Here is a 144,179-nt window from a genome sequence, read left to right on the forward strand (position 1 = left end):
TAAAGTATGCTAAAATAAGGTAATAATCAGTGTACAGTATGTACTGTACTTTAACAGTAAAATAAACAGTATTTTAGTACAAATGGTGTACAAAAAACAAACAAAAAAACTCTTTAGTCTATTAATTTGGCTAGCACTGTAGACGGGACCGAGCGAGCAGCGTGTAATTTGAGTTTACGTGAGTCGAACACAGTATTTTCAATTCATTTATCGTCCTTATAATGAACAAATGAAGCAGTGAGAAGCAAAGGGATTTAAGTGGCAAAATTGAAATTTCGTAGATAACCGGTACAAATGGCAGATAAATCCCTCCTCTGTCTTGGGGGAAGAGATATTACTAGTAGTCCTGGTAGGTGCTGCTGTACAGCATGATTTAGAAAACAATTTCAATGAAAGTCTACCTAGGAGCTAATCTTTAAACGCGTTTTACTCAAAAATTGGAAATGTCCACTTACATCCCTTTTCTTCTCACTGCCTCAAATGTTAGTAACGTAAATTTAGGAATTGCGAGTGAGGCCAATATTTGGCATCATTGCGCGTTAATACACGTCACGAGATTAGATACAATGTTGCATTATTTGTTCATTTATGTTAATCATAGCTTTTTAGCAAGGAGCATAAAAATGTAAGAGGCGCTTACGAAAAACTGGTAGCTACCGATGCTTAGGTTTAATCGAATGGTATATAAAAGTTTGATAACTGATTCGACAACATATTTAAATAAGTATTATTTGTATTAAAGCACAATGAAGACGCTAAAGCATTCGTGGAATGCATTCTGTCCTTGCCATGTGATAAAAATTAAGAGAACTCCTAACTTCGAGTTGATCTGATTTGGGATAGTATACGTCGGTGTATTTTTATGCACTCAGTTTAAAAAATATTAAAGAAGAAAAAAAAATGGCATCATTTTAATTTTCCTTTGTAGCGATGATACTTGCAGTTGATCTTATTTCAAAAAGTGAAAAATTAAATTAATAATAACTTATTTAAATTTATTTATAATATTATATATTGTGTAGCTCGCGTTTACCACAAATGCATAATAAATTTCAAAAAGCTAGAACAGAGTAAAATAATTTTGAAAGCGTCAAAATATGTTACACAGTAGTTTTTTTTCTTTCTGATTTCTAAATTTATTATGTGTTACAAACATTATAACGCATAAATGACTGCATTAACAATTTTGTTTTTGCGTAAATTAGCAATTATTACGTTGCTGGTATCATGACTCTTATTGATTTGCATTCATTTAGTTAACTGTTAATACTTTTTGCTTGTTATACGAAGTTTGGTAATGTTACCTCAAGTGGGGCATTTAACCTAATGTAGTGGGGCGAATTGTCTGACAGTCAAGGTAATATGCCACAAAGTAGCAATTTTTTTTTTTTTTTTTTTTTGCAATAAAAAATTTAATTCGCAGTTTTTGTTTATAATAATATTTCTACATTATCTCGACCAATATTAAAAGAGACCGGACGTATTATTTTTTATTTTCCGTCATTGCACTTTTTTTTAATTAAGTTTCTGTTTAGGTGGGGAGAGATCGCCGGACTTACTCTATATTACATACTATATGTTTACGAAAATCAAAAGTAATTACCGGCGAAAAGGAACCAATAATTTACAAAACAAACAAAAACATTTTTTACGTTGTTTTCTGTTTACATTTATCTATCTCTTACAAGTATTAAACAATAATAATAATTATTAAATAAATAAAATAATAATAATAATAAATATAATAAGTTAATATAATTTAATATAATTCAGAGCAGATAACAAGTGTTGATTTTATCTGTTCCAAAAACCAGTTAAATATTATGTTTGGTTGTGCTTAACAACAGTAGTCATTTTTTTCTTCTTTTTTTTCGTATTTGGTACATTACATGTTGCACAAAAAGTACCATTTACTCTGATAAAAAATAATAACAATAATACTAGTTTCAAAATATAATAATATTAATAAAACTAAATAAATATAGAATAAATTAATAATAATAATAATAATAATAATAAAAATAATATAGTATTAATATCAATAACAATAATACAAATAAATAAATCAATAAATACATGTAAGCTTTTGGAAGCGTCCTCTTTTAGCAGACTAATCGATTAAAAAAATAGTTTTAGTAGTTCTAAGAGATATTCATTAGTATAACTATCCAGAAGCAAATAATAATAAAAAAAATGTAGTGACTTGTGGTGGACAAAGAGCCAAATGTAGGAGTTGTGTGCGTTACATGCAATACAGTCACACTAATATCTTCTGTAACGATCTTTCAATCAAACACTGCAGTTACGAACAAGTTACAAGCCACGGATATTTGATCCTGGGGGATTACTTTTATTCCCTGTTACAACCCGACCCTCCCCGTTTAGTGAGGGCACATTCTTTATTCCCCCCTTTCCCGGAACTTTTTATTACTTTCTTTTCGTCGAATCGAATATTACGGATCCGAGATTCGCTTTGTCGAAGTTGCTTTTTGCAGTGATAAAAATATTGACTTTTTTTTTTACAGATCGTTGTGGCATAGGGCCAAATAGTTCCGGAATTAATAATGTTTGGTTAAAAATCCCGAAAACCCTTGGGGGAAAATAAAAGTTCTTTTTAGTTTTTTCTCCTGAAGTAAAATCGGTTTCTATATGATTTTTTTATGTCTTGTGGAAATGATAAATATTGTACTTTCCCGGCGATGATAATTGTTATACCCTTTGGATGTGTGAAACGTAATTTCTTACACAGTGAATGTTTAGGCATGAAGCAATGATAAGCGTTGATATTTTGATGCAAAGAGTATTTATAAACACAGTAGCAAAAATTCCTGGCTCTTGTATATTATTTAGACTCTAGTGTATATGTTGTTACAAAGTAATTTTGCGACGAAGTAAATTCTAAAAAATCGTATCCATTTAATAAAATATAACAATGTTATTTTTTTGCACTCTAAATTCGGTGTGTGCATCTAGGTTTTTGTTTACCTTTTACAGTTTTTGAGTTTTTTAATTATTGTTTCATGGTTTTTCAAGATGGGATGCTCAATAGGTGGGCAGAAAAAAGGAAATTTTTGATAAGCAACTTCTAATAAAAAAAAACAGTTGTGTTTTGATATCCTAAACATGAAAAAAAGAATCCAAAAATAATATTTATGACTTAAGATCGCGCATCGGCGGCAAAGTTTGAAAAAAAGGTAAAAAATGGTCAATTTTCAAATATTTTTAATAAAAATCCAAATGTTAAAAATTTTTGTTCTAATCAGGTTTTAATGCTTCTTTTAATAGTCTCTTAATATGTCGTTGAAAATATTTAGTCCAACTTTACGACTTGATTGAAACGAAGAAACTAGTTTAAAACCATATTGTTGTTATGAAGGTTACTTTACAAATGTATAAAGCTTTCGAATAAGTCCAGTCTTCTTGGGCATTTCAGGGTGGAACATAAAGTGTAACCACAAACCTTTGGTAAGTTTTGGGTTGTTAATGCAACACAATAGGGTAGACCGGGGTACGTTTACGCAGTGCCGTTTTTTCGAAACGAATTATAGTTGGAGAGCCAACAGTCATAACATATTGAAGCTACTCCCTAGCAAATAGTTTTTGAGCAGTAGTCGAACTTCGGGTCAGCATGCAGAAAGAATAATCTGTTTTCTACCAAATTGAGTAAATTTTGTGTTGAACGTTTTGAAGCTTATTTTGAATAAATAATACTTAGTTTAAAAAAAAAACAAATATATAAAAATTAGCAGAATTTTATCCTTTGTTGATTATTGTAATTGTACGAACTGAAATGTTATTAATTTTTTTTACAAGTCAGAAATAAATCCAAAACTGGTGACGGGGCAAGTTTACTCGTTGAACGTCGGAGCATCTTTACGATTGTTCTTACAGTGTCTTACTTAAACGTGCCCCTGACACATTTTTCGCTCCAAACTGTCTCAAATACTTTTAGCATTTTCCGGCTATTTAATTTTTAAAAATTACCATTTAGTTTTTAATTAAATTACACATTCGTATTTTATAGCTTACAATCAAATAGTGCTTGCTGTCTTCATGTCCCTTCAGCTTCAACTTTATACACAATTAAGTCTGTAATAATTTTGCTTTATGTAAGACATTATGTTTAAAACACTAACAGAACTACGTTAGGAGTCAATAAAAAAAAAAGAAAATATTTTGAATTTTGTCATCTTGAATTCAAATTATGTTTTTCGCAATCACGAGTGTGTGTGCGTGTGTATGTAGGCGTGTGTGTTTGTGTGTGTGGGGGTATGTGTGTTACTGTGTAGGGGTATGTGTATGTGTGTGTGTGTAGGCATGTGTGTTTGTGTCTGTGTGCAAGCATGAGTGTTGGTAGTTGTGTGTATGAGTGTTTGTGTGCGTGGGGGCTGGGTATGTGTATGTATGTGTATGTAGGCATATGTGCCTGTGTGCAGGCATGAATGTGCGGGTAGTTGTGTGTATGTGTAGGTGTCAGTATGTATGCGTGTGTGTATGTGTGTGTGGTATGTGTTTGAGTGTGTAGGTGTCTGTATGTATGTATATGTATTTGTGTATGTGTGTAGGTGTATGTGTTTGTGTGTGTGTGCGTGTGTGTGTAGTCGCGTATGTATGCGCGTGTGTGTAGGACATGGATGCAACCTGGAGACGGCTTTTGCTATAGGAGCAGCATCGTGAGGAGCCGGTCGACGGTGATGGTGCGGAGGGTGGCGGGGGGAAAATAAAATAATAGGACATCAAAACAGTCTTGGCAACCGACTTGGACTCAAAAATAATTATTTTAACGGTTAAAAACACAAGTTGAGTGACAACAGAATATATCTATTTTGACTCCATTAACTGCTTCATAAAACCGCAATGTCTAAAATTTCCTTAGTTAAAAAACAAAAATTAGAAAATTCATTGAAAAAAATCCTCGTAAACGTGCCCCGGTCTACCTTATAATTGCAGTTCCAGCAAAGAGCTGTACAGTGCATATTTACTGTAAAGAAATACATAACTGGGACCTAAAAGAAGAAATACTGCAATATACAAAATAAGCTGAAAACGTCGATTGTTGGTTTATTTCACGTAATTTTGCGGATTATGCGCGAACTAAAAACTGTAAAGAACTTAAATACTTTTAAAGACATATTTAAAAACTATTAAAAGAAAGCATTTAAATGGGATTAAAACAAAAATTTTGTTAATTTAGTTTTTTATAAAAATATTTTAAAATTGATCATCTTCTACCTTTTTTTTTTCAAATTTGCTGCCGATGCGCGATCTGAAGACATAAATATTATTTTTTTGCGGGTAGTACCTTCTACATTACATGTATCAAATTTTCTGACTGGCTTAACTTTTGTTTAAACTTATATTATGTATTAACGTAGCAGTAGTTCAAAAACAAGGAAATATTTTTCAATATAATTTATGCCCAGCTTCGATAAATGAAGAACGCATTTTACATCTTTTTGTAGACACTTCCCTCCCATAATGTAGAAAACTATTTATTCAAAAAAAAAAAAAATATTCCTTGCAACTGAAACATTAAAAAATGATTTCTTCGTATAATATCATATACTCTTATGAAACTGAGAAATACACATTTTTAAACCTTGCAAAGGTGCCCCAAACATATTTTCCCATCTTTCTAATCCATTCTTACTTCAATTATGTTTACCATATTTTAATTTCATGTGGCATATTGGAATACAGTTCCATGCTATTGTGTACATGCAAAACAGTGATTGCGTTACTTGGGTACTGAGGTTTAAAATAATTAATAATACAGCATATTGTTGTTTAATTCAGTAAGTAAACAAACTAATCTCCGATATAACTACATGCAAGAGACTACATGAAAATATAAAAAAAAAAAACTTTACCTTTTTACAAATCGTTGTTGTTACTTTTATATGAGTACGAGATTTATCCCTAAAGTAAGATATCCTTAGAATTTTCATCTCATGTTTACTCACCTGCAAAGAAAAAAATATCAGATGTATTACAAGTACAAAAAAAAACGCATGTCAAAACATATTTACATAATTTCAAACACAATGTAATAAAATAAAGAAAATTTGAAAAATATTGGTGCAAATATCAATTAGAAAACCAAAACGACATGGGTAAGGCATTAGTATTTTTTTTGCTTAAAGCAAACGATTACTCCAAGATTAAGCACTTCCAAAAGCCTCTCTTAAAATAAAAAGATCTCTTTGAAAAAATAAAAATATGTACCTATCTAAAAAACTTTTAGACGTTTCTTTAACTAAAAGGGACGACCAATTTTATTATCTATGTTTGAATATGAACAGTTTCTTTTGCTTTTTTTGCTTAGAATCAGGCATTTCAATGTCTCCAATTTTAACATGATAAAAGCACTCACAAACCAAAATTTAAGTCTCGAACATATTTTAAAGCTAAATTGTCCAAACTCCTTTGCCGAAGAATTAAATTTTAGGCATGTGAAAATATTTATCAATATCATAGAATCTGTGAAAACATTATTAAAATACCTTAGAGTCTTAAAAATGTAAAAGTTTAAATTCGTTTATTCGACCCGTGCTTATTTAGAACTCCAGATCATGCGGATCAAGTTTGTAGCTATAAAATAAATTATGTTAATATAAATAATTTTAAATTAGTATAGCAAGACCGTAACTATAAGTTTGCCGAACATTTGCATTCTATTTGGATTAAATGTACGACTTTCATATAGATTGTACAATATATTATGGTAATCTAACAAACACCACTGCAATTATGAAAATAAAGGGTTATATTGACCTTGCTTTATTCAAATGACACGCCAGTTTAAAACTTGTCAAGAAATTATTCATTAATATTTTTTTTACGATTTTACTGAAATATCTTTTTAAGAAATTTAAAAAATGGTAAATAACTGGAAATACCAATAATTAATTATTTATTATTAATTTTATAATAATAAGAAAAGTCATTTTATAAAAAATAACACTACACTTTGAACGTTTTAGTTAAGCTTTAGTTTACTTTAGAAATGTTTTTTGAATGACGCGAAAAATTCTATTCCTAATGTTAAGAATCGTTCATCCCCCCTCGTAGTTTTTAAATGATCAAATGTTTCCTTTTCAGAAAAAACAACAACAACAACAACAACAACACAGATATAGCGAGGTCAGAAACTATTCGGTGCCGCAAATATGACGGTTTAACTTATTTCTTTAACCCGGGAGAACTCGCATCGGGCTTCTCAGGCCCGGTCATTACAAAACTACGCTGCCAAAAATCACCCCTTCAACGGAAATGAATGAGGTCCACAGTAGCTGCGTTCGAGGTGACCTACATACTGACCACATGCTTTTCAGGAATGTACATTCCCACTTTTCCCCAGAAAATTCCGGTTTGGGCCTCAGAGGCCCGGAGCGAGCGCTCACGCTTTTCATTTCAGATTGTGAATGTAAAGGAAGAGGTCGTGAAATGCATCGCTATTTAAGCTACAAAGATGAAATGAAGAGGTTGCAGACCTTGTTGATTGAGGTTTCAACTGATGAGAACTCCCTTAATGAAGATGAAGAAGAAGTTGACACAGAACAGTAAAGCGATCATCAGTAATGCTCAGAAGAAGATTTAGATTTATGTATCATAAAACTTTCTTAAACCTCACTTTTTAAAACATATTATAGAGGCTGTTTATCAATTTATAATTCAGGGTTGAAAACACATTTTTTTTTCTATTTTGCAAACTTAATTTACTGAAATACCCACTCCGGGCCTACGGAGCCCCCCGCGAGCGTTCGTGTGACGAAAAGTACCGCGAGTTCTCCCGGGTTAAATGGAAGTAAACATGGAATTTTGATAATGTTTTTGAGTTTATCAAACTCAGTTTTGAGTTGAGTTTATGTCCGATGAATTTACAAAATTTGGAGCTAAATGAATCATAAATAAGCGATATAATTCGCTATGAGCCTTAACGTCGCCTTATTTGGCACACTTATCTTATTAGAGCAATTTGCATTGAGATCATTCACGTTCTATCAAGCCCTTACTTTTTGGTCTTTTGAATTTCGAAAAAATAATCATTCGTGGATTGTCCGAATAACATACTTAATTTCCTTTTGTACAGCAACATGAAAGGATTAAAAAAAATAAAATGTTTAAATTTATGAATAAAATCAAACTTAATAGTTTTAAAGAGATTAAGTTGAATAATTTTAAAATTGTTGTCCATATAGGCTGTCTTTGATCATTGCGGTAACAGTTCGCCATTTTTTAAGTTCCGAAACAGAGTTTATACTAATACATGATGTTATGCAAAAATGCGCACTACGCGCTATTCAGGTTGAATGAATTTAAAAAAAACAACTTGATTCCCCGTTAAGAAAATTTTGTAAAACGCCGATGTCTATTTAGCAACAAAAGTATGCCGAATTCACTACTTCCTGAATAAATTAAGGATATTTTTGACTTAACATTTTATTTCTGACTAGTAAATTTCGCTAATAAGTATGACTTTACGTCTTTTAATACGCACAATACTGTGCTAAGTCTCGCACAATCCAAAACCAGGTTGTAGCAGTCATTACAATAATAATGCAGACAAATATATTCTACGGCAGTAACATTTTAGCAACTTCTAAGAGAAGAATTTCGATTCTGTGCCCTGTTGTAAAAATAGTACGTTGCTATTTATAAAGCGATATTGGTAGTCTAGTGCAGTAGCAGTAATCAAAGTTGCTGTTATTTTTATTCTACAAATGTAAGCATAAAGAAATAATGTGTATTAAAAAAAGGAGAAAAAATAAAGAAAAGAAATATTACCATACTCAAAAATAGTGGTAAGTAGTATACATTAAGGTCAAAGTCGCCAAAATATAACAAGTGGGTTAACATTTCATATTCTTGGACACTTATCAAGGTATGGCGTGCTGAACGACCAGGGCGTGGTGCTTTTATAACACGTAATTGTTCTGTACATGACGTCATTCATCACGCAACTGATATATGCAACTAGTATGGCAACAGTTTTTAGCGCACGTGTTAAATTTACATTTGAAGTTTTTACCATGCAATGTTTGGCAGTCATTACAAATTTGTTTGAAAAACGGCACAGTTATGCGCAACTTTGTAAAAAATACGTTTTATTGGTAAGAAAATGCTACACTTCAGTAATTCTATGAAGGAAAAATAAAAATGTTTCTTTCTCTTTTTCCTCATATAAGTAGATACTGAGAAATCTTGATTTGAAGAAGTGAATTTGAATGCAGAAGTTTGTGTGCTATTACATTTACTCTGTTACCGTTTTCACTATAACCGGCAACACTAGTTTTTCATTGTTTAAGTAAGAGAATGTTTTATCGCCATTCAGTAGGAAGGGAAGGGTAGGATGCGACGAATTTTCTTTTAAATATTTCTTTCAAACTACTGTCTATTGCTACAACATTGAAAATTTAATGACAACGAATTAAGACTTTTAACTTAATTGAAAATAAAACAATTACTAGTAATTTTTACACAATTAATATTAGTTTCATAATGCAATAGCAAATAGTTTTAAAAAACAACAACACAAATATTCTGTCCTTCCCTAACGTAAAAGAGAATTCGACATGTATTTGAAATTTAAAATGCACGAACACTTTTTGAAATAAAATATCAAAAAGAACGGTTGTTAAGTATCAAAAAAAACGTTGTCTCACTCATGTAATAAGGTTTACTGAAAATAGATAAAGTCTATTTCATCCGACATTATACTTTAATAACCGCACACCATGAAATGAAAAGATATTCATTTGCTTGAGCAGCTCTACCATCATTTTTGGCTGGGGTAACTTTGCAATAATGTCTGTATTATCAAAAACAATTGATAATCAAGCCTAATTATACAGTTTCACGCATCCCTCCCAAAGCCATGACATCAAAACCTTCAACTAATACAACATTAAAAAAAATTTGCTTATTACTATAATTGGGGCAAACCTAACCTGGCAGCATTGTGAAGGCTACGCAGATCCTATTCATAGCATTACGACGGTACCAAGTTAGATTTGCCCCAGCTATAGAAGCAAGCTATAACTTAGGCCTAACTTGACTGTTACTTTATAAGAGTTACATTATTATACGAATAAAACATTAAAAGCAATTATGCTAAAGTCACTGAATGAGATTGAGAACTTACACTGAAAAAAATATAGGGCTTTATTTTCAGTCACATAAAATAGTCATTTTCGGACATAAATTCGCAGAACCTTGCAGCTAAAATTATTTACAGCGACGCGTATGATGCTGTGATTGTTGAATTTTATGGAAGAGATTTGATGGATTATTGAAAATAATGTTTATTTTAAGCATATTTCTCTGTGGCCCATCTCTCCTCACTCTTCCTTCATCAATGACAACAAAAATTTTGAAACATTCGTTTTCTGAGATAAATTCACATAACTTTGCAGCTAGTTTTTTTTACAGCAGGACATATAGTGCTATGATTGATCAACATGAACGAAAAGTCAGAAATCAAAAATAAGGTTTATTTTAAGCAATTTTCTAGGTGTCCCATCCCTGCCTGCTCCTCTTTTATCAGTGACGTCATCAATTTTGAAACAGTCGTTTTCTTAGATAAATTCACAGAACTTTGCAGCTGAAATGATTTTCAGCAACAAGTATGGTGCTATAATTGTACAACTTGATAGAAGCGTCAGAAATCGAAATCAAGGTTTATTTTAAGCATATTTCTACGTGTTCCTTCCCTCCCTTCTCTCTCTTTATTAGTGACGTCATACATTTTTAAGTACTTGTAGTTTGCGATAAATTCACAACACATTGTATATAAAATAATTTACCGCAACAGGTAAGGTGTAGTAATTGTTTAATTTGATAGAAGTGTCAGAAATAGAAAACGATGTTTATTTTAAGCCAGGTATCATATGCCTATCCACTTTCCTTACATCAACAAACTCATAAATTTTGCTGGTAATCGTTCTAAAATGCAACTCATGTTCCTTTCCTCTAGTAGCAGGCTAATGTTTTTGCATATATACATTTTTGAGCGATATTTGCTTCTTTTTTCACCATTTCTACTTTTTTCCTTCTCGAATGAAGCTTTTTTCTTAATAAATGATCGGACTCCCATAGAGGAATGTCAGATTTTGATGAAACTTTAATGCATTTCGGTGATTGATCCCTTAACAGCAGACTTGGTATCCATAACAGAAATGTCGCAGAGGGCCGGAGGATATTCAGGACGGGAAGACTCCTGGGGCTGCGGCTGTCGGGAGCCCTCGAATTAACCTGTCAAAATATGAGCGAGCAGCACAAAAGCGTGAGTCGGGAGTAAAAAACTGTGGCCAAGATTGCTTGTCGTAGTTGAGTGATTGAAAAAATACAGGATGGGCACAAATAGTATACAAAACAATCATATTTTCGAACCTTATGCATGTATAAAAATAGCTAATCCAGTATGCCATGTAATTTGTTTTTAAGGGGCTAAGTCATTTATCAAGCCCCAATACAGAAAACACAACAAAAAATTCAAGAAAGCATGTTTTCAGTGATACAAACTATTGTCAGTGTGATACTGTCTGACCATCGATTGCATGGAAAGGCTAATATCCGGTTTACAGGCGAAAATGGACGCGTCTATTCCCTTTCAGGGATGGTAGTTTTTCTGATACGATATGCGCGTTTGCCTCTAAATTACTTCGACTGAGTTTTTTTTTTAATGACAATTTATTCACCGCACTAAATCTTAAATCAAAACCATATTCGATGCATATTATCCCTCAAACATTAATTGATTTATTTTGTTTACAACATAGTTTTGAGCTCACGATTTTGCTTTTAAATGACCGAATGGAATGAAAACATTTCATTTTCTTTTTGTTGTTTCTATAGAAACTCATTTTGCTTCCACTCACTTTCATCTCTATGAAGACAAATAATGCTCTAGTGAAATTATGAAACGCGTGCATCAAAATCCCATCGCTATTTTTCTTTCTCCCGTGCTAGATTCATTCAGATGGAATCGTCTTTACTTGGCCAATTGCCAAATTACATACAATCCATGGTCAAACAGTAGGCCAAAACGTGTGGAAGGAACTATCTTACAGATTAGATGAAGTAGTGTAACAGAATGGCTTTAATATTAGGCAGGGCTGGATCTCTTTAAACATAAATATCCAGAGAAAAATGCCTTTTTTTAAAGTTCAGTTACACAAATGTGCAATGTGTGAGCATATGTGCAACATGATTAATTACAAAGGCTCAATTTCAGCGGCGGATTATTATGCATTTTAAAAGAAGAAATAATGTCACGACCCCTTAAGAAATGCCTTATCTGGGGTAGCGAACCACAGGGTGGGAACCCCTGTGATAGAAAGAACACTTTTTCATGAATAAAAAAGAAAGAAATTGACGCGGAAGAAGATATTTTAATTTCTAAAACCGTCTCATTTCCTTAATCCGTAGATCCAAAAGCTCAACCCTTTAGCAATGAAAATTGTTTTATTCTAACATCGAAACATTTGTCAGCAATTCCCTTTAAGTTCGAAATTTAGGGCTGCTGTACTTAATTTTGCAGTCTTCATATATTCGTTCAAAAACAATAAAGAATAAAAATTTTGAAATGTATACGGACAATTTCATGGGTAATTAACTAATAATTTTGAAGCAAAACAATACGAATTTTGTAATATTCAACGCAAAATATACATCATAAAAACAATCTTTTCCCGTGAAATATTGAATTTTTTTAGGCTGAGTGCAATTGTGTAATATAATTCTCAAAATACATTTTGGAGGAATTTTTAAAAAATGTTAAAACATGTTAACTGACTGACATACTTCTTACCATGTTTTAAATAAATCGTCCCCTCAGAGCAACCTTAAGAGCCATTGTCTGTAAGAATCAGGCAGTTTAAAGCATTTGTGATTGTTGACATTTTTAATTTTTTTTATTTTCACATATGTTGTTCCTTATCATAAATGTAATGTAAATCCGAAATTTGGGCTTTGTCTGACTCACCATTTTTGAGAAAACATTTTTTTTTTGTTTAGGGGGCGTGGCACATTTTTGCCGGTTTTTCAAATTTGCAGATTTTAATGTGCTTGTTGCTTGAAGCGCCCTTATAATGACATGGATTTTTCAATTCCATATTACTATATGGTCTTGTTAGATACTGTTACAGCTGTCAACTCGGTGACACTACGAGGGCGACGCCCACAAACTCCGTCTAAAAATGACCGAAAATGAATTTTTTTCTATATTCAAGGACAATTTTCTCAAAGCGCCTTCATGATGACACCAACATTTTTAGATCATTTTCTAGCCACACTTACATCAAAAATATGTATCAAAATCGGCGTCACTATAAGGGCGCCTGCAGATATTGGAACTTTTATTCAATAAATTTCACAAAAACACAAATATTTAGAATCTAATTACAACTGTCGCCCTCATAGCAGATATCTGATACTACATTAGGTTGATAACCAACATGTTTGTCTAACATTTGCACAAAAAAAATCGGTGTCACTCCTATTATTTTTGGAAATATAATCGTTCCAAGTTAGTACGTTATGGCGTTTTTTTTATATTTATTTATTTAATATTTTTCACACCCAGATTTTTTTTGTACATATTTATTTTTAATTTAATGCAAAGAAGTGTACCTTATAACATAAACAGTTTTGGGTAGCAAGAGAGTCTTTTTTTTTAATAGAAAATGCCCGTTTTGATATAGGTACCAGGTGGATCTATTGTGCATAACATATATAGACTATTATACCAATACTCGTCTTGTTTTTACCGGCCAAACAAGTTTATTTATTCCAATTGTTCTTGACATGCATTTGACATAAACTTGCAAATGGTCAACTTCTACTCTTTTTCTGGGATACCATGTTTTCCCATGCTTTAGTGCTACAAAATTAGCAGTTTTCAATAAGAGATGACCGTCTTTCTGAAGTTGGTTTGACTTGATTCTTAATGTTTTCTTCGTTTTGGTCTACGTTATCCTCAAATTCAGTTTCAGATTCTGAATGTTCGCTTTCTTCAATATTCTCATTTGATGTATTGAGAATGCATTCGTTTTTTTTTTTTGTTTCTTCCATCGAAAAAAAAAAAGGATAGGATTTGTTTCATAGTACAATACTCTGAAGCAACGAACAGTTTTTCCCCCGTTACGAACTGCATTTCTCATCTAGTGTGCAACTTGACAGGGATGTTGTTTATTCCCAGTATTTTCACCAATCGTAAATTGTTCTTATAAATACTCCTTCTGCTTTGAAGTGAACTGGAACTGAGCTCGTAAAGATAGGGACCATCCAATTTCATTAAATTGAACTTTTGGCAATGCAGGGGTATTTATTAGTTGAAAATTTGAAGCATTTATATAAGATGTTTGTAAGAGCTTCTCTCCATACATCTTTCGTATAAAATCCATTTGCAAGTTGAGGTCAAATGTATGTCAAGAACAATTGGAATAAATAGATTTGTTTGGCCGAAAAAACAAGATGAGTATTGGTATGATAATCTAGACATATTATGCACAATACATCTTCCTGTACCTATATCAAAACGGGCATTTTCTATTCAAGAAAAAGACACTCTTACTGCCCAAAGCTATTTATGTTAAAAGATACACATTTTTGTATTAAATTAAAAATAAATATGTTCAAAAAAAAACTATCTGGGGGTGAAAAGATTAAATAAATAAATATAAAAAAACGCCATAACGTACTAACTTCGAAAGATTATATTTCCAAAAATAATAGGAGTGACACCGATTTTTTTTGTGCAAATGTTAGGCAAACATGTTGGTTATCAACCTAATTTTGTATCAGATCTCTGCTATGAGGGCGACAGTTGTAGTTAGATTTTAAATATTTGTGTTTTTGTGAAATTTATCGAATAAAAGTTCCAATATCTTCTGGCGCCTTTATAGTGACACCGATTTTGATACATATTTTTGATGTATGTAAGTGTGGCTAGAAAATGATCTAAAAATGTTGGTGTCATCATGAAGGCGCTTTGAGAAAATTGGCCTTGAATATAGAAAAAAAATCATTTTCGGTCATTTTTAAACGGAGTTCGTGGCCGTCTCCCTCGTAGTGACACCGATTTGACAGCTGTAATAGTATCTAAGAAGACCATATAATAGTATAGAATTTAAAAATCCATGTCATTATAGGGGCGCTTAAAGCAACAAGAACTTTAAAATCTGCAAATTTGAAAAACACGCAAAAATGTGCCACGCCCCCCTAAATTAAAAAAAATTAATTTCCCAAAAACGGTAAGGCAGGCAAAGCTCATATTTTGCACAAACATTACATTCATGATAAGGAACAACATTTGAAAAAATAAAGAAAATTAAAAATGTCAACAATCGCAACCTGCCTGATCCTTACAGACAATGGCTCTTAAAGCATCGAATACCAGAAACAATAGTGATATATCCTACTGTTATTCTGAGGCGACGAAATATTTAAAAATCATCCGTAATGTATTGCGGGAATTCAATTACACTATTAAATTCAGCTTAAAAAATACAAAATACCAGGGGAAACGATCGTTTGCACGACACATATTTTGCGTTGAATTTTACAAAATACGTATTGTTTTGCTTCAAAAATGTCAGTCAGTTACCCGTGAAATTGCCCATGCCTAAAAAAGCAGGAGAATAGGTTACTCCAAATTCTTCCATATTTTTCAGTGTAAAAAGTCCTAATTTATGGCTGAATTTTCTTTCAAACGAGAATTAATATCTTTTCATAAATCTCAAAAATATAACGCAATTTCTCAACGTTGGGAATTACCACTTCACATAAAATCACTCCATTGAATGGAAACTCTTACATGAATAGAAAAGGAAGAAACTGATGCGGAAGAGAGAAGATAATTTCATTTCTGTAATTGTCTCGTCTTCTTCCATCCGTATATGCATTCACTTTCAATTTTCTATCGTCAAACTTCAAGTGCAAAATGAAGTGTGCTTACGCCGGAAACTTCTCCTTGTCAAACGAATATCGGAAATCAAAAAGAAAATTCCTTGTCTATTTAATTTTCTATTTCCATTCTTTCCCTTCCATGCGCACATTACTTTAAGGGTAACTTAATTATTTAAAGAAAGTAGAAAAGTTTCTAGTTTGAAACACGGGCTCCAAATATCAAACTTGGAATGAATAATTTACATTTAGAGCACAAGAAGGCTATTCATATAATAGATTCTTTTCCAATTTAAGATTTGTCACATTACAAAATTTCAATTTTCCAATATGATTCTTTTTTCGTTTAAGTAATTCGAAGTTAATTGAATACCTCCCTCCGTAATTAAATCAAAGTTAAGAAAGCAAAGAAGTTTAACTTCTGTTGCACTCAGATCATATTGAATTATCAGTTTTCAGAAAATATAACTTTTAGTACAAGTTTAATAAATGTATCTCATTGTAACGTATAAACGATATTTTTATATTACACACGTTTGTTTCTTCCCTTCTGTTACTTTTAAACTAGTTTAGGCGCACACGGACTGTACATTCATTATTAATAAATTTTTATTATCATTACTAGTGGCACCCGCACGGCTTTGCCCGTAATAGAAAAATTAAAAGATCTTTTGGTTCGCCTGTATCTTTACAAATAATGTATGGTGGATTTTCTCGCCAATTGGCTTGTACCCATGTTACGGTTCCACGTTATGATGATTTCGTATCTCGCCGTGCCCATTTTACGGTTCTACGTTATGATAATTTCGTAATTTACTCTTTCATCTTATGATATTTTTGTTCTTAAAATTTGAATAGAAAAAGAACCACATCAAATTTTCAAAAAAATCGCTTCGAGGTGCACACCCCCATGATACAAAGTACCTGAAAATCGGCCGAACGGTCTAAGCGCTATGCGCGTCACAAAGATCCTGACAGACAGAGATCCGGACAGAGATCCTGACAGACAGAGATACTTTTAGTTTTATTATTAGTAAATAAAGATTATTCAGTTCCGAAACTCATTAACACATAAATACATTTTCCGGAATCTCCCCGAAAGTGTTTCAACTTTAAAAATTAGAACATTATTTTATGTTTTTGATTGAGTTTTTCAGTTAGTTCCAGCAAGGTTGAAAGCGATTAATCCATTCAAATCATGTTTTTACTTTTTTTTCGTTCTTTGTTAAAATGTATTTTAAAATAACTTTTTAGACTCAACCTTCTAGCCGTATATTACGCATAGACGAACTGAGTTCGATCTTTACGGACTTCTCACGCTTTGAGAAGGAGGGAGGGGGGGGGGGGTCAGGAATATATAACAGTTTGTGAGGTGGGGGAGGGCGGGGTTAACAAGAAGCGTTACATGTGACAAGCGAGGGAGGAGTAAGGGAAAGTGTGACACTTTGTGACAATTAGGTTGAACATAAACTATAAATTTCTGCAGACTTCTTTTACTTCCTAAATTTGTCTAGAAAGAAAATTATACCAAGATTTTTATCAGACAAGCCTACGCTTTTTTTTACTCGTATCACCTACAGTTGCGTTATATCCCTTAAAAAAACCTCATCTGTTTTCGTTTACCGAGAGCTTTAAAGAAGTCGATTTCATACCACGATTTAGAAACTCCATTTATTTCCCTTCAGGCGCTACTGCTTCAAAGGTTTTACTGTGTATAAATATAGATTTGCGTCTAGATATATAATTCAGATAGAGACATTTATCACTTTCGTTTTCCCACTCTCAATACGGCCAAAACTGTAATTTAGACTTTCCAAAACCAAAATAATGATTTTTTAACAGAACGGAAATTTCACGTAATAAGCGTAATAAATCACTGCGATGTCTCTTAAGATTGAGAAAGTGTGTTTTATTTTTCTTTTAGAGGCGAAATCTATTCTGTAACCGGAGCGGTATTTATTTTCCAAAATGGTTGATTGGGCAATTCGCGTGAGATATCGGTTTCAGTTCCCTTTGAATGATCTTAGTAAATTACTTTTGGATATTGATATTGATTCACATGCATCTATGCACTCCAGTTTTGCTTTGAGGTAATATATGAGACTAAAGCATAATTCAATTGTTTGGATTCATGCATTTCGTGCAGAAACTCTGTTTTCTGTACGTAAAAGAAAAACAAAATCGATTTTATTATTAGATATAAATATACCTGTCTCATTACATATACCAGTATTTCTCAGAGTGCGGGACGCGTATAGAGTGCTGTTAGATACGCGGTGCATAGGGCTGAAAACATCGGGTAAACAAAAAGGGAAACTAGGACTATGTACAGAAATATTTTTTAGAGTTGGAGTGTATCCAGTTTTAAAAGTGAAATACCTATACTATATTTTTCCTTTTCCATTTTGTCTGTACATAGTTACTGCTTCAGAAGTTTTGTACACATAAGTCAAGAAAAGAAGAAAAGGGAACAAGCTTTTGAATGTGAAAAAAAAGGGAACTTAATTATGATTATCTCTTCAATCAACAAAATAAACTTCATCTTTCTTATTGATTTTAATGCACATTGTCTATAACATAAATTATTTATTTTAATTTTATTATGAATGTTTTATTAAAAATTAAATTTTATTTCGTATAAAGTCTAGAAGTAAAAGGGGTAGAAAGGCATTAAAACATAATGTAATACTCAATAAATTACCGCCCAATAGCCTGGGCTAAAGCAGAATTACATGAAATACACCGCCAGCTCAGTCATTTCTAGCCGAGGACTGTAGTTTCGTGCTTATTAGCACTCATCAGCCCAGCGTAGGAAAGTGACTGAGCTGGAGATGGAAAACCTCTTAAGGAAGCCAAGAGTGCACAACAAACTGGTAGCTAATATAGAATTAGCGCAGACCAGACGAGTGACGGAAGCAATGGTGCGGTTCAACTCGAGGATTGAAGGCAAAGGCATGGTATATTCAATAAATTACCGCCCAATAGCCAGGGCTAAAGCAGAATTACATGAAATACACCGCCAGCTCAGTCATTTCCAGCCGAGGACTGCAGTTTCGTGCTTATTAGCACTCATCAGCCCGGCATAGAAAAGTGACTGAGCTGGAGATGGAAAACCTCTTAAGGAAGACAAGAGTGCACAACAAACTGGTAGCTAATATAGAATTAGCGCAGACCAGACGAGTGACCGAAGCAATGGTTCGGTTCAACTCGAGGATTGCTTCGGTCACTCGTTTGGTCTGCGCTAATTCTATATTAGCTACCAGTTTGTTGTGCACTCTTGGCTTCCTTAAGAGGTTTTCCATCTCCAGCTCAGTCACTTTCCTATGCCGGGCTGATGAGTGCTAATAAGCACGAAACTGCAGTCCTCGGCTGGAAATGACTGAGCTGGCGGTGTATTTCATATAATGTAATACTTTCCAACCACGGATTGCATAGAAATTTCAAACGTCCAGAGAAGACGAATCTATGTGAATAAAAAGGAAAAGTAAAAATTTGATGCCGGTATTCCGCTCATTTGAATGAGACTCTGCTTCTGCAAAATCTGACATCTGTAAAAAATAATAGATTTGTCCATTTTCGGCTGTAAAACGGATGTTTGTCTTTCCATACAATCCGTGGTCAGACAGTAATTGCAATTTAGTTATTTTTTTTCTTCTTGGATGTGGCGTTCCTAGTATTGCAAAAGTTTTTGAAGGGATACTGAGATGTTGAAGTTTTGGGAAACACTGAGAAGGCAAACAAAACAGAATGCAATTGATGAGCTTTAGCAAACTTAGCTTTAGAACGCGTCGAAAATTAAAGGGGTGCGTTAATATTTTAAAAGTAAAAACAAAATCATATAATACACTTACAACCTAATAGTAGAACTGCAAAACTTTCTATATACCTAGAATAAATTTGCTAGATGGAGTGGAGCTTTTTTTGCTTATTGCAGCAATAATCCCACGTAAAAATAACTCCCATTTATGTTACAAGGACCTTTTCTTAGTTTCAACAGGCTGTTTTAGCTAAAAAATTTCAAAGAGCTTTTTCAAGGAAAATGTATTTTTAATGTTACAAAATGGTGACGGTAAGTGCAACATTTATTTTATTGCTGAGAGTAAAATGTGTTTCCCGAAATTTAATTGAACACTTAATGCATTTAGTATTAAAATCTGCTCAATGAAATTTATTGAAAAATTTTACACAAGAAAAAAAAATGCTATTTGAACTGTTTTTCAAAGAAAACCGTATTTGACCTAATTAAGAAAGAAAAGTTTAAACTTTTTTCTGCGTAGCATAATAGCATCCGCCATGAAGTATCAAAACAACATTACTAGCAAAAGTACTATCATTTTTACTTCCTTTTACAAAAAAGGCAGTATTGTATTCGCAAAAACATTTTCACTCAAAAATCGACCTTAATTTCCATTTTGCTCACCCCCGAGTGAATGTTGAGTTTCTTTTCCACCCGACCACACGTGCATATATACCTAAGAACGCATAGATGCCCGAAATATCCATTTTCACGATTCCTGAGTTAATTACAACGTGTTTTCTCGTGACGTCTGTATGTATGTATGTATGTGTGTGCGTATGTGCGTATTATGTCGCATAACTCAAGAACGATATGTCCTAGAAAGTTGAAATTTGGTATGTAGGCTCCTAGTAAGGTCTAGTTGTGCACCTCACCTGTTGGTTGCATTCGGATTTTCTAAAGGGGTCTTTTACACCTTTTTTGTGGAAAATCACTGTTAATTTTGATGCAAACTCAAGTCGTATTATAATTTGGTGGACACTTGGCAATATATCGCCAGTCTTCTGGTCGCCAAGTTTTGTCGCCAACTTTGTGACAAATTTGGTGTCTTTTTTTCAAAATCTGGTTTCAATTTGGCTACCGTTGGTGATATTTAGAGAGTTAACTATTGAATCACATGAAAATTGCCAGTAATGGGGAAACAATATTTAATTGGTGTAAAAGGAAGTCATGTGATGCACACATCAGCTCGTTTCAAGATAAGCCACCGATATTAATACTTTCAAAATAAAACTGATTTCGTTTAAATTCAAATGTAGAAAACAAATTTAAAAAAAATAATAATAAATAAGCGAAGTTTAACACCATGTAATAACGAAAGAAATGTTAAAAAGAACTCGTGAACTCCATGACTAAAGCAGCGACAGTTTTAATCTAAAGAAAGGCGGTTCAAACATGGTTTCTTTGGTGCAGTTACACTTATTTATAATTTTTTCTGCTCAGAGAAACTTTAATTTGTATCTTTTTTTTTTTTTTACTTCATTTGAAGAGTCAAACCGAAACCCTATTCCTGATACCCTAAACATTTTTTAAAAATATTTTATATATATTTTTTAATTAAATAGTTTTTTGTGCTCCTTAACTTAATCATATCTTGTCTTTAAACTTATTGATCAGTTTGACCTAAAAAAATTTAGTTTGAGTTGAATTAGATTTTTTTTAATCGTCCCATACTTGAAGAACTGTTGGACTTCACAAACGCATACTTTTCCCCAGTACTCTGTAAACTGTATGAACTTTTGAAAATTTATAGATTTTCTTAATAAACGCTTAATTTGAAGAACTGTTGGACTTCACAAACGCATACTTTTCCCCAGTACTCTGTAAACTGTATGAACTTTTTTTCGAAAATTTATAGATTTTCTTAATAAACGCTTAATTTGAAATCGGCACAAAGTAAATAGTATGATGATTCACCTAATGTTAAGTTTGGCTTTAAAATCGTAAATGAGTGAATAAGGTACATAAATGCACATCTTTTTCTATAATTAGTACAATGGAAATATTTATGTTAGCGTTTTATAACTGCAGGTAGTGATGGATCACTTAGCTTCACAGCTTCGATCGAAAACACCCCTTCGGAAAACGTGACACTAGGAAAAGAGCTGGAAATATCTCAAAAAGAACAAAATAAAAGAAAAAAAACGCAGAAGAAAGAGAACAAAAGAACGGAATAAAACACAGATAATAATAAAAGAAAAGAAGCCGAAGCCTTAAATTCGGTCCTTTCGCGTCGCTTGCTGTCGGCTTATTGTGACGTCAGAGAAAACAATTTGCTGCCCGTGGAACGTGCTTCATGATTCGCAGCGCCCTCATGTGGAGCCAAAGATAAGCCAATAATCGGGAGGTGGGGTGAGATATAAGGAGCGTTCGGAACAAAGGACTCCCAGTGAGGAAGAGAATGAAGACAAAAGGTGGAATATACTAACCGGGAATGGAAAAAAAAGTTGAACACTCGGAAATAAAAAAACAAAAAAATTCTATTAGGAAACGGCAGAATTCCCAATTCTGGAGAGGACGAATACGAAGGAAGAATAAATCCTGTTTGAAACAAGAATAAAACACAGCAAAAAAAAAAGAAAAGAAAAAAAAAATTGAATTTTGACATCTTGAATTCAAATTATGTTTTTCGCAATCACGAGTGTGTGTATGTAGGCGTGTGTGTTTGTGTGGGGGGTATGTGTGTTTGTGTGTAGGGGTATATGTATGTGTGTAGGGGGTATGTGTATGTGTGTAGGGGGTATGTGTATGTGTGTAGGCATGTGTGTTTGTGTCTGTGTGCTGGCATAAGTGTGTGTGGATAGTTGTGTGTATGTGTGTGTGTATGTTTTTGTGTGTGTATGTGTGGGTGCCTGTATGTATGCGTGTGTGTATGTGTGTTTCTGTATGTTGTGTAGGTGTATGTGTGTATGTGTATGTGTTTGTGTAGGTGTATGTGTGTATGTGTATGTGTTTGTGTAGGTGTATGTGTGTATGTGTTTCTTTGTAGTTGTGTGTGTAGGACATGGATGCAACCTGGAGACGGCTTTCGCTATAAGAGCAGCATCGTGAGGAGCCGGTCGACGGTGATGGTGCGGAGGGTGGCGGTGGAAAAAATAAAAGACGCCAAAAACAGTCAAGTGAGAACAATAAGCAATCGTGATTGCTCAAAAAAAACTTATGCTCTCGGAAGATAGTATTCCATATTTATAACGACATGTTGTGATTATTTACTTCAGTGAGTTAATACATACCGAATAAATGTCAAACTTTTCTTTTCGTGTCTGAAAAAGTTCTTTAATTATTAAACACGAAATGAAAATTTTGAAATTTGACATTTGGAATTCAAATTATGTTTTTCGCAATCACGTGTGTGTTTGTGTCTGTGTACAGGCATGATTGTGTGAGCATGTGTGTGTGTGAGCATGTGTGTGTGTGTGTGTGTATGTGCGCGCGTGTGTATGTGTGTATGTGTGCGTATTTGTTCGTGTGTAGGTGTATGCACGTGTGTGTAGGATATGGACGCAACCTGGAGAGGGTTTTCGCTAGAGGAGCAGCATCGTGAGGCCGGTCGACCGCGGTGCTGCAGAGGGAGACGAGGGGAAAATAAAATCAAAGGACGCCAAAACAGTCAAATGAAAACAATAAGCAATGTGATTGCTCATTAAACGTCAAGCACTCAAAAAGTTAAAAAAAAAAAAAAAAAAACGAAAATTTCTCTATCGAAACAGCAGAGTTCCCGATTCAGGACCGGACAAGGGAAGACTACATCCTGTTTGGAACCAGAAAAAAACAATAATAATAACAATAAATAATAATAATAATAATTTTACTCTTTGGAAATATTCCTTGTTTGTAACGACAGGTAGTGATGATTTACTTAATAAATTACTAGGATTTGCCATCGAATGGAATATCAAACTTATTAGACAACTATTCCTTTCGACTTTGAACAAGCTCTAAGTTAATTCAATAAGGACAGTTAGTAGTTAGTAAGAGAAGAATAAAGAAAAATGGTGAAATCAACTAACCGAGAATGAAAATAAAATGGAGTGAATGTGGACAGAGCATTTGACACTAAATTAAAAAAAAAAGAATTCTCACTTAGGAAATGGCACTCCCAGTTCTTGATAGGATGAAGGAAAAATAACTATTGCAAACAGGCTTTTTAAGGAATTATGCCCGGAAAATAGAAGTTCTTTTTCATAACAACGAATGGGGTCGTCTCCAAAATTTTAAAAGTATTTTTTTCTGAAAGAGCATGCTTAAAAACATAGGATATGACCATTTTTTGATAAATTTGTTTACGTTTAATATTTAAAAAAATTACTGAAATCGTTGCGCTTTCATTGTTTACACTTCCGTCGTGTGACATCACAAATGATGTAATGCCATCCAATGTTGCCATTCAAAGAACAAAATATTTAATTCGCATCTTTACTCACGTGCATTGGCAACGATATGGTTGATAGAAAGCGTAGAGCGCAGTTTTAATTCTCTGTTTGATTATCATAATGTGGAACCATGGTAGAAAGATGCGCCAAATGACGTCATAAAGATCACGCCTTGTTTGAAAAATCGGACATTTTAAAAAAAATAATTAAAAAAAAAAAAACTGTTGGGAAAAAGAAAGTATTTTTTGGTCCATGTAATTTTTTTTTTTTTTTTGTTCATTCTATCCATTTCAATGACTAAAAGTAGTACTTTTGACTGAAGGAAACCACCCCATTGTGATTATACACTTCTGTGTTATTAGATATCGAATGAAGTGTCAACTGTTCTTTTTATCTTTAAAAAAGTACTTATCTTACTAAAATATGAAAAGTTAGTAATTGGTTATAAAATAATGAAGACAAATGAAGAAATATGCTAACCGGGAATGAGAAACAGAAAAAAAAAAAACTTGGATCACTCGGAAATTAAAAAAAAAAAAGAAAAAAATATAGTAGTAAACTACAACCAGATAAGATAAAAGAATAAAGAATAAATCCTGTTTGAAGCAGGGGAAAAAAATAATTAACATTCGAATAGCAGAATAAAATTTTATGTTTTTATATATCTGAGTAAGTGTGGGAATGTGGCGCAAAGTTAAAATAGCTAACTTTTATTTATTTATTTTTTTACAGCGCAACGTGAAAAATGAAATATTTTTCTAATGAAATATTTTTTGTTTGAATATTAAATAAGTGTTTGATAATATAAATGAGTAAATAAAAAAAAATAATCAATAAATAAAAAGAAAATTAAACAATAAAGGAATGAATAAATGAATGAATAAAATATTGAATGAATAAGAAAATAAGTGAAGAAATTTGAATGAATAAGGAAGTTGTGAAATGCAGGAATGTTAATGAAGTAATTAATATATGAATACTTAAGTGATCACTGTATTCATTTAGTAATTACTAGTGGTACCCGCACGGCTTCGCCCGTAGTTGAAAATTAAAAGGTCATTCGTTCGCCTATATATTTACTAATAATAGGTGACGAATTTCTCGCCAATTGGCTATGTTCATTCGCTCTCCCATTCCACGTAATGATAATTTCGTAATTTACTCGTCCATCAGATGATAATTTTGCTCCGGAAAATATTCTTAAAATTACAATAGAAAAAGAACAAAATTGAATTTTCGAAAAATCGCTTCGAGGTGCACACCCCCATGCTATAAACTAACTTTGTGCCAAATTTCATGAAAATCTGCCGAACGGTCTAGGCGCTATGCGCGTCACAGACATCCTACAGACATCCTCCGGACAGAGAGACTTTAAGCTTTATTATTAGTAAAGATATATATATATATATATATATAATATCTATAATATTATTTATATATATATTAGGGTGGTCCTTATTTTTGAAGTTGTAGATATTTTACACGACGCCCCCTCAATTTGTTCCATTATACAAATAAATGATCCATGCAAAATTTTAAGTCAATCCATGAATATTAACACGTGCCCCTAGGGCCCCCTTTTTTGAGTTTCGAAGAAAAAATTGCCGATTTTCTCACTTTTATGTAAAAATATTCCTAGGTTTCATAGTTAAAGTAATTTTGAACCTCAATAGATGTTGCTACTTCCAGACCAACCATTCTCTCACTTTCATTCTGTAAAATTTTACAAATTACATAGGGTACATGTACACCAATGGTCCTGGGACAGGCATACCGCTATTCGCCCTCGTTTCAAACCAAGCGGCAGGGGAACATTTTTTTCCACCAAGATGGACAGAAGGGTTTTTAAAGGCCATTAATGAATGGCCTAGGCCATTAATGAATGATTTTTGACAACAACAAATTGCCTCCCCCAGGCTTTAGGGGTGTTGATTTAGAAAATTATCTGTGTATGTAATAGCTATGCCATATAGGGTCACTAGGTTTCCATGCTTTAAATATAAGTAATGACCATTATATTTTAATTCGCTGTTCTTTAGTTATATATTTAAATGTTTATGCATTCTTATAATTTAAATTTTGAAAAATCCTCGATTACCCTACAATAAAAATGAACTCTATTTTCCATATCTAAAATATAAATTTAAAAAAATTCCAGATCGGAATTATGTAAAAATCTATACTTTAAACTGTCTTCTATTTCAGTACATAGTCCTTTATTATCATCAAATTCCTCTTGCAGTTCCCAAGATTAAGAAACCGAAATGGGTATCTATCCTAACCTGTTGAACCTTTTTTTTCTATATCTGGTTTACCAAAACGCAAAAAAGCTTGACAACTATTGATATCTGCTCGCATTTCATCAATGTTAGACAAATGCCATATTAGGGACAAAGATGCTGCTCATTTATTAACAGTCTATGTAGATGCAGTAAATTTAAATCCAAATAACCTTATGATCAATCGCACATCCCTTAAGAGAGCAAGAGAAAATCTTCAAGAGGTAAAATCAGATTTCATGAATTTAAATTTAGATTTTTTAGTTATTCCCTGGGATACAAAGCTATATACATCCAGATGTAACTGGAAAAAAATGCCGATTGCCTTACCTTGATAGCGTCAGGTCCCAAACTTGAACAGCTACTCAGAATTTCTGAGATATTTCTTCACTTGTATATGATATCTTAGATGACTGCTCTTTATTGCTAACTGTTCAGCGGCTTACAATACCGGCCGTATAAATTGTGCATGTAATTTTTTAGAGCAAAAGCTGAACGGTGATGTATTGTTATCATCATGCACTTGAAATCGTACTGCAGAGTGTCTAGAAGTTCTTGCCTTTCTTAGTTCTAGACTCGATATTCCATTATTTAAGCGCTTCAAAATTCAAAAACTATACATACAACTTAATTTCTAAAAGAAGAATTTGATGACATATTATTGTTCGTAGAGGGCGGAATTAAGAAATATTACAGAGAATTCTCATAACGTGTAATAATATTTCTGGGTAAAGTCCTCCCTCCTACAGCGATATGTTTTCGGCAACGTGGAGCTTATCTGTGAGCCAGATGGGTGGCAAAAGGAATTTATTGTTTGAAGATTTATGTATTTAGGAAACAATTTAAATTGACCTTACATGAAGAGAATGCCCGTAAATGCTGGTTTACAGTTAAATGTTGTATGAAGATATAGTTTATCGCAGCAACTCATTCTAGGCCTTTTAAATTAATATAAAGTCTAGTGTCTAAAAAAACCTGCAGCATACAAAATGATGACAAACATGCAGCAGAAGCAGTGATTGAAAAATTCCTAAATCACTTATGGTATTAAGGGGATGAACTAGTAGATTTGTCCGTATTGGATGAAGGAATTAACTTTGAAGATAGGAAAAGATTACTCCAAAAAAATGCTTGCTGAATAGGAAGACGTGTCTGATGACTGTGTAAAAAATTTCAGATAACAGTAGATGATTTGGAATACTTTCTTAGTAAAGCTCTTCTTCTTTATAAAATCAATTACATGTCAATAAAACTGTTTGATAAGTTACAAACACCAAAAGATGCTTTCCTATTTGATCCAGATTCATGGCAAAATGAAGGAAGCTATTTAAAGAGAAGAGATATCGTTAAAATGCTGAAAGTTGTGAATGATACAACTGAAAGAGGAGCACAATTAATCGAGGAATTTCAGAATCAATTTACCAAATATGAGTCACAAAAGCAATTTAGTATTTTGCAGACACTCCAAGACTATCGGGGAAAAAAATGCACACGATTGATATACATTGAGAAAAGCGTACGATTAAGGTAAATGTTCTATACCACTAATTCATTCTTATTCAATGTAAAATCTTTAGACGATATGAAGTTATTAAAAAAATTAATTTTAGCGCTACCTTGCTGTAAAAATATTATGCAAACATAGGAGAAACGATGTACGGGGTCTGAAGTAAAAACTCGAAGATTTGTGGGAAAATTATCAAAAATGTTAAAGTTCAACGGCCTAGGGGCACGTGTTATTATTGACCGATCGAGTTCAAATTTTGCACCGGTTACTTTTTATTATAGTGTCACAAAACTAGGGGCGTCACTTGTTGAATTCCGAATTTTCTTTCCCATATAAATAAGGACCACCCTAATATATATATATATATATATATATATACACACAAAACGGAAGAATTTCCAATTACGGGGAGGTCGAAAGAAGAGTAAATCGAATTTGAAGCTGTTAAAAAAGATTTTGTTCCCGAAAAATAGCATTTCTTGTTTACAACAACGTGCTGTTTATTTACGTTAGTGACTTACGAGAAACTGCACATCGAATGAATAGTCAAACTTATTAGTGAATTCTTGTTGTAGTGTCTAAATAAGTACTTAACTTATTAAAAAGTTATTACTTCTTTATAAAAAATTGAAGATAAATGGTTAATTATACTAATCAAAAAGGGAAAATTCATTAATAAATAAACAAGAGGCACTTGAGGAAAAATCTGTTAGGAAGCGGCAGAATTCCAACTTCGAGAGAGGACGAATGAAGAATAAATTCTGTTTGAAACAGAATAAAACAAAACATACATTTTCGCTCTGAAAATTGCATTTCTTATTTATAACGATGTGTTGTGATTGCTTATTTTAGTGAATGATTTGCTATCAAATGAAATGTCTAACTTATTGTTAAAATCCTTTCATTTTTTTGCATATATATTGTAATAGGCACTTGAAAACATATAAAGAGTTTCATTAAAAGTTGAATGTTTCGGAAATGGTTAAAGGATAAATTATTTGTACTTTCTTATAACACATAGCAGTTTTATTGCAAGATTTATAAAGCTACTTTTAAAAAGTCAATTAAATAAAATTATTCAATAGTAAGTTACCGCCCCTAAGTCAGGGCTAAGACAGAACTACATGCTATATACCAGACTGCCCGGTCATCACATCCAGAGACTGCAGTTTCGTTATTATGAGAACTCTTCAGTCTGGAATAGTGAATACCCGAGTTGGAGGCAGAGATCATTTCATTGAAGTTGAAAGTAGATAAAGTAAATTTATCTCACCATTGAGTGTTCGCACCATGGTGCTGTTCGACTCGTCAACTGAAGGCGATGCTTGGGTATTAAGTTGCTCAGAGTATTTTTAAGTCTCTGAAAGAGGTAACGTCAAGGCCAAAATGTATTAGTATATTATTGGTTTAGCTAAGCACAAACTCATTTCGGGAGAATCAGGAGGAGCGGAGTAGCTCCATTTATGCTGAGACTAGCAAAAATAATAGGCGTTTCCTGGGTACCCCTGGGTTCCCAGTAATAATTGTTAGAAACAATCGCTACTTTCATTCGTTTTCTGTTTCAACTCAAGGAACTCAAAACACAACGCTTTGACGCTTAAAAATCGAGCTTCTTCCTTACCCATAAAAGTAAAATAGCAATAAGTATAAAGAACGAAATATTATTCAGTTAGAAACGAAAGCACGACATTTAAGCATATGAATGTTTGAAGAATTTCCCTAAGTGCGCAAAAGTAGTTTCCAAATATTTGAATGAATTTAAATTCATGTTTGCTCCGGAGAAGATTTGATTCAAAATTTTAATTTTAATTACTATTCATATTGCTGTTGTAAAGCAACGAATTTTTGTAACAATGGGTTTTATATTTAATCATTTAATTTGGAAATAACATGAAATTTACTGTTTTTCATCATAACTTTTTAAAACTAAGTTGCTTAGAAATAAATTATAGTCTGTGGTGCGTCCTAATAATGTGAAAAAAATGTGTGTGATAAATAATCACACACATATTATGTGTAGATTGTCCAGTACATGTAGTAGATTAAAATCAAACGAGTACTAAGCTGCTATATCTACAGGACAAGCTTGAAATAGTTTTATATACTTTTTTCTTCGTATAAAAAGAAAACTATTCGAACTATCCCATACATATTTTTAGGAAATATCTGCTTACCAGTTTGAGTTAAAAAAACACCGATGATTTAGTCATCAATTAACACTCTTCTTTATCATTCATTTTGTTATACGTCACGTTTTTAAACAGTCGTCTTCTGATATTGATATTTTGCAAGCAATAGCTTAAAACCAGTGTATTTCCTTTTGTTTTAATGCTTAGTTTTCATTTAGAGAAAAGTAAAACATTTAGAAATTTGAAATCCGACGGTGAGTTGGAAAATAAGTTTCCCCTGCAACTACAGGCATAGATGTGTATAAAAGTCAAACAATTTGAGGAGACATGAAAGACACGACACAACTTTATTTGTCAACATAAGTACCAAGTACAATGAGCCACTTGTCATATCGTGTGATAAGCATCAAAAATCCTCCCAAGAAATAATCATGACTTTGAATGCAGGTACATGTACTCCTACTTCTACGCGGTACTGTAACGTCAAAAATTGGCCCTACCACAAATTGAGAGAGTGGTTGAAATTGAAATAGACGAGTATATGCCTAACCTTCTCAGACCTGGCTTTCTGATGTTGGATGACAATGCAAGACCATAGTCAGCAACAGCAACGCTAAACCGTATTAAAACTTTTGGTTGGGAGCCCCATCACCATCCGACATACCGTCCTGATCTCGCACCAAATGAGTGCCATTTATTTCCGGCTTTGAAGAAAACTATCTGATAAGGTACTTTGGAAGCAATGCTAAACTCAAACAAGACATTCAACTATTCTTCAGTTTGCAAAGCCCTAAATTTTCTTGGAGGACTTTTTAAGTATATCAAGCGGTCTGACAAATGTCTTAATGTTCTTGGCAGTTCGTGGTAAAACAAAGTTATGTCTCATCTATAATGACACATTCTATTCTTTTTTTTTACTTTTATTCTAAACTCTGCACACAGTCAACAGTGGAAACTTATTTTCTAGCTCCCCCTCGGTCATTTTATGTTCAAAGATCTTTTACGGTTTTTCACACAATAAAATGACGGACAAACATTTTTAAACCTATATGTAGTATGTGCATTTGATTTTTTAACCCAAAAAAGCCAAAAAAAAACAACATTAAGGGCATTAAAAATAAATTTCCAATTAAATAATTGATATCATTTGCTCAAAATAAATACATACATATGTAAACATATCAGCAATCTTCAGATCAAGTTAAAAATATTTGTGTTTCAGTTACATTTGCCATACAATGTCTTTAATAATCATGGTTAGGATTTACTTTAACATTAAATTGTCATTAAATCCTGCGTACGAAACTGTCTTCTTTAATTCGAGATTTTCAGCACTTTTTCCCTAAGAGTAGTTATCGTTTAATGACATAACTCGTTGCCATTAAAATACCATTAATCTTCATCAAAAATTGCAATAGGCAAGTTACCTACACTAAAGATATGCTTTCAAAGAAAAGGATAAGGGTGGAATGAAGACCCCACCCTCTTCTTACCCTCCCCCAATCTCCCCTCGTTCATAAAGGTTGAAAGTTGTTTCTAATTTTAGTTTGAAAGTTGCCCATTACACAGTAGCAGGTAGGAGTAGCCAAAGTTTTACTCGTTTGCGGAGGTTAATGTTCAGAAACTTCTAAGGAGAATGTTAAAAAGAAGTTACGTTGATGCTTCTTTAAGTGTTTCAGTTTAAGCAGTTTATGACAGATTTGAATGTTGCTTTGAAGTAGATACTTAATGACAGAAATATTTCTTCTCTTTAAACGGGGAGGGTATGAACTTCTTTTGCTGGAATAGATTTGAAACATGGTTTTTAAACGTATCGTCGCCTCAGAACAACCGTAAGACATCTAATCCCAGAAGAAACTGTATTATATCCTACTGTTGCTCTGAGAATCAAGATGTATTGAGAGCGCTGAACTCGAAGGTCTTATATTTCCAAATTTTCCCATTTTGAGATATACGCGATTGAAATACAGTGAAATACTGACTGACAACGGATTGTATGGAAAGACAAACATCAGTTTTACAGCTGGAAATGAACGAATCTATTATTTTTTAGCGATGCCAGCCTTTGCAGAAGCAGAGTCTCATTCAAATGGGCGGAATACCGGCATTAAATTTTTACTTTTCCCCCTCATTCAGATAGATTCATCTTATCTGGACGTTTGAAAATTCCATACAACCCGTGGTTGGACAGTACCTTTAGCACGAAAGCGTTAACATTAAAAGTTGGTTAGTATGAAGCCAGTAAGAATCTGGACGGTATATTGTGCAAAAAATTGCAGCTTTAACAAGAAATTCTTTTAATAGGGACAATTATTTCGGGCACTCATATCGCATGGTTTTCAATTTCTATACTGAATTTTGGGTTCATGTATGAAGAAGTCCTATTTTAGCTCTAATATTTAAAATGTACGTGAACATTTTGCGGATCCTGTCCAGTATATCGAAATTTAAGCGATTGAAATGTATCATTTTTTTTCCATCACGTTAATCAAAAACGGGAAACTTGAGAAAAAAATAATATATATATATATATCACTTTCCCAGCTGTTATTGATTAACAATTTAAGTGTTTCCATTTATCCATTAAATACAAAAATATCGGGTAAATGGAAAGAATGAAGTTTTAGATTCTTTCAATTTGTGCATAGAATACAAATGGAAGATTAAAAACTTTGATTCAAATTACTTTTGTATACATTTTGCATGAATTTAGCGCATAACTTAATATTTTATGATCTTTTTTCAAATGATTTCAACTTACATTTTTAGAATACAGCTGGTTGCATGCAATCTGCGGGTCATAGATTGAATATCGCGCGCGTTTGCGGAGAACTTCACAAATTTCTTAACCGACTGCTTTTAGTGCGATTATCTTCCTACAACAACCTCAAGTGTAAGTAAATAGGGTGTTTCCATTTATCCCATAGTCACTGGGGTAAAGATGAAAATGCTGAGGGAAAAGAATGCATAATTCCTTTTTCTAACAAAGAATCATGGAGTCAAATGTTTCATACTCAGTTGTAGCCTCAAACACATTGTACAAGAAAATTCATTTTCTATTCATCCAAACTAAAGTGAAGGATTTAAGGTTGAAACATTGAAATATATTTTACGCTATACTGACACAGACCTTATATACCACATAATAAATTTTCAATTTCTAAAGAAAATCACTCACGGTCTTTAAAAATATTTTTGCAACATGCATGTGATAGATTTACATAATGTCTTGATGTTAAGTCCCTTCATCTGTGGAAGCCCTATCATTTTGTACTTAGCAAATATGCAGACACAACTAATCTTCCCGAAGATTACGGTCCGCTACCTGCATCAACAGGTCAAATTTAGTCTCTTAATTCATTTTGAAATGCACTGTTAAACCCTTAAGCTCAACTACTAATTGTACAAGGAATTAATTTAATCCTGCTGAGCTGGTACGATATAAGCTACTTTTGTTGGCATTTGCTTTTGTGTCGGAAGGAGATCAACGGACCGTACGATTACTTGCTTAAAACTTCGGTCACATTAATTTTCTAAGAATTATCTAAGGAAATAAAACATTATGTTTAGATGCGTAAATAAAAATTGAAGAAAGTAGGCAGAACATTACCGCCCAAAGGATCATGGCCTAGTATCTCGCTAATTTATGACTCAGTGTTCACTAAATTTTATACTCATTGCATGACTCATAGATAATAAGAAAAAAATAATCCCGCGGGAAAATTTAAGCATAAAGAACATTAAACGGAGTGACAAGAAATAACTTGGACAAGAAAAATATAATTTAAGTGCTAATGAAAATATGACGACAAAACTTCAAATTAAATATGAATGCATGATTAATTCGTCTAATATATTTTCAAATTTTCAAAGTGTCTAGCTTTAGCCTTAATACAGAACTTTAAATGCGGCACAAAATTTTAAGCTACGTGTAGCAATTCACTTAATGTTATTTTATCCCGTTCCTTGCATTAGGATTTTTTTTATTGATGCCAACGCTTAATGAGGTTTAGCACACATCCTTGTTACCAAGATGGACCAACCAGAATAATCCAGTTGGATCCAAACCTGGGGTATTGTCATCATTCTTAAGCTCCAATGAAGTCTGAAAACTGTTTTTTGGACTAATCTTGAGGATCTTTAGCTCTGTTTGCAGGTGCGAAGTCATGTAGGAATATCCAGCTTTTGTTTTCAAAGAACTTTTGTGACCAAGTAAGACAACTTCTTCCAAAATGATTTTTCGATAAGTTTTTTGATTAATTTTTATTCCTTGATCAACAGAGACAAGTGGTGTTTTATCACTAGTACATATCCCACCAAAAACCATTACAGGTTGGGGTCGTTGACGCCGTTCAGCAATGTAAAAATGTCATGGACAGAAGGGTGTGCGCTAAACCTCATAAAACTTTAGCATCCCTAAAGATATCCTTATGAACGGTGCCGCTCGTAGCCGAAAATTTCGAAACACGTTTAGGCGATAAGGGGGGTTTCAATTTTTTTTTTTTTTTTGAAGTAATTTTCAATGAATTTCTTTGAAATTTTCAACATAGTTATATGATGCTTATACCAACTCGAATATGAAATTTCATTGAATTATTTAAAAAATTTATTTTTTAAATTTAAATTTTGATTTTTAACGCTTTTTTTATATTAATCCTAGCGTATGAAAGTTCATCAAAATTATAAAAATACTAGCTAAATATGATACACAAAACAACCGAAAATGGAATGCTGAAAGTTGTTTTTTAAAGTTTTGTGGTAAAGATAAGCAATGGAAAAAAAAGCCAAAACTAGACGTTTTCGGAAAATATGTCCATATTTTCAAAAATTAACCAAACAGAAAAATATTTCCCAACAAAATGTTAAGAAACCTTTTAAGTACTTGGCATGAAGTTTTCAGCAAATTTAAATAATAATTCATTACCCTGGAATAGTTTGAATTTTGTAGTTATGTCGAAAATTAGGTTTTGAGAAAATCAACATTTTCTGTTTTACTGTTGCAAATTTCATTAATGAATAAGCAGTTTAAGTTTCAATGCAAATTCACCACAAAAGAGGTCTTATGATTCATTTGAAATGGTATTAGTATTAAAAATTAAAACATTACATGTATTTTTTACACAGGCATTTTATATGCATTTTTTAGTAAAGGAAGGGGCGTGACTCCCCCCAAAAGTGTCATAACTTCGCCAGTTTTCTCAAGATTCATTCTTTTTTCTTTTACCGGTTCAGCTAGAGGTCTAGTTTTTAGAAATATAATAAATGAGAAATCATTTATTAGACAACTTTTTACTCATCAGAAACCCCCTTATTACCTTAAAGCTCTGCATTAAGACTAAGGTAGCCTCATTTAAAATGTGTAAATATATTAGACGATATAATGTATTCACATTTATTTTGAAGTTTGATCGTGATATCTTCATTGGAATTAATGTTATAACGCATTTTGTGTGTCCAAGTCATTTCTTGTCACACTCTAAGATGATTTTCAGCAGTTTTGAAGCAGAATAATAAGGTCTATTCTGAACAAATGCAAAAAAGTAGTATCTAACTACAAAAAAAAAAAAAAAAAACATTCTTTATTGTGAAAATAAACACATATTAATCCACTGTTCATAAATGCAAAAAACTTTATTAACAATTCTATATTTATTTTAATAGAAAGGAGAAGATCGCTCGTTACATTCGGGTATCGATAAATCGATATTTTATATTTTTGGTCACTCCTGCGACAGTTCATGCGCATATAGGCACCATACGCAGAACAGGATCATAACCTCTACATGATCCTTCGGTATCTCTAGAAGGACACGGGAGTTCTAACAACGCCAATCATGGCCTTATAAGGCTACAATCTACCTTTCTATGGTTATAAAATAGGAAAAAGTGACGGTACACAACGACATTTATGTTTTTGACTTTGTCTGCCACATAAATGCTACAATACTCTCTAAAACACATAGCAACTTTGAACCATTAACTAAACTGAACCATTAGGAAAGAAATTTACTGGTAATAAGATCAGAAAATTTTGACAATACACTTTTGTAATAACTAGCTATCCTTTTGACTGTTGATAACAAACTGTTTGTTAACAACTCTTAAAAAAAACCGCCAAAACCACTTAAAAAATAGGAGTTTAACCCTATTTTAACCTTTCATAACCTTATTTGTCTCAGAGTTCTTACCAAAATGTATAAATAAACAAATAAACAACAACAAATACTTATTATTTCGTCTCTTTTAACACATAAGTTTCAATTATATATTTTAATAAACTTATTGAAACAATTTATAAAAATTACACAAGCATTCACTTTTTAAAAAGTAAAATGCTATAACTCGAAAAAAAAAGAAGTACTGGTGGAAAATTCTGAGTTATTTTAAAGTTTTCCATATTTAGTACAGAGGCATTGAGTTATTTTTTTTATTACTGCGAACATCATTATTTTTTTGTAATGTGTGAGCGTTTCAAAGCTAACATAGCTAATTTTATGTTCTAAAGTTCTAGTCGTGGCAATATAACAAATGCAGTTTTTTTATTTTTTATTTTGAGTTCAATTTTAGCTAAAAGGAAAAGTCTAAAAATATGATACAAAAAATGACAAACGCACATGGTGAAGAAAATGTCACTTTCTGTTGAGATTCCTTTTAGCTAAAGTAGCACTCAAATGGAAAACACCAAAAAATATAAATAAATAAACCTAGCATAGATATTTTTTCCTGCTTCGAATACTCTTAACCACAGTATGAACTGCATCACAGAACGATAGTAAAAAATTTAAAAGCGTTTTTAAATTCTTTATTTTATCATCAAATGAATTTAACAATTAACCATACAAATAAAAAGCAACCGTTTTTATAAAAGCATTGGATACTTAAATGCTTAAGGCTACACAATTACACATTTAATTTCTCTGCAAACAATAACCTGAGCAGATGCAACAAAAATAGCATAGAATGTTCAATTCATGCATCCTGCATATACGGAGAAGCTCAGAAACTTGTCTCAAAGTTGAAGATCTACGTTGTTATCAGAACCGGTTGTCTGAACTTTACTTTACTTAAATTTGTTGTTTTTTTCTGTTTGTTTAACAGCCGCAAACATATTTTAGAGTGCTGAATTAATCAGGCTGCACCGTTCTTAGTGGTTGAAAACTTTAACTTGATAAGTAATTATTTCTTGTTAACGTTAAACACTTTATTTTTTAGTGTTTATTCATTTAATTTCAAGCATGATTTATGCATAAGATTAAGAATGCAAATAATAAAGTTGGGAAAGTGAACTATATGGCAGTACCGAAAAAAGTACAGAACATGGAGAGAAGCCAGGTTTTTTGTTCTGAAGAAGAAGAAGAATAAAACAGGGTAGTTATCAAATGATGAAAGTAGCGAGCAGGGACTTGGGTGTCAAAAATGCATCAAATAGGACCTTATAAACTGCACTTGTAATTGAAAAACGAATATCATTCAAATGAAGGGTAAATAAATGGTTTAGAAAATGAAAATAGTTGTTTCTAAGTGTTACTATGAAGTTTAACCGTAATAGGAGTCAAATAGTGTATATGCAATTTCTTTTTTTTTTTTTTTGAAAAATAGATAATTAAATGAGATGTACAGCTAAAGACTATTGATTTAAGCTTTTTAACACAGATTAACCTAATCCAAGAATACTGAATTTCATTTTACGCTCAATATGATTACTTTATTCTTAATCACGTACTAATAAACTTTTTACTACTGTTCATTCCATTTGCAAAATAAGAACTTCTCACACTTATATTTGCACTTTATTCCCAGAATTTTTAATTTTTGCTTTAATTTTTTTAATCATTAGATATCAAACCATGAAATATCAACTTTGTAAAAAGTATTTTTGTTCTTGCAAAATACTGATTTGTACGTGCTGCAGGTGTGACCGTACAATGTAAAAAAAATGTGTAAGGTTACCAGTATTAATTGGGGTAACGTTACACGAATTCTGAAGTGTGTAGCATCATTGTTTTAAAAACTCAAATTGTTGTATCAACCTTGCACTATGGTTTCAGTAGAATTCAAAGCGTATGCGTAAAGATCAGAATTGACGGAGAGCAGGTAAACTCTTATTAGCGAAACGAATCCGAGGCGAGCGGTTAAAACGCTTACTTTGAGAGATTCGCGTTAAGGGTTCGGACACCATTTATGTCATTTCCTCGCTTAGTAAAATAAAAATGTCTTGTTTGTATAATAAAATTAATAAATATTGTATATGAAAATGATTGGTTGTTAAAAAGCATCAACTTGATAAATCCTTCAAGAAAGTCAGACGAAAACTTAATTTTTGCTAATGCGTAACCTTTCAAGCAATTTCTCTGTAAGCATACAGAAAATACTGGTGTAACCTTACGCAGAAATGAGTGAGACGTTACGCTGTAATTACATTATCATGATGTAACCTTACGCAGAAATGAGTGAGATGTTACGCTGTAGTTACATTACCATGGTGTAACCTTACGTAGAAATGAGTGAGACGTTACGCTGTAGTTACATTACCATGGTGTAACCTTATGCTTAAATGAGTGAGACGTTACGCTGTAGTTACATTACTATGGTGTAACCTTACGTAGAAATGAGTGAGACGTTACGCTGTAGTTATATTACCATGGTTGTCCTTCCACAAGTGATGTGTAACTTTACACCAATTACATCAGTTAAGTTACTCCAGAGCAGTGGAGGTTGCTAAGCTGTCACCGATTTTACTGAACAAGGTTACACAAAATTATTTAGTGTACAATCATGCCCGCAGAGAGCAACCATTATTTTATAAATACAAGAACTCTCTTTAGAAAGTTGATGCTTAATGTTTTTATACATAATAGCTTTTTTACATTCGAAAGTCTGAAAATTAAAAATTCCTGGAATAAAGCGCAAAAATATATGCATGAAAATGTCTCATTTCTGCAAATGGATCGAGCAAAGTGACAAAACCAAAAGATAGCCCATATCCAGTGCTTTTCCTCTAATTTATTATAAAAATGTCGTTTCTAAACGTTGAATTACAGGCATTCACGTGTAACTCCTCTTTCTTCCCTTCCTGCCCTCCGTCAAATATGAGTCAGTAATAGAAGCTGCCGCAACTTGGCATCCAGGCGGAAATAACTCTTCCGCTTCACTTCTAAAGAGCTCATTTCCGCGTTTCAACCTGAGCGAGCCGACATTTTGGCTTGGCAGCCTTCGTTTCCGCAGCTGAATTCATACTTTTTAACAATATCATTATGAATGAATTATTTACCGAGCTGTGTTTCATTCCCAAATATTGGACACAAGTCTCTCGAAAGAACGGTAGGAACTTGTTTTTCCAGCTGAACATTTAAATCAATGTTCTTATGTACATCGAGGGCACTAAATTCGATAGTTGGGTCTAATTTTCGCAACTTTCCCGTTTTAGAGATTTACGCGTTTAAAATGTACTTTATAATGTTTTGTTATCAGTACATCTGACAGGATACCGAAAGTATTCATGCAACTTTTTATACGTTAGAACTAAAGTGGAACTATTTAATGCATTGGCACCGAATTTGATATTGGAATTAAAAACTAATACCCTCTTCAAAGGAATGAGAGAATGACTAATTATGATTGAAAAATATCATTTAAGCATTGCATACTGCATGGTCACCACGACTTACACCATTGCAGTATTTATATGCCATATTTAAATGCCGTATGTCTCAAAAATGTGAAGGTACGAAACCTTAAACACCTACTCTTGGTTTCAGTTCGCTCGATTTATTTAAGAGCCCTGTATCAAAATTACCTCACCTCGACCCTGACTTTAGTTCGTGTCTCAGGCGACTATAGGTAATAAAATTCATCTTTCCGTTGGTTAGTTCTGTAATCTGACTATAACTGGCAGAGAAGGAGACAATAATACAATAATCAATTATACTCGAAATATTAGCGGGGAAAAGGAATTATCACTTGCTTCTATTTAAGTTAACTTGGGCACCAAATTTTGTGGCATTCTCACGCTACACCTGGTACACAGAGCAGGCACAGCTAACGAGACGTTGAAACGTTCGATTGCGCCAACTTCCATGAACATGGTGAAAAAAAAATTGAATTTTGACATCTTGAATTCAAATTATGTTTTTCGCAATCACGAGTGTGTGTATGTAGGCGTGTGTGTTTGTGTGTGGGGTTTGTGTGTTTGTGTGTAGGGGGTATGCGTATGTGTGTGCAAGCATGTGTGTTTATGTGTGTGTGTTTTTGTGTGTGTGTATGTGTAGGTGCCTGTATGTATGCGTATGTGTATGTGTGTAGGTGTATGTGTGCGTGTGTGTGTGTAGTTGTGTATGTATGCGCGTGTGTGTAGGACATGGTTGCATAACCTGGAGATGGCTTTCGCTAGAGGAGCAGCATCGTGAGGAGCCGGTCGACGGTGAGGGTGCGGAGGGTGGCGGTGGGGAAAAAAAATGATAGGACGCCAAAAACAGTCAAATGAAAGCAATAAGTAATCGTGATTACTCAAAAAATCAACATCTCTTTTTTTTATGGCATATGTGCATACCAAGTTTCAACTGAATACTCGTGCAATTTTTTAATTATTACAATCATAAGTAACGAGAGAAAATGTCCAGTTGCTTCCTCCCCCCCCCCAAATATTTTTTCACCAGAAGAGAATCAGGCACTGTACTCTGTAAAGGGACCCTCTATGACCTAATTTCTAGTTGTGGAATACTTCTTGAGATACAGCAGTCGTTATTAGCGAGGATAAAACTCGATTGTTCCGCCTTCTTAGAGAAATTGAGGTCAACACATACATACAGACATTTCGCAAAAATTCTCGCACATGTAAATCTATCAAAATCGGAAATTTAAGAAAAAATCAAGAATATGATCTATTTTTTGATATGTTTAATTCAGAAGAAAGTAGGAAGGAAGAGATTTTCCGGTCTGGAGATGAACTCTTACATTGACTTTTAGACTGTATACTCTCCTTCTCTCCATTTTAAACTCTTACATTTGAATTTAACTTACGGTCTTAAGGGAATATGTCTACGAAACATACGAACTCGTTAATTCGTTAAAAAGCTAGAAATTTGATTACAAAATATGCAATATAAAGTTTGAAATAAAATTCAAGTATTTTCTAAGTTTGCGGCAAAACCTATTTCAAGCCATTCTTTCCAAACTATTCACTACACAATAATTAAACTTAGAGTTACCGTAATACATCGATGAAATAAGATCTAGTTTTAGCTTTGTTTAACAAAAAAAGTTATTAACAAAATCCTCTGCCCAAATTATTCCAGAGGCTTTGAAAGAAGACCCCCTAAATGCAATTTCTTTTCTGCCATTTACGAAAAAAAATGGGGAAGTTTAGGAAGTCCATACGAGTGTTTTTGTTTGTTTGTTTTTTTTTTTTTTTTTTTTGACTATTGGAAGATATCTGAAAACGGAAAAAAAAAACGTCAATTATAATTTTCAAATAAGGCATCGTGAGTTATTGAGAGATGATTGAATTTTGCATTAAACTTCATTTCAGTTCATTAAGTGGTGTAGCTTTGTACTGTCATCACACATACGCAAAATCTAATTTATATGTACAGATAGTGAAAAAAATTCATTTTTAATTTTCAAATTTCAATATTAATAAAGCATTAATTTTATTTGTTTAAATGCTAAAAGAGCAAACTAAATGTGTTCATGGAAAAGTATTGTATCTGGAATGTCGTGTCATTCTCTAAAAATATACATTTGTAAAAGATTAAAAGAAAATATATTAAAAAAAATTCTCACTTTATTTCCTTCTTATCAGCGTTAATATAAATAATTTTTTACTTTAATTTTCAAAAGTTTTAAGATAATATTTTTTACCCATTCAGTTTTACAAGTTTTTCTCCTGCGTTTGCAAGCTAAAAAAGATTAATTAAAAATTGTTCCTCTTGAAAAGAGAAATATAAATAGTATGAATTAACTGAATTATATCGCTTAAAGTTTTGAGCGAATAATATAGTTTTAAAAACTCAAAATCTGTCATCTTTCAACTATAAAAGACTTATTTTTACTGAGAAAAATGTTGTTTGTTTATATATATATATATATATATATATATATATATATATATATATATATATATATATAAGTTGGATTTTAAGCCAATTGATAACGATGTAGCTGATGATAGCAAGTCTTTTATCTTGACTTTCAGAAAAGTATTTATCTTGACTTTCAGAAAAGTAGGCTCGTTTAGTTCTTTACAAATGTATTTCGGTCGCAGTGGAGAAACGTAACTGAATATGCATTGAAATGACAGCAGTCGAGAAGACATCCTTTTCTATAAGCCTCATTTTCACACCCAAATAAATGATGGCTTTTCAGCTTCAAGTGTGTCTGCGCAGTGAAAAGGTTTGTACAGAATTTTAAGACCGCATTGTACAAAGGAAAGGAGAAAAATAAATAACAAAGTAATAAGAATGTTAAAAGATATTTTTTTTTCCGCGTTTGAAAAGGAGATCAGTGCTTTAAAAATTCTAAATGGTAATGAAAAGTCAACGAAAAAGATATTCAAAAAGAGCCTTCCAAGTCTTCCTACTCATTATTATTGAAAATTGGTTCTTTAGCATTTATTTATATAAGAGATTTTGCTACATATTTAACCTGCAGAAGTTCAATTTTTGCAGTGCATCACTGTGCGAGAAGAAAATAAGGTAAACTGTTTTAAATTGCAGAAATTTATTAATTTAGCTATTTAAGTGGTAGTAGGGAAAAATGAGATACATTTTTTGTATTAAAAAAGATTAAACTAAATAAAACATTATTTTACTCAAACCGTCTCACGCAGTTAAGCAGCACTTTCACACCTAAATATGTAACTCTTTTGAATTCGGCTGAAATATATAAAAATATCTAGAATAATTTTGATTAATATTAGTTAACTAGAAAATCGCCAGACAAGGTATGACGGATGAAAATTGCTTCTAAATTTGAACGAAGAACAGCCTGTTTGGTGATATTTTGAAAGTTGAAATTTTAACCCTAACTCCAGTGGATTAACCCAATAGATAGCGTACTCCAGTAAAAAGCATTCATTGTTGACCACTGTTTCGTTTCTTCATTTCCCTGAAATGAGTCTTAACAGTAAAACAGTTAAGTTACTGGAATAAGTTGAGCCTTGTCACAATATAACCTTTCCTTCCAAGTTAAATATTTCTAAAACATATTTTCAAACTATCATGCCGTGGCACGAGTTTCACTGTTGATGACGTCAGTAGCGTTACTCGATCATTGGCTATTACATATATGGGGATAAGATCGATGTTTTTTTTAATGTGAAATTAATCTACCATTAAAACATAACGTTAGTTGTATCATTAATTTTACAATAGTGAAATGCTTTCATTCTCTCTATTAAATTTAGTAAATAAATGTTCACCCATGTATGAGGATTCACATCAGTATCATCTCAGATTTCATAGCTTTTTTTTAAATTCATAAATCTAAACTTTTTTTCCATCCATGTCTCAAAAATATGCCCACCCTACGAAAACTCTAAAATTGTTTCACAATAGTAGTGTGATCCATGTTTCTTGGAGATAAGTTAAAACATACCTACTGTAAAAAATGAAAAAAAGAAAAAGGAAATTAATTTGAATTTTGACATCCTGAATTCAAATTACGTTTTTTGCAATCACTAGTGTGTGTGTATGTAGACATGTGTGTTTGTGCCCAGGCATGTGTGTGTATGTATGCGTGTGTGTTTGTGTCTCTGTGCAGGCATGAGTAAGTGGGTATGTGTGTGTGTTTGCATCTGTGTGCGTGCATGAGTGTGTGTATGTGTATTTGTGTCTGTGTACAGGCATGAGTAAGTGGGTATGTGTGTGTGTTTGCATCTGTGTGCGTGCATGAGTGTGTGTATGTGTATTTGTGTCTGTGTACAGGCATGAGTAAGTGGGTATGTTTGTGTTTGCGTCTGTGTGGATGCATGAGTATGTGTGTGTGTGTGTGTATGTATGCGCGTGGTTTTGTGTCTGGCATGCCTAGTCTGTTCAGGCACTTGTATGTGTGTGTGTGTAAGTGTAGGCATATAAGTGACGCAACCAGGAGCAGCATCGTGAGGACCGGTCGACGATGGTGCTGCAGAGGGAGGCGGGGGATAATAAAATCATAGGAACGTCATGGACAGCCAAATGAGAACAATAAGCAATATGATTGCTCAAAAAAATAAATAAATAAAACTGCACAAGTATTTGTCAATGTAGAATTGAAAATAAAATAAAGGAGAATTCGACATAACGCTCCATCGAATTATAGTTTTTAAATAATTTTTTTTTTGTAGTTCCCACTATCACCCATTGCCGTTCCAGGAAGCAATTTTCTTGAATTTAAAATAACTTATGCAATCATCTGCTCACTCTTATGCAGTACAATCAAAAATAAGAAATTATTAAGTTAAGACATTTCGTGATCGTCTGTGCGCTCTTAAATAATTAGTGAAACAAAAAATAAGTTAAAAGAAATAGAAGTTTACAAATTTTGCATTGAAACTTTTATCTCCCACTTGGCGTTTTTTTTTACTGCAGGACAATTTATTACCTAGAAAAATAAATTGGAGTCACCATTTATTGAATCAAGTGTATAGCAGAAAAAGTTTTCTATTATCACTTAAAATCATTTTACTGACAAATTCCAGCGCGCTATAAAACGTATAACTTGTGAAATGCTTCGTTGCAAAATTTAGCACACCCATGAACTGTAAAAGCAAATTGAATGATTTATTCTGTCACCTCCCTCAGAATGTTGTTTTGCATCATTGGTGCTAATTCTGTCATTTCCGCTTTCTTAGCATGAAAGTTAGCTTGTTTCCTGGATGATGAATCTCAAATTTATAAATTACACACATTATTCTGATTTGCTGCTCAACCAAGGATTCTATACTGATTTGAATTTAATGTGAGGCTCAGATGATTACTGGTGACAATTTGTATTTTTAGGGTAAGATACATTTCTCTCAACCTGCCGACAATTATATAACTTCTGCTTGCTTTCAAAGTACATGGTGACCCAATACTTAAAAAGCGTCATTGAGCAGCTGATGGTTTTTATCTGTAGAGCCAGTGTCATTTCAGTTGGATGGATAAAATGATAGCATGAAATTAATGAAGTTAAATAAAAACACTCATATTATATTTAAAATCGACGAAAACCAAGGAGAAAATTATATTAGTTTAGATTTAGGAATGCCTCGAAAATTCGAGTTTAAAACACATGACTATCAAGACAAATTTCAGCTTGTGCTGAAGCCGAAAGACGTTTGTAAATATAAGTACTCTAGCTTTTCGTTATATCGCGCTTATCGTAACAAAAAAAAAATCAATGTATTTGCATACGTGTTGTACATGTATGTACAAAAATAATATTTTAATGATTTTTACAGTTAAGTCAAGGTGAAATAAACAGCTCCTCTATACACTTTTCTAATATTAAAAGGAAATTAAAAATATTTGAAATATATCTTGGTGAAACAAAAACAAAAATTACATCTGCAGTAAACTAAAAAAAAAGTTAGAGTCATCTTTATTTTATCATTGATTAAAAAAAAGATATAGAAAAGAAAACTTTTCCTGATACATTATTTTTACTACCACAGGGGCTCTAAATTTAAAATGAAGATTTTTAACTTTAATTTTTTAGAGGCCATTGAAGAAATGAGACAGTTAAATGAGTGATATAAGGTGAGGTATAGCGCCGAGCTAATGAAATATTAATATGGTGAAAATCATATTTTTCCACCAAATTATTCAACCATGTGAAATTTTTGCTTAAGCCTCAAAAATAAAATTAATGCCTATCAGATTTCTTTCAAAGCGATTTTTTTAAACAATCTTATCACTAACAGAGAAACTTGAAGTTTTTATGAAATCGGTTAAGTAGTTTTTTAAATTATAGGGTCTGGTGGGGGAAAGTGGTCAATGGGGTAAAGTGGTCATAATTCAAATAAATGGCTATAGCTTGGAAATTAATGTTCGAATAAATGTGAAAACTTTATTTTTGGGTAGTGCATTTATAAACTATATTTTGAATAAAAAATTTTACAACTGGCAAAGTTTTATTTGGTAAAAAAAAATATTTTGTGTAAATATGAAAATTCTTAAAATCTAAACACCTTTTTTCACTTCCTTGGGAAATTTTGTTTGTTAGAATTATGAACAGATTGACTGCACAGGAAGCTTCCTACATGTCTTAAGAACTCTTACTCATTAGCAGTTAGCTGAATCTATTTTGAATAATTTGTTAGAACAATTTAAGTAAGATGGGGTAAAGTGGTCATAATATTAGGCTTAACGAATATTGTTCTTCTAAAGTCACTAAATCTTTAAGTATAAGACAGATATAAATTAAATATTAATTTCACTTAATCTGTATTGTTTTTACAATAAACAGGGTTAAATATACGAGTATATGCGTATGTATACGCATATACTCGTGTAGGCACGTATATATACGTATTCACATAAATGCACCAATAAACACGTATTTGGGTACCTGCAAGTATTTTTTATCTATACAGATATACATTCGATTATACACGTATATTCCCGCTTATATGCTCGTATATATACGAACAATTATATACTCAGGGAGACACATATATACGCGTACATACTCGAGTAGACACTTGCATACAAGCATTTGATATACATGTATACAGGGTGAGTTTAAACTCTTGGTCAAATTATTCAAAGGTACTAGACGGGAGGATAAGAAACAAGAATCATAAGAAACATCCAGAATCAAACTCAAGGCTGACGCGCTACATGCACGCAAAGCCAGAAACTGATGGATGCAAAACATGTCACTAATTTATTACACAAAGACAATTTTACACAACATTTTAGGTTTTAAGAAAATTTTAAAGTTATTGATGAAATTTGTGGCCGGCAGCTGTAATACATGCATCGCAAAAACTCTGTTGCAATTACGAGACTTTTGAAAAATTTTCATCAGTCGCTGCACCTTCGTTGCGATGCGTGTATTAGAACTACTACAGGCCGTAACTTTTAACAACTGCTCTAAATGTGTCTTAAAAACTAAAATGTCGGGTAAAATCATCTTTGTGTAACAAATTTGTGACCTGTTTTGCTAACGTCAGTTTCTGATCTTTTGTGCATGTAGCGCGTCAGCGACCATAAGTTCCTTATGATTCTTTGTTTCTTATCCTCCCCTTTCACAATACTTAGATTTTGCAAAAAATCTTGGATTCATTCTGTAAGCATACACGTATATTAGCGGATATACTCGTGGATATACGTGGATACATGTACTGGTGTATACACGTAAATGCACGTATATACGTCTAACAGGTATATAATCGTGTTTACACGTAAACATACGAATATACTCGTGCTTTCATATATATTTACGTAAGTAGACACGTACAAACACGCACTGGATATATCCACGAGTTAACTCGTGTATACTCGTATAAGTATGTATGTACACTTATATATGCGTATATACGTCTACTGCACACGTATATACTCAGGTATGCACGCATATACTCGAGATACAAGCGCAAAACACGCATATGGTGTTCTTTTCTACGCTTTACTCGCATATACACGTGATACGTATATACTCGTGTAGACACGTATACACTCCTATAGGTAATCACGTATACATGCGTGAGTATATACGTGTATACACTCGTGTATACACGTATATACTTGAGTAGGCATGTGCATGCATCTGATGTATACATGTATCTATTCATGTATGAACATGTTTACTCATGTCTACATGACACGTATAGTAGACTCGTGTATACCCGTACATACTCGTACATATACTTGTAACTATAAAAATAACCCAAATATACAAAAATTAGGGTTATTTGTAAAGGTTTTTCAGTTTTTTTAAACTATGACCACTTTACCCATGCTATGACCACTTTCCCCCATCCCATGGGGTAAAGTGGTCATAAATACAAAGGGAAATGAAAGTGTTATAAAACTACTTAAATTCAATATATTTTCCTGAAATGCAATGTACCGTGTTCTTTAATAATGCAATGTAAAATAACAACAAAAAAAAGTTAAAGTGTTTAAAGAATTTATTGTTTTTATTATCCACCTAAGTTGAAAACATACGATTTTATGACCACTTTACCCCACCAGACCCTACGAAAACAAATGTACAAAGTATTCATAAAAAAAACACGAAAAAGTCCGCGAAAAATTGAAAGTTTGGCAAGTTTAACTTATAACGTATGTACAAGTGCACATTCAATTGTAATTACCTTTTATTGAATTTATGTATTTTATATATACTTGCATGGGAGTTAAGTGCTTCAGATTTTTCTTTTTTTCATTATGTCAAAAGAGTAAAAAATTTTCATTTTTATGGTAAAAAATACAGATTAGCAAAGAAAAAGAAAACTTGCTGATATAGCTGTATTGATTTTTATTCAAGTTTGAAACTTACTTACGTCGATGCATAAAAACTCTCAGCACATACCTCACTCCCCTAAACGCAAAATCATTCATTGTGTCAATTTAAGTCAAAGACGGGATATTTGCATTTCAGTGCTATTCGTTTTAGGTAAGTCACGACGCTTTTTTAGCCATGGTAATTTTCTCCTATTTTATTTGTTGTATTTGTTGTCGCCACGTTTGGTTAAAGTTATAAAGTGATAGCGTTTGCGATAACACACTTATTTTCGAAATATTTTTCATAGATTTTAAACAAAAGAAACTTTGGAAGAAGACTAGAAAGCTCATTAAAATAAAAAATAATCGGCAAAATATTTTAGTTACGCCTTTAAAGGTAAAATAATCCGTCAACTGAAAAAGAAAGTGCGAAATAATAAGAAAAATACCATTAAAATATTTCTCCAAATCTGTAAGTGCTCCATTAGCACGTAAAGTAACCAGTTAAATAAAAACATCATGTCATAAAAAACATTAAAATTACATTAAAATGTTAAATTAGAAAAAAAAGGAAAAAGCACGGTGACGATGAAAGTTTTTTTTTTTTTTTTTTCAGTTTTCATCAACGTTGACAATAAGCAAGTTGGCAAGCCAAGAGACATACCAATAACGGCTAAGTACAGGTATTGTTTATGGAAAAAGGTTACCATTTTCAGCATTGAGTTAAATTTGTGAAAAAGTTCCGAACATTTTTAAAGATGAGATGCAAATTTTCTGATATATATATATATATATATATATATATATATATATATATATATATATATATATATATATATATATATATATATATATATATATATATATATATATATATATATATATATATATATATATACACATTCATAAAAGTAACTAAGAGAAAGTATCAAACACTTTGCACTACTGGCAGGAAAAAAAGTAAGAACTGGCTTGAATGCAAAATAAATAACAGTAAATAAACACTAGTACCCATTACATCAGTAGCTTAACATTTAAAAGCTTTTCCCCAATTATTTAACATGCTTTGTTGAGAGCACCACTACCTCTCACAATCAATAAATTTATTTAAGATTTGGGCTGCCTGACATTTATTAAAATCTCGCGAATAAAAGAACTCGACTCAACAAGTTTAATGGTACATCAAAACGACAAAAATAAGTCCCATCTTCAAGAAATTATGACGGTAATGGTTCATGGTAAGCATATACAAAGAACCGTCTTAGATTTATAGTCAAAACAAACTATTCTACAAAACATCGCGACACGATTCCAGGCTTTGACAAACCTCTTGATTGTTAAATAAATCAGAAAAGATAACCCAATTCCGCGATTCTGGACGGCACAATTTAAGTACTCGGGGCATTATTTACATACTGAATAATGGTAATATGACATGCAGAGAAATTCAATTTTGCATCCCAGTTTCGCCGCTCCAAGACCATTATGTGCCAGCGCTCCTTTATGGACATGAAGGGGGGGAAATAAAATAAAAAAATGCTGAGTTATAAAGACGTTGTAAAAATTTAAAGATAAGCACCGAATTGGAAATAACTCATCCATGAAAAGGAGGAAAACTGAAACGGCTTTATGATTTTTCTTTCTGTGTTGTGCTCTTCATTGTATTTAGAGTCGATGTATTTATTTTATTTGTGTCTAAACTGACAAGGAGGATAAATTGGTAAGAACAGGTGCGGATTTCATTCTCGAAAGAAGAAGATTTAATTATTTGTTATTTGTCAACGCAAGAAGTATATTATTCAACAGAAATCTCTTTACCATTTGGCATACAATGACGTCTCGTAGATGTCAAAGAGTTTGTTAAGAAATGAATGACATCTGATGAAATAAATGACTTGTGATGAAATAAATGACATCTTGGAAATTTCAGTGTGCAATGACTGTTTTTTTTAAATTTAAATCTGACATGGAAGATAAATTGTTGAGAATAGGTGTTGATTCTTTCTCAAAAAAAAGGACATATTATTACGTAATTCGTTATCTGTTAACACAAGTAATATATTATTCAAAACAATTCTCTTCACTTCTTGGCATACAATGACATCTCGGAGATGTCAAATAGTTTGTAATATCACATGAAGTGAATGACAACTCCAAGACGTCAATCTTCAATGGATATATTTATCAAAACTGACATGTAGTATAAATTGTTAAGAACAGGAGTAGATTTATTTCTAAGCGGAAGACTGTTGATTAATTTTTGATCTGCTAACACAAGTTATTATTTAAGATAATTTTTTAACCCCTTGGCATTAAATGACGCCTCGGGGCAATCAAACAGTTTGCAATGGCACATGGTACTTGAAGTGAATGACTTCTAGGAGATATTATAGTCTACAATGGTACGTGAAATAATTGATATCTCATACGCCATTTTATATCAAAAGGTCAAAGACATTATTAAGTTGTCGTAACTGAAAGTAAATTTTTTACGGCACTAAAGACCTTAATGATTAAAATATTTTGAACGAGCTGATGTGTGCATCACATGACTTCCTTTTACTCCAATTTTAATGTCATTTTCCCATTATTGGCAATTTTAACGTGATTCAATAATTTGCTCTCTAAATATCAGCAAGAGTGGCCAAATCAAAACCAGATTTGTAAAAAAAAATCCCCAAATTTGTCGCCAAGTTGGCTACAAAACTTGGCGACCAAAAGACTATCGATACATCGCCAAGTGTCCGCAAAATTATAACACCACTTGAGTTTACATCAAAATTAACAATGATTTCCCCCAAAAAAGGGGCAAAAGACCCCCTTTGAAGCATCCGAATGCAACCAAAAAGGAAGGTGCACAACTAGACCCTACTTGGAGTCTACGTACCAAAATTCAACTTTCTAGGACATTCCGTTCTTGAGTTATGCGACATACATACACACATACACTCATACGCACATACATATGTACATACAGAAGTCACGAGAAAACTCGTTGTAATTAACTCGGGGATCGTCAAAATGGATATTTCGGGTGTCTGTACGTTTCTAGGCACATATCCGCATGTGGTCGGGTTGAAAAAAGAACTCAACATTCTTTTGGGGGTGAGCTAAATGGAAATTAAGGCCGACTTTTGGGGAAAATTTTTTCGTTAATACAATACTTCCTTTTTTGTAAAAGGAAGTAAAAAAATTGTCTTCCTGCGTTAGAAGTAGTTTTTGCATACAGCTAAATAGGGTAACTTTAAATCTTGCCGGTTAACTTTATGCCACTTTAAATATTTTATGAGAGTAGACCATCCACTGAATGGACATATAAGTGCAATTTCATTTTTAAAAAATCATAGCATTCACAAAAACTATTGCTACATGGCAGAAAGAAAATTTTGCATTACATGTGTAATTAAATTTATGAGAAATGTTTTAGTTCAAAACCAGCTTTTTTGGGAGGACTAAAATGAAAAAAAATGCCCCGACCCAGTGAATAAACACCCTAACCAGTGTACAAGCACATAATGTTCCAGTCGTTTTCCTTGAGTAAATCTGCAGTAGGAAGTGATTAGTGCCAATTCATCTAAGAAAAACGTTTCAAAATCTATTTTTTTAAATCAAAAACTTTACTAGCGGCTCCTTCAGTTGGAAGCGCATGATCATTAATTGGTCTACCTTGTACTTGACTTATAGAAAAAATAGAAACTCCAGTGCTTCAATTTGCTGGCAAGATATGGAAATTCGTATTTTACACTTCATGTCAGCATTACAAAATTGGCAATAATATTGCAGCTTGCTGCATCATTCAATTATTCTAAAATTGCTGTTTGGTGGCTATTTTTGAAGTTGTTAAAACTGTTCTTCTAGCAATGCAATATTCTGAGCAATATCATAAGGTAATGAAATCGAGCACTATTTTGAAGCGCAAAAATACGTTTTTAAACATTTAGAAATTAATTTATCTCCTCTAAAATTGCACTAATTTTATTTAAAAAAAAATATTTTGTATCCCGTTTCCGACGTAGCTCAACGTCTTCCTTAATAAAGGCGAAACTTTCTACTAGGCTAATAATTAGTTCTAAATACATTTAGAAATTATTATTTCTCAACTTTGTATATTTCTCAACTATAATATACTTTATGGGCTTTTAATTAGTTTTATACCAACAAATACAGCGAAACTATTAAAATATGCTTGGAGTAGTTTAAAATAGAGATATTGTGTTTAAAACTTACTCTCAATGACTGTACTTAAACGTGGTTCAATAATTACAAAACAATATAAACGTATGATAAAAAGGATATCGATTTAAGACATGTTTACGTAATACAAGCACATTAAATAATAGATAAATATTATATTTACCGTGTTTGACAACATTAACTAGGCTCTAAATTTAAACTTTATATTGAAGCTGTCAACTCTTTAATACCTTTATTGCCAGAGGGGGGGGGGGGGAGAGAGAGACACGGCACTACTTGAGCCTATAATTTTTGCTCTGATCCAGCTATTTGACTAGTTTACGATCTTTGTTTGAAGATTTCATCATAAACGTTCAGCTGGAAACCTTTGAATAAACTATGAAATAACTCATACTACATTAGTTCAATAAACTAAGTTTATTAGATAGCTTAGCCCTATAAATTTAGAATTAAAAAAATGTAAGTAGTCAGAAATCATTATTGTAATCGCTGCAGAAAATAAGTCTCACTTATCGAAATGTTTGTTTAGTTTTCGTTTAGAAGCAGCAGGTACTTTACTCTTTGCAGCAAATTTATACATCAAAAACATATTATCAACATATTAGAGCATTTTAACTTAAAACCTAAACTTTATATTATCTAATTAAAACACCAATGCATTCAAAATAAATTACTATGCAATACCTGCCACGACAAATATGTAAGCTTTCAGCCAATTATATTTATATTGGCATTGGTTCAATTTCAATAATCTTTTCAAATACTCGAAATCATGTAATTGTATAACACTTATATTTTCACGTATCTTAAAACCTCCTCGCTGAATATCTGTATACAACATTAATTTTCAGTATATAAACTCAAAAACTTTTAGAATCACATTTTATTGTAAACTAAAAATAACTGCCGACGCGCAGTAACACCTCACGTGTCTTCATAAATATTTTAGCATATAATTTAGATACAATTAATTTCAATAATGACTATACGCATAGGCTTATAATTGGCGATTTTAGTGACATGACAGTTATTTTCTTTCGAAATAGGCCAAATTACTTTTTTTTTTTTTTTTGACTTGTTTTAAAAAGTTGAAGTTATTTCCAGAAAAAAAGTTATTTTAAGTCTACTAGAACTAATTGTATGGATCTCTAGGAGAATAGCATATGTAAAAAATACAAAATAAAAATACAGGAAGGACTAAATATTAATGAAAATAAGAGTAACATGTGCCCTTCTTCTACTGTAAAATATGCTTTTTTTCTAGAGACCAATTCAGTTTTGTTTTCTGTTTCCGACGTAGGAACTTTTCTTTCTACGTTTTCAATTATTTTTGCTAGATGGATTTTGAAAAGCGCATAACTTGTCAATTGTCATAAACATTTAAAAATAGACTCCTTGCAACCCAGAAACCTATTTAGAAGCTTCGTATGGACTATTTAGTGGTTTTTTAACCTTGCGTTTACCATTCGTAATTTCAGATTTAATCTAATAGTTTTTAAGTCTCAATTGCGTTGTTATTTTTGCTCAATGGTGGTATTTATTATATTTTTTAATCCGCAATAAAAAACTCACTAATTAAGAAAGTAATTTGTTGGGATACTTTTATATTTGAATACTAATCTTCCATCATCTCAATATAATATACAGGTCTCCTTTGTATTCCATTAGTGTGACTCACTCTTACACAAAAGGTTGGCGACCCATGGTAAGAGTAGTCGTTCAGGGATGTTTAGAGCCCTTTCGGTTAACGTAATTGGACTCTTCAAACTTTTAAGAATATTTTACTCAAAAAAAAAAATACATAAATAAAAAAAAAAACTAGACGGTCCAGTGTAGCACTTACTAGGGAAGGTTTTATGAATCATGTTTTTTTCTGTGTGATGCTAAACATGTCGGCAATATTGTGTACAACCAATTTCATCATTCAATAATTCTGAAAATAATGTTTGGTAGTTCTTTTATGTTGTTAAAAGTGGTCATTCACCTATTTTGTACCACGACAATAATGTAAATAAGAGAAATCTTGTACTGCTGTGCAAGAATAGAGCTTCGCAGAAATAGTTCTAAAACATTTAAAAATTTGCTTTACTGCACCCCTCCCTTTCTGCATCCTATTACTGGCGTATCTTAAAGTGACCCTAAATGACAGCACAATGTTTCAAATAAAAGTGAGACACTTGAAAATATGAAGATGTGGGTCAAAGGTAGCCTAAACGATTAAGTGAAACAGTACCACATGAATGTTTGAGTAAAAAGTTTGAAATTCCTTGTATTTTTACAGCCCTACACAGAAGAAAAATAACATACATACGATATAAAATTTAATGATACGATTAAAATCATTAACTATAATATATTTCCTTGGAAAATGAGCATATTACACAAAATATTCTACTCAGACGATCCTAAGGTGATTAAAACCTAATAAACGAAAATATGTCAAGCGAAAAACGAACGTATTACATAGTCCAAGTATCACACTTCTTTTCATAAATATTTGAAAACGGTTGGCAACGTTGTGACAACCATTTTCGAACTTTTATGAATTATATAAAAATTACATGCTCTATCGGAAAATATAGGAAACTCCAATAAACTATAGGGGGCGCTGCATTCACTGTCTAATGACGGATGAAAAAGGTAAAACAAACAAATGCCGTAACTTATAACTTGCTTTGACGTTTAGTGAATGGCAATAATTTTTCATCGTGTTTGTGGGAAGCTTTTTTTTATTCTTCTGAAGTTACATTACTCCATAAACTGTCTTAAGTCTGTAATTTTACCCAAAGAAAACACGTGGAATGGAATGTATTACCTTCTTTAGTATTGTTTATCACCGCAAGGTAGCGTATTCGAGCTCTGGAGTTGCGAATAATCTACGCAGACGATGTTTTGATAGTTTAATCTTATAAACAAAAATACAGCTCTTGAAAAAAGAACAATTTACCCAGCTCAGATGCATTTCGTTTCATCACATTCCGTTTCATAAAAATTTCAAACTGAGTCTTAACGTTGTTTCAACCACTTTAGAACGTTATTAAACATTTGAATCATACGTGTGCTACCTGGGAAAATATGAGATGATTAAAAATTTATAAAATACCTTATGTTACAGATGAACACATTACACAAAATACTCTACTCAAACGAATATGGGATGATTAAAATCTTATAATCGAAAGTACTTCTTGTAAAAATGAACTTATTACATAAAATAATCTGATCCGATATTAAAATGTATTTTTTCTCGTGTTTTTAACGTCACCTTCAAACACATTTCCTTTTGAATGATGAATTGCGCATGTTCTTAAGTTTCTTGTCACGAATTCATAAAATGTGTTTGGAGTGCTTAAGTACACGGAAGAGGAAAAAAAACTGCTGATGCTAAAGCAAGTAAAATATCACAAAAATGAATCTTCCTTTCCCCATATGGAATTTCAATCTAATTTCCGCCAAAAAGTATAACTTAATTACAGAGACAGCGCTGCTCCTTTTTATTCCGTGAAACATATAAGAAAATGAATCAGAAGTGTGTTTGAAAAACTGCTCACTGCCAACAAACGTGGCTTGAAAGACAATGGTGAAACGATCCGTACACAGATAATTTCCGCGAATCAAACTTTTGTGTGTGAGTGTTTTAAACAACGTGGTAGATTTCCTGGTAGAAAAATTTTAGAGAAATTTTCTAGAACAGGATTTTATTAACTATTTTAGTGGATGAATTAAAGCGGTTAATTTGATAATTTTGACAAGATGAAAACTGACAATTATTTTCCGAAATGATTTATCCTTTTCGTATTGTGATTTACTTTAGCAAAAGTATAGAAAATGTTTTAAAAATGGATGAGTTATTTTATTTATTATTATTATTATTATCAATGACTAATTTGCATGATTATTTGCGTGCTTTAATGTCGGTTGCATTTGAATAATCAACTTCAAAAACTGGACCCTTGACAAAAAAAAATCATTTAAAATTCAGAATTTTGAGAAAAACTAATTTAAAAATGTCATCAATAAATAAATAAATTAATCTGAATTTTGACATCTTTAATTCAAATTATGTTTTTCGCAATCACGAGTGTGTGTACGTAGGCGTGTGTGTTTGTGTGTGGGGTATGTGTTTGTGTGTAGGGGTTATGTGTATGTGTGTGTAGGCATGTGTGTTTGTGTCTGTGTGCTGGCATAAGTGTGTCGGTAGTTGTGGGTATCAATGTGTGTGTGTGGGAGGGGGGGGGTATGTGTATGTATGTGTAGGCATATGTATTTGTGTCTGTGTGCAGGCATGAATGTGTGGGTAGTTGTGTGTATGTGTTTTTGTGTGTGTATGTGTGGGTGTCTGTATGCATGCGTGTGTTTATGTGTTTGTATGTGTAGGTGTATGTATGCGTGTGTGTATGTGTATGTGTGTGTGTGCGTGTGTGTGTGTGTGTAGTTGTGTATGTATGTGCGTGTGTGTGTGTGTGTAGTTGTGTATGTATGCGCATGTGTGTAGGACATGAATGCAACCTGGAGACGGCTTTCGCTATAGGAGCAGCATCATGAGGAGCCCGTCGACGGTGATGGTGCGGAGAGTGGCGGTGAGAAAAATCAAAAGACGCCAAAAACAGTCAAATGAGAACAATAATCAATCGTGATTGCTCAGAAATAACAGACATTTGCATAGAAAATATTGTACACAAATTACCTGTATGAAATTCATTTTCTGTAAAAGATTTCACTTAATTTGTCTGTATGAATTGATATTTTTTTAACAAAAATGTTCTATGAATTATTTGGAACTCATTTTTTTGTAAACGATTTTTTAACTATGTGTTGGAGTTGAAATTTTGAGTTTTTCTTTTCTTTCATGGTATATGTTCTTTACTTGAACGGTTTTTTAGTGCTACTTTTTGGAATATAAATATATATAGCAGTGAAAAGCCAAGGTATGTGAGAGAACTTTTGTAAGTTAAAAGTAAAACGTGTTTAATATTCAGATTTTTGAAGTGTTTCATTGATTTTTTTTCTTAAACCTAGATTTGTAGCAGCACCTACCGCATGTGATTGTACCATTTATCGCCCCATTAACATAGGAGATGTATTATAACATTTGCAATAGTTACTTCGAATATTTCAGTTTTGGCACTTACATTCCTTTGCTTGTCACTGCCTCATATATAAAATGTTGAAGTGGAGTGAACGTACTTTATCGGTATGATATTTAGCCTTAAAAAAAATTTTTGGTTATGCAATAACTTGAAAAAAGTTGTATCAGTTTGACGACGAGTGATTTCCCAATAAACAACTGACTTACAAAATTTTGAAAGGAAATCGATTAAAATAGACTTTCAAATTTTAGTGGTACTATAGTCAATTCGCAATAACATTACTTTTTGTTCATGGTACTCTTTCCAATATTGTAACCACTGTCTTGAGTTTTGTTCCATGTTATAAAAATGGTTAATTAATTAAACCAAGAATAAATTAGATCTTGTCATTTATGGTCAAATTCAGTCGTAATTAAACTTATCATAACATGGGTTCAGAAAAAGGGAATTCTCGATTGAAAAAGGAAAGCGTCAAAATATGTCAAATTGCAAATTTTACGGAATGAACAAGTTAATAACCGTGGACTATGAAGAAGGTAAATTAACTTTTGACTGGCTTGCTCGAAAAATTAACTCTCGTTTTAGATCACAATGATGATGTTAAAACTTCCATTTTAACCCATTTCATCCCTCTGTACTATTTAAAGGACAGCTGAAGGTTATTAATCTTTAAAAATAACATTATTTTCGAATTTAAGAAAAATAAACAAATTGGCATAAAACGGATTAAGGACACTAATCTCCATTTTTATGCTGGGATAAATTAAAATGAAAATTTACAAATAACATGTGTATAATAAGAAACGTTTTGAAAACCTGAACGATGAAAAAAATTACAAAGTAGACGAAAATTATGAAATAAATGATAATGTCAGAAAAATTGGAATAGGTGAGTCCTAAATTCTTTGTAAGTACTTCGGAAAAAAAGGTTAGTATAAGCAACGGACTTTTTGCATCGTTTAATACTTATTTAGAGTCTTACACATCAGTAAAATTTATCAAAGTCGTCGCTTTTAACCAACATCATCCGAAAGGATTTCAATTACCTCTCGAAGCTGTTAAAGTTGTATATCTGGAGATTGTACACTACTAAAACGAAACCTCTTAATGATTCATTTATTATGCATACTGTGGTATCTTGTAAAATATCAAAATATGTCGGTCAAAGTTAAATTACTATAGTAAATTTAGTTAAGGAGCAGGTTCATTAAAAATTAATTGAACAAAAACTTTAAAAATTTTCCTAAAAATTAAATAAATTAGCAGTGATCATTATTCATGCTTCAACGTATCTGACTAAATGTTAAAATGTGTAAACAAATTTCCACCCCTTCATATTTAGAGTAACAATAGTATCATTATTTCATAATTATTTGAAACCGTTTCGACTTGAAATTAATCTATAGTCCTATTATTTGGTTATCTCAATTTATAAACACATCATAAAAGGAACCGTCCTGACTTTATTTTAAAGATTTCTTGAAACAATGTTTGCTTCTATTTCTCTAAATTTTTAGCAGTATTTTGACAACAGGTATTCAACCTTGGTTTGCCGCTACACTTTCATCTCCTTTCTAAACCCTTCCGTAACTAAAACAGCGAGCATGCGTTTAACCCAACAAGAAAATTATAAATAGCAGGAATAACATAAGAATACGTTTTTGAATAGATTACAAAGATAAAACAAAGCATATATATATATAACAAATATGCTTATGACTACTCCGAACGCATCTAAAAATATCTACAAGTTTCTCTTGAACAACTAGCTATCTCCTATTTCTCTTGAACAGCTAAATTTGTAAATTTCAGTTTTCAACAAAAAAAAAGTAACACAAACATTTCTAACTCTTAATGAACATCTAAAAGATCAGAAATTTTCTTTTCAGCAACTTCCTTTCAGCTAAATTCGGTAAACATCATTCCGACAATGTACAAACAATACATTGTCGGAATGTAATACTATGTAACAAAAGTATGTAGCGAAAATATTTATTACTATTCCTAGCATATCTACATGATATGCAGATTTTTGTTGAACAGCTTCGTTTCAGCTAAGTGTGTAAATTTGAATTCTTAGCAAAAGTATGTAACAAATCTTCATAACTATTCCGAGGACATCTAAATGATGCTCAACTTTCTCTTAAGAGGTTTTTTTTTAGCTAAACTTCATTCCTGAACAAAAATAATTATAACGATTCCAAGAACATCTAAAAGATTCGCAGTTTTCTATTAAGGGTTTTTTATATTAAGGGGCCACATATGCAAGTTTCAGTCATGAAAAAAAAGAATTAAAAATATTTATAACTATTCTAAGCAAATTAAAAAGGGCAAATTTTATCTAGAGCAGTATTGCTTCAGCTTAATCTGTAAACTTCAATCCTCAAAACTAAATAAATAAATAAAATAATTATAGTTATTTCTGGCACATCTAAATTAACTAAATCTAACTTTAATCCTTGACAAAAGTGTATGAAAAATATTTTTAGATATTCCTTGCACATCTAAATATATTCTCTTAAAAACAGCATTATTTCAGCTTAATCTGTAAACATCAGTTCTTAACAAAAGTATGAAACAAAAATATTTATAACTATTCTTTCTCTAGAGTAGTGTTGCTTCCGCTTAATATGTAAACTTCAATCCTCAAAAAAAAAAAAAAAAGTTGATCCCTCTTAATGGAATAGCCATTTCGACACAAAAATTACTCTAATAGGGGGATATTCCTTTAACCGGGATCAAAATAACATATCACATTGGTTTGGTGCATTGAAAATGTATTATATTAAGCGGGATATTCTTTCAACCGATATTATAATAAGCGATCTTGATAGTATATATCTAGCACATCTAAAATAACTGAAAATTTCTTTCTAAGCACCTTCGTTTCAACTAAATCTTACTTATATTCTTAACAAAAAATAAAACAAAAAATAAAACATTTATAAATATTCCTAGCACATCTCAAAGGTTTCTCTTAAGCAGCATTCTTTCAGCAAAATCTAAACTTCAATCCTTCACAAAACTATAATTCATCTTTTCTTTTACCGAGAACACAATTCTTTCAGATAAGCATTAACGCAACTCCTCTGCCTTAAAATGCTAATTCTCAGACATCTGCTTTCCAAAAGAAATAACCAACATCGTTTTATTTCTTTCCAGAGCATTTTAAGCATTCTCGGAATGTTACCTGCACGGATTTTTCAAAAAGAGCTATTTAATTCAAAGTCATAAAAAATTATAACTCATCCCCAGAATGAGCTATAAACACCATCCCTAATATTAGTTCACGCGGACAAAACTTTTTATATACTTTCTGCATATAAATGATGAATTTTGAAGGTACCCTCAGTCATTCGGTAGCTTTTATGTGTATTATCTCTCCCCGTCGTAACCTTCCCCTATTCTTTCATTTTAAAACGTTTTCCAGTTTTATTCTCTTTTTGCGTGTTAAGAAAACAATGTCCAAAACGTGACTCGAAAGTCGGAATGAGGCCCGAGGCAGGCTTTTGACATTTTGTGCGGAATACTTCTTGCTGATAGCGTGGGACAGCTTGTCAGTACATTATTTTCTCAAGATGAACGGGGGACTCCCTATGACAACTTTTATCACTTTAATCGCCGATCTTTTCGCCATAGAAGCTATAAAACTTCTTTGTGCATTCCATTTATTTTGAAGCTAGACTGAACGCATTTTCAAGGTTTTCCGTGGAATTGTCCTAGTTTCTTTTAGAATCAAAATAATATATATTTTGATTATTTAAAAGTTACTACGTAATAATTTATTTGGTAGGTCAACCAAACATAAAAGCTTTAAAATTTATTTGTGTGTGCCTTTTATTTTAAAGCAAGTCTGAGCTCACTTTCAAGAACGTGATTTAGAACTCGATTTTGCCATTAATTTTGCTCGGCTCCACTTCATTTTAGAATTGGAGAACTATGTAATGTTTGCTTACCTTAGTGTAACTTTTGTAAAAAGTATTTCGGTAATATAAATTTTTAATTACCCGTTGTTTTTGTTGTATTTTGCAAAATAAGACTAGTTAGAGTTAAAGAAAGCTTCTTCTTTTACTACATTGTTAATTCAAAAAAGTTTTATTTGTTGCATAACTGATAAATTTTTTCTACTTCGTTCACTTTAAGATCTCATCATATTATAGTGTTTCTCGTACTTTGTGGAAAAGACATAGTTTCAGAGTAACAAAACAACCCTGGTGGTATTTTAAATCTGTATTGATAAAAGTGAATACTTTCAATCAATTTCGGGCAGTACCATAACATATGTATTCCTAAGTCTTAAGATATAGTAGATACTTATTACATTATTTTATTAATCAATTATTATTAATATCATTAATATTTTTATTTATTCATTTTTAAAAAATAATTTACATATTATTTCAAAATGAAACGAAAACTCTTCTTTACTAATAATAAAGCTCAAAGTCTCTCTGTCTGGATGTCTGTAGTATGTCTGAATGTCTGTAGGATGTCTGGATCTCTGTGACGCGCATAGCGCCTAGACCGTTCGGCCGATTTTCATGAAATTTGGCACAAAGTTAGTGTGTAGCATGGGAGTGTGCACCTCGAAGCGATTTTTCAAAAATTCGATTTTTTTCTTCTATTTCAATTTTAAGAATATTTTCCGGAGCAAAATTATTATAAGATGGACGACTAAATTACGAAATTATCATAACGTGGAATGGGAAAGTGAATGAACGTAGCCAATTGGCGAGAAATTCGCCATAATATATTTGTAAATATACAGGCGAACCGAATGACCTTTCAATTTTTAACTACGGGCAAAGCCGTGCGGGTACGACTAGTATTAAATAAAACTCAAGGCTACTAAATATTTATTACAGTTTTACATCCTGATAAAATGTTTTTCTTGAAAAATATGACTGCGTAATTTATTATTACTTCCCACAATACGTGTTAAAATGATTTACTAAGTCACCAATTAATTACCCGAAAATTGTTTGATGCCATTAATTTGCACCGAAAGGAGGAATAAAAAAGTCCTCAAAACTTCGCAGGAGTTATCCATTTAACCATAATCTTAGTTAAACAGTTGTACTAATAGCCACATTAATCAACCCATAATTAGCACAATGTTAATCACCCCGGCTTTCCATACATATCGTACGAAAAGTTGCATCTTAAATTTTTATGCAGATAAGGGAAAGGGTTGGAAGCGAGCTAATTACGGCTGGCTGACTTCGTTAAGAGGGGTCCGGTGTTTAAATTTAAAGTGGCAATCGCATCTGGGCCCCATGGGTCCTCTTATGCTAAAAGTGATAAAATCTGACGAATCACAAGGCCCTGAAACTCAGTGGCTGGCGTTTTAAATATCCTGTATGTATTTCACCCAAAAGGATCGTTTATCATTGAATGTGATGTTAAGCAAAGAGCTGTGCTTTTTTTTATGCATGCGTAAAGAGGTCTTTACATGGTTGACTGGGGTTAGGTATGGACATGAAGGATTTAGTGTTTACTAATTACTTAGTTACTGCATGTACTTTTGCTGAACAAATACGGTTCAAAAATTATCCGTGAAGCTGTCTTATTTATTTTATTTTGAACAGTTGTTTTCTTTTGGGGACATGGGACTTTCAAAATGACCAAATTATCGGGAAAAAATTTTATCGTTTAAAAATTAAGAAAATGTGTTTTGAAGATATTCAGATGAAACTTTGGTTCTACAGCAATTTTCAAGGATTTTACAGGAACTTTCTGGAAAGTGAGCGTGGCACCTTTTGATCGGTTTATCAGCTGTTTATTTAGTTTTAGTTTCGTTTTTAATGCTCATTATAAATATAACTAAGCAGTATTTTTAAAAAATAAATCTTGAGAAAAAAAATTGTACTGGTATAAATACATCAAAATGTGAAATTTTTGAAAAAAAAAAAAAAAAAAGCAGTCGAAGTCCTCTAAAGGGAAATATTAGCTGATGCTTAAAAGTTTATATTATAATTACATGTATACAGATAAATTATGGAGTTATATACCTGAAAATTAACTCGCGAGGGACAATTTTTATGTTTAATGATTTTCTTTATATTTCGCTGCATTTTTATTTATTTTTTTAAACTAATTTATTATTTAAAATTAAGCTAAACATATTGAAGTTATCAAAAATAACATTATCAAGTTAAACTCATAGCATAACATTTTTTAAAAAAAATTGACTCCCAAGGTACCGTGTCCCCTTATTAGCATCAAAAAAAAAATCTTCCATGTAATGTTCCTTTTTAGTTATTATTTGGTATTTTGCAAATAAATAAGTAAATAAAGTCAAAAGTTACATTTGTTATTAATTTATACATTTTTAACGTTTAAAAAGTACATTGCTTGCACAATTTTAATGCTTTCCAATTTCAAATTAGTTTTAACTAAAGTGGTTTCAAATGATAACAGCTTTTATAATAATGTTAATTTCTAATTGGTTAATAAATTTTGTAATTCGTACACTTCGGGAGTTCAAAAAGATTGTAACTCTTTTTAAATACATAAAAATTTATAATAAATGAATTTATCAAATTATGCAGTACAGGTTTAATTTGACAAAAATGTAATACAACTTAAATGTATTCTAACTAAAACTGAACAAATGCCTCTATGCTGGAAAAGTAAAAGTATGAAATCTTATAATATTGCAGATAATTGCAAATCTGCATTTTTTGAGCAATTATGGTTTGTTATTTCTTACTTTTTATAATCTAACTAGTTTATTAATGAGCAATATTAGCTATTTCTGATAGCTATAGCTTTTCGAAGGAACTCCTAAGTACAAGTAAATGAACCGCTGGCAGTCTTATCACTTCATTCTTGAAAATAAGTAAGTTTTTTTTAATCTTAACTTTTATTCACTAAATTTAGCTCATAAGTTAATGTCACACGATAATGATTTTTTGCACTTGTTAGCAGAAATTTATAGATTAGTTTTGGTTTCAAAAACTATGAAAACTTAAGAGATCTTCTTCCAGTAATTACTCTTATAAATTATACTGAAAATTTATAAAAATATTTTAAAAATGCTTAGGCTTAAAACTAAGTAATGAAATTGAAGTAATTTTAAATGATATAATTTTTAAAGAGGACAAATATATTTGTTGCATGTCAGATGAAACTGAATTTTTTCAAAGAAAAAAAATTAATTTACAATATAATAATTTTAAAGACTAAAAATGATTAGCAACTATTCTTTATTTCCACTATAATCCAGAAATGAGAGAAAATACTGAAATTTAGTCCCGTTTATTTATAGTTAAAAAAAATAACGAAATGCCTAACAAAGCATGGAATAATTACTACTCTTAATTTCATGAATGTAGATAGTTACATTTTGCATGGAATACCAAGACGTGAAAATACAGATAACTCTTCCAGCTTTTAAAGCAAATTTTAGGAAATGTTTCGAAAACAATTTTATTTGCTCTTTAAAAACACACTTATTTCGTGTATAGCTTTACCTTTATATCACACAAATTTTATTTCTAAGATTAGTTTAAAAATAAATAAATAGTTCTATTCTGAAGACTAGGGGCAAAAATAACAGTTTTCAATAATGATAATATTATTATTCAGAAGCAATAAAACCAACATTATCACCCTCTAATTATCAGCCAAATATGTTTCCGGCATTTATTTTAACTTAAAAACAAAACTGTATTCCAGAGGTCAACTGAAAAGGTTAATGATTCTTCTCAAAAAGAGAAGAATTGACACCATCTGTTGCTCCAAGTGACACAAACATTATTTTAAAAACTTTTTGCCTTTAAAGATAGTTCTCTACTTTATGAGAAAAAGATTAACTTATATCGTGTATAATGATTATTTTGGGGAAGGGTATTGGGAAATATGTTACTTGCTAATGGAAGATATGAACATCTTACTTCTGAAGAAACATTTTAAACATGGTTCTTCTATAAAATGACGGCGGTGACTCCAATGTTGGTTGTCTAATTTTCGCGACAAACGTATATGAAATATATTCAGCACAGTATAATATCGTTTATCCGACCCTCATTTATCCGTATCTTTATATTATCCGGATCAAATTTTGTCGTTTTTAAAAATTTGTTTACAAAATTTCAAATTATGATAGCTGAGAACGTAACTGTAAGTTCGCAGAGAGTTCGAATTTTACTTTGTTTGAATATACAGTTCCTGCATAATTTGTATCATGAATTATGGTACAATACAAACAACACTGTGGCTGAATTATAATGATGAAGTTTTAGATTGATCGTGTTTCATTCAAAAGGCACATATGTTTGAGTTAAAAGACAATAGACCAATGCTTGGTTAAAACTCATTTTAAAAACGCTTTGCTATTACTTCCTTTTACAAAAACGGAAGTATTGTATTCGCGAAAAAAATTTCACTCAAAATTCGGCATTAATTTCCATTTTGCTCCCCCCGAATTAATGTTGAGTTTTTTTCCACCCGACCACATGCGGATAAGTGTCTAAGAACGTATAAACACTCGAAATATCCATTTTGACATTCCCCGAGCTATTTACAACGACTTTTCTCGTGACGTCCGTATGTACGTATGTATGTGCGTATGTATATCGCAACTAAGACAACGGTATGTCCTAAACTAACTAAAGAACGGTATGTCCTAGAAAGTTGAAATTTGGTACGTAGACTTCTAGTGGGGTCTAGTTGTGCACCTCCCCTTTTGGTTGCATTTGGGTGTTTCTAAAGGGGTCTTTTGCCCCTTTTTGGGGGGAAATCATTTTTAATTTTTAATGTATACTCAAGTGGTGTTATAATTTGGCGGACACTTGGGGATATATCGCCAATCTTTTGGTCGCCAAGTTTTGTTGCCAACTTGGCAATAAACTTGGCGATTTTTTTTTAAATCTGGTTTACATTTTTCCACTGGTGAAGATATTCAGAGAGTAAAGTATTGGATCACATTAAAATTGCCAATAATGGGAAAATGACATTAAAATTGGAGTAAAAGGAAGTCATGTGATGCACACATTAGCTCGTTTTTTTAATGTCTTTTGAACAGTTCTATGTAATTTCGCTAGAAAATAACTTTTTGTCGAAGTCTGCTCATTCAAAGATTAGCTTTGCTTATAAGCCATGCTATCCGAAATATCCGGATTCTCGATCATGCTTTTAGTACCAGTTAGTCCAGATAAAGGACATTGCACTGTATTTCAATGGTGTAAAACTTGGTAGTTGGCCATGCAACGCTTATGAGGCTTCCGTTAGTCATTAGTCACTGGTCGTTCTCCACAACAGTGGTTCAATTTTCAATTTCTATATTAAGTTATGGATCCATGTATCAAGTAGTCCCTATTTAGCCCTAATATTTTAAAAGTGCATGAAAACACACTCGGGTCACACTTCTATTATTCACCGTGTAATAAGGTATTAAAACTGTCTTTTCAATCTAGATTACTTAGAGCTCGAGAAATACGTTTTTGGGCTTCCAGTTTTGTTTGAAATTGCAGCAATTAAGCACAAAAGTTTCTATTACCAATATTTCTAATGTGATGAAACGTGGAATATCGTTAAAACCAGCATTAGACTTTATATTTATTCTCCGAAAAATTATAATTCTTTAAATACGTAAAAGAGAACTGAACGTAAGGAAGGAAAAAAATCAACATAATATTAAACAAGTAAAACATTGTGTAGCAGATAAGCGTTAAAAGCATCATAATAATGTTAAGCAAAGAAAATAGTTCCGTCGTTGTCAAAAATCAGTGCATATTACTTCCCTTCAGTAAACCTTTCTTTAAAAATTTTACAAAATTAAGCTACTAATTAGCATTCCTTTCGTAAAAAGTAATTTCAAAATGTTTAAAACTTATTTCACGTTTTCGGAACAGCTTTCATAAATGATTTAAAAGAACTACAATCTTTCCCTCTAAATGACGTATTTACACCATAAAATAAAACTTCAACAGATGGCCCAAATTTTAAGAAAATATCTTCGTTAAGCTACAAATAATAATAAAGCAAAAGACAGCATCTGGGATTACTGATTTTTTTTTTAAATATTCAAAATCTTTCCTCATTTTTAGTCCGTGGCGAAAGTTTAATGATTCCTCCAGAGAAAGAACAGCAGCAATAAAACCAGAAAACGGTTGACACCAGATGTCACCAAAAGTGTCACATGTTCGGAAGCATCCCCCTACGGTGCTATCACTGCCCTCAAATGAGGCTAACGCAGTCTTCGGAAAAGAGTTTTATGTTTGGCATGCAGCGGTTACAAGGGATGGAGGAAGGGTAGGAGAGGGCTTTCTAAACTCTTAGAGAACTTTTACCGCAGAGTTTTGTCTTGTTTTGTTGTTCCTTTATTTTACCCTAGATGTCCATTTCGCGGCTGTTTGGAACAATTTCAAAGACAGCTTAATATGATATGGCTTAATTTTTTGAGCTTTAAAGCTTCTATACTTTTTTTCCTATGTTAAATAAAGTCGCCCAAGGTTTTCGTACTTTTCGTATCTTGAAAAAAAAAAGTTTTTAATGAAACGTATTTGCTCTTATATCATGATTTTTTCTTTTCTTTATGAGAAGAAACTAAACGTGATTTTGGATTATTTACATCACACTAGGTTGAGTTTCATGGGTTTAATTAAAACCAAGGTGCAAAAAGATTTTATTAAAAGCATAATTTTATTTAGCGCGGAGTGGAGATCTTTGAATGAAAAAAAAAGTCTAATCACTTTTCAGCAGAGTAGATTTTAGAATTACTACTCAGAGTCATTGAAAATAATTTCTAAACTGTAAATTATATTTCTCATATCAAAAAAAAAAAAAAAAGAATCTTGGTGTTTTCCTAATATATATTTAATTAAAAAACATTATAGTCATATGTTACATTTAGGTTAATTTGAGATTAATGTTTTCTAATTTTAAATATAACTATCGGAACTCCAAATATGATGAACTATATTTGAAATATTTTTATGAAAATAAAACGTACGTCTCTTTTGTGTAAATTAAACATAGTTATCATTAATGATTCCAAATGTATTCTGTCACATTGTTGGACGCTGTGTTTCAGTAAAATGCTGCTAATGAACTGTAAATGAACTGTTTATTCCAAAACATTTTAAAAAACCGGTTTTCAATTATTCTAGCTTACAAATGCATATTCTTACATTTCAGAAGTAACTTATGACAAACTATAACTGATCAGCAATGCATTTTTTCCTAATAGACAATTGAAAATTTTAAAAGGTAAATAAAAAAAATAATAAATATGTATGTTCGTGTGTGTAATTGATTCAGATCAGAATTATTTTTTTTTTAGGTGAAAAGAAAGAGCTTTGATTTGATTGATTAATAACACGAGAGAGAAGAGTCATTGGCATGACTATGGTAAAGTACTGAATAAATTTTATGATGTTGAAAAGTAAGTGTTTTTTCGATTTCTAGGAATAAAAACCAAACGCTCGTTCAGAATCTCTGTAAATTTCTCAATTTTTCCGTTGTTGTGAGGGAAAACTAAAACTGATTTTTAATGTTAATGATGTTTTAGATAAAATATTTTGACCTTTTCTCGCAGGCGCTAAAGTCAGAATCTTTTAATTCTTTAAACATTGCTCAAAAAAAAAAAAAAAAAACACACAGATGGGTCATTCCATGTCAAGTGATCCAAAATTTGGAAATTTTTTCCCTCACCCTTTTGTATTTCTTTGAAATTTGGCTCATCGATTGTACCCTTTGAGGTAATCAAAAGTCCAAAGTTTTAGATTTTTATCTCTATTATTTTTTCATTTATGACACTTTGATTTTTCGAAAAACCCGCTTTTTTTTCATGGATGCTTGAACATAAAATGGACGATAACTCAGCACCAAATATAGACAGAAGGATTTGGTAAAAAGCATTTTAAAGTACATTAGTGGCTGTTTAATGGGATATGAAACATGAATATTTTCAAAAAAAAAATAAATTTTTTGAAAATGATATTTAAATTTTAAATTTAAATTTCTCAAAAAAGGTATAATGATTTTTTTTTTTAATTCTCAAAAACTTTTGTGTATTTTATCTTCATTTGTGCAAAGTTTCAAGTTGGGATCTCAATGGGATCATATTTTTATGAATTTTTAAATAAAATTTGACTTATGAAATAATGACATTTTTCAGATTCTAACTAGTTAAAAATGGGGTTCTCTCACTGGGGATGTTCTAGTAAGTAGTAATTGATCATAACTATGCTTGAAATGAGCTGACAGGAATTTGTAAATTGGCAAGCACCCCCCCCCCCCCCCGCACCACCACTTTTATTATTATTTTTTTTAAAAACTATTTTCAAAATGTAAAAAATAAATAAATGAATAAAAAACCAAAATGAATAGTAAACTTATTAAAAATTGATAAATGTTCTTCTTTAAAGTAAGTAAAAGATCCCCCCCCCCCGGAGCCACCACTTTTATTATTTTTTTCCAAAACTATTTTCAAAATGTAAAAAATAAATAAATGAATAAAATAAAACAAAATGAATAGAAAACATATTTAAAGCTGGTAAATGTTCTTCTTTAAAGCAAGACAAAGTACATTACCCCCCCCCCCCACACACACACTCACTCACACACACGATTAACACTATACTAGTATCACCCTTCACCTGATGCTTTTTTTTTTCAGACCAAGTGTTTCTTTTTCAATCCGAACTTCAGAAAGTGTACTTGATTATTTCACTATCTGATAAGGAAAGTTATGATTCATTTCGTCCCTTACCCCTGCACCAACTTTCAATTTTGGATGGAGGAAAGAAATAGTTTGCCCCAAGATCACAGTGGAGTGTTTCCCCCCGTGTTGTTTCATTCTTTTTACACCAAACTAAAAATAAGTATCAGGTCATATGTCTGTCCGCATAAAACTGTCTTTCTACAACATTTGGAGTGCAGCTGTTTTTTCTTTTCTTTAATGCTAGTTTTCTTTTAATTTAACTTGTAAACGAGAGCAATGCAGCGAGATTTATTTATACATATATTAAAAGCAGTTATAGATCAAACAAATTTTGCTAATTTGAGCATAACCTTCCATGTTGTTATGTTTCATTCCAGGTTGCCCCCCCCCCTACCGTCCCACTTTCCGAAAGAAAAAAAAGCTGCAAATGAGTGGTTCTCTTCAGTTTTTCTGACTTTTAGTTTTTATGACCCCTCCCCCCATTTATAAGCTTTAGTCACTACTGATGTTTAGCAGCGTGCGTCCCAGTTTATTATGGTTAAACAAGTTTATTAGTTTATTAACAACAAGTTTAACAAGTTAACAAGTTTATTATGGTTTATTATAACTCTTACGTGCCGGCTTTTTTTTTAAATACAAATTTGAAAAAAAAAAAAAAGATAAAAAGTGGTTGTCTGGTGGAGGGGGGGGGGGGTACTAATCTACAAAGTCATGTCAGTTCATTTCAAGCATAGTCATGATCAATTACTACTTACTAGACCATCACCAGTAAAAGAACCCCATATTTAACTAGTTAGAATCTGAAAAATGTCATTATTTCATAAGTCAAATTTTATTTAAAAATTTATAAAAATATGGTCTCATTGAGATCCCAACTTGAAACTTCGCACAAATAAAGATAAAATACACACAAATTTTTGAGAATTTTTAAAAAAAATTCATTATACCTTTTCTGAGAAATATAAATTTAAAATTTAAATTTTATTTTTTTTAAATTAAAATTTTTTGAAATTAGTCATGTTGCATATCCCAATAAACAGCAACTAATGTACTTTAAAATGCTTTTTACAAAATCTTTCTATCTATATTTGGTGCTGAGTTATCGTCCATTTTATGTTCAAGCATCCATGAAAAAAAGCGGGTTTTTCGAAAAATCAAAGTGTCATAAATAAAAAAATAATAGAGATAAAAATCAAAAAATTTTGACTTTTGATTACCTCAAAGGGTACAATCGATGAGCCAAATTTCAAAGAAATACAAAAAGGTGAGGGGAAAACTTTGGATCACTTGACATGGAATGACCCAAATATAAAAATAATAATAATAATACTAATAATTTTTTGGTCATGTATTACATTAATAGCGTCATTAGCTGTTTTTATTAAAGTTTGATGAAAGCAATTCGTAGTATTAGAATAGGTTTTTTTTTTTTCAGAATTCAAAATTTCTTTAAGCACTAAATTAAATTTTCGAAGTATTCAAACATAAAAGAAAAAAGTTCAAACTTTTTTATTGAACCTTGTGAGGTGAGTGTCTTGGGAGAGGCCTATCAACGAAAACTATTTTGTTCTAAACAAACTAGTGCGACGTCGTTGAAAAAACATAGATCGTTAAAAATCATCGATGTTCAAAATTAAAACACGATGATATAAATACAACGACCCAAAAATTTCAACGTTTCAAAACATCGAACTTTTTACACTTATACGCCTATGTAATAAACTCTAAAAAATATGTTTATACTAGAACTAAATTCACAGTAAGGAATTTTTTAATTTAGAAGATTTCTGAACTGTCAAACAAAAGCTTACAATAATAATATTAATTATTATTAACATTATAAATTAAGGAACGCAAAGGGATAAATTTGCACATTTAAACACAACAAACAGAAGCAACAATAAAAACTAATTAGTCAGATTTTAAAAAAAAATCCTGAATAAAACATTAACTGAATGTAAGTTATTTAATAATTATTTCGAATTAGAGAGATCAGTATTTTTCAAAGTTGATAACATGCACACACAATAAAAATAAAGGTAAAGAAGGAGAAGAAGAGAAAAGGAAACGGAATTAAATATGCTTTAAATTCAAATTATATTCAAATGTCATAAATATTTATAGACTACTTGAAGTGCCAAATATGTAAATATTTAGAGTAATATTGCAGTTATTTTTACTTAACGAGTTATTAATATTGGGGTACAACATGTATAGAATCGGGTTCATCAGAGGAAAATTATAATAAAAAAAGTCTATGTTCTTATTTGGGGAAAAATTTATAAACACTCAATATTCTTTTTCAATCCCGGAAAAAAATTGTTTTGTAGAACATAAGTCTACTTCTATAGGCAACTAAAAAAAAAAAAAAAAAACTCTTCTGATGTGATAAATCTCACAACTTATTCACATTTTTTTGAAGATACTGGGGTTCAAATAAAATTTATCCACATTGAAAAAATATCAAACACAAAATATAAGTGTTGGAAAAAAATATCAAGCCTTGAACATCGATAATTAAAAAACATCGATTTTTTTTTAAATCGTCGGTATCGCATTACTAAATCAAACCATTCTCAGAAATGTATTGCAGAGGGGCAAGACGATATACTAACAGACAGAAATGTATATAGATTAACAGCACTCATTGCCTCCTCTCATATCCCTATTTTTAAATACAATAAACATTCTTCAAAATTTTGTAAGATTCTCAAGCTGTTTTCGACTTTATTTTGTTTTAGTGATGATATTTTAACATAAATAAAGCTATTTCATCATTTTATAGCTTTTACGGATAGATGATTAATCAATTGAATGAGTTATTTTACCAGTAAAAATATTTTTCCTTCTCAATTCATGTACACGTAATTCATGACGTAGCATTTAAACTTCGTGTTAATCAATTTGTTTAATTATTAATTTTCAGGCATACAAGGCTAAAGTACATATTGGAGTTGGTTAATATCATTATGAGTGACGTAGCTCGAAATTTTTCATGAAGGGGGATTTCATGCATTTTAACGAACTTAGATATAGATAGATAGATAGAGATGTACCTATATGTAGATAGATACTAATTGGAATGTAAGTAAACATACTTATATACAGTAGCTCCCAAAAGTGTTCGTACACCTACGACTTTCAATGAAATAGGCCCCTATCCATTGGTTAGAATTAATATTTCTGAATAGGTATTTAATTATTATATCTACGATCAATATTTAACAAAACTAAATGAAAATTTTAACAAAATATTAAAACATATTTTTTTAATTAAAAAACAAGAAGTGCCGGAAATTTTATCTAACAAAAGTCTTCGTACACTTTTAAAAATATCTATATATTATTGAATAATCTAACTTTTTACTAAGTTCTTATTTAGCAGAATATCATGCAACATTCACAACATCTTTTGAACGTCTGTGAATAAATTTCAATGTTTTCTTTTTTTTTCATTTTGTGCAAATTCTGAGTAAGTGTTCAACCACACTTCGAGTGCTACTGTTTCTAACTCTCTTTTCTTTTCGATCCTATTCGTTTCTTCAAAGCAGTTTATCAAACACGTTACTATAGAAAGGAATAAATTAACTAATTTAGAGACATTTCAAACCAATTTACCGCTGCTGTGAGGAAAAAATATAAATTTCGAATGGTGCTTGTTGTTTTTTACGAATACCATCCATTTTAAAGTAATAAATAAAATATTATGGAATAAGTAAACAAAAAATTTAAGACAGAGGAGGGGGGGGGGGGGGTCAAGACAGTGACAATGTCAACACTTTTAAGGGTCAAGACAATGCAAAAAATAATTAAAAAAAAAAAGACATACGATACATTTAATCAGGAAATTATTCGGAAATATTTGAGTGTACGATGACTTTTGTGGCGTGCTGTTTCTCTGTCTCTTCGTTTTTTGATCCATTTCAAAAAGAAGATCCTTCAATATTTTGAAGCAAAAGGTATTTATTTATCTTATTATGATCTTAATGTTTATTCAAAATAGGTACATTTTAACTCAATGCATCGTTTTGAATGGTCAACCAATCTATCCTTTTTTTTTTCTTTAATTCGGTTTTTAAACACCTGTGTCACGGCTTCTTGCATGGCCGTAACATAATCGTAAAAAGGTTCCTTTCATTGCAGTTTTCAGCTTCGGGAACAGAAATAAATCACACGGTGGTAAATCTAGCAAATATGGATGATAGTCGAGAACGTAAATCTACTTTCTGCATTCGCACAAGCAGTGTGACACAGGTGCTGCAAAACATTCCCAAAACCAAAAATTTCATAAACCCCCAAAATTCCATGGATGAATTGATTTACCGTTTAAAATGTTGCATTGAGTTAAATGCATCCTAGTTTGAATAAATATTATTTTGAAAACATATTACAACGCTTATTTTATTCTATCACTAAAAAGTTACTGTGTATATCTACTGATTGGTATAAATACGTTTACTAAATATAAATATAGGTGTAAAAATAGATAGATAAACGATAGATAAATCTACTGTTAGAGGGATAGTTACGTTAACATATACTGCTAAACTTTTTTTTACTCACGGAAAAGTTATAACCCCTCTATCGTCCATTTGCTGTGCCACTAAATAAGCTATATCATTATTCTGTCATGAGCTTAAATAAAGAAATTTCTCATGTGGGGGTCTATGAAAAAAAGGCTACTAGAGCTCTTCAAACCCAACATCAGAGCTTAATAGAGTCGAAGATGGAATAGAAATATTCACAGCATGATAGCAAGCTAGCTATACGAAATAGTTACTTTACAGTCATTCAGGCTGTATTTTGGTTGATCCGGATAGTATTGCGTCACCTTATTTTTTTTTTATATATATTATTGAATAATTTAAAAACATAAAGAGCAGATATCTTTTTTATGATCTTCCCAGCATGAATGATTCGCTGAGACTTCTAGTTTTGTTCTAAGTCAAAAAAAAAAGAAAGGGAAATATATATATATATATATATATATATATATATATATATATATATATATATATATATATATATATATATATATATATATATATATATATATATATATATATATATATATATATATATATATATATATATATATATATATATATATATATATATATATATATATATATATATATAAGGTGCCGCAAAATTATTCTGAACTGGCTCAAAGTTCCCCTAAATGATTGTACTGAAAGCAATGTTTTTTTTTTCCCTTTAAATACATACTTAAACTAAAATACTCTATTTTTGAAAAAAAAAAAAAAAAAAACTGACAGAATTTTCACTAAAAATCTCATCTCCATAAAACAATTGAGGAGAAGGCCAATTAGACCCAAATGACAACATCTACAGAAAAAATAACACAAACGGAACAAGCATTTGAACTACTTCGCCCCATCAGTTTATCTCCACTATTATTGAAATAAAATTCCTTCTTATTTGAGGGTCCGTGTAAAAAAAAAGAGAAGACTTATGTGATTCTACACACCTAACATTAAATTTTGATGTAGTTGAATTTGGATTAGAAACGTTCAGAACATTGATAGTAAGGTAACTATACAAAATAGTTACGTACTGAAAACAATGTTTTTTTAGAAACTCAAAAGAAAATACTGAATTTTTGAAAAGAAAACTGCCAGAACTTTCGCTATAAATCACGTCTCAATGAAACCATTGAGGAGACGGTCAATTAGACTCAAAGGGCAATCAGGCGATAAAAGAGGCAACATCTACAGAAACAAAGAAAGCGAATGGAACAAGCATTCTAACCTCCTCCCCATCTGTTAATCTCCACCACTATCCTCACTGGCGTTGGGAGGGGCCCTAAGTTGCCAAACAGGCGGCTCGATCGAAGAGGACTAAATAGCCGATAAACAAAGGCTTTTCTTCTTCTTGCATTGTCTTGTAGCCACTAAAGGATCTTCGAATCTTCTTGTTCGGTTTTTATTTCCTTAGTTAATTTTATTGCCCATGATTTACTTTCATTGCAAAATGGTTACAAATGCTGTTCATTTTGCTCGAGGCATGTCCGAATGTGGAATTCGTCCAGCAGTTTTCGAAAATTAGCAGATACATGAATCGATTAGAAAACAAAACGAAAGAAAATTCAGGGTGGCAAAAGACAGTGATAGATTTTTAGGACATTTAAAAAAACGAAAACACGAAATACGTTTAATTTATTCGGTAATTATGATCGTCAACACTTTTCGGATAGTTATTTCTGCAAAAGCTAAGTGCGAGGTACAGTTTACACTTTAGTGATAACAAAATGTTTGTTTGGGTTTTTCTAGTATCACCACTACTTTTTAAATTCAATTCAGAAACGATGCAGGTTAGGCAATATCTGATGCTAATTTTGACGCTAATACTTTATGCAATTTTTTAAAACTTAATACTACCTCTTTATCTTTCTAATAATCTTTGATTTTAATTATTTGCTCCTCTAATACTGCTATTTTTAACAATATGCAAGGATATTCTTTTCAAATCCGACATAGTTTCAATCCTTTATAATGAAATAAATGTATTTTTAAATACTTTCTGTCCATGTTACGAGTCCCAGTCATAAATGATGAGTTTTCAGATAAGTACTTGTGAATAGCCTCAAAATTGTTAGCAAGAACTTCGCCATAAGCTTTGTTTTAAATTAAATAGTGTGTTTGCCTTCGGTTGTTGCAGTGAAATATCAATAAATTTTGAGTTACAGCTGCAGGACATACGTAAGGTTAAATAAACTTCAAAACCAATCATTTGAACTATAGGAAATTAACATGTGTGCTTGAAATGGCATTTTATATCATCTGGAAGTTTTAAAAGAAAACTCATGTTACGCATCACATAACAGCTCAAAACTGTTAGGTACTTAACCAATTTGATTGAAAAAGAATTAATAACGAACACGAATTCGTACTTTTCCTTTACACCATTGATTTATTAATCTTCTTAACTTGTAAAACATCGCGAAATTTCGTGAATATGGAACGACATCGAATCATTGTATATATACATCATTAAATTTATCGGGTATTCTGAATTTCAACGGTACATAATATGTCATGTTATCTGCTGACAAAACGAAAAAACCTTTTAGAAAAAGCTAGAGCTATTCAGCTGTTCAAATTACTAATTCCATAAAAAGTAATATTTCCTTAAAATTTCGGTGCTTTAATTGAGCAAATATGACCACTTGCAGTGTTCTTAACTAAGCTCCAGAAAACACAAGGTTTCCTTGAAACCCTGGTTGAAGACTTTTGTCTTAAACCTATTATTTTGATGCAAAACGAAAATAATTTAAATGTATTGAATGTTAAACAACGAAAAAATAAAGATTTATTCCTTATTAATTTCCTTTTAAGGCCTCGGTTCACATGAGACGGAAGCTAACTCTCTATAAAACATAAAAAATTACCGCATAATAACACGCACTGTTTTTCCGAGACATTTGCAGAAAATAATCCATCTTTAATGAAATCACTATTTTCTATAAAAGTATTCGTCGGAAGTTTCCGAGAACATCCGAAGGAGAAGGAGAAATAAAAAAAAATCCAAGGTATTTAAAGCTCAGATCATTGGACCGGACACAAAGAAAGTGAGACTTGAGCAAAAGTAAAACTTAAAACTGGAAAAAGAAGAGGAAGAAATGGGCGAAGGGAGGAAATAAAGTCCAAAAGAATAAAGACTGATAGGAAGTGACTTCCAGAAAGCGATTACACGTACGGAGGGGTATGACGTCACGAGTCCATGATTCACTGTCCCAGAGGCGCTCATCGTTTTCCTTCTTCCACTCCCCATGTACTCTCAACTCTCCTCTCGCCTTCAGCCATGCGGGAACGGGTGTTAGGGGCTAAGAACTTATTGCGATGAAACGTGGAGTAATATCTATTCTCACGGTTCAGCCGTTGGGTTTTGAGCAATAAGTAATACAAAATGTATCATTAAAAATTTTATATTTACATGTTAGAATATGAGCTTTTGTGATCAATAACATTTTCACATTTATTTTAACTAAGAAAATTTGATGCAAATATTCTACGCAATAAATAATTCGCTAAGAGGTGTTTAGTCGGTACACTGTAAAAAAATTCCGAAACGCTTCTGATCATTTTAGTGTAACGTTTCGAGATTTAAATGGTTTTTATCAACTTTCTGAGAAAATCAAGTATAATTGTCAAAATGTTTCCTGAATGGCTACAAGTTGCACGAGTGCAGATTTCTCACAGTTGTGAAAAATATTTTTAGCTCCTAGTTTACAAATTAACTGAGCGTATCTATATTACACTGTAAACAAATTCCGAAACGTTACTGAGTATTTCCGTGTAACGTTTCGGGATTTTAATGATTTTTATACACTTCCTGGAAAAATCAAGTATCATTGTCAAAAAGTTTCCTAAATTGCGACAAGTCACACGAGTGCAGACTTCTCACAGTTGTGAAAAATATTTTTAGCTCCTAGTTTACAGATTAACTGAGCTTATATATATTAAGTGTATCGGTTTCAGTTTGGTTATGGCGCATTCAGACAAATTACGCTCCGAAAGGAAGCGAATAAGTCTCTGGGCTTGCGTCCTAGTTGCAATAATCTTCTGGAGCTTTCTTGGCAAATCAGGAAGGCGTCATGTTAAATTTACGTAAGGTTTCTCTCGACTGATATTGACCGGGGAGGGAGATTACCGAATTCTTCAGAAAGATTCCAGAATAATTTCAGAAAGATTGCTGACATTTAGAGGAAAACATTACTGTTTTTTGCAAGATGTATTACGAGTAGAAATGGGGCATATCAGCTGTCCATTATTTTCCAGGAACGTTTCTGAATCGTTTTTACAGTGTAAATGTCAAACTAATAATAAAGTAAGTCCTAGCGATAGACATGATATAAAAACTAGGCAACGTTACGCAATAATAAAAGTGTGCAAAACCAATCCCTATGTGTTTAAAAATACGAGAGAGATTTCTAGATTTCTTTCCATTGGATTTTCAGACAGCTACTCAGACACACAATTAGACACTCTGGTTGCCTAAACAATTTCAAAAATATCAATTTTCATTTTATTTAGTTCAGGATCTTCTTTTATCCATTTAAAATTTTAACTGTTGATATTTTTTAAAAGATTAATTTCGAAAAGAACTTTATTTCTTTTACATAAGTTACTGTCAATAACTACATGCCTGCAACTTCATAACGATTTTAAAAGAAAATGTGCATTACATTACGAAAAACAAATGCACTACAATTCATTGAAGCAAATCAGAAAATACATTATTGTGTCATTTTATAGAGTTTCTACTTTCTTATTAGTGTAAAGTAAGAATGTGTGGAGATACATTAGTTTGTCTTTAACATCAAAACTACGTCCAGACAATTTTCTTAAAGTTGTACCCGATACAGTGAAACCTGTGTATAACGATACTGTCTATAACGATATAACAATATTTTTTTTGGCCGCAGCAAAATGTCAACATGAATAATAAAACTGTCTATAACGATAACCTGTCTATTGCGATATTTTTTTTAGATCCCAACAGTATCTTGTAGACAGGTTTTACTGTATAAAGGAGTGTGCATCTAAAATTCCCTGTTTATCAGAGAGAACTCTCTTAACCAAACTAATGAAACGCTAAAATTTAAAAATTGCTCCGAAATGCAGCACTTTTTCAAGCAAAAATATATCCATTTGTATCTCCATAATGTCCTGAACTACGTAATCAAAGACATTCATTATACTTCAAATAGCTAATATTGTTTAATGAAACAATAGAGCTGTAATTTTTGAACCTCTTATTGCAAACATGAACAAGAGTTTTCATCATATTAGAACACCAAAATAGTTTTTATATGCAAATAAATAAACAAATCGGAAGTCGTAATGAATAAAATTCTGAAACACACAACAATAGGACATTAAACTATCTTTTTTATATAATTAAATCGCAGGAACTATAATTCAACTGCCTCCAAGTTAGTAAATTGCTCTTGAATAAGCAGGCTTCTTGAAGTAAATAATCCCTTCTGCAAAACTTTCAGCTCAGATTTCATTTTCGAAAAGTGAAATCTCAACGCATTATCTGATTAAATGCGAGAAAAAGATCATAAATATAAAACTTTCAGAAAACTTGATAGGAATGTAATAAAATGTTAGATTAATATGAATTTTATGATGATTAGAGCACTTGAAAAAATTACGGGACTAATCTCTTGAAGTTACAAGGCAGTAATATATTTTCAGTTTCTATGGTAAATGATGCTACGGAACTTCGACCGAGCAAGAAATTTTTGCATAAAATGACCTTGGAAAAAACTTCTACTTTACCCGTTCAATATACAGTTGAACTCGTTTAATACTATCACGTTTAATACGAAATCACGGCTGAAACGAACATTTTGTTCGTCAAGTTTGCTTTTGCTATCTAACGCCATTAAAAATTGCACGTATAATACGTACGATAAATTCAAAGTATCGGCGAAAGGGAACAAAAATTTCCGACCTTTTTACTTAAAATGTTCGTGGTTGAATATTGTAATTTTCTTTTTCAGAAGTTATTCATTATTTTGCAAGGTAGTTGAAGTCTCATTGTGTTTCGAGAATAAAATATTAAATATTTTGCCTATTGACTTGTCAATTTACTCGGAGAAAAAAACTGTTCATCTTTCTTTGCGAATTACAACCTTTTTCGCGATTGTCGATTATCATCTTCCCTTTTCAATATTTTCTACAAACATTCGTTTATAAGAACTAGGGATTTTTTTTCTAAATGTACTAATATTTATATTACAATATGTGCATTGGTAGTATTATGTAGTAATATTTTTTAAATATAGGAAAAAATTCTTTCGTTTTTTCCCTGTATCTCTTATTTACGGTTGTTACGAATAACGACTAATACGACCAAATTTGTGGATTTTTGAAGTTTTGTATTAACCGAGTTCATCTGTATTTTTCGTTTCATAAGTGTTTAATTAAGAGTAACGAAAGGAAAAAGAAGTACAGAAAGAATATATTACAACTTCTTGCATGATTAAGAAAAATATTCAAAACTTTTACATTCTATGCCGTCTTACGTTTTGTGTATAAATTTGAATGTGCATCAAAAGTTTGTTATCTGTACAATTATAAACGTGCAACATTTTTGCGACGGATAAGGCGCTGTTTCACGAACCTTTTCAAAGAGCTACAAATCATGTTTGAACACATGTTGCTTCTAAAATGTAAATACAAAAAGTAGAGAACAAAATCGCTTACATTTATTATTATTTTAGAAAATTTTTAAACTAGTGTCCAAATCTTAAGGCGGGAATTTTAAGAGAGATATGTACACATGAAATTAAAAAAAAAATCTTTGCATCAACTTACAAGAACAAGACTGAGGCACAAATCGGCTGTTGAATTCGACAGTTCATGTCAAAAGAAAAAGACAGGCTTTTGTAGAATGTTTTTCTTTTCATGCGCTCATCTTTTTTTTTTTTTTTTTTGCGTTGAAAAAGGAGTTTCTTGCTACCCTGAAACACGTGTCTAAATTTTTAATAAAATGCTGCTTTAATCATTGCTAATTGTATTTTACCTGAATGTCTTAGCTTTTCAACAAGTTTTAGCTTTTGACATTGCGAGAAAATGTTCTCGTGAAAGATCTAGTTAAATATAAATGGTGCAATTTGCAAACATAATTCTAAATAATAAAGACATAACAAAAGAGGAATTCAGAATTATTTTTAACGCAAACAGTATAAATAGTGTTTAAAATTGTGTTATTTAAGAAAAATTTAAGAAAGGAAATTTTTAACTGGTAAAGTGAATATTTGTTCGTAAAACTAGTTTTCCCCATGTGTTAAAGGTAAATTGTGTAGCATTAGAAAGCATGTGATTTTTAATGCAATCTTAATTCTCATTTGAATACGTTAACCAACGAACTGGTAAAATTATTTATAAAAAGATTAAATGTCAGCATGATCTAAACCAAATGACCAACCTTATTTTAAAAAAAATGAAATCTGAAAAAGTCACACACAAAAAACTAGTATGTTGTGGCCATCACGAAACTTTCTTCTATATTTTTCCTTTTTCTGATCCCTCCCCATGCTTGACGAGGAAGCAATATTCCTAACAGAAACAAAATTACACATGCAAAAACTTGGCGGCCATCCCAATGTCTGAATTATTGTAAAAACAAAACAAAGAGCGAAAATTGAAAGTTACTTTAAAAGCCTTACTTGAATTAATTACAAATATTTATTAACAAACATAAGATGGCAACAGTTAAAAATTTTAAATCATTGAGATAATATTTCCGATCATTTCCATACAATTAAAATTACGAGACATACGCAGACGACAATCTATTACGATTTATCTTTCTTATTGTTGCATTAATAAAACTATTTTTATTCGCAAAAAAAAAAAAAAAAAAAAAAAAATCAACATCTCTTGGAGCGATTGGAGTCAAAATTGAACCAAAGCCTGTTTACGTATGGATTCACATACATTCCAAATTTCAACCAGAACGCAGCATTACTTCTTGAGATAGGGCACTCACAATGGAAAAAAAGAACGGGCGATTGCACTACCCCCTTTTTAGCTGTTGACACCAAAATAAAATCAGCTCTTATACCCACTAAGGGCTACTTGTCAAAAAAATTTTGTTTGATTCCGTTCGTTATTTCTTGAGATACAGCAGTCACAATTGACGACAAAAAACGTTCTATAGCTCAACCCCCTTTGAGTTATTGACACCAAAATTGAATCAGCACCTGCTCCTGTTAATGGCAACATATGGACCAAATTTTGTTTGATTCCGCCAGTTACTTCCTGAGGAATAGCAAGCACGCGTAACTCAAAAAACGTCCCATTGCTCCACCCCCCTTGGAGGATTTCGCGCCAAAAACCAATGGGCACAAGTTCACATACGGGCACATATGTGTACCAAATTTCGTTCGATTTCATGCGGTAGTTTTTGCTGTAGAGCGGCCACAAAAAACTGGTCACACACAGACGTGACACACATACATACACACACACACAAACACATACATACATACACACACACACACAGACAGACAGACATTTTCCAAAAATAGTCGAAATGAACTCAGCACACCTCAAAACGTTCGAATCCGTCAAAATTAGAAACTCGAAAATTTGCACGAATCCAATATTTTCTTCTATATATTAGATATAGAAGAAAGTAAAAATATTGAGTGTGAATGTGAAATTGATTTAAATTGGATAGATTTTATACATAAATTTCTGGGTTTTGAGGGTAGCTTTTTACTTTAGCCCTCTCGTTTTCATGCATTTTTCTTGGTGGTTAGGTATGTTATATACAAGTGAGCATTTTCTAAGTAATTATGTGTAATACATTTGAACTTTAACGAGTTCTAACGTTTTCAATACAACATATTTACTTTCTTTTACATAATAAAGAAAGTATTGTAATAGCAAAAAAAAATCCCTCAAATTTCGGCATAAATTTAAATTTTACTCACACTTGAATGAATGTTGATTGATTTTTTGATTGGCAACACGTGCATATGTACCTAACGCATGGAAAGTGGATATATCTTTTGACGATCCCCCAGTTCCCCCCTAAACTCATTTTTGCATGGGTTTGAGACAAGTTATAGGTATAATTAATTTAAGTGTTTTCTTGCTCGATCTAAGGCATTATTATATGCTATTATTGTTCTTTATACACGTTCTATACAATAGTATGCAATTATTTTAGATCGTCATCTTTCTTTGCATTTGAAATTATAACTCTCAACGTCTACCATACTTTTTCGCGTGTAGCAAAATTATAAAAATCTATTCCTTTAAAAAGTATTGCTTTTAATGTTAGTACATGAGTAAACGCATGAGTTAAGTTATCAAAAAAAGAAAAACACGATTTATGTAATAGACGTAAAAGGAATATAGGGTCCTCTCACCACCAGATATTTTCTTCGTCGAGATCTTTGTTCGAAAGATCTCGGCAAAGACATCTTATTCCCATATTTCATTTTTTGATTTGAGCAATTTTTCGTTCAATTTTGAACAGTTCAAATCCCTTAACATTAGCGATTACGGTAAAAATAATGATCAATACAGATCCCGAACTTGAAGTCGGATTTACTTCAAACAAATTTTGTTGGCAGTAGCTCTTGGTCACTAACTCCATTCTCCGACTCCTAAAATTTTAGGACACTCGACTCCGACTCCGATTATTGTACGTGAAAATAAGTCGAACTCCGAATTCCCGACTTCGACTCCGTAGTTTTGACAACAATTTAGGAACGGAGGGAAAATTGCTGATTCCGACTCTTGGAAATTTGAAGTCTTCGACTCCAACTCCGACTCCGTAAATATTAACAGAGTCGCAGACTGTAAGGGAAAATGACAGATTCCGACTCTGCGTCTTTGAATTACAGTTACCTTTAATTCCCGAATCTGATTATTTTACCCCAAAATGAGACTGACTCCAACATGGTTTTCACTTTGAAATAATTATTTTTCATAAGATTTGATTTTATTTTCACGCTTAAATTTATGTATTCAGTGTTTGGCCGAGAAATTTGAATTCTTTTGTGTTTCTACATAAAGGTATGCGCAGACAATTTTTTTTAATTTTTTTTATAATAAAATTTATTTCTTCAGTTGACATTTTACTGCTTTTTGTTTATTTTGAAAGTAGATTTATTCAATCTTTAAAATTATTTTATGGCAACGCTAAAAACAAACGATTTTTTTTTTTTTTTTTGACTTAATGTATTTATTTTAATGATTATATTTCATTCTTTTCTTCTCTTTTTGAAAGCAAATTAAGATATTTTTAATGGATAAAATATATTAGCTGCTTTGTTTAAAAGGTGCTATTACTTATTTTTCCATTATTTTTTTACGCATCTTTTTCTTCAGGTGAGCAAAACATATTTTATTTCTAGAAATCAGGTTAAAATGTTTAAAAATTATGTTAAAAGTAATTTGCGATTTTTGCTAATTTTGAGAACATTGATCAGATACTAGAAGTCAACATTGGTATACGGGAAAGTAGGCTCTTTCAGTTCTGGACGGAACTTCTTGTTATTTACAGACATTGGATGATTTTTTTTTTTTTTTTTTGCTGAGTTGCAGAGAGAAAACTATTTTTATGAAGTTTTTTAGCGTCAGGGTTTCACTGTACTCCACAAGTAAACACTTCATGGCACAGATAGCAAAACATTACAATGGAATTTACATTACAAAGAAAGAGAAACAACATTCTGGTTCCCAGTGGGAATCAAACCAACAACCTCTGGCACACGAAACAATGGCTTCCAGTCTGCCACGGACACCCCTAGCGTCATTATTGGAGACTAAAGAATGGAATTTCTTGCGTGATCTTTCCTCCAAAAGTGACATCTTACGAAAAAGAATAAGCATAAGCACTATTTAACTGTATAATAAAGAAAAAATGCAATTATATTATAAATATTTAAATTTTAATTTCTGCACAGCCCCCTTAATACTCAGGTAGCACTGGCAGTGAGGTGGATTGAGAGTCCCGCGGATATGGAAAGTCGGAGGATTGAAGGCTAAAATCCGAGAAAGGGTTGGAGGGGGAAAGAAAGTGGAGAGAGGAAATCCCCGCATGCCACGTGCGGCTGGCAGTTTAATGGAATTACAATGGATTTGGTGTAATACGCTACTCATACCAACGATTGAGAAAAAGTTGAGTCCCTTCTTTCCTTATTCCCTAAGCATTGTTCTTCAATGTCAGTTCCAAAGCTTTACTTTTTTTTTTCGTCTCATTTTATTTTATATTTGTTTCAGATCATTTTCGATAGAAAAGAGAAAAAAATCGAAAATGGTTTCAAGGATTTGCTGACTGGTCATAATGAACTCGCTTTTAACTTCGTTCGGGAATGACCAATCTTTTAGTTTCATTATTAAGGTACTATTACGCAAATAATAATGGCTAAACGTTGAAACTGTTTCACTGATATTTTACGTGCTAACTGAAATTTACTGCAGAGTATAAGTTTTTTTTTTTTTTTTTCAACAATTTTATTTGTACAACTAATGCAATTCCCACTAAATAGTATATCAAAATATAACACAATTCAAAATTTAAAGCAAAATAATGTTGATTCTACCATGATTTTGAAAGTTTAGCAATACATTTTTTATGGTTTAAATGTTTTGATTTAAGCTAACTCAAAAGTAGTGAATCATCTTTATTACTATTGGAACAGGGTGTTTGTGAGTGTGGATGCATTTATTGGCAATTTGCATAGGAATAAAATACGTTTAACCGATTATCATTAAATTCAACACAAAATTCGTTCTTAGCATGGTGATGTGGACCTTGTAGTTTATTTTCTAAGTTTTATAACTTTTCTTGGCCGATTCCAACTTAAAGATCAATTTTCAAAAAGCCTGAAATTTTCTGCACGAGATTAATTTTGTTTAAAGTAAAAGCTATACGAATTGTTTTTAGCAAAAATTGAGTCCGATGCTTCTCGTATTCTAAAGATTACATTACAGGCGATTCTATTGACCTGATAATGTAAAAAAATAAAAATAATGGATGGATTTAAGGTTTGTTGCAATAAACATCATTTTGCTTTCTTCTCACATGAAAAAAAGAGAAGAGCAAATAAACAAAACCATGTGGATGTATTAGCTTGGTCTTCTTTCTTTTCGCGAACATTTTAAACATTTTATTTTTACCTATCTTTCTACGTAATTACTATAACAATTACTTCAAATATACTTCCAAGTTATTTTTTTCTTTTTATGATAATTTTACAGCATACGCCATGTTGCTTTACACGCTAGGATATATTACTTTTTGCTTTCAAAATTTTTTACTGTTATTATTAGTTTCTAGAAATAGTGAATTTAGCCTTATTTCTCTTTTAGTTTCAACTAACCATCACTAAAATATTGTGAAGTAAAATCTTCTTAATTATGTCCAAGCTATGAACTAATTTGTTTACTTTACTAAGGGTTCTACTTTACAATAGTTTCCTTAGAAATTATGAAATCATTTGAATTAATGAAAGTTCCAGACTATCTTTCTAAACAAACTCTCTCTCTCCCTTTTTTTGTATTTCATAATTTTCTGTTTTCTTTTCATGTTTGTGTCACAAAAAAAATAACTGCTTACCTATGTATCTAAGTTTCTACAGCTAAATTTTGCATTCAAGTAATATTTGATTCGGATAAAATATTGTAAATTTCAAAAAAAAAAAAAACTAAACTAAACAAAATAAAAACTGCCACTTTAATCATGTATGTATCATGTAAAATTAATCATGTAATCACGTATGTAGCAACTATAATCATGATATGTCTTTGCACTATTTCTTGGGAAACAAAAATCACGCTCAACGCTATTATCAGTGATCACCTGTTATATTACCCCATATTTTATCCTTTTTTTAGACGTATTTCATGCTGCCGCATAAAATATCCGAGCAGGAGGTTTGTACCAATAATAAGTGATTTAAAAATTACAGTTTATGTGCACTAAAAGTAGTTTTTGTATTCAGGAAACAAATTTTGACTACAGATAACTACACAAAAACGTTTTGCAGCTGTGTCTGTGCGTTTCTAAAATTGTTGAAAATGAATATAAAATATTTTATATAGCAGGTATAGAAGAAAGTAAAAATTTAATTTAGCACAAAAGAGGTAATTTAATTTTCTATCTCGGGCTTAGAATTTTTTGGGTGTTTTTTTTTTTTTTTTTTTTTTTTTTGTCTTTTTAGGATTAAAAAAATTGTTCAGTACTCTACACTAAAATTTCCTTTTTTCTCCATCAAGGGTATATTTTCCGCCTCAATGAAAGTAATCAAAATTATTAAATTCATGCATCATATATTTTGTTCTTCATTTTCCTTTAAAGTATCTTGGAAAAGATTGCATTTCGCTAATTAGAAATCTAAAAAAAAATAGTAATTCAGGATAAAAAGCATGCCATTATAAAATTATTTAATTAGTTTAATATTAATGTGCAATCATCAAATAAAAAGTTGAATTCGCCGACGGAAAATTTTACGTCACACGCTTAAAATATATTCGAAATATTATAGCAGAAACTTTGCTCTGCGCAAACTTGACGACGAGTAAGAGCATTTTTTAAGTAATTTTGAGCATTAGAATTTATTTAATTTTTTGTTTAAAAGTTAATTTTTTGTTTTATACAGGGCGGAGCAAAAAGTATGAATAGGCTTTAAACGGTCATAGCGCGACCTGTGGCGGTGGTGAGAAGAATGGAGGGATCTGGTTGTGGCTGTGGGATAATCTATTTTAATTTGCAACCATGGTTTGGACGGGAGAGCATCGTGGGTTTGCTGTTAGAACTTTTTTTGAGAATGGTCGTTCCGTTATCGCCACGCAGAGGGCCTTATGAAATGTAAAAAAACTAGGTTATCTACTGTATTGAAAAAATATAAATATAACTTCTACCCTTTATATTAATCCCCCTCTCCTCCGTAATTACATCCCTTTACAACCGATTCATTTATGTTGCCTCACCCTGTATATAGATTATGTAATGTGTCTACCGGAAAGTTCTATCTGTTTATGCTCGGTAAACAAATTCAGAAATAGTCCTGGAAAGTAACGGGCATGTGTAGAACTTATGTCAATAACATATCTGGCAAAAAACCGGAGAGTTTGCCTCTAATCTTCCTGAAATTAAACATAATTTTTTCTAAAGAATTCAGAAATCTTCCCAATAAAAGTCAATCAGATTTTGGAAAAAGAAACAGGAACCTTGAAAGAAAACTTGACATACTAATAGCAATAGCTTAGCACCTTCCAGAGTTGACAGGAAAGCTCTCAAACCATTATACCAATTATAGCCATAGAGTTACGGCATAATTTCTTGCAAGTACTGAACATCTTGTTTGCCAGCAGTTGTTGCAATGCTGCAGTGTAAAGCGATTGCATTTAGTTGAACAAACAGTACTGATATGAACGCAATACTTTTTAATTTTGACGCAGAAAATATTTTCCCAGCAGTGAGATGTTTGTGTTCATGCAATTTAGGGTAATTCCAGAAGCATTGCCAGAAAATACACTTGACTTTCACAGGAAACTTGAGCCCAGAACATTGTTATAAAATAATATGTTTTGTTTTGTTATATCCTCACACTGAGGGGGGGGGGGGTATGATGCAGTTTTAAATATATACAACGGTATTCATTGTAAGACCTTTTATCCACCTTGCTTATGCCTTCTGGCCAGCTTGATGGCAAATTGTAAATCAAATTTTTGTAGAAAGTCTTGTCCTTCTGGCTCTTTTTATGAATTCAATATAGTAATAAAAATTTAGAAGTTTCATTCCTGTAATTATCAGGCTGTTTTCATAAAAAGTAATGTTCAATTAAATAAAATAAATGTCCAATATAAATGTGTAATATCATTTTCGTTTGTTTTTCGGTGCGCTTGCATCCTTAATTTCGAAAAAGCTTTGGCTCACCAAAAAATGTGTTTCTCGGTAAGGAAGGTTTTCTATCCATTCTTCTCTATCTTATCAAGACTTTCTTTTTTTTAAATCACACTCTTAGGTCTGAAAATGCTAATATAAGTGACACAGGCGCAAATAAAACTTTAAAATTGACAGAGCTGTTTCGAGAACAGTCAGATCCATCTTCAGTCATCACAATGCTACCAGTTCAAAAAATCACTAATCCAACGTTATAAAGCACAAAAAATGCAAAAATGCAATATTTTGCATTTTTTGTGCTTTATAACGTTGGATTACTGATTTTTTGAATTGTCTGCACAAAGGTATTTATTCGTTATTCGTTATACAGTGCTACCAGGTTAAGTTTTCTCCAACTATAGCTGAAATTTTTCATCTAAGTACTGAAAAAGGGAGTGGATGCCATTGAAATCGATCTGCTTAAAGTTTTTATTTGCTCCAAGCGACGTGACACTCATTTTAACATAATCTCCTTGGTTGATTGTATTAGCGAACGGATTACCGTTAAAATGATCTCGTGCTTTAAAACACATCTACTTCCTTCAACCTCATGTTAGTTTGACTCCAACGTGGCCTAGCACGCCAAAAGGCGGCCCGATTTCAAAAATTCCTTCAAGACCTTATATTTAAAGGGTAACCATCGCGCCTTACTGAACGTTATGCTTTAGAAACGCATATTTTTTCACTTTGAAAAATGCTAGGAAGAGTTAAAACAAGTAACTTCTTCGAACGAAAAGTCAAGAAGTCGTGCTTAGGACACTTTAATTATTTTTCCTCATTGGCGCGATTTTACGTGCAGTGAATTTTATTCTAAAGATAAACCAAAATATGAAGCATTAATTTTCTTTATCCCATTAAAAGTAAGAACACAACATTCAATCTCGAAGATAAATTAAACAGAAGTTAGTATGCACATAGAACCAAATTCTATTTGCTTTCTAAATCCAATAAAAATAATCCCAGTCATTTCCAAACGCTACCTGGCGAAATCTAAATCTCTCGAAATGGCTACTGAAATGACATTAGTAAGCGCGGACGTCTAAAATTAATTTTCAGACTTAGTCAGGCTTTGTGGAGAATGTACTTGAACGATTTCCTTTGCTTTGGGTATCATAAGGAACTACGTGTACTTTAACTCTTTAAAGCTTTTCTGTCTGAAAGTTGTGAGAAAAGGAAGACAAATAGACTTTAACAATAATTAGCAAAGTAGAATTTAAGTGCTGATGAAATTTCTCGGAAGATGTAATTAATTTTCGGTGCGTAATTATCGCTTTTAAACTATAAATTTGTTGTAATCTTTTGGAAGATGTTATTTTGAGACGAAGAGATTTTGAGGGAGAAGCATCAATGCTTTTTCCGTTTTTACTCACAAAAACTGTTTTGAGAACAAAAAATAAATATTATTGCGAGATAGGTAGTATAAAACTGATGAACCAATATGTGCTCTATTTTTTTTAATTATTACTTTATATTATTTATTACTTGATTTTTTTAACGTTGATAAATTTATACCCTCGTATAAATAATAGCCGATGATCGAGTAACCCGCGTGTTTCAACAATGGAACTCGCGCCACGGCATGATAATTTGATAACATATTTTGGTAATGTTTAACATGCAGGGAAAGGCTTTATGGTGACAAGCCTGAACTCGATCTGGTAACTTAACTGTTTTACTGGTAAGACTCATTTCAGGGGAATGAAGATACGAAAAAATGTTCAACAATGAACGCTACCGACTGGAGTTTAGGGTTCATCCACTGGAGTTAGTTACAATTACAAATATCAAAATGTCACCAAACAGGCAATGGCTTCGTTCAAATGTAGAAGATTATAAGCAATTTTCACCCGTCATACCTTAAGGGGCCACTTTCTAGTTTAAAATATCTTCAAAACAAATGAAACTTAACTTCGTTATTTTATCAAAGCATATTATATCTCAGTACAATAACATTTATTTCATATTTCATTGGACATTTTCAATCAGTAAGTTGCATTAATGCATAGTTCTTACCATTGTGAAAAATGTTTTTAGCTACAGTGTAAAACTATACTTGTTTTTATTTATTTATTTATTAGTTAGGTATTCCGTTCAGTTATGGCTCTTACAGATTGACTGAGCCTCAAACGAGGGCGCAGTCTCTGAATATGATAGATTTGCAGGAATTTCAGACCGATAAACTGTTTGTTATTAGCTTGCAGTTCGACCATATTTGCCTCAGTAGCTTTCATAATAAATCGGAAAGATGGCAAGCTATTACTATAAACATATTTAACTTTTCTTGGAAGTTCCTGATTTATTCCAGAAACATGGCTGGCTTTTGTCGGGAAGATTTCAAAATTCTTAAGAAATATTTCAGATTATATTCATGCTGGTTACTGAATTTTAGCAGGAAATTTTCCTGCTTTTTTCCTGATATGTTACTGACAGAAATAATTAACACTAGCTGCCCATTATTTTTAAAAAAGTTCCTGTTTTTTTTCCTGTTTGTTTTTATTTATTTTTTTTTTCTTATTTATTTATTTATCTTTCAGCCTACTTTTTGCTTCGAAAAAAGTGTCTCTTTTTTTTTTTAAATCGGTACTTACTTTCCGAGCAGCCCTGGTACTTAACTTATTTGCTTATCAACTTCCTATTCCTGTATTTTTGTAAAAAAATATGTTTACCGAGTCAAGTAACACTTGGGTTCATCTTGACTAAAATAAATAAAATCAAACTTTCGCATATTTCAGTCATAGAAAGTAGACAGTTAAATCCCTGTAATAAACCGGATACATGAAAAAAAAGACACGGGACTGTAGAAGTAAATTGTCAATTAAAGAAAGTTGAATGAAGCTCAAAATCAATTATGTCGAGCAAACAAATAAGATTTAACCGAAATTTCTTCCTTAAAGAAAAAAAATGATTTTTGAATTTATAAAAACATTGAGCATTTTTTTCTCCAAATACAGTTCCAACTATTTACAGGGCGGTTCAACGGAATGGTGGGGCTTCAACCTTACGTGTAAATATCGGATATATCTATACTTGGAGATATTAACACTACAAGCTCTTTGGTGGAGCTTGAAAAAATAGCGAGTTGCAAAGTTGCAATTGGCTACTGCTAGATGTCTCTGCGTGTTAACGTATGTGCTCCACTATATTTATTATTATTCAGTTTGTCAATATGGCGATGTAGAGAGAGGGCATTTATAGTTTCAGGATTGGACCTTCTAGGTCACCAGACCTGACACCTAGTGATTTTTAAGATGGGTATAGGTAAGGGTACACCTGCTTATCTTAAAGAACTGAATAAGTGTATCACTGCAACAATTGTTTCTGCAACTGCGTGCCTGTTACAACAAGTGATTTTTAAGGTGGGTATAGGTAAAGGTACGCAACTCTTTACCTGCTAATCTTAAAGAATTAAACAAGTGTATCACTGCAACAATTGTTTCTGCAACTGCGTACCTGTTACAACGTGTGTGGCTGGAGCGTAAGTACAGTCAGGGTGATTGTTCAGACGTCAGAAGGAGGGCGCAAAGAACATCTTACAAATAATTTTGGTGTGTAAAAAAAGTAAAGTTTTTGTACCATTGAATCCCATTTTGTTTTGTACCTCTTAGGAATATTCTCGTTTCAAACCCCTCCATGCTTTTTGAATCATCCTGTATTTCTTGCAATACGATAGAATAAAAATCGTTATTAAAAAATAAAATAAAGAGCGAAAAAACGGAAAGTAATGCGATGAGAAAAATAGCACGCACCCTCATTCATGACTCCATTAAAAGGCCGTTTTCACTTCCGAGACTTTTTCCCTAATGCCTATCTATTATGGTTATAAGAGAGAGAGAGGAGGGTAAGGTGGATAAAAACAAAGCTTCGTAGTCCGTTAAGCGGCCAATGACAATGATGGAATAGCCGGAGTACCAATCAATCATCGATTTCAATCGAAAACGTGGGGATAGTAAGAGCGTCACGCACCACTTCCTGCGGTGGCTATTCCTTTTGGCTCTCTGCGAAACATGTGCGGCAGTATTCATCTTCATTCTGATGAGACGGTATACTTGTCGTCGCGTATCGAGTTATTTATTTAGATAAAGAAAACGACGTTTGCCAGTTGGTTTGCAGAGCCTGATAACCGCAGGGGCATGTGGGGCACTGGCTCCTACTCTAAGATTTCTGGGGGCCCAAAATCCCCTTAAATTATCATGCTAATTAAAAATAAATAATGATTTCACTCAGAATCCAGAGTATAATGATGTCATTGGTATTTTTGCAAATTCCAAGATAAGGAATAAATATCTTATTTGTTGATAAAAATTCCCCTTAAAAGTTTTATTTCTTTGCAAATCTCAAAACCACTCCAAGTTTAGTCAGCATTTACTATTGAAAGTCATATAATTGATAACTTTGATATTTACCATAAACTGGCAAAGTTGAACCACGTCTTATATAATTATAATATACTATATGTCTTCTACTTTTTAAATATTGTGATATGAGGTATCACCAAATTTAGCATAGTTGTGTTAATACGCAAGTTTCGAAATATTTTATAGCTTCAGAATAAGCGGAAATTAGAGGGAGGGGGCGGGGCGCAAAAGGAATTTCATGCCTAGTGTCTTCAAAAATCTTAGTCCCCCTAGGGGTGGGGGGCTGATATAGAAATGTGCCCCATGTCCAATATCAGAATGATCGGGCTCTGTTGGTTTGCTTGACTGTTTGTGATATCCAGGTGGGCTTTTGAAGCGCCAGCAATCGTGCAATTCAGCCGATAAATACTTTGCGTAAACGACAGTATTGCAACGCTAAAATGCACGCACTTGACGTTAACTGCAAACACGTGTTAGGGGGTAAACATAAACCATTTTTAATGCAGTAGACATAAGAGTTTGATAGAAAAGGCATCGACAAAAGTCTTGTAACCACGAAACGCGTGTCTACAGCTTCATAAAAAAAAACTGTGCAATTCTACAATGTATTTTTTTTTTCACTTTTCAATACAAAGGTCTCTTTTTTAAAATGCTCTGTGCATTCAATTGAACAAAAAGAAGTGATTAATTTCTCTTGGGGAAGATTGATGCGGGCTTGAAGGTACTGTTATCCTTATTTTGATGAGGATTTCAGAGGGACTGATGAGGTTATGGTTTAATGTGTTTTTAGAGACATTTGTGTCGCACTTCTTCAAACCGAGAATTTAACACTAGAATTACGGAAGGGGTCATTTTGTCCCCAAGCAACATTTATTGTTTACTCCTCTGTATTTCCATAAAATTCTTAATCCCTCCCTGACTTTTCCTAAATCATCGTGCTGTGTAATAATATAATTTTTTCAAGAAGATTGTACTTTTTTAAACCCCAAACTAAACGGTGCTACCTAAAAGTGTGAGCGGTGCCATTTTGGCTCTTTTGGGAAAAAAAGAAATGAAAACACATTAATACTGATGCTAAAAAACAGAGCACTAACTCAAGAATGCCTCTTAGATCATATCACTGCAAGAACTTCAAACATTCATAATGTTTTTTAAGTAAAACTGAGCATTTTTAGCTAGTCTCTGAAATGCATCTAAAACAGCACTAGTTATTTCAAGTATACTTTACACATTTTAAAAATATTTTAATATCCATCCATAAAATCAATACATCTTTTAAACAAACTGTATTTATCATAAGTATGTTTATTTTAAATTATTTTTTTCAAATGTGTACCATTATGTAGGGAACAATGCAGATTTCTTCTCAAGGGTCAAAACGACACCCGCTCTAATTCTAGGTACACGAAGACCGACGTAATTCACCTGTTAAAGGGGCTTTTAATGGCTCTAGAAGCTGTCCTTTTTATACTGAGGATTTCTAAAGAAAGCTACTGTTATTGGAATAGGTACTTTTAGAGACTGTTAACCTTATTCTAAGTAGATATTAATGCTTCTTGACCATATTCCAATAAGGTTTTCAGAGAGACTACTGATGCTATATGGTGTATAGAGGCTTGTGATGTTTCTCTTAGCTCTCTTTGAAACATGTGCGGCCGTATTCATCATTATTGTGATAAGATGGTAAAGTGCGTGTTAAGTAATGCATAATGAGAAAACGAGTTTGTCTGCCGATTTGTTTCTTCGTCTGAATACTACGATGCTCAGATGAACTTACAGCACCTAAAGTTTTGAAATGTAACTCAGAGAGAAATGCATTGCACATCTTCTTTACTAATAATAAAGTAGAAAATCTGTGTCTCTGGATGTCTGTTACGGGCATAGCGCCTAAACCATTCGGCTGATTTTCATGAAATTTGTCACAGAATTAGTTCGTAGCATAAGGGAGAGCACCTTGAAGCGATTTTTCGAAAATTCGATTTTCTTCTTTTTCTATTCCCATTTTGAGAACATTTTACCGAGCAAATTATCACAACATAGAACAGCAAATTATCATAACGTGGACGAGCAAATTATCATAACATGGGCGAGCAAATAAACATAGCAAATAGGCGAGAAAGTCATCATCCATTATTTGTAAATATACAGGCAAACCAAATGACCTTTTAATCTTTTTCCACGGGCAAAGCCGTGCGGGTACCGATAGTAATTGAATAAAAGGTGTGATCATCTGGGGGAGGGGTTGGGATTGATCGGAACTTTTAGGGATTGCTGCCCGTATTTTAAAGATTGGCTAGGGACCTGATGATGACATTTTAAAGAAAGTTTAAGGGACATTTGTGTCTTCATTTTTCAAATGGGAATTTTCGAGTTTGGTATTACTTATAATTAGAAACTGTTGCCGATATTGCATCGAAATTTGAATACAATCAGCTATTATAGCTGTAATGAGGACTTTCTGAAGCTGGCGACATTGTTCTGATTATATGTTTAATGACCCTAATCTTAAATGGATTTCTTTGTGTTTCTACACTGGACACTATTTAAGTATTTTTGCTTTTGTAGTAATGTCAACTTTTGCTTCTGTTGCCCTTGTTTTAGTAAGTATTTAGAAGAACTGTTAACCTTATTCAATTTTTTTTTCAGACACAAGAAATGTTTTCCTTTTTATAACTGGAAATTTAAGTGTCTGCTATTCTTGTCAAGAACTGGTGATATTTCTCTTATGAAGATTCGGATGGACTGTTGCCTTCATTCTAACAGGATTTTTTGAAAGAAAGTGCTTCTTATATTATCGGGGAATTTTTTAGGGCAATCGACCATCTTAATAATTATTCTTTTACGGAGTTATGAAGCTTCTTAAGAATTCATGGGGGGGGGGGCATGGTACTTATGCCAATAATTTTGTGAGAATATTTTTAAAGCGACATTAAACGTATCTGTTTAAAAACAATGCTTATATATTAGAAAATGCAGTGACAATCTTCAATAACATTTTAAATTATTCTTCACGTTTCACACATTAATACATTATTTGACGTCAAAAAAAAAATGTCAAAAAAAAAATAATAATAATAATAATTAATAAATAAATAAACAAAATACAAAGTGTCCTGATGGGTATTAAATGACTTCCATACAATAACGTTCATCTTTCTATATACTACTGTAAGTGCATTTTTTTCTTGTAAATCTAAACGTATTTTCCGTATCAAAAATTCTTTTGTGACATTTGAAATTTAATCAATTCTCTAATTATCTTCCAAGTTGTTACAGGCGAAGAATTTTTTTGAACTTTTAGACTTTTATAACGTGTGTTAAGAAATATGAATAACTGAAGTAACATAAAAATTATATTTTCATGCGTTTAATTCTAGCCGTTACCTATTAATTACTGCTCCTATAATTACCAACACCTGTTTTCTTTAGAATTTTAAACTCGATCTATTTCATTAAAAAGGCTGTTGTTCAACTAAATTCTGTCCACAAAACCGCAAGAGAAGATAAAAAAAAGTTGCTATTATCTTACTTTTGGTCTTATTTTCACAAATGTATACCCTAAAAAATGCTAAAGCTGTTTTCCTCATTATTATAAATTTTATAATCCAAATGCTGAAAACAGTTTTCCCGTTTCACTAATTATATTTCTTTTCAGCAAAAAAAAAAAAAAAAGATTACGTTTCTGAAATAATGATTTGCAACGAAAAAGATTCACGACGAAAATTTATTTCCAATTTAGCATTAAAAACTTTATGTAAAAAGCATAGTTACTGTATTCAAATTCCGTAAGGACCTTTAAAACCGTTGAAATAATTTTAAAAACTATTTCTCTTTTATCAGTAATTGAAGAACAAACATAGGAAAACATTAGAAAATTATTAAAAATGCATTTTTCTGGGTTGTCCAACGTGCTAAAACACCATACTTGGTAATAAAAAGAAAAGAATGCTTTTCTTTTTTTTTTTTTTTTTTGAGTAGTTTATAGAATGATTGTTTATTGATGCGTATTCTTCAAAAAAAAAAAAAATCAAAACCAGAAACTTCTTTTACTGCTAAAACTACCACATTTCGTGATGTTTTACATTTGTCCTTTGACGTTAGCTCTATAACAATACGTACGACAGACAAACATATTAAATAAGTGCCTAGTAATCAAACATACCTTTTTGTGACGTAACATTTTTTTTCTTAATTATATGACGATTTATTCTAGGTTAACAAAAAGAAGGTAGTGTTGAACCATCATGTGCTCTATTTTAAGATGGTGACAAAAATGTGGTGGGAAAATAACTCACCCAAAACTACTAACATTACTCTTATCAAATCACCAGGAGGCTACTTGCCAAATGTTCTATGGAATGGACTTCCTTTATCAGCTGACTTGGAAGAAAAGAGGAATGAGTCACGTGACTCTTGGTTAAAGGAATTTCCGTCATAGAACCGAGCTAAACATTTTTTCAAATTATATCTGACGATGTGCCATGACAAGTAATAGCTTAAATTCAGCTCGCATTGCAACTATTTAAATGATGAATGCCTATGAATTTCCCAACCCACCCAAGCTAATCACTCTATTTTTAAGGAATACAGCAACCAAATTGTAGCTGACAAATATGCCCATCAATTATATTAGTTGCTGTAACATTAACTTAGCGAATTACTGAAATATAGTTACTTGCGAATTACTGAAATATGGTTACTTGTGCATTACTGAAATTCTTAGACTTAAAGAACCCATACAAAAATTAAACTGATTAAATTGTACCGTATTACTTTATAAGTTGATTTTTCTGACACAGAACACACTAAATCATATTAAGAAGAAACATTGTTCATTTTTGAAGTTTATATTTTCATTCGTGAATTTCTGTGATAAATTTGCATTTTTTACCCCCGAAGCTCATTTAAAGATAACCCAGATAACCCATTAATTTGTTTTTTAATACTGCCAAAAATTGAAATATTCCATTTTTTACTTAAATTTCATGTCATCAAGTCTGAGAGAAATTTAACTAGTAGAACACTTTTTCAATTTTTAAACTATTTTGTAACTTTTCGGGAAACTTCTCATCCGTTTTTAACAAAGTAAAAGATTGAAAATCTGTATGTCATTCGCTTCTTACTTTTCTGTGTTCTTTCCTTTTCCTTTAAAAGAAGGCTAATGTTACTCCAAATATACATAGACTATGAATATTTGATGAATATTATAAATATTCATTGAATATTTATACGTGGGAACGTTTTTCTTTAAATATTGTTAAAAAATATTTCAGACATGAATTGAAAAAACTATTATATTTCACATCCATACATGAGCAATTTTTAGCCTACTTTCCCAGTAAAAGTCAGAAAAAGGAGAAAAAAGCATGAAAGAAGGCTTAATGCATCTAACCATGTCGTGAAAAACAAAAAAAAAAAATAAATAAATAAAAATAAATAAATAAAGAAAATAATTAAATAAATATCGAAAAATTAAAAATTGGAAAGTAGGGTATTGAGATGGGGAAAAATGTCTGTCGGTCCGTCGGTCTGTCTGTCTGTCACCCCCTAATAACTTTTGAATGAATACTCCGATTCGAACAAACTTTTTTTTTGTTCGAAAGATCTCGACGAGAACACCTCATTCCCATATTTCACTTTTTGATTTGAACTATCTTTTGTTTAATTTTGAACAGTTCAAAAAACTTAACATTAGCGCCTACGGGGAAACTGAAAGTCAATGTAGATTCCGTACTTGAAGGTGGATTTATTTCAAAGAAATTTTGTTGGAAATGGCTATTGACGCCAAACTCCAGACTCCGACTCCGAGAATTTAGAGGCACATGACTCCGACTCCGACTCCTGCGCCCAACAATTACGACTTCGACTCCGACTTCGTAGCTTTGGCAAAAATTTATACACGGAGGACAAATGGCTGACTCCGATTCTTGGATATTCGTCTCCGACTCCTTTATCCCGAAATGAGATCGACTCCGACTCCGCAGCTATGGTTTTAACTGTGAAATAATTATTGTTGATATGATTTGCTTTTATTTTCACGCTTAAGTTTTAATTTAGGTATTCAGTTTTCGGCGAATAAACTCGAAGTCATTTATGTTTCTACATAACGATTTGCGCAGACGATTTTTTTTTTATTTGACAATGAAAAGTTATTCTTTAAGTTGACATTTTATTGTTTTTATTTATTTTGGTAAGTGCATTAATTCACTTAAAAATTTATTTTTGGCAACAGGGGAAAAAGAAACGATTTTTTTTTTTTTTTTGATATGATGTATTTATTTTAATAAGCTTATTAATTTTAATTATTATTTTTTCGTTTTGAAAGCTGTTAAAGAATTTTTTTAAGGGAAAAAAGTGTATTAGCTGCTTCGTTTAATAGGTGCTGCTTTTTTTTACGCATCTAATTTTTTTAGATGTGTGAAGAATATTTTACTCCTAGAAATTAGAAAAAAAATATGTTTGAAACAATTTGCGATTTTAGCTATTTTTGAGAATATTGATCAGGTACTAGAAAGTAGTATGGGTATACGGGAAAGTAGGCTCGTATATTTCTAGACGGAACTTCTTGTTGCATTATGTGATACGTCTCTTTAATGTGCTCTCTCTGTGTTACACTCTGTGTCTCACTTGAATCTGTTCTCCTTAACTTATACCGTCTTTATATATAATATCCACGGTTAAATCAATAAAATAAGTAAATTATTTAAATCAAAAAATAAAACCACGACAATACTAACTATAATTAAAATCATATTTTTTCGCCAGCAGAGGAGGCCGTTTTTAGGGAAACAAACTGCAACGCAGACTTAAACCACGCTTCTCCTTCCTCAGTCGGTCGTGTTGACAGTCACGGGCCATCAATGCAAAGTCATCGTAATCTAGCTCCCATCCGCCCTGCATCATCAATTGCAATAGTTGGGAGGTTGCACGTTAGAAGAGACGTCATGTTGGATGGTTGTTTTTTCTATCATTATGCAGTTATTTTTTTTTCTTTTGTTGTCTATTTCAGATGTTTATTTTGAGGAGCAAAAATATGCTCATATTTTTTTTGTTTCTGCTGCAGTTAATAATGAAAATGAATCTTATTATATTATGTGACTTAATGATTGCTACTTATTAAATCCGCACCTTGGAGGTAAGGAGCACTAAGTCACAAAAACAAATTTAGCGAAGAGATAAGTTTAAATATTGTCTTTTGTGATGATTTGCAACACTAGATTTGTTATTTATGGACTAATATTTTTTTACCTTCTTTTTTTTAAAAAAGAAGTATTGTATTCGCAAAAAAATTTTCACTCAAAAATCGACCTTAACTTCCATTTTACTCACCCCCGAATGAATATTGAGTTTTTTCTTTTCGACTCGGCCACACGTTTATAAGTGCCTAAGAATGTAAAGACGCGCGAAATATACATAATGACGATTCCCGAGTTAAATAAAACGAATTTTCTCGTTACGTCTGTAGTACGTATGTATGTGCGTATGTGCGAATGTGCGGATGTATGTCGCATAACTCAAGAACGGCAAGTCGTAGAAAGGTGAAATTTGATACGTAGACCCCCTAGTGGGGTCTAGTTGTGCACCTCCCTTTTTGGCTGCATTCGAGTGTTTCTAAAGAGGTATTTTGCCCCTTTTTGGGGGGAAATCATTGTTAATTGAGATGTAAACTCAAGTGGGGTTATAATTTGGCGGCCAATTGGCGATATTTCGCCAGTCTTTTGGTCGCCAAGTTTTGTCGTCAACTTGGCGACAAATTTGGCTTTTTTTTTTTTTTTAATACCGTTCAATTTGGCCACTGTTGGTGATATTTAGAGAGTAAACTATTGAATCACATTAAAATTGCCAGTAATGGGGAAATGACATTAAAAAAGAGTAAAAGAATGTTATGTGATGCACACATCAGCTCGTTTCAAAATTTCAGTTCTTCATACATCTAAGTAGATAGTAAAATTTTACATACGAAAGTGTTGAAATCCCGATTAAAAACAAATATGACATAGTGCTTTCTTAGGGAATATAATCATATAATTCCAGGTACATTAACTAATTAAAACATAAATTACTAAACAAATGGATGAAGATATGTATACGCAGTTTATCAAACATAAACTTTGAAAATGTCTTTTTAAGGAATGTTATATTAGGACGTTTTAATGCATGTCAATCTGTTGAGGTATCAATCATCAAGTCAACAGTTAACAAATGCAATTCAAAATTAAAAGTTTTCAGCATCATATGAACGCTCGCAAATTACAAGACGTGTTATGAATTGCGTAAAACATAATTACTTTTAAAAATTCGTTCATGCTATTTTTCTCTTGAGACTGTTTTTCTAATGCGTATTAAAAAACATTAATCACATTTATAGCAGTCATGGCTCGTTCCTATAATTTTGTATTTAATTTTGAAAGAAAATATTAATATTCAAAAGGTTTAACTTCATAAATTTTGTGAAAACTAAGTATACTGCAGTGCTAAGCACAAACTCTATCTGTAGCAAAGCTCAAATCGGATATTGCTTTTTAAAGAGAGAAATATTTGCAGGTACTGCTTTTTACTTTAACAGGGCAGAATAAATCTTAAGTAATCAAACACGTAGTGTAGTTCTGAGGGAATATATATATCAATACCACGCTCTTCTATTCCCTCACATATAATTAGGTGATCATACAAGTTATTTTAAAGGCACCTGTAGGCAATATGCAGCAGCTCGAGCAGACGACGCTTAACTTCCTTGCAGTAGAATGCAACTTTTAGTCTCTTCGAAATAGATATGTTTATGTTTTCGTCTTGTGCTTAAATGTTTCAATAAAAAAATACTACTGCTTCTCTAAATATTTCTACTCTGTCAAACTGAATGAATATTGAACAGTACAGCTAATAGTACTAAGGTGAAATTTTGGAAAATGTATGCTTTTTGAGCATTTTTGAAATGTAAGAAAGTATAGGAAAACTAGCCAAGACAAATGTATTTTCTCCATGTAATTTCGGGAAAACTTGGTTGGTCTGTCTTGTACATTATGTAGCTAGTAAAAAAACATTGGTTAAAAATGTTGCTTTGAACACAAAACATGTTTAGAAAACGTATGTTACGTTAAAAAACTAATTTTGAAAATTTATCAATATAATATGTATTTCTGAAGCTCTTCTGCTTACTTCGCTAAGTTTAAAAACAAACCCTTGGCAAACGTAAAAAAAATTACGCTTCTCAATAAAGTGTAAAATTCTTAAGAACATTTTGGAAGAATCTTTAGTTGTTTGAAAAACAAAACATGCTATGAAAAACACGGTTTACCTTAAATTACAGTTTAAACTATGGAAAAAACCCTGTGGAATAACATCAAATGTACGACAGCAAAGATAATTTCATGAGAAAAGTCCGAAATTCAGATCATAAAGTAGCCTGACGAAAACTCTCCGTCCGTGCATTCTTTTTTCGAAAAGTCGTATAATTGTGACACCTGACGTTTTCTTTAATGGATTACGAATATAAGAAAAACCGTTTTATATGAATGCAGTATCTTCTGGAAGAAGTCCTTTCCATTTCTTCTCTGGCAACATCAAGCCATAAACAACAGTTCACCCTTACGGGAAAATAAACAGGATCTAGAAATTTATCTTTGGTGGCCAATACGTTGTCTTTGCTATTGAAAGCCTTCTCAAGACAAGGCAAGGACATAAATTTTCTTTGTTGTGAATTCCTACTTGATGGTATAAAGAATAAATTGTTAGCAACTGCAAATGGTCAGACGAATATTTTTTCTAAGGAATGAGAGGTTCAGAACATTTCTCATGTGAAATAACAGATTTATTTATTTGTGTCACTGAAGTAAAATAATATTTTCACAAGAAAAGGCATGAAACAAAAAATAAAACTTAATTCTTGCCGTATTATAGTAAATGCTCACGGAAAAGTTCCAAAGACAAGTGATCTTCATAGCTAGAGGAAAATAACAACTGAAACTTACCCTATGCAAAGGAGCACCAATGGTAGGTCATAGGAGGTCGCTATGACCGTCAGAAATTTCCTTATTCGGTAAAATTTTGTCTGACGATTCGGTAAATTTGAGGTCCTAATTGCAATATTTTCTTGGTGTCCCTTTTCAATCGTTTCACTTATGTGTGCATACCCGTATTTCACCAGCCAACAAAATTTGGAGTTGAATTCAGCAATTTGATAATTTCCACCCTCTAACTTCGGGCCGCATCTGAGCCCATAAATATCTCATTGATTTTTCGACTAATTAATGATAAAGTGCTAAACAAACTTAAATAGTACTTACTTTTATCAACAATGGAGTCGTTTCCAAAATTTTAAAAGTATTTTTTTCTGAAAGAGCATGCTTAAAACATAGGATCTGACCATTTTGTAAATAATTCATTTAAGTTTAATATTTTTAAAAAGTTACTTAAATCGTTGCGCTTTCATTGTTTACGCTTCTGTCGTGTGGCATCACGAATGATGAAATGCCATTCAATGTTGCGTTTCACGGAACGAAATATTTAATTCGCATCTTTACTCACGTATATTGGTTGATAGCAAGCGTAGAGCGCAATTTTAATTCGCTGCGTGATTATCATAACGTGGAAACGTAGTAGAAAGATGCGCCAAGTTGCATCATTTGTGACGTCATAAAGACCACGCTTTGTTTGAAGAATCGGACATTAAAAAAAATAATTAAAAAAAACTGTGGGAAAATGAAAGTATTTTCTGGGTTCATGAATTTTTTTGCTCATTCTATCCATTTCCATGATTAAAAGTTGTACTTTTGCCTGAAGGAAACCAGATCCATTAATTTCTATCTTACATTTTTTCTTTTCTTTTTTTTTAAAGACATGTAGGTGAAAAAGGAACGAATTATTTTATGGGAATAGTAATAATGATGCAGTAGCTCAATTATTTTCGCAACACGAATTTTAGTCATAGAATCGATATTTATATAAATTTATGTTTTTCAACAGAAACATGGAAACTATTTAGAGGAATTCATATTTTCTTTTGTGTTTCGAGAATGAATTTTCAGATGAGATGAATTTATGAATTTAAAAAGAAAGATAAAAGTAAATTCGTAAAGATCTTTTTTTTCTATTAGTCAAGATCATTATTAGTTTTTGTATTCAACTGTAAAATAAACTGTGTCCTGCATTGTAGACCTTAAAACATTACTTTCAGCGCTGGCATCAAAAGTTTTACCTACAGGGATAACACTCAAGTATGTTTTCAAAACTGCTACCATACCATATTCTTTAAACTCATATTATTACTAAGTAGAACGATAAAAAAAAATGGTCCGTCTATTTTATGAGAAAGAACAAGTAAGTTCTTGTACAAAAGGGTAGTTTAGTTTTTAATTTTTTTTTAAAATAAAATTCTTAAAAGAAAATAAACTAATCATTTTAATGCAACGCTATGGGATTATATGTGAGAAAATGTTGTATCAAAATGATAATAAATCATCAATGAAACATTGAAAACGAACTACGAATTTCGTTGGAAGAAATTAGTAAGGCAACAAAACTATAGAACATAAAATCCATAAACTGTATGACATAGGTTTAGTTAAAATAACAAATATCTCTCAAATAATATTTACGTAATTTCCCTTATGTATGCAGCATATTAAGGTTCACATGGCATTGAAGGTGCAATAATTACAATCTAAACTAACATTTAGGAGTAAGTTATTGTTTTATTTTTCTGATGTGTGATGTTATTTCGTCATTTCAAACATCACGTTTAGGACATGAGACTGGCCTTCGCGTTAAATATATATATATATATATATATATATATATATATATATATATATATATATATATATATATATATATATATATATATATATATATATATATATATATATATATATATATATATATATATATATATATATATATATATATATATATATATATATATATATATATATATATATATATATATATATATATATATATATATATATATATATATATATATATATATAATCTCTAGCGTATTCTAATTCTAAAATGTGTAAACACAGCTGTTTTTTATAAGATATTTAAACATTTAATGCTAGATGTTTGGTATATGACTAAAGTATATTAATTACTATTTTAGATTTTACTGTGGTCTTTGTATGCCAAAAGTACATTATATAAGTTTATTTTGCATATTAAAGAAAAGCGAATCATGTTCAGATATATTAGATAATTCTCCTAAACGTTTAACGAAAAAAATGTTTTAATAAATACAACTACGCTCAAAATGTTTACTGTATTTACGTTATATCAAAAATTATTTCATCGTTTGGAAGTAAAGAGTATCCAAATGCATATGTTTTTAAATATAATGATTGGGTTGCTGTCTGTAACCATAGTTTTAAATAGATATATACAAGGTGCTGTGTCATAATGTTACAAATAGGTAAATAGAATTTTTTTCTTAACTATGCGGAATTTGCAGGCCTAAATTTCAAAATATAACTAAATATAGTATACTATTTATTAAGACTAACACATATAGTTTGACTTGAGTGGGGAAAGAGATTGCAGGTAAATTCTGAGCTGTAAATGTCTATATATTAGTGAGATGATTTTTTTAATCTAAATTTCGTTCATGGTACTTTAACTGAGTATTATAATTAAGCGAAACTATATATATATAAATGATCTAATTTACAATCAAACACTTTTTAAGTAACCCAAAAGATGCATTGCGACTCCTTTAGCCTTATTTATAGCTCTATCCAATCTATCTTTTTACAATCCGCGTTCATCATAAATAGCTCATTTTTACTTTCTTCTATATCTAATATATAGAAGAAAGTATTGGATTCGTGCAAATTTTCGAATTTCGAATTTTGACGGATTCGAACGTTTTGAGGTGTGCTGAGTCCATTTCGACCATTTTTGGAAAATGTCTGTCTGTCTGTGTGTGTGTGTGTATGTATGTGTGTGTGTGTATGTATGTGTGTCACGTCTGTGTGTGACCAGTTTTTTGTGGCCGCTCTACAACAAAAACTACCGCATGAAATCGAACGAAATTTAGTACACATATGTGCCCCTATGTGAACTTGTGCCCATTAGTTTTTGGCGCGAATTCCTCCAAGGGGGGTGGAGCAATGGGACGTTTTTCGAGTTACGCGTGCTTGCTATTCCTCAGGAAGTTACTGGCGGAATCAAACAAAATTTGGTCCATATGTTGGTATTAACAGGAACAGGTGCTGATTCAATTTTGGTGTCAATAACTCAAACGGGGGTTGAGCTATAGAACGTTTTTTGTCGTCAATTGTGACTGCTGTATCTCAAGAAATAATGAACGGAATGAAAGAAAAATTTATCGGCAAGTAGCCCTTAGTGGGTATAAGAACTGATTTTATTTTTGTGTCAACAGCTAAAAGGGGGGCAGCGCAATCACCCGTTCTTTTTTTCCATTTTGAGTGCCCTATCTCAAGAAGTAATGCTACGTTCTGGTTGAAATTTGGAATATATGTGAATCCATATGTAAACAGGCTTTGGTTCTATTTTGACGCCGATCGCTCCAAGAGGTGTTGAATTTTTTTTTTTTTTTTTTTTGCGAATAAAAATATTTTTATTAATGCAACAATAAGAAAGATAAATCGTAATAGATTGTCGTCTGCGTATTTCTCGTGATTTTAATTGTATGGAAATGATAGGAAATATTCATAGACTAATAATAAAAGTAGACCGAGCTTTCTCATTCTTACTGATAAAGAAAATTGGTTCATAGATGTATCATGTGACTAGTGGAAGGGCTTGGCGAAGACTTTGGCAGCATGGTTGCTAGATGGCAGCATTATCTATAGTTTGGCACTCGACATGTATTTTAAGACAATGTGTTTTCATTAAAAAAAACTTCCAGGTGCAGAAATTGAACTGTTTTTCTTTTAGTTATGCATTATTTTGACATTAGTAATAGTTTTTGATCAGTTTTCGGTAACTTTTATTTCATTTGGAGCTGTCAGCGTTGGCGTGAACGAAATGGCGTAAACGTTTTGCGTTAACGCAAAAATGTACTAATCGGTATCTTAAATTGAAACTGTAGGTAAAAATCTTACCGTTTGCTGATTCCTCTTGGTCGCTTGCATCTTTTATTGCTTAGAGAGTTATTGAAATTGACTAAAGAAAATGCACAATACTATCTAAACGAAAAACTCACTATATTAACAAAATATTTACAACTTAGAATAACAAATTTACAAATCGGACTCCATAAAAGATCATTCTTCCATGTTCCATCAATTCTATTTATTTTATTTCGCGCTGGCGTTGATCGTCTGCTACGATTAACGCCCGCTGTTGCTAGGATATCCACCAGTCACATGGTTTGGTTTATGGGCAGCAAAAGGGTTGCCATAGCTCGGTCTACTCTTATTATTAGTCTATGGAAATATTATCTCAATGATTTAAAATTTTTAACTGTTGCCATCTTATGTTTGTTAACAAATAAAATATTTGTAATTCATTCAAGCAAGGCTTTTAAAATAACTTTCAATTTTCGCTCTTTGCTTTGCTTTTGCAATAATTCAGACATTGGGATAGTCGTCAAGTTTTTGCATGTGTCATTTTGTTTTCGTTGGGAATATTGCTTCCTCGTCAAGCATGGGGAGGGATCAGAAAAAAATATATATATATATAGAAGAAAGTTTCGTGATGGCCACAACATACTAGTTTCATATCTCAATATTTGTAGTACTTTCTTTACTAATAATAAAGCTGAAAGTCTCTCTGTCCGGATCTCTGTCTGTCAGGATTCTGTGACGCGCATAGCGCCTAGACCGTTCAGCCGATTTTCATGAAATTTGGCACAAAGTTAGTTTGTAGCATGGGGGTGTGATGTTCAAAGCGATTTTTCAAAAATTCGATGTGGTTCTTTTTCTATTCCTTTTTCAAGAACAAAATTATCATAAGATGAACGAGTAAATTACGAAATTATCATAACATGGAACCGTAACGTGGGCACAAGCCAATTGGCGAGATACAAAATTATCATTACGTGGAACCGTAATATGGGTACAAGCCAATTGGCGAGAAAATTCACCATACATTATTTGTGAATATACAGGCGAATTAAAAGACCTTTTAATTTTTCTATTACGGCAAAGCCGTAAGGGTAACACTAGTATATAATATTTTACGTGCAAAAACGTACTTACGTGTCTTAATCTCTCTAACGTGCAGAGATAATTTACTCTTTGTCGTCAAAAATTCAATTTAGCGGTTTTTATTAAATAAGCATTGTATTTCAACAAGAAATCAACTAATTTACAACTTCATTACAAATTTTGTTTTAAATAACAGTGAGACGCATCGTGACTTCTTTAGCCATATTTATTATCTCTAAACAATCTATCTTTTTACAACTCGCATTCATCATAATTACCTCATTTTCCCATAGGCCAACATATCTGCCATCTTATTTCGGAAAATACCATAAAAAGCAACGAAGGCATCAGTAGATAGGGTCTTACAAAGAAGAGGACTCGTTACTCAGGTTCGAGAAAGACAAGTCATAAACAACAGTTGCTAGCAAGTACCTTTTCTCAGTAAACAACAAAGACAAGATGAGGCCCTAGCAAATTTATTTCTTCAACCAATACTTAGGCTGAATTGCCGATAGTCTTGGCAGACAACAAAAAGGCATAAATCTGGAAAAGAGATTGGTAGCTCGATTGCCAAAGGGATTGATTGCTAACCAGTAGAAAAATAAAGTTGACTCTCCCATTCCTTTTAAGTTAACTATTATTTTAAAGAACACATAACCTAATTTGTCTTTTATTTATCTTTTAAATTTTGCAGTTTAGCAGAACAGAGAAGCTTGAAACTAAAATATTTCTTTTTGATGAAACATTTTACTTTTGCGTAAACAATTTCCAAGGAGTCGCTACCGGATAGTAATAAGATAAATCGGGGGAAGTTGCCACAGTTAATGATTTTTCGATAATTAAAGTGAAAAATGAAACAGCAAGCTCATGAAAAAAACACATTTTATTTTTTAATATTTAACACAGCACAAAAATCGTCACGATTATTCTCATCAAAACTCACCACTGGTATCCAAAGAAATTTCATCACTTGAGGATGACGAGCTGACATGTCTCTTTTTCTAGTAAATTTTCGAAAGTTTCTAGTTATATGTTGTGCCCTTAACCGCCTTTTCTAGCTTTCCCCGCGCCTTTTCCCGCATAGCTGCTCTCCTTTTGGAATTATTTAAGACTTCTGATGTTTGTTTTTTACGTCCGGATGATTTAAGTTTTTTGACTAGAGGAATAGGGCTAATTGACCACAAGACTGAAGGACCTGGTTCGCCTTTTGTAGGGTTTGTAGTTGCTATGCGTCGCTTCAGGGTTCGATATGGAATTCCATACATCTTTGCTCCAGCCCACAGACTTTGTCGTGTGTTCTTTACATCTTCTACAGCTTACAGTAAATTTGATTGTGATTAAGAAGCGCGTTCAGTTTTTCTTTTGTAGTCTCGGAGGCATTGTCTAAATGACATTGAAATGAGAGTTCTATTTATTAAAAGTTATTACACCTTAAACGAAAGCATAAGAAAACATGCAAGTCATTTTTTTCAATTTTATACGATACTTTTCGGTGTTATAAAATAAAAAATAAACAAAATGAAGTTCATTTCATTTATTTCTGAACCATGTAGCGTCTCTTCGCAAGTATAAGGTGGAAGATGTCACACACATTTATTTCCTTATTGCTAGTGTTATGGCCCGCTTATACATGCATCGTGTTAACTCACTTATATTTCTAATATATTATTTAAAATTACAAATACGTTTATGAGCTTTAAGTTTGAGGAACGGAATAGTATAAAAGTTGTACTATTCCGATTACAGATGATGAATTTAAACAAATGGCTAAGCCGCATCCGATGGCGGACCAGGCACTTCACACAAATGGCTCAGTATTGCCATGTAACGACGCATAAACGTATTATGAACAAACTTGCGTCTTCCCCCGACTTATCAACTATTAACTATCAAACGGACCTCTGGCCCTCAAACTATGAAGGACTGCGTGCCAGGCACCTTGCCTTCAGAAACCAACACAATAGATGGTGGTGCCATCTATGGACAGTTCGAGAATTTAGAACCAGGCCAGGAGCCGAATAACTTTTAGGTCTGGCACCCCCAGAGGTATCGTTTCACTTGGAGGACATTGTGACCACGAGCATATTTCACGTCGCCCAGTCACCATTAATGACGACGGTGGATTTTCGACCAGCGAGGATCGAACCCGAGACCCTCCGGCCCCAAGTCCAATGCCTTTCCGATCAGGTCACCACGACCCACTTCCCCTAACTTACCTTATATTTAGAGAAGATGTGACAAACATTTTTCTCTCTAATATTACAAATATGATACAAAATTATTAATTTTTTTCAATTTTTGTCAAAGAAACTCTTGCCGGAAAATAATTTGAATAATGTCATACTATTGTTTTCTATCATAGAAATAAGGTTAAGAAAAACACTTTCTGAAAAAAAAATAATGTCGCAAACAAGTTTGCCAATGTGTTTTATAAATCAAAAACATAATTACAAAGACAAATTTCTAGTGAAGGAAATTTTCCTAAAAGATAATTTCGTGAAAAGAAAATTCATGCGCCAAAAGCAAAAGAAAGCAAAATTTGATCTTCAAAATGGAATATATTTTGTTCAAAGTTTAAATTTTCTAACAAAATTGTTCTTTCAAACGAGCGAAGAACACAATTTGAAAATGCACTCAATTCAAATTTTTGGACTGAAATAAGAGAAACACTTTACTTCTATTATTAAAATTAACTTTTACAAACAATTACATTGTTTGCTAAACTGTTAGGAATTGAAATTACAATTGAGATAATTCTTTTCGGAAGAATGATTCATGCATCATTTGCGTCACATGCTTGAGTTTCACGGATTATCTCGTAAAACTGTTCTGCGGAATTATTGCGTCATGACTCGAGAATTGCACTTAAAACTTTTCATCACCATGAAATTACTAAATTTTAACATTATAAAAAGATAACCGTTCCTTAGAACTGCCAGTAGAATAAAGAAAACAGTTCGCCAAAATCGTCAAGGAGTCCCTAAAACTAGAACGAGATCAAAAGTATCTATGTTTCAAATTAAAATATTGCCTTTATCAATTATCTGCACGTAAACATGATGTCGTAAAGATACATAAACTCCATTATTTAGATAACGAACTGGAATGCAATACGTAAGTTTCGTTTTTGCATAGCTCGACCACCTAATGAGGGAAATAAACACGCTTTTGCAAAAGATCATATTTTCTTACCTTCAAGTGGAATCTCATTTTTAATACAGAAGCACTCTTAAATGCATAAGTTAAAACCTAGTGAGGTGTTAAAACTTAGCGTGGCATAAAAATATTTTTATGAAATTCTCCATCAGATTCATTCACAAAGCAATTTAACAAAAAAGTTTTCATCTTCGATTAAAATTTTTAAGATGTTTGGTGGAAGTTGTAATTCTCCGTCCTTCATACATTACTTTGAGATCTAAGCAATCGCAAGCAGTAGATTTTCTTGTATTCAGTTACAAAAAAAAAAAAGAAAGTGGAAATTTTATTTTATTTTACCATCATAATCTAATACTGAAAAACGATCTATTCAGCGAAATGCTGTTTTAGCTTTAGGAAATTTTGTTCTTTCGCTGGACCTTTCGTTAAGCTTAACGTAAACTATGACACAGACGTCACCTCAATTATATTATGTAACTCAGCGCATCTATTTTGTGTTATGATAATTTTTTTAACGAATTATAAAGGGCCTTTCGGAATTGTTTCAAAATAATAATAATAATAATAATAATAATAATAATAATAATAATAATAATAATAATACTTAAAGAGTTTTTAATGCCTTTAATTTAAGGTTCTGATATAATACTTAACATTAAATATTTCAAACCAAGTCCTATGTGTTAGTTCAGATCATCGACTGTTGCAGGTGTCTTATAAAAACTTACAGATGAAATTTATAAATTTTTTGATGCTCTACAAACAATACAGGATATCTTAAAAATAATCATGAGTTCTGTTGCATATTATCAGAAATATGATTTAGGTAATGCAATAAAACGAAGCACTTCTTCGTTTGAATATTATTTTGATTGAATCCTATACTTCTATTTGAATATTTTTCCCGCTAGAGATGCATGAGATCCATCACAATATCAAAAATAAATTATGCTCCACAAATTGTATAAAAAGCCTTCGTAAGAGATCATATTTACGTAAAAATAAATATTGTTTATTAAAATTTAGAATGCAAAAAAGTAATATTATTTCAGATTTATATTAAGTACTAAAACTCCATCCCATTCATTCTTTGCTTTTGGGTTAGCTATGCAAAATATAATATTTGTAATACATTTCATTTTGGTGCTTAATTTTCATGCTTTCAAAAAAAATATTGTTCTATCTCAGTGTTGATATTGTCAATAGTTTGATCCTATACCAAACAAAACGTCTCTGCTAATGCAACGAAGTCATGCAAAATATGGAGGGCACATCTTTGTGCTCAGTTTCCCTGTTTTCGTAACTTTCTTTCATTTTGCTTGATTTATTCACTCGGAACTTTTCTTCTCTTTTGTTCTTTTTTCATTCTCTAGAAATGAGACGGTACTCGAAAATCGATAAACCGATACGATGCCGTTTCTTTGTTTTCGTACCTTTCTCATATGCAGTGGGAAAATTGTGAAATTCTGGTTTCTGTTTTAGGTCAGAATATCGAAAGAAGTTTTTCTCATTTCTTAAAACTTTTTTTCCTTTACTAAGAATCGATATCTTTTTTCTTGTGATACAAGTTTCTTTAGATGATAGTTTGGCTTATACTAAAGCTAGCTAAAACTGTGGGTCAATACACAAGCACTCGTCTAATTTTCAGATTTGTGCAATATTAACCGATGCTTTCTATTTTTGACTATGAATGATTACATTACAATATAATATTATTATTTAGCAACATAATAATTAAAAAATTTTTGAGGTACAAGTTTCTTTAGTTCGTCTTGTACTAATGTTAGCTAGCATTTAAGGTCAATACACAAGAACGTGCGTAATTTTCAGATTCGTTTGCAATATTGACCGATGAGTTTGGGTATCGAATACGGATGATTACATTATAATCCAATATTATTATTTAGAGATGCACTGTTCAATATCTTTTTTTTTTTTTTTGTAATGCTAGTTTCTTTAGAGGATAGTTTCTTTTTGAATAGTTAAAACTTTGTTTAAGCTAACTCTGCTAAAACTAGCTACAACAAATCGGATCAATACACCTGCACGAGTCTACATTTCAGATTTGCACAATATTGACCGATGTTTTCGAGTTTCGACTATGAATAACTACATTACAATCCAATATTTCCATTTAGTAAAACACTTATAGAAAAAACCGTAATAAATATAATTTTTTGTGATTCAAATGTCTTTAGATGATAGACAGATTTATACTAAAGCTGAAACTTGGGTCGAAACACAAGAAGGTGTCTAATTTTCAGATTTAAGCAATATTGACTGACGCTTTTGAGTATAGACAATGAATGGTGGTCACTACAAATTCAATATTACCACTTCCCAAAACACTTGTAATAAAAGTCACTAATCAATATATATTTTTGTGATACAAGTTTCTCAAATTTTTGCAATATTGATTGATATTTTCGAATATCGACTAATAAGGATTGCAATATAATTCAATATTACTATTTAACATAGTGCTAGAAATTTTTTTTTTTTTCTATTTTCGTATTTTTTCTCCTCTTAATGATTTTAATTGCTATCGTTTTAATCAGAAATGTGATATCATTACAAATTTTAGATTTTAGATAGTATTTTAAAACAAGAATTCATCATTTTAGAGCAAATCTGTCAAATCACAAATCCTGATGTAGTTTATTTTCGCATTATTTACCATATAACTGTAAACAATGCTCATTTCTTGATTTAAAGAAAAAAAGTAAATTAATAAAGTTACCTCATTAACATGACGTAACAAAATTCATTGACATGACGTAATATATTTTGTCTTTTGTAAAGTATTTCGGGAATAGCAATAAGTACAAAGCGTCTGGCCTCATTATTACCAGGGTTTCCAACACTATTATTGCACCTGATTTCAAACCATTAGCAACCAGTGCTAAGATATTATCAAAATGTATCTTTTTTTTTATTTATGGTTTAGGCTAATTTTTTAAATAGTAATAATAATGATAATGGTATAGTAACAATAAAGTCAAGGCATTAGAAAATAGTATACCCCATTCTTTTTATTTTTGCAGATATTTATCTATTTCCCTCTTTCTCCCCCCCCCCTCCCCCTTTTTTTGCATTGAAGAAAAAAAATCAAACGTAGTACATGACCACATTTATCAATACAACCTCATCTTAGATTTTTTAAAGTATACTTAAAATTGATTAACATGTCATTTTTTTTAAAATAATAATAGTCTTTTTAATTTCGTAGTATTAGAAAAGAAAAACAAGTAGACAAACACTTCTAGAAGCATAAAATTTTACAATTCTTTCTTACAGGGAACGTTCCAAATATAATGAGAAACACTATAACAAATTTTTAAGACAAAGAAAATTTCCTTATTTCTAATTTGCTGTTAATATACTTTTATCTCCAAAAAGGTAAATTTTTTTTTTAATTGAAGACACATATAAACGTAGCATTTTACATTTAACATGGTTCATGTCTTAGATGCTAACTTAAAAACTTAATAATAGTATTTAGTGCGGAAAATTAACTACGAAAGGTAAGCAGAAAATATAAAATTAATTCTTATATTACATCCGTAGGAAGAGTGATCAATATTTAAAATATATGTAATTTTCTCGAGCATAAATGAATTTTTCAGCATCGTACAGTAACAGATTTAAATAAAAATAGAAAAAAAAAAACGAAGGAACACTATCTTTGATAAAATTGCAACATCATTCAAATGTAATCCACTAAACGACATCAAAAGCGTAATTTTATGCGAAATAGCGTCCAAAGTTCCTACTAGAAAATAATAGGGAAAAATAAATAAAACGGAAAATGGCCAGAAAAGGCGGAATTTATTTAAAATGATATTAATTCTCGAGGAAAAGTTAGCAATTCTAAAAGAAGAAGAGGAAAAAAAATGAGTAATCCTTGCTCAAAAAATAAATTAGGACATTTCTCCCTTAATGGCTGCTAACAACAAAGAAGATGGAAATTAAAATGAGAAGGGAAAATGGAGAGGGAAAAAAAGAAGAACGCGTAAAAAATGGGGAAAAAATTATCATTTGGCATTCTGACAGGAAATTTCACAAAAAGCAAGATAACGGCTCAGAGGTGTTTGGATAGTGGAGTTTTCTATTAATTAAAGACCACATGAAGCTCATCTAATGACAATGAAAAAAAGAAAATTCTATCCAATAAATTTATAAGCAATAAGAGAGAAAAAAAATCTTTGCTAAGTGGGGAGTACTTCTTTGAAAGGAAGTGGACGAGAAAATGAATCATTTGGTTTAAAATGCGCAGTTAATTCTTTGACAAGATTATATTGAACTCGTAACATACAGTATGAAGTCATGCCTCTATTTAAAAATGTTATGATTCGATTATATTTTTTTTAATCTTCAAAAAATAATTAAAACACAGATGACTTGTTAGGGAATACTTTTTCGTCAATAAATGCTCTTTAAAAGGTGTTGAAAAATGTTTACAAACAAGTAGGGTTTAATTTACTCAGAAAATATATTATATTTTAAATCGAAAGACAACTATTTATGTTGAAAATTTTCAGGAAATTTCAAAAACATATTTTTTGCGCTTACCATGAAAACACTAAAAACGAAGTTCAAGAGAAAGTTTTAATTTTAAAAAGAATAAGTTAGCAATACTTTTTTATCAGCATTAAAAATTTTCCAGATAAAAAATATCTTGCTTGAGATAAGACCTACCGAAAGTAATATTTTTCAAAACACGTTAGAAATCTTTTTTCAACTTCCGCAGGAAAGAAGAATAATAATCGCATGAATTCGTTATATATAAAGCGCTGAACATGTTTTCAGCTATTTAAGTTGTTTCTGTTTTTTAACAATGTCAAGTGGATAAAGACACTCCCTTTAACTGAGAACATATTATTTTTACTCGTAGAATAGGCTACATTTACTTAACGATTAAACATATAATACGTATGGAACAATAAAACATACTATGATGCTAGTTAGATACGTAAGTATTAAGTACAAATTTGGCATCACCTCTTTTTAAAAAAATACTGCTCTTAATATTTGTCGTCAGATTAATTAGATAGTAAATAGCATTTCCTTAATAATGCAGATATTTCTTCATATTCCTCAAAAACTACTGCCTGCAGATACTGCGTTCTAAATTCCCAAGGCAGTATATGATTTCTTAGTGCAATATGTCTATTGTACATAACTCTCATACCTAATTCACTATTTATTAATCATTGTTATCTTCATTTTTATGACTTAACTTACCTAATGTTCATGATGTTTTCAGCAACAAACATTTCACTCACTGGCTTAAAATTGTAAACTTTAGTACATTATTTAATTTCAACATAACTGAACATTAGATGGCCTTACTTTGAAAATGAAAATTTAGAGCTTAAGAGTATTTGTTTAAAGATATGTTGTAGTTATATTTTCAAGACTTGTGAAAACAATCCTTGAAATGTCTTAGAGGAGTACATGTTCATCTTGAACAAGTGAAATACAAGAGCAGTATCGACTAAATAGTAGTGAGCAAATTCTATTAAATAAGTCAGAATTGAATATAGCAGGAAGAGAAGGGATTAGCACTTATTTTACTTTTAGCTTTTTAGTTGATTCACACTTTGTATCTAAAAAAATGTAATGAACTAAAAATTCCTACTGCTTATTTTCCCCAGTTTCCAGGATACTAAACCAAACATTGAAAAAAATCTTGAATACACACTTGGGTCAATTTTTCTAACCATTACACTCCAGTCAACCCTTGTAGAAACATTAAAAAGCTATTATGCATGTATGTTATTTCGGTAAGTTTTGTTGCTGTGTCTATGGAAAGTTACGTGAAAGAAGGGATGCTGCCTCGATCACCAATCGTGAATGAGGGTTTGTTGCCTCGACAAGTTGGACATCTAACAAAACAACAATAGCCAATTTGCCATCCCGAGATGACCCCGACACCAATCTCCACGTCCACAACTTAGATATGAGAGTGAAAGGGAAGGAAAATTTTATTCAGTTTCCTGTGCTCGTGGTGGCTGTCCAACAACCATCACACAGGACTTTTGCATGTAGCTTTAATGTCTTTATCACGTCTGGCATCGATCTCGGCGTTCTCCTCTTTCGAGTCCGCTGTCCAAACAGTTACATTTGGACATCGGACCTAGTAGTCCTAAAATTTTTGGTTTGATAGCTAATTAATTTAAAGTAAATGTATGAGATAAAATGTGTTCAGTACAAACACATTTTCCCCATTCTCTTTTAGTTAGATTTATTTATTTTTTTAAAACTAAACACAGCAACATTTTTTTTTTTTGCTTTTTGACCTTTATTCTGAAGTTAATTAGTTTCTTTGAAAACATTAAGATGTTTAAATATTTTATGTGATCATATTCCAGTTTATAAATAACGATACGCTGGTTTCATTCTTATTCAATTTGTGACATTTTGCTCTCTTAGTTATTTAAAAAAGAGAAAAAGAAAAATCTGTTACGCATTTAAGACCATAGCTATTCTTTTAAAAGTTATGTAATGACTCGAAATTTCCAAAAAAAATATACGGCTAAAAGATTTTACAAATCATATTTTGAAATGGGTTATTTAATAGCTCACTACAAAAACTTTTTGACGTTAATATAACTACAGTCGAATCCCGACTTACGCGTGGGATGCGTTCCAAGACCCCTCGCGTAAGTCGAAATTTTCGCGTTGTGGAAAAGGGTATGCGTAAAAACTTTTATAAACATATCCAATTATTTTAGACACTTGTAAACACCACCTCAATTATTAAAAACCATTTCTTAACTATACTGTACTGTTTCTCACATAAAAAACTGAATTTTTATTTGTATTTTAAATTTAAAAAGAACATTTTATTCAACATAAAATTCTACTACGATGCACATAATCAATAATCAATGGACAAGAAAGACATACAATAAACCAGTACGGTGAGTATAGTATGTAGTAAGAAAAACAAATGCACAATAGTTTTACTGCACAGTGGATCCAGTAATGATGTTTGTAACTTAAAAAAGTGAATATCATGATTTATGCTGCATTATCAAACCGTTATTCTTATATATTTTTTAAATACACAACACAGTTGCTTCACTAGTTCTTTTATAACTTTTCCATCTATGCGAACGCAACACCCCTCTTCCTGGCTTCTCTAAATTCACAATACAAGAACAGCTTCCATTTTCATAATTTTTACATTTTTGCTTAGATACTACTCGATGAACTTTTACGGACCTTTTTCTTGACTTTTTAATTGCCCATATGGAAGATTCACTCGTACCTAATTGTCGTGCTACCTTCGACGCATTTGTTCAAGCATATAATCTAAAGCTTTTCTTTACACTGTCAGAAATACTTTCGCTTTTTCTCTCTCTATATTCACAAGTTGAAACAGCGCTCTTAGGTGTCATTTTATTTCAACAACTTTCACATTTAGAATGAAAAAAAAAGTAAAATGAGGAGTAATTATTTGTATAAGCGATGTATCAGACTTGGTACGGTGTGGATGCTAAAGAGATGAAAGTTCATTAAACGAAAAAACATTTTTAGTAGCACAATAACAGAAGCCGATACGGCCACCGTGATTTCTTTCCGAAAATTTTCGTGTTGCTGGCGAGGAATTCGCGTAATGTCTAAAATTCTTTACTGGTGAAAAAAACTGGCGTTATAATCCATTTCGCGCGTAGAGTCAGATCACGTTGTAGCGGGAGTGTCGACTGTATACGCAAATACGCTAACATGTAATAAAAATAGTTTTATAAAAAATATATATATATATATATACTATATATATATACTATATATATAGATATATATATATATATATATATATATATACTATATATAGACAGATAGATAGATAGATAGATAGTTAGATGCACCGTTTATTTCTTTCTTTTCATCATATCAAAAACTGGCGCAAAACGAGCCACAAGCGTCGCAAAATATATCAACAACTATGACAGGAGAACTTGTATAATGAAACTTTTTATTCGTGCTTCTGGCTTCCATTTTTTTTCCCTTCCACCCCCAACTTGAGCAAAAATAAAAACCCGTTCGAAACATTTTTGACAACTATACAAAAGCGGTCCTCAGCTGACGCGTAATTGAGTTTTTAAAAGAGCAAAATGCTTTGTGTGTTTTTCTTCTCGGGCCATCGATTTATGAGGAAATGACAAGTGCTTCCCATCGTGACGTGAATGAATTAGGTACTTAATGTTTTTCCTCGCGGTCCTTTTTCCGGCAGTAAGCTGAAAAATCCTCCGAAAGTCACATTTCACGCAGTGTCGAGTTGAAGCTTTTGACAGTTAAAAATATATGAAGAGTGTAGCCATTGTTCTCCGACTTCAGCAAATTGATGAAAAGTCGTCTTCGAATCAGGTAATTTTTCTCCTCCTCTGCATATTTCATTCTCCCCTCTTCAGTTTAACTCATAAAAATAACGAATTATTTTGACAGGATGAACGCTTTCACTTATACGTTTTTCACTCATCTTTACTAATAATAAAGCTGAAAAGTATCTCTGTCCGGATCTCTGTCTGTCAGAATCTCTGTGACGCTCAATGCGCCTACTGTTTGGCCGATTTTCATGAAATTTGGTACAAAGTTAGGTTTGCAGAATGGGGGTGTGCACGTCGAAGCGATTTTTCGAAAATTCGATGCGGTTCTCGTTTTTCTATTCCAATTTTAAGAGACAAAATTAATCATAAGATGGACGAGTAAACTACGAAATTTTCATAACGTGGAACCGTAACACGGGCACAAGCCAATTGGCGAGACACGAAAATATCATAACGTGGAACCGTGACATAGGTACAATCCCAATTTGTGAGAAAATTCACCATACATTATTTGTAAAATATACAGGTGAATCAAAAGACCTTTTAATTTTTCTATTACGAGCAAAGCCGTGTTCGTGGCGGGGTACCACTAGTAGTAAATAAGATAAAACTATTTTCATTTTTTCTCATATAAAATAGGGTAAGAGCTCCAGTAGTCAACCCATTTAAGAGATCGATTGCTGTTGTTTGTTAACCTATAAATTTCAGCAATCAATACAACAACAAAAACACAAAAAATACTTTAGGCTATACCTTTCTAATAATGATTCACTGAATTGTTTCAGAAATAAAAACATTTTTATTTTAAAAACTCACCTATCGTTAACACAATAAAATGCTCCAGCAATTGGACATTGGAATCCAGTGATCGGCTATGTATGAACCCAGTAGGCGGCCGTTTCATTTTCATTACTCTTATGGAAGTGTGAATAAATTGTAAACGAAAGTTTATGTGAAACTTACAGCACAGCATTGCACTTACAAATGTTAATTATTCCATTAATTAGGAAATAATTCTGCATTCTTGATGTCTTTCCGAACATTTTTGTTTATATTATTTTTCAAACTGCAACCAGTTTGGATATGCATCACATGCAATACATTTTTATTATTTATCTTGACAGCACTTACTAAAGTGGTCTCATAAAGTGGCAAAAATATAAATTGAAGAATTGAAAAGACCCGGGCGTTGAACCGTGTTTTTTGGGAAAGGAAGTTTGAAAACACGAGAACTTGGACTCCCCCTCCCCCTAACTGGCGCCAAAAGGTTTCTGTTATGACTCGTTTATGCTGAAATAGAGACTGAATATAAAGAATTGATAGAATTCCTTGATCGATAAAGAGTGAAGTAATGATCGATATGATTGACATTTGACTGTTCCATGTTCATTAGAACGAAACTTCAACATGCGGAACATAAAATTAAAATTGTAGTTCTGGACACAATTTCAGCTCAAAACAAAGCAAGCAAAAATCCGCTCGAAAATCACTTAAAAAGATTAGCAATCATAAGCACATATAAAACAATATTTATCATAAAAAGAAGTACTTTTTCTTGTGGACGAACTGGAGTAAGGACGAATTATGTTGGCCAGGTCCGTATTTTCAAACAGTTTTTCTGGGGAGGGGGGGGGCGGGGGGATGAATTCAATGCATTTTATATGACTAAAAAACATCCAAAATACAAGCAAAAATGCCATAAAAAAATGTTTTGAAAATTCAGAGGATCAGCTGCCTTTCAACCCCCCCTCCCCTGATTACCCAAATGTCGGTGGGTGAGGAATTATGGTGAAGATAATCTTACAGCTTGAAAAAAGAACCATAAGTAAACAATAAGTAAAGTAAAATGAAGTGGGTAGCAACGTAATGCGACTTTGAAACCATGTTATTTTGAAACTAATTCAGCATACTTTTAAACAAGAAGTAAAGTTTTGATATCCTTGTGAAGAAAACCCAATGAATTAACTATTTGGTTAGAATTAGTGATAAGTAGTTGTTCCAACATTTAGAATAAATAGTCTAGATAGAAATACAGATTTTTTGAATCTTTGGGGAAGCAAATAGTTAGGCAAAATGAGCAATAGAAATAACAGTTACAGGTTAAACGCTCATTGAGATAATTTGGGGCTAACGTATTTGATTGATGCATAACATTTTAATTCCATTCAATGGGAATGCTTTTTTATTGCCGAGTAAATACTAATTGCAATCAAATCATTTGTTTTATTAATTTCATCAACGTATCATGATTCGATAAAGCCTAATAAATTACCATTTGGTAATGACAAGTTGAGTATTAGAACTTATATCCTAAACGCAACGACGGACTGAATTTACAACTTGTTTTCAATCCTATTTTTCAGGAATTCTAAACTAAAATCAACATTAGAAGAAGTGAAATGCTGAAACGACTCTTTTTGTCGAAAAAAGTTAAGTCACAAAAAATAAACATTAATTTTAGGAAGAAATAACGGTTAGAAAGGGAATTTTTTACTCAAAACAGCTAAATTGTCGTTTCGTCAATACTTTATTTTAATTACTATTTGATGAACATTAGAAAATCCATATTAAGTACGTAGTCGACTACTGTGTAGATCAACCAAACGAGTACAGAACCAGTGGTCAATCTGCCATGGCCGACTATTGGAAATGCATAAGAATTCAGCACCCAGTGGTCGGCCACCCTTCTAAAAATAATTGAGTCTAAGAAGAAGTTTATTTTTTTGTTTAAACGTTAAGATATACGATCCATTTAAACATAAGCAAAAGCAAATTCACCGTAGAATGAAAAAAAAGAAGCATACTTAACATTTAAAGATGATGCATCTTCTTAACAAAACAAAATAATCAGAATCGTAAACTAGGATGATGGGTACACCATTTAAAATAAAATGACTCATTTCCACTTAATTAAAATTACCCACAACTTCACTGTTATTGGATGATAATTGGGAACAGGTAAATGAATATGGGAATGCATCGCATCCGATTTTGAGTTATAGTTATACATATTATATTTATAAGCAATTTTACGTCCTTGTGACTGACTACTTGAGCACTTACCCTATAACGAATAAATACCTTTGTGCTGAAAATTCAAAAAATCAGTAATCCAACGTCAGAAAGCACAAACATTTGAAGATATTGCAGACACGTGTTTTGGTGTTACAAGGAACACCTTTTTCAATGCAAAGAAATGTGAGCTTCTGGATGAAAAGTCATCCGAGAAAAGCAACACGGTGGAACAGGAGACAGTATAAATATAAAAAACTAGAAATTAAACAAAACAAAAAAGATAAAATGACACCATGGAGGCAAAATTTATTATATAATTCCATCAGGAAAAAAACCGTTAAGTAATAAATTTTCCAAGAAAACCCATAAACAATGCAAAAAGTCCAAAAATGAAACCACTCTGAATAAATTAGCAATAAATTTACCAGCGGGAAAACTATGTATGAAAGCAATGTATCAAATGGAAAAATGCATTTAAGAACAAAGTGAAGGATAAACATATTGGAATTAGTTAATCACCAAACGAAATAAGAAAGCAAAAAATGAAAAAAATAAAAGTAAGAAATGTACGACATTTACATAAAAAAATAATATGAAAACTAAACCAATTTTAACAAAGGAGTCCACACAGAAGAAAAGTAGGGAATTGCAGTAAGATCATTGACTAAATTAGAACGGTTCCTCAGGATGTGGAAAGATTCCCAAAAATCAAGATCCAACGAATTGGGGCATTTTTGGATAATTTGATAAGAGTTAAAATCAAAAGAATGATTTGATTCCCAACAGTGTTGGGCAATACTGGATTTATTCAGCTGTTGTTTCCTCACATAGTTTTGATGTTCTTTTAACCGAAATTTCAAAGAACGGCGGGTCTGTCCGATGTATCCGAGTCCGCAATTGCAAACAATTTTATAGATCCCACAACAATTAAGAGGATGAATAGGATCCTTAAGAGAAGAGAAAGAAAGTTTATTAATAGGAGAAAATACCACTTGGAATTGGAATCGCTTCAGAATCTTAGCAACCTGAAAACTAATACCAGGGAAGAAAGGCAGAACAACTAAATTCTTAGTGTTAAAAGTTCTATTAAGAGCAATATTTTGAGATTTTTTGCAAAGTTTTTTATAAATGGAATCAACTAAGGTGGGCGGATAGTCTCTATCAACAGCCACAGCTCTTAAATAGTTGAGTTCCGCATTAAGAAGCTCAGGGGAAGAACAAATATTCATTGCACGATAAACAAATGTGTTGAAAGCTGAATATTTTTGATTAGGAGGGTGAGACGATAATCTATGTGGGGGTAATGAAACAGCAAAAGGTTTGCGATAAACTGTAGTTTCAAAACCGGACTCAGTTCGTGAAACGAGAACATCCAGAAATGGAAGGCAATTATTCTGTTCTTTTTCACAAGAGAATTGAATATGTGGATCAAAGGAATTTAAAATAGATAAAGCATCATCAATGCTTAGTTGATCGTGATTCATAAGAACAAAACAGTCATCAACATAGCGAACATAGAATTGAAACTGTAGTTTCTGAAACAACTTGAGCTCAAAGTAATGCATGTAAATATCACTAAGGATGGGGCTAAGTGGGTTTCCCATTGCCAAACCATCCGACATTATATAAAATTTAGCATTAAAAACAAAGGAACATTGCTTTGGACAAGTATGAGTAAGGAAAACTAAATCCTCAATTTCCTTAGAAGTAAAATGAAATTCAGACAGTCTACTCTGAAGGCATAACAATGAACCCTCGACCGGAACGTTCGTAAATAATGAGTTCACATCAAAAGAAGCCATAAAAGAATTATTTGGAACGCAATTCTGAATTTTTTTGACAAAATCGATAGAGTTTTTTACAGTGAATACATTATGACTCATAAGAGGAGAAAACACAGAGACTAAATATTTTGCAAGTTTATAAGAAGCCGTACCAATATTGGAAACAATCGGCCTGAAAGGAATGCCAGCTTTATGTACCTTAGGTAAAGCATAAAATCTAGCGCAATTAGCAATAGAAGGAATAACAGAGCGTTTAACATTTAATGGAATAGACTGAACAGACTTGACAGCAGAAGAAATAGCCTTTAACTCATTTTCACTCGGATCTTTAGAAATCTCTAAGTATGGACCAGAAGAAATCAAATCATTAGTTTTGTCAACATAAGATGATTTGTCAAGAACAACAATTTGACCACCCTTGTCAGCTTTGGTAACAACAATATCTGAATTAGAAATTAAATTCTTTACAGTACGACTAACAGTATTAGTAAAGACGGGATTGGAAATTCTAGAATTAAAGTCCACATTAGAAGCAATAAGATGCCTAACGCAATCTTTTTGATTGGATGATAAGGCACTAAATTTAAAAGCTTTCTCAATAGGAGCAATAAGCTTAGAAAAAGAAGGTTTGCTGGCCAGAGCAAAGTTATCATTGCATTTCAGAGCATTAATTTGAGAACTGTTTAAAGGAACACTTGAAATATTAACGACAACATTTTTATTTACCACTGGTAAATTTTCCGAAGGAACAACTTTCGAATTTCTATAAAGTTTAGCTAATTTCTTTTTCAAAACAACTTGATGATTCTCCGAAGAACGAAGGGTTCTAATTGTTCAAATTGTTCCAAAAGCGTTTCAAGAAGTATTAGAGATGCTTTTTTTTAGACGTGTAACCGTCTTAATTAATGTATTTATATCTTCGTTAAATAATGCTTTGTAAGAGAAATCTTAATTTTCTCACCATTCAATACTCTAGTACAGAACATATTTCCAGAGAGAATAAACAAAAATACAAACTACCATTCAAATGTATCTTAGTTTAGCTATTAGCTAACTAAAAATCTTACACAACATGGAAGAGCCATTTTGTTTCTTCAAACCACTCGAACAAGTGAAATCAAGTAGAATAACTGTTCAGTTCATCAAGACCAATACCTAATCCTACTTCAACCCACTCCTAAATGAATTAAATAATGAAAGTATCGTTGAAATTTTAATTTCTCGCAGGTGGCAGTTACTGGAATATATTTTCATTAAAAAAATGAAGTGAAGTAAATATTTTTCAATACATTAATTTCGTTTCGTTGCTTAATTTTTTTTAAGAATACGTATACAGTTTTTTAAGTGATGTTTTTTAAAGAACTTTTTTCTAGAGAAGCAAATTCGTCACGTAAAATTATTACCAACAAAACTAATCAAAAGGTAACTTTTAACTGTATGTTACAGAAAAAACCTTAAAATGCATTAACAAAGATCAGCAGTAGAAATAAACGTTGTAACAAATTAGTGTAGTAATGGTGATTTTTTTAATATACAGAAACAATCTATTTAAATCAATCGTAACGTCGAAGTGCATCAATTAAAAATGATTTTGTTAAGATTGCCATAATATATCTTGAAATTAGGGATTGCAATACCGGACCAAAATATCGATATCGGTATCCGGTATTTTTAAAACACGATACCGGAATACCGGTATTAATGACGGTATTAGAAAGTTCTTAATAATTGGCAGAAAACATAGTTGTGTTGCCACATTTCATAATTTTGTGTAAAAATTGTATTATTTATAAAATGTATTTTGAACGAATATGAAATGAAAGTCCAAATCTCATAATGAAAACTCAAAAATAGTAAGAAACATAATACATCTATTGAAATGTCTCTAAGCCTGGAACTTATTTTAGTTCACAACTTTTCTGCACAGTTGGAAATACTCTTTCTGAATTGACTCATGCCGCTGGTACTATTAACAATGCGCGGTACACCTCTGATTGCCTCCATCTTCAAATAATACGTCCTCTTAGCCTTTGATCTTCAAATAATTTAGTCTTTTGCGTGTTATTTTTGGATAAATCCTTTTGTGTGCGGATGTGTGTGTGTGTGTGTGTGTGTTTTGTATTGTATGTATTATTAATTTTATTATTGCTTTTTTTTTTTTTTTTGAATTTATAGCTAGTTGTAATTTCTCTTCAAGGGACGATACTTTTCCAATATTAACATCGTCTTCAACTATTTTCTTTTGATCAGGATAGGCTTGTGTTTCCTTTTTATTAGCCCTTAGCTTTGAAATTTACGATGAACTTAACTAAATTTGAGCTTGTTATTGTATTTTAATTGTTTTCGCTTCTTTTTCAAAATTCTTTACAATTATAACTGTAAATACCTGAGAATAGTTGATTATGTCATTTTCAAGGCACTAAGGTCAGTTGGGGTAAGTGCGGTCTTGGGGCAAGTGCGGCTTAGGTTAATAATCAGAAACCGGGAATATCTGCAAGTCTGCTGTCATCTGGGTAGCTTGGTAAACGTTATTACTTTGCACTGCGTGCGTTATATCGCGCTACTTGAATGGTAACTCTACTCCCTCCCTGGTTTCCTAACTGTTCTCTTTCCCACTACAGTGCCATGTTGTTATGGTTCGAGAAAACATCGTTTCTTCTGTTGTTGTTCTCACTTTTTCGTGCTTCCAAAACGTAAGTACAACTATTTCATGTCTGCTTTTCGTATTTTTGAAGCTCAGATTTATTATTTTTTACTTTCAAATCAATTAATTTTACGGCTACACTTGCCCCAGAAAATTATACGACTGGGAAAGTGCGGCCCGAAAAAAAGGGGCAAGTGCAGCCCCGCATTTTTTCGGGCTGCACTTTCCCATTAATCTGGCAATGTTATTTTATGACAGATATAATTTGTTCGCAACGATTTAAAGAAGCAATGTAATTAATTTGTAATTCTTCCAAAATTTTTCGAGGAGGAAGAAAGTGACGATAATGAAAATATGAGTTTAAGGGGAGATTTACATGATGAAATGACAGTCGAAGAAATGATTGCCACAGAGCAAAAACAGCAAGTAGATATCATTCAGTTAGGAAGGCATCCAACGGAGAGAAAGGTAGGCGACTGGGTTCTTGTGAGATTTTCTACAAAAAAGATGACTAAACATTTTGTAGGACAAATTACTAATATAAATGATGATAATTTCTCTGAAATTAAATTTTTAAAGTTAAAAGCGGCTGGAAATTATAGCACTGTGTTTAGTTATCCTTCAAGAGACGACGTTAGCAAGATCCAAGACGACGACATTGCATCAATCCTTCCAAATCCCTCTTCAGATCGTAGAGGAAATTTGATATTCCAAGTAACTTTTTCAGAATATAATATAAATTAAATTGTTAATTACTATACTTATTTATTGTTAATTACTATACTAAGTGTACTTATACAAAAAAATATGTTCAAGTTCGTCAAAGACATGTTACCTTTTGTCAGTTGTATAGTTACCTTTTGTATTATTAATTTAATATTTTATAAGTTCGTTGATATTCAAGTTTTAAAGATTATTCCTTGGTATGTAAGTTTTGTTTTTGTTTTTTTAAGCTTATTAGCATAATAAAAGTTATCTTTCATGTTTCTTATTTAATTTAAAATAAAAACTTCATAATTTTGTTTAATAATCCATTGTTCCTTGAACGTTCTTCATTTTACATTGACAGGTTTCGCTAGGAAAAATGTAATGACTTCCCAATGAATAGGTGAAAATTGAAATAAAAAAATCGTTTTTAATCAGGAAAAAATACTCTATTGATTGCACTTGCCCCTTATTTTCTCAAACGGTTTTTTTAAAAAAAAATTCAGATAGGTGATGCTCTTGCCCCACTTTTATTGAGAAAGTGCGGCCCTAGAGCACAATAGTTTAAAATGTTTTTTGCAACTTTTTTACCTGCAATGATTTTAAGAGGCTCATGTCTCGGGAAACACACTAAAACAGGTAACATACGAAATAAAAATTAAAAAATTTGTATCAAGTCTTGTAATGTCTAGGCCTTAATAAAGTCGAACTGTACAATTTAAGGGCTGCACTTCCCCCAACTCACCTTATATAATTTCCAAATATTATCTTGCCAAGTATACAGCCAAATATTGAGACAACAGAACAAACCAATAGCGGTGATAACAAATTACTATTCAATAATCTGAAATTTTCAGTTTCTAAAAACTCAGTACAGTTAAGACAAATATTAAAAAACAATTACTTCAGTTGATGGTCGGAACAAAATATTTGTAGGACAAACACATTCGAAATTGCTCTCGAAATTAACTTTTACAAAAGGAAAAGTGAGTGATCAGAGAAATGGGAAAAAAAAAAAAAAAACAGAAAAAAAAAAAAAAAAAAAAACATGGTGCACATAAGAGCACAAAAATGCGATTCATCTCACTATCTAGTAAAGTAATGAAACTATCATTTTGCAACGTTTTTGCTACTTTTGTTTAATGATTATCTAGATGATTAAATGATTTGCTACTTTTATTTAGTGCTTTTGAAGATACATTTTTACATCAGTAGGTTGATTTTGATTCTGTATCATGGAAAAAGAAATGTACATTTCTAAAAAGAATGTACATATTTGATAAGTTGATCTAAAAACTCTTTAATTAAAAATATTGATTAGTTTTAGCGACCTCAGCAATTACCGGTATTTCGAAATTACAAAATTCCTCGTAATACCAGTATTCGGTATTTCGGTATACCGGTATTGCAATCACTACTTGAAATCATTAATAATTTTATGCTAAATTCTACGATGAAAACAGAAAAATTACAATGTAGTTTATAGTGAAAGAATGCAGTAAAGAGATTGAAATTTGTTAAAAAGGTTTTGATTTAAATAAAAGTAGACATATTAACTCGAACTCTTGTTTTAATAAAATATTACAGCAAAATTGTCTCCATAAACTTAACTCAAATTTTCAAAAAGTTAAAAATGTAAAGGGTAAAATCATGTTTTAATAATATTGCTAATGCACCATAAAGGGTTTTTTCTGATACTTTTATCTCAAATTTTATTGAATACGAAAAATAAAGAATAAGTAGTACGATAAAAAAATTTTGCTCACAATACATTAAGCCATTAATCAAATATTCCAAATATAAAAGCAATTGTTTTAAACAGCAAAACGAAAATAATCAACGCTACGTTTTTATAGTGTACTTACTGTACATGCGGTTTTAATGTACACAAATGACAAATATTTTAATTTCAAAAGACTCACATAAATTATGTGTTATTTCAAGAGTAAAAACAATCGTTATTGAAAAATTCCCTAGTTCATGTCAAAAACACGAAATATAGATTGCAATTTTTCTTAGAAAAACATTGCTAATATCAGTACCGACCATTTTTCCAACAAATAAAAAAATACTAAGAGTATTTTTGAAAGCCAATAGAATAGCTTTGACTTGTTATTTTATTTATCTTTTCAAAGCTTTGTGTTTCAACGGAAAAAGGGGGAAAAAGCCATTAATGACGTTATACTTTAATTTTGTATCGTTCTCATTCTTCTACGTTTAAAATTGATCATGCAGACGATAAAAAAAAACTGAAATATTGTTCTATTATTTGTAAACGGTAAAGACAAGTTCAGCGTTGTTTTAGATTTTATTAGTTTTTTGTTAAATTTCAGACAATTGAGTTTCCATGTAAACGTTCAAATCTAGGACATTGCCATTTATCGTTTTGCGTAAACGGGTATTGATACTGATTAGGGGTCGTGTACTCTTTGCGGAATTTAAAAGCGTGGTAAATAATGAGCTACATTTATAAGATTTAAACACATTGGTCTAATGGTAAATAAAATAAATAAGAGGTATCTGAGATATTGCAGTTCATTAACTTTTGTTTTATGTTTTAACGTATGTCGAATAATCTAATATCTTATCACATGAATGTTTGTAGCTAAAATTTTAAACGTGAATTAGGAAGTTTTTTGTAAAAGATTAATTTGCATCAGATTGTGAATGAAGAGTCTAAAGTTAAATTTCATAGTGGAATAGTATCTATTACAAAATGAATTCTGCCAGTATTTCGGTTTCAATAAAATAATCCGTTTCAAGAAGCAGAAATGTCCAACTCAATTTAGTTGACAAAAATGTAACATTCACCCCAAAGTTTACAATCTTTTAAAAAGTTATGTCAGGGGGAAAATTAAGATTTAATTATACAAATAAATAAAGTCTGTACGATAGGATTCACATCCATAAAGGTATAAATGATACCTTATTAATGGACTTTTAATGTATCTCAATAAAAGCATCCTAATTGAAATGCGACGAACATTTATGAGTAAACACACAGAATGTCTATGAATCAAGGGAATTTACTAATTTGCAGTTGAATCTTCAGCAACAAAGTCATAAATTATTGTTAAATTTTAACGTTTGTTTCTATAGACGACTTTGTGAAAGAAATAACTAAGCAATATTTAAAATTTCAGCAAGTACCCTAACAAACTTTCTGCAACATTTTATATACAGCTTTGCTCTACATCTAAAATAGTTAACGAAATAGTAAGCAAATGTGCCCAATAAAAACTTTAAAATGTGTAAGGGCAAATATAATAGGAAATAAATTTAAAAAATAACTAAATTTTGGGCAAACCTAATTCGGCAGAGTCGTAATGCTGTGATTCAAATCTGTGTAGCCCTTACAATGCTGCCAAGTTTGGTTTGCTTAAACTATAGATATATTGAGGTATTTAATAAAACGATATTAAAGTAAATTTACATTGCAATAAATGTATGCATTATTATTTGCCGTTTATAGAAACTCTATATCCAATAGTTTTTTTTTTTTTTTTTGTAAGCAATGTTCTGAGAAAACGAATTTTTCTACAATATTGGTTCTTGACTCTGTAAAGATAATTCTTCAGCACCCATTACAAAATAACGATTTGTTTTTTAATTTTTGCTTTTTGTTGTGTTTTTAAAATTATTCACATGTATTTTCTTTTTTCATGTTCCAGCAAACAATTGTTTACGCTCACGCAAGCGTGCTTTTTAAAAAAGTTTTGCTGCGAGATTTAATTTAAAAGAAATTTTGAAACTAGGTATTTTCCTTTTTAGAGCAATATGTGGGGCAATACGTGGGGCGAATACTATAAGTAAGTAACTATTATTCTGGTTTGTGTTGCCACACTGATTCGATAAAATGAAGGAAAAATATCGCCTCACCACGAATTTTACCGATTGTGAATGAATTAATTTGAATGATATTAAGCTAACACTTCTGAATTTGAATTAATTAAAAGCATTTATACCTTCATTTGAACAAAAAAAAAGTGACTCATCCTATTTTTCCAAGCAGTTATGCAGAACAATATACTTTCATACAAGTCAATTTTTAGAAAAAGTTGTACAAAAGTTAAGTTGAAAAGAAATGCAAAAACTTTTTTCTTATAATAATGATTTTGAAATAATACTGCTCAGACAATAAACTAAGCAAATATGCAGAACTGAAATTAAAGAAACAAATCTGTACTTCAATATCAGACTAACGTAAGTCATATTCTCATTACTTTGAAAGAGAAAATAATATCATATGTTTGGTGCATACAATGGTCAGAACTCGTACTTTTATAAAACTGGTGAATATTTATAAAGGATTTTTTTTTTTTGTGCATAACTGCGTTGTTGCTGACTAAGTAATAAGATTATGCATACAATGCAATAAAACCTGTAAATTGCTTATTTTCGACTTATGTTTGTCTGTCTCTGAGGTACAGAAATAATTTCCTCTCTTAATCATCAATGTCATCTGATTTATCAGTTTTGAAAATATTGTTGACTTTGTGTGCCCATTATTGCCCAATTAGTGTGTGGAGGATAAAAATCATTATAGATACGAAATCACAATTTATGAAACACATAGTGACCTACTTTGTCTATAACAATTTCTAATTTTTACTGTTCTACCATGCATCCTTTTACATTAGAGTATGAAATTTTAGGAAATAAAAAAATGACCTATTTGATTTTTGTAAATTAGCATTTTTCTTTTGTTCCATCGGTTTCGGGAATATCCCTGATATTTTTGTATTCGTTATTATCTACCTTAGGGTGTAGACATTAAGAATTAATAAATATGTAAAATCGAAGTTTAAGAAACAAATTATGACATGCTTCTCTCTGTCAATTCAAAAATTTACCTAAATATTATCAACAAACACCCTTGACAATTTTGTGTCCATTATTGTCGATATTAAAGTAAAAGTTAAAAATCAGGAAGTATATAAAACAGAAGTTTTAAGAAACAAAATATGAGCTACTCTCTGTGTGTCAACTTGCATTTTTTAATTCCATAAGTTCTACAGATGTTCTTTGCTTTTGCATTCGTTAGTGTTAAAATTAGTGAGTTTAAGAAAAAATCAACTAATTCGTGAAATTAAAATTTCAGTATTAAATAATGATCTATTTCTTCTCCGTCAATTCCCAACATGTACTGTCCCATCAGTTCTACAAATACCCTTGATGTTTTTCTGTTCATTATTGTCTACATTTGTGTGCAGTAAAAGGACATCAGTAAATGTGCAATATTCAAGCTCAAGAATCAAAAGGGGACCTTTTTCCTCTCTGTCAATTCTCAATATTTCCTATTCTCTAAATTCTACAGATACCCTTGACGTGCTTGTATTAATTATTGTTTACATTAGTGTGCAGAAAATACAGGTAGTTATCAAAATAATGGAAACACCTGTGAATAAAAGTGGTTTTTGAATGTGCTTCGTAAGTAATAAATAAAAAACTAGATTTCTGATTTTTTTATATAAAAAGCAATGTACACATTCTGGTAGTATATGGTGGCTTAATAAAAGTTTTGTAAGTTTTGGATTTTTTCAAGCGCGTAAAATGTCGGACCTCTCAAGTTTTAAAAGAGCCCAAATTGTTGGAGCACATGTAGTTGGAGCAAGTGTAACAGAAACATCTCAACTTTCTAGCGTTTCTAGAGGTACAGTATCTAAAGTCATGACAGCATACTCCAGCGCTGTAAGACAAGCTCCACAAAACAAAATAGTAGACAGAAAGATAAACTTAGTGAAAGAAACCGACGGTATTGAAGCGGATTGTAATGTCTAAAAAGCGAACAATAGAAGCAAAAGTGAACACAGAACTCAATCACCATCTGGATTACCATTGTGAGTGATTATAGTCAGAAGGCACCTTTATTAACAGAACATTTACGGCAGAGTTACGATTTCCAACATAGTTGTCACAGAGTGTTCCCATTATTTTGATAACTATCTGTAGAAATCAATATTTATGGGAAATCAAAATTTATGAGACAAATTCCTCTCTGTCAATCCTCTGTTCCTCTCTGTTTCCTCTCTGTCAATTCTTATTTTATCTTCTCCATAAGTACCCACAAATGTTGTACGTTTCTGCGTTTCATAGTGTCTACATTAGTGAGTAAAACATAAAAATCAATAAGCATACGCTTGAAATATAAGAATCAAATAGTGAGCTATTTCCGCTCCGACAATACCAAATTTTTTCTTATTTCATCCGTTTCACAAATGTTGTATGTTTTTGGTGCTCCTTACTTTCTAAGTGGAAAATAAAAATAAGTAAAGACGTGAAATTAAAGTATAAGAATGAAATATAGTGACCTATTTCCTCCCTGTCAGTACCTTGTCCCATCAGTTCTACAAATACCATCGACGTATTTGTGTTCGATCCCCGGGGACTCTTTAAAGAGGCGCACCGTGCTGTCAATCTCCAGTAAGCACGCCTGGTTACAAGACCGGTGCGTTGTTCGGTCTGTTTGGATGCTGGAGTTGAGCCAAAAAACGCCCAACGCTCAAAGAACCTTCAGCCTAGGAGATTAGAGAGTTCGTCTCTCCTGCTCAACATCAAACTACTTTTGCAGTCGCTCCTTTTTTACCCCGGCATCTTCGGAGCTGCCGGAAATGCTTACTTGGTTGGGGTGTATGAGCAAAGCTGGAATAAATAGGGAAAGGGGAGCGTAATCTTAGAAGCCAGAGTCAAAAAGATGTTTAGAGAGAAGATTCATTTGTTATGCTAACGTTTCGGGATTCTAAAGCAGTTGAAAGTTTAGCGGTGGAATGTTAAAAGATCCGCACTGAACTGTTAACGGTTCTTTTGTGCTTGGTGACGGGATTAAAGACGTCAAAAGTTTCTTCTGTTTCTCTTCGTTTAATTTCTATGCCGTCGAAACTGAAAGTTTGATTGATGATGCTGAAATTTTATTCAAAATATATTATTTTTAGAAAAATGAGAAAAAAAAAGATTTTTAAATGTGTAAAATATTTGTCATTGAGGGAAACTGTTTGTCAGTGAAACAAATACAGTCGAGCCCTTATTGGAATATCGGTTAAAGAAATATCCCGCTTTATGTAATAAATTTGGAGTGTATCTAATAGTTGAAATTTATAGTTTTGATACCGGACAATGGAATATCCTGCTTACTAGAATGTTTTTTGTGGCAAATTTGCTATACCGTTAAGCGGGTTTGACTTGAAATTTGTAGTTTTGATACCGGACAATGGAATATCCTGCTTACTAGAATGTTTTTTGTGGCAAATTTGCTATTCCGTTAAGCGGGTTCGACTTGAAATTTGTAGTTTTGATACCGGACAATGGAATATCCTGCTTACTAGAATGTTTTTTGTGGCAAATTTGCTATTCCGTTAAGCGGGTTCGACTTGAAATTTGTAGTTTTGATACCGGACAATGGAATATCCTGCTTACTAGAATGTTTTTTGCGGCAAATTTGCTATTCCGTTAAGCGGGTTCGACTTATTACGGTATCACTATTGAAAGTTTTCACAAAAAATATGTTTATAGGAAACGCTTCTAGTTGTAAGGAAGAAGGCAAAAAATATATTTTTTGCAGCGAAATGAATAAGCAATGTTTATTCACTCCAATGTTGGCCACTGACAAATAGTTTCGTTATGCTTTTTGCAGCAATATTGGCTGCATTTTTTGAAATTTGTGCTTTGTTTTAAGTAGATGCTTATCTATTTTTATTGAAGTTTTGTGCAAATAAAAAATTCCTTTAAAAATATTTTTACTTTACGTTTCTGAGCTGGATGATAAAATAAGAAACCTGATGTTAACACCGCATGGTTTCGTTACTCCTCTTAAATAACATATTTATTTCCCGAACTCAAAAATTGCCCAATGTACTCATACTGGGGCATTCATACGTATGTTGAAAGTTATACTTCTTAAAATAATATTTTGACAAAAGTTTAGCTTTTTTTTCTTTTTATATTTTAATAACACAATACAACACCTAAAACGAATAGCAAATGTAAAATAAGGTACTTTTAAATTTGAAGCAGTTTAATGATTTAGTTGCAAGTAAAAAGAGCAATGTGCACTATATAAATTTGATCTAAAACGAGCCTACTTTTGAAGTACCAATTTATATTTCCTAACATCAGCCTAAAATCAGCCTCTTTATCTACCTCAGCTTACTTCTAGGCTTCAAATTGTTTGTTACTTCTCCATGATGTCCATGGTAAATCATAGGTAACGTTCTCCCCTTGGCAATCTCTGTAAAACGGTTTTTCTTACTTATATTCTAAGTGCGCAGTGAAGAAAGGACATTCATAGGATTTTCAATGTTCACAAATATTATTTTTAGAAATTTCAGAATGGATTCAGCATATTTAAATTAAGACAATTTACACTTGTACAATATTAATATTTACAGTAACATGCTCTTAGTAAAGTGCTACATTCTTGTCAGTATCGCATTTTATTAACCGGAGCTACTATCAGCCAGAATGAATTAACACATAACTCGTATATTTAAAAAAAACGACAAACTATAACACCACTTCAGTTAGCATTGAAATTAACAACGATTTCTCCCCAAAAAAAGTGTAAAAGACCCCCTTAGGAAAATCCGAATGCAAATAAAACGGAAGGTGCACAACTAGAGCCCACTAGAATTCTACGTACCAAACTTCATCATTCTAGGACATGCTGTTTTTGAGTTATGCGAGATATATACGTACATACACACATACGCACGTATGCATATGCATAAGTACATATGGACGTCACGAGAAAACTCGTTGTAATGAACTCGGGGATCGTCAAAATGGATATTTCGAGTGTCTGTACGTTCCTAGGCATATATCCACGTGTTGTCGGGGCGGGAAAAAACTCAACATTCCTTCGGGGGTGAGCAAAATGGAAATTAAGGCCAATTTTTGCGTGAAAATTTTTTCGCGAATACAATACTTCATTTTTTTGTAAAAGGAAGTAAAAAGAGAATATATTTCCTAAAGCAGTAAGAATCCATTAAAGCATAAATATAGTCAGTTTGGAAAAGCTTCTTTCATATCTTTTGTTCTAAAATCTAACCGATTTTGTTTTAAATTCAATAAATACATTTCGTTTTATGAAAATTACTCTGCGAAAAAGAGATGCATTCGAAATAATTTACTGCCTTATGAGACTGAGGAATATATTAAACGCATGCATGCAAGAGAATCAAAGTTATTAAACGAGGAAGTAAGCTTAATTAGATCTGAGAATAATTTCTTTTGGTTTGTTTTCACTTGTTTTCACGAAATATCCCACCTCTATTATCCCTTTCTATCGCGTTCACTTCTCGTCTTTACATTAAATTAAGACATTCTTCCAAACCTTAATTGCAATGCATTGACCGTAGTTCACTTATGATTTACAGAGATTTACAGGCTGCAGGCAACTTAAAAACTGTTTTTTACAGCGTTTTCACATAGCGAGATTCAATTTTATATTGCGCATTTAAGCGAACGTTTTTTAACAACAAAGGCTACAATGCATAAAATCTCTAATACTATTTTGAGCTGACAAGATGTAGAAGAGTTATAGTCGAAACACAAGAGCTCTCTACCGATAGTGATGCTACTTGACACTTTAAGTAAATATTCTGCATTAGCCTTAAAACTTCTCTGTAGCGCTTTGATTGTTTGTTATTCATCTATATTGCGTAACCATGAACACTTTTTTCAACTACAATGACAGCTTGATACCTACATAAGCAATAATTATTTGGCACTAACTGTCAAAACTAATTAAGAAATCCATGTAATGCACTACGTTAAATTACGCATCATTGTCCAAACATCATCACTTGGCGTAACAAAATATGTTTGCTTCCTTGATATACTAAATACAAAATCTCTATAAAATTCAGGGCTGACAAGATATAGAAAATACTAGTCACATCACAAGAGTTCTCTGCAAAGCCGAAACCGCTTGTTGCACTTTGGATAAATATTGTACTCATCCTTGAATCTTTCAATAGCGTTTTGATAAGTCGTTAATCTTCATGTTACACAAAAGCATTTTTTAAAACAACGATAGCTTGATAACTTTACAAGAAATATTTATTGAGCAATCACGATTGCTTATTGTTCTCATTTGACTGTTTTGAATTCCTATCATTTTATTTTCCCACCAGCACCCTCTACCAGCACCACCATCGCGTCGACCGGCTCCTCACGATGCTGCTCCTCTTGCGAAAGCCATCTCCAGGTTGTGTCCATATCCTACTCACACACGCGCCTACACGCACATACACACACTCATGCCTGAGCACAGACACTAACATACACTCCTACACACACACATACATGCACACACTCATGCCTGCACACAGACACAAACACATATACCTACATACACACTCACGAACGACTACACACACGCGCGCGTACATACACAGCACTGCATAAAAAACACGCACACACGCACCCACAAACATGCGACTACACAAACACACACACATGCGCCTGCACAAACACACACGCGCATTTATACACACACACGCTCGTGATTGCGAAAAATATAATTTGAATTCAAGATTCCAAAATTCAAATTAATATATATATATATTTTAACGCTACTGTCAAAACGAATTAAGAGTTACACGTAATGCACTACACTAAATTATACGCATCGTAACCTGAGCCAATATCACTTAGCGCAACAAAATACAAGTACATTTGCCCCCTTGATATACGATATATAAAAGCTCCATAGTATTAAGAGCTGGCAGGATATAAGAAAAGAATAGTCGCATCACAAGAGCTCAGTACAAAGCCGACAGAGACTGCGCATGAAACTCAGCACGTGACCCATTTTGCTCCCCCCCCCCTGTTCTCAGCCTTGGATGCCTATTATCCTCGGATGGAAAGAGAGAAAGAGGAGCGAAGCTCTCTCCAGAAATCGCTGAGCTGGGTATTTTTCCGATACACTTGCCGCGGACTCCTGCTTATTGGTGGATAGGGGGTGACACAAGTAGCACACTGGGTGACGTCGAATCTAAAAATAAACTCGCTCGAGTACACACCTGAGGAGAAAAATTGTGACGCAAAGGATCAACATTTGCATCCTTTCCGGTCCTGAAGGGGTTGTTCAAGGAATGGGAAACAGACATTTTTATTTAATTGTAATCAACCAAGCATTGCTTATATTTAATTTTAAAAGATATGAGTAAAAATAAAACTAATGTAATAATTAATTTAAATTTATTCTTCAAGTATATCTTGATCCGCCGTTCAACATTTGAATTCTTTTAGGATTTAACCTCAACTTTAAAAGTATCTGTGTAATTAAAGTGCACAAGCTATAGTGGAACAAACATGTATGTACAAGCTAAGAAATACTAACTAAAAAACAAAGCATTAGTCTAAAATAAATTTAAAAACATTACATCACGTTTACGCTAATACATTTTATCTGACTTGATTGAAAAAAATCACGGATGTAAAAAAGAGGGAAATATTTTTATTTAAAGTTACTGCTGGATTGAGGAAATCGTCTGCCCTCTACACTAAGTACTGCTTCTCAGTGAAGAAATATTATAATTCTTGAACTATCTCTTAGTTAAAAGTTTTAAGTGATTAATTTTGCATTAAACTGTGAAAGAAACAATGCATTCATTAATATTTTTATGGATTCCTCTCCGATATTTTTTAGTTATTCCGAAATTTAAAAAAAAAAATTTTTTAGATTAATTTTTTAGATTTCAATAGGTTGATGCAGCTAAGATCATGCAACACATGCACAAAATTAGCATAACTATTTTTACCTTGATTAACAGGTGAAACAAATATATCATCGTTTTGCACTTGATATCGTAAAAAAGCCAATAAAAGTTTACTCCTGAAGATGTTTGTTCAAAATATATATGACATTTATTTTCCTTGGAATAATTATTTTAAATGATTTTGAGCAAATTTATTTGTTGCGTCATTCCGTTTCTTCAATTTATTAGGCGGTACAAATATGTCTTAGCGAGCTGGTCAGTCCAAAGAAATAAACATGGAGCTCATGTACTACATAACCATAAGGGTAAATGAAAGCTGTCAGAGAGAAAGTTTACACCTCAGTTTATGCTATTTACAATAGAATGTACAGTATAAATTATACAGTACAGTATAATTTATGTATTAGTATGTTTCAAAACTGTTCCAGCAAATGCTTGGTCGCTTGTGATTTTTTCTGTTCCCTCCAATCACCACATACGGTTAAACTCTCACCAGGTTGTTACGGTGGTGATTGGTGGAGTTTAAATGAAATAAATTAATAAATAAGTACTATTTACTGAGCGACAAAGTTGCACGTTAGATTATAAATGCATTAATTGTTAGCTTCGTGTGCCTCATATGTTTTTCTTTTAAAGCTTACAAACATTTTAATAGCTGATATTAAAAACTCTACAATCACACATTTTCCAGGCAATCTGCAAGAAATTCTGAAACTGCATGGGGCTTTAAATCTACATGAAGATTAGAGAAAAATGTTTTATGCTTTTTAGTCCCTTTTAAAACAAGTTTTAGCAAAATTTTTTATTTCATTAATTATTTTTACGCATTTAAACGATTATTCATTTTGATATGCATTAAAGCATGCATATCATATGCCCTGATTCAAAGATTTAAATCAGTCAGCATTCAGTGAAACTGAAACTGTTCAGTAATATGATTAATGTTAATTTTCTTTAATGGAGCAGAGTGATACATTTTTTGAATTAACATTTTAGCCACAATATATTATTTTGATGATATCTAGTAACAAAAAAAGAATTTTTACTATGTTTCTTTCCCATTGTAATAGGGAAATAGACTCGTCATTAGGACATGTGCCAAGTTCCGAATATTTGTTTCTCTGCACAAGGGACAAAATATAATGTAAAACTAATGTAAAAAACAAGAAGTTCCGTCAGGAACTAAACGAGCCTACTTTCCCGTATACCAATATCGATTTTCTAGCATCTGATCAATATTCTCAAAATTAGCAAAAATCTCAAATTATTTCAAACGTAACTTTTTAACATTTTAACCTGATTTCTAGAAATAAAATATTCCTCACTCATCTAAAAAATGTGATGTGTAAAAAAAAAAAAAAATAAATAAATAAACGAACAAATAAAATAGCAACACCTTTTAAACAAAGCAGCTAATACACTTTTTCCCATTAAAAAAAATTCTTTAACAACTTTCAAAAGGAAAAAATAATAATTAAAATTAATAAGCTCATTAAAATAAATACATCATATCAAAAAAAAAAAATCGCTTCTTTTTCTCATGTTGCCAAAAATAATTTTTAAATTAATTAATGCACTTACCAAAATAAATAAAAAAAACAATAAAATGTCAACTTAAAAAAATAATTTTCACTGTCCAAAAGAAAATTGTCTGCGCATATCTTTATGTAGAAACATAAATGACTTCGAGTTTATCCGCCGAAAACTGAAAACCTAAATTAAAAATTTAGCGTGAAAATAAAAACAAGTCATATTAACAATAATTATTTCACAGTTAAAATCATAGCTGCGGAGTCGGAGTTGGAGACAATCTCATTTTGAAATAAAGGAGTCGGAGCCAAATATCCAAGAATTGAGTCAGTCATTTGCTCTCCGTGTATAAATTTTTGCCAAAGTTACAAAGTCAGAGTCGAAGTCGGGAAGTCGGAGTCCGATTACTTGTCGGGCACAGGAGTCGGAGTCGGAGTCAGGTACCCCTAAATTCTCGGAGTCGCAGTCTGGAGTTTGGCGTCAAGAGCTATTTCCAACAAAATTTGTTTGAAATAAATCCGCCTTCAAGTACGGAATCTACATTGACTTTCAGTTTCCCCGTAGGCGCTAATGTTAAGTTATTTGAACTGTTAAAAATTGAACGGAAAATTGTTCAAATCAAAAAGATATTTTATGTAAAAGTTTTTCATCAAAAACTTTTTCCTACAAAGTTTGTTTGAAGCAAATTCGCCTCACAGTTCGGAATTGCCTTGAATCTCTCCGTAGGCGCTAATGTTAAGTTTTTTTGAACTGTTCAAAATTGAACAAAAAATAGTTCAAATCAAAAAGTGAAATATGGGAATGAGGTGTCCTTGCCGAGATCTTTTGAACAAAAAAGAGTTTGTTCGAATCGGGCTATTCATTCAAAAGTTATTAGGGGGGGACAGACAGACAGACCGACAGACATTTTTTCCCATTTCAATACCCTACTTTCCAATTTTTAATTTTTCGATATTTATTTAATTATTTTATTTATTTTTTTCTTTTTTTTTTTTTGTTTTTCGCGATATTTTTAAGCTGCATTAAGCCTTCTTTCATGCTTTTTTCTTCTTTTTCTGACTTTTACTGGGAAAGTAGGCTAAAAAGGAATGAAATAATAAGAACAAAAAAAATCCATGCGTGTGCTTTGAGATTAAAAAAAAATAACATTTTGGATGTGAGTTTCGAAATCTAAGTAATCTGATTGAAACTTCCCTTAGATTTCCTATCTTGATCTTCTGGTTTAAAAATCCTTACTCAATAGGAGGCTACGCAAAAAATATATGAGTTATGTTGCTGAATCTACTCATGTAGTTAATATATGAAACGACGATTGCAAATTGAAATGACGAAGGCACAAGGAATTTCTACTTACTTTCTTCGACTTTTAACTCAAACACAGAAAAACATGCTTTAAACCAGGAAGAAAACCCATCGGCAACAAGTAAATTCATGAAAGTATCTATGGGAGTCCGTTCCGTCTCATCAAATATCACAGATGGACGTAGCAATGTCAAAGAAGCAAAGAATGAAGTACTTTGAAAAAAAAAATCTACGCAAATTGAAAATATATGCCGTTTGCGCACTTGAAACTAGACCTAGGGGCAAATGAAAATGCATGCCTTCTTGTTGATTGTCAAAAGCTAAAAGCTGTACTCAACGTGGACATTACATATGCATGGTCTTTTAAATACAGTCGACTCCCGCTACAACGCGATCCGACTTACGCGAAATGGCTATAACGCGATTTTTTCCCAGGTAAAGAATTTTATTTCTAACGCGAATTCTTCACCCGCAACATGAAAATTTTCCGAAGGGAATCGCGATTTTTTCGTGAATGGACCTTCATCTCTTTGACATCGCTGAGGGCGGAAGTTCCCACACCGTACTAGTATGAACATCGCTTTTACAAATAACTATTCCTCATTTTTTATTTAATTTTTTCTTTCTATATGGTAAAGTTGATGAAGTAGAATGACACCTAAGAGCTCTGTTTCATTTAAAACTGTGAAGACAGAAGGAAAAAGAGAAAGTTTCAACAACTA

Source organism: Uloborus diversus, chromosome 7 (assembly GCF_026930045.1).
Source record: "Uloborus diversus isolate 005 chromosome 7, Udiv.v.3.1, whole genome shotgun sequence".
NCBI classification, from domain to species: Eukaryota; Metazoa; Arthropoda; class Arachnida; order Araneae; family Uloboridae; genus Uloborus; species Uloborus diversus.